The sequence below is a fragment of the Sesamum indicum genome, linkage group LG9 (genome assembly GCF_026168435.1).
Source record: "Sesamum indicum cultivar Baizhima isolate 11 linkage group LG9, ASM2616843v1, whole genome shotgun sequence".
NCBI lineage: Eukaryota > Viridiplantae > Streptophyta > Magnoliopsida > Lamiales > Pedaliaceae > Sesamum > Sesamum indicum.
Window position 1 is genome coordinate 17,814,569 of NC_142665.1, and position 113,219 is coordinate 17,927,787.

Here is a 113,219-nt window from a genome sequence, read left to right on the forward strand (position 1 = left end):
TTGCCAAAAGTCATGTACTAGTATAGTCAGAACATGCATAGGAGTTGGTGCATTCCAATAAGGGATCCATTACCCATCATGAAATAACGATAATCTCCTATGTTCTCCAATGTTGATCCCCAAAAGTCTGTATACATAGCCGTCGATCTAATAAGAGGATGTTTCCTATGTTAATTAATAAGAAACACAATCAAGAGTGGACATAGTTTTCAAAGTAAAGTATTGGAAGTGCCCTAAATTTTGATAAGGAGATAGTTTGGTAGAAAAATCGTATCTATATGGTATCCGCAGTTTAAGGTATACACCATTTTCACCTATTTTTTAGTGACATGAACTGTTGCTAGACAGCCTCCTATGGTAATGAATACTTTTAGATTGAAGGATCAATCAAAAAGTGATTAATTGAATTAAATTTAATTAAGTTAAAGCAAGTTAATTGTCGAATTAAGTAATACAAGTACAACACTAGCTGAAAGCAGACCTATAACACACAAAACACTAACTATATTAAGAATTAGTTGGGGAATTAATTTTGATTGAAAAATTAATTATTTAATTAATTCTGAAAGAGAGATGATTAATTTGAAGGAGTTTAAATTAATTACTTAGATAATTAGACTATTTATTGAGGTCCCATTTGATAGGAGATCCACCATGTCAATAATTAGAATAACTATATATTTATATTTGGTATTTTTTTATTGAATTAATTAATTTTGGATTTAAAAACTAAATAAGAATTTGAGTTGGACTTGAAATTAATTGATTGAATTAATTTATTATTAATTCAAAATCAAAGTGCATTTTTAATGTGGTCAAGCTTAAGGGATCTCCAAAGGGTTGTAAGGACCTACCATGCAATGAGCACATTTGACTAGGGTTAGCTAAGCCCTTTGACTTGGACCAAACCACTCCCTCTATTGGCCAAGCATGCAAAGCTTCTTGGCTCCTTGTATGTCTTTATTTTATGTGTAGGGGTGGTAAATAAGCGGGTTAGTTCAGAGTTGAGTCGGGTCCAAATAGTTTGGGTTCAATATGTGTTGGGTTCAAATTGAGTTTGAATAATAGGTTGAAAATACGTTGGATTACAAATGGGTTGGATTGGAAGATGATAATCATTTCTTTATATTAATGTTAACAAAATTCAAAACTTAGATAATAATAAAATGACAATAGTTTTAAGCAACTTGTAATGTAATACGACTAAATTTGTATCATTTGTTACTAATGAAAGGCAATCACATTACATTAAATATTCATTTGTTAAATATAAAATGATAAGCTCATTTGTTATAATATTTTTAATGCAACTTATAATGTGATACGCCTAAATTTGTATTATTCATTGGTTGTGGAAAGTAATCGTGTTACATTAAATATTCATTTGTTAAATATAAAATGAAAAGCTCATAAGTTGTAACGTATTATAGAAATTGTATTTTCCGAAACAAATCATAAGACTAATAGTTGTGCAATCAATTTCTCCATAATTATTTGTAAAATTGAATTGTGAATTTTCAATCACAATCATAATAGCACATGTTAGCTCATTATAAATTATTATTAGATATTGATATTTGATATGTTCATTGAAATTTATAATATAATTGCATAGTCTCAATTTTTCAAAAAAAAAAATATATATATTAAATAGTTACATATGAATTGCAAGTTTTGACTATTTTATAAAATCCTTCAATTTTCTTTAATTTGTTTCTCATTAATTTGAAAATGATAGTTTACTAAATATATTTTGAAAAATTTGTTTCTCATAAAAAATATGAAAAGTTAGAAATGTATAAGTAGTTAGTAATATATAGTATAACTAAATTTAAGCAAATAAATAATAGATTGGACACTATTAAGACCCAACCCATATAAGATATATGGTGCAATCTTATTTTATCAAGGCAGATTCGTGGCAAGATAATGATCAATGTTCAAAAGCGGTATTATACCTATGAATTCCTGGCAAAAATTCGACGCCATGAAATGGCTTCATAGAAGACGTCGTCTCATGCTACAGAAGTTGAACAAAATGCCCAAAAACATAAAGAAAACCTCAACTCCATATTTCATATTTTTTATGAGAGAATAAACAGGTCAATTATCAGTATAGTCAGCAACGAGGAGAGATATACCACTCTTCATGACATGGCAAAGGCACAAGCCAATTTGCTTCAAGACAGAAAACAGACATGAGCGCAGTCTATGCAGGACTATGATATCAAGGGGACTAAAGTATGCTTGTTTTCGTATATGATAACCAACAGAACAAATGAGGTGCATAAATTTTATGATCGACTGCAGCCATCAAATGAACATGGATCCAAGGGAAATGTATTGTATGATTATCCGTATACAATAAGAACACCCACAACTCGCTACCCATCATCAGCATACAATGTAACTCATCTGGGTTAGTCGCGCTCACTGATTGCAGTCAGATGCTCGTCAATTTCTTCAGTTGACAAAACCTTGAAAACTGGATCTTCTTTCCTCACAACACCAACCTAGCAAAGATCAAATGATTTAATGAAGAAGCAATTCATTGTTCACAGTCTCAAGATAAGAGAAGTTGATTTGCCCAATTTTCATTAATACAATCAGGTTTTTGAAGATTCGGAAAGTTCAGGACCGAGCTTAGAAAAATAGTAGAGAATCAACTTTAGATGCCAACTTTTTGGGTGCAAATAAGTTGCTAACTTCAGAGCACGTTGACGAAATGTGAAAACAAAGAGCGATCAGCAGTCTTTTTGCAAAATAGAGAATAAACAACTATTGTAAAGAGAGTGGATTCAGTTTAGAGACCAGAAGACAAAACAATTACCTCAATTTCACTGGCCTTGAAATCTTCCTGTAGAACAGATTGCAGAGCTGAAATTGCAGTCTACAAATAAAAAAAGTAGAAATGTCAAAACGCTCAACCTTGATGTTAATGAGAAGATATACACACAAACAAACTCTTTTGCACTACTATCAGGAGAATGTGAATCACACAACCAAAGGCGTAGATTATGTAAGTACCATCTGTTCAGCTAGATCACATGCAGTACTCTAACTTTCGAGCACACATCTTTTCTGATTTTCTACAAGAATACTTTCTTAATCAAGAGTCATCATGCCCTTTTTAATTTCCTCTTCATCCAGACCCTCATCAAAACACTTAACGCAAGAAGGCTGCATTTACAATTATGGAGGCTAAGTGAATCTTCTTCTGCCCTGCTTCATCAAATAAGCTTCTTCGATTAATCATTATTATTTTATTCAATTTTTCCACTTAAATGATGTTCAGCATGTACAAGTCCCCGTATTTTTTTTTGGTTCAGACAAACATTGTTTAAGAAATAATACTTGTCCTTTGAATATTCTATGACTCTTTCATTATTACACCACCAAATAATGGATGATTAGAAAGTACTGGAAATGGATCAAATCACACTTTCCAACAGAAATACTCTAAACAAAAATCTGAAGAGTATTTTCCGAAAGAGGAAATTTAAACAAAAGCAAATTTATCGAACAGCATGTCATTAAACTTAAGACTGTTTACAAACACTATGTATAAGAACTTTTAGCTAATAGCTACTCTTTTGAGTGTGCACAAACAGAACGGCTATTGACATACTTTCAAGTCAAGCCAAAAAATTGCTACCCCTGTCTGCAAGAAGTTCTGTTTAAGTAACGATATGTACATTTAGCATACTGATTCTCAAGATAATAAAATTTTAACAGCACATATTCTTTAAGCATCTGAAGGAAGCTGTCATGGAGGTTCAGCAAAAAAGCATGATATAGAATCGTGGAATCTCTTTCCATCCTAGTTTTGCCCCATCACCTTTTTGTATCCAAAAATTGTATTTAGAAACAGCAAAAACAAAATGCCCCATCACTCAAGAAGACCAACTTTTGGTAAATGCTAGTAAAAAAGAGGAAAAAATAATAAGAGCTTTTCCTAAAACAAATTATTAATTATATCCAACCTGGGAAAAACAATACTGATGACATGGTCAATTCTAATCATCTCATAAAGTAGAACTGTAGCATGTACTCGTCAATTTTCATTGTACATTACAATATGTAAAATATAAGTTCAGACATTTGTGACATGTCATAGAGTAATAAAATACATCACCAGCCAGCCACTGAGAACCCGCTACCTTGTGCTTTAAGACTATCTCTTTAAGGTCAGAGATCAAGACATTTTACTCTTGCGCACACATGCTCCATCTATACGGAGGCAAAAGTGGATGACTAATCTAATATTGGAAATTCACCCCACATATATATAATATTTTTCCATCTTCTGAATCATCATTTGTCAAGATGTAAGGTTCCAGCACGCAATTTGGGTGTTACTAATGCAGAGACTTTGAGAAAACCAGGATAACACATTCATAAGATCCATGATTAACACACTAAGTCTTTTGGAAACTCCAGTCCAATTACCATTTCCATCATCACTAGCTCCAGATAACTTTCCAAATCACACTTGAAGGAACAACAGCATGAAGTATAGGTAATTTGGTTGGCAGATATAATCTTATCTAAAACATCGAAGTAGACATAGACAAAGGAATGCACACACATATGTTAATATTGCTGTCTGGAAGCTCTACGGTACAAATGAACAAACTTGTAGTCCCTAAAATATATTTCAGATTGAATGTTTTTTAAATTCTTAAATGAGTATCTGCATTTCAGTATACCTTTGTAATAACTATGAACCTTAATACCCCAAATTAGCTTCTGGACAAGGTGATAATTATTCTAGAGTCAACAATATAATGCTTTAGATATACATTTGGCTGAAACTCATCACCAAGAAGCTTTCCTACTGCCCTGTTAGTTAAAATCATGCATAATGTAGACGCTACTTGTAACATACTGAAAAGAGTAAAGGAAAGCCCATGCAGACATGATTTAACTGTGAGGCATAAAACTGTGTAGAGTGTGTGTCTCTAACAATTCCCATCACAAATGCACGATCCGAACAACTATGAAAATCATGTTACCCAGAAGAAAATGAAAGAAATAATAGATATAAATACCAAATAGCTCTGGCCAATTAAGACTGTCCAACTACAATGGTGTACCTAACATAGTGCCAGAAGCTTCATGACAAAGGCAGACACAGGACTAACGTAAAGACATGATGAATTGGAATATCAGAGACACAGAAAATGAGAAAATAATGAGGATTGTTACTTAGGATGATTAAGTACAAAACTATATATAGGGGTTAAGCTCATTGGAATCAAATCAAAAAACAAGAGAAACTCGAGATTATGTTCTGTAAGTACAACACATTACGAATAAATATACAGAATAGATGCATCCACATATCTAAAGTTTGAGATTTCCACTGTCATATGTTAGTTGCGTTTTATATACTTCGAGAGCAACACAGAGCAACAATGGAAAGAGTAAACAAGTTATCGAATTGGCGCATAGATTACAAACTATACTAAAACAATCAGATCAGGATCCAAAAACCAACGTCAATAAATAGCTCATTATGCATTCACTTTTACCTGCACAGTTTCATCAAAGGAGAATGCAGGATCATTTTTCATCTTCTTTTCTAAAAAGTTAATCGCTTCTTGCTCTTTCCCACCAGCGCTTGTTGCCTATCAGAAAACAAAATGGAAAGAAATGTTGTTTTCAACCCAAAACAGTGCCAAACAAAAAACAATACTAATGTAATGCCGTCTTCGATCTGAAAAAGGAAAGAGCAAAAATGCTGTCAATTCTTTTAGCAATGCCCATGAAGATCCCTTTCATTAGATCTCATTAACTTCTCAAGGGAACCAATGCATGATATTTCATGTTAGTATGGAATATTTCAGGAAGTTTCTTAGTAAGAACTCAACAAGGCCGGTAAAAATCCAGTTCTTTTAAGTTGGCTTAATCCCTTTTTAGGTATGTGCCTCAGGAGCAAGGCTGGCCTATCTTGTTGTTTCAAAGTTACAAGTCAATGGGCATTCTGGCAAAGCTTTACGGTACTCTTTCTTTATATCATTCGAGACAATACTATGTACGACTGGGAAATTCTATTACATATCTGATGACTAGTTTAATCTTATTTCAGTGCTTTTTCTTGAGCTGTACTGCAAGATCAAAGTTTTGCTTGAGCTGTACAAGATAAAAGTCCCATATAAAGTTCTATTTCACCCATCGTAATATAATCTATGATTCATCTTAAGAACATCTCCACGTTCAGGGAATCGCAAGCCATTTCTCTGTAAAAGAAAAAATATGGATTGGCTGATACTTCTCTCAATTAATGGAAGATGCCAATGCACAAAATCCATGTTGGATCTTCGAACCAGTGTAGATCATGTTGATAATAAATGAATGCGTCTAAATTGTGAAAGAAGAAAATCAGCAAAGACAGAAAACACTTATTAGTGAGCTAATTTTGAATGAGGAAAAGTTTACTTTAGAAGCAATTATTTGAAAAAAATGAATTTTCTTCCATTTATCTTTCCAAGAGCAAAGAAGATAAAATTAATTAATAAATCCATCATATCAGTACGGCAGTACCTAATTACCTTATAATATTCAATATCATTATGGGAAAAGTATTATCTCAAACCATTATTCCCTTCATCCCATTTATATCAGCTCATTTGACTCGGTAGAAAGCTTAGATGAAAAAAGGTGAAAACTTTGTGTATGTTACATTACTACCTTAAAATAATGGTCGATATTTAGTGGAGTTGCATTATTACTTTATACGAGGGTATTGCTGAAGGAAATTTTCTTTCTCAGAAAATAGAGCCTTATTTTGCAACACCCTGAAGAAGAAAGAAGAGTTAAAAGTTTGAGCAGAGGCACAAGAGGAAAGATAGCTTAACCACTGAGCAAGAACAGAATTAGTACAGAGTGTCTGAATTACATGATTTATTTGAAAAATGCCAAGCTCATAAGCCAACCAAGTATTTCAAGAACATTCTGTCACAAATGATGAATGCTCAATTGAGAATGTCAATAATGAGGGTCTCAGCCCATTAGAATTGTTGTTTAAAAGATTATATAATTTATCACTGCCAAGTCTAAGCAAATGCCTTACATACAAATTCCTACCAGTACCAAGATTCTTCATTTAATAAAAATTGACTGACAAGTAAAGTAGTCCCCATACACAAATACAGCATCTACAGACTTAAAAGTCCATGGATAAAAAATTAGTGACAGTCACAGCAAGGCTTACGGGTCCTTCCTATTCTGCCACAACTGAACATAGGAACTCAAAAGGCCACCTTGCGAACATAATAAAGCATGTTCGAGGCCAGCTGCTTATAGGAAACTTGGCTTGAAGGAGGATTAAGAGCAAGTTTTGTGTTATATGATTCAGTCAACTCTTAACATTTTCAGATACTAAAGATTTCTCTAAACAAACATCAGAATAGATGTCCGCATGCAATTGAAAGTTCAGTTGTAACAATTGTATGCAAATGGAAGATGCGGTAAAGGTATATGCATCTGAGGCAACATATCAACAAATGACAAAAATGGAATTATGAAATTTTCAAAAGAACAAAAGGTTCTATCTCAAAGATGATGTTCCTAATTACCTTATGACCGAAAAAATGACCAGCAGGATCACACTTGAAGAGCTGAGGACCTTTCTCTTCATCAATGCCCAATATCATTGCAACTTTATACAGAAAACAAGGCAAACCAATGAACAAAATGTATAATATGCAAGACAGAACATTTAGTTAAGCGAAGTGAATAGCACAAACCTACGCCAAGTGGTCTCATATATGCATGTTGTGTGTAAACCTGAGACTTGTCTGCAATCCTGCAGTGTTTGGACGCATTTACAACTAAAGATACACAGAAATACCGAACACAACACCTTAGATCAAATATTCAATGGATCTATTCTTATATGACTAGAAGTACATTTTACATCTCGGACAGTGTTTAAAAAGGTGAAACACATTGTGCCCAACGTGTGCAATTATATCCCGAAAATATTTACTGCTAATATTTAACAAATATTAAATTATAATAATTATTTTAACAATAAGCTAAAAGAATTATAACAAAATTAGTAGGAAAAAAGATTGTGTGAAGAAACATTGAGAAATATATGGCATAGAAAAGCATCAATACGAAGGTTACACATTTCCCGCTCTTGAGATAGTAAAGTATATTACTAGAATAGTTTTATATACTATAACCATGAGATAAATGAAGATGATTTTTGAAAAAATATAGCTTTTTAACTTTAAGAAATGTTTATAAAATGTTTTATCTGGACATTTTAAAATCGAAAAAGTCTTGGTTATCGCGTCTCTAAAGCATACACCCTAAAATTGGGACATAAGAGGCATGTGCCCCAAGCGCTGGAGCTTAAACCCATGCACCCCGAAGGAGAAGCGCCCAGCATTATCTCAAGGCTAACAACAATCATGCCTTGGGGTGATCCCCAAGGGGTATATACACGCCTTATAAAACCTGCTATTGCAAATCAATTATCCATGAAATGCTAACTAGCTATACCCAATCACATGCTTTTAAAGAGTTAAAGCACTGGTTTTCTGGAAAAAGGATATTGAAAGTGAAGGATGAATGTTATAAAGTTAGCTTGATAGTATGGAGCATTTAGTTGGAAAGTAGGAACGTCATCCTAGGATTACATAAATTCTAGGTCCAGGCCATTGTTTTTGACAAATTGGGCATCATACATCTGGAGCACATCCTTGTTAGCAAAACTACTTGGCTTCAAATGAACACAAAGGAGAAAATCAGATTCTAAACTGTAAGGCATTCAGTGCACAGAGAGAAAGCATTAGTAAATTAGGATACCATCGTGCCAAAGCATCAACAGGCATTTCGTATCCATATCTAAAACGGAACTCAGCAGCCTCATTTCTTGCTTGTTGAACCAAAGTCCTTGCATCAGCTGAACAGAAAAGGAATAAAAATCAACTATCAATATAAAGAATGTGAAGGAATATTGCCACAAAGTTTTTCACACACTAAATATTACGCAAACATATGGATCAATACTCTAATTTAAACAGGCTTCACTTGAAATTTGCATCTTGAACATAAAAATAACAGAAATATTTGGACCAATTAAAAATTTATATATTGGTCGTAACCAATCAGCGAAAACCTATGACTTCATCAGCATCTCCCACTTCCTCCAAACTATCATTGTGTGCCAAATGAAAATTGCCATTACATGAAACAACATTTTTTAACCAAAAGATGACAAATGAATAAATATCAGATGTTTCATTCCATTTTCAAGTTATTCTTGTTTTCCGGTGGTTTTGTTCTTTCTCAAAAGCAAAACCAAACATATTCCCCTTTTTCCAAACCTCATCATCTAAAAGTATTATTGAAAAATTCCAAATCATTAAAATACTTGTATCTAGATATATAAAAATATATTTCAATTGTTTTAATTATATATATCTTTATAAACAAGTAAAAAATCATTACATCAATTAAAAGTATATGTTTACATTTCAATCATTAAAAGCTTGATGCGACATTACTATCCCTAACAAGTTATTTCCATGAAAAAAGCTATCTAGAAACAAGTGCAATGTACATCATATTCCCCATTTACATTTTCTCAAAAACTCCTATCTGCAAGCCCACTTCCTCCCCAGACCTTCCAAATTACTCCCAAACCAAAGTAGGCCAGAGGTCTGATCTTAATGCATTAGTATGACTAATTAATTCTCATCATCCCCATTTACAAAATTTACATACACGCGAAGAGAGAGCAAACCAAAAATTACCTGTCATGCCAGTGGCCAACAAACCGAGGTACTTAGTAATGGGAAACAAATGGGTGATGCTTGTCTGATCCAAAAGCTTGTCCTGCTCACAAATTACCAATTGATAATTTCAACCCACAGAATAGAAGTTAAAAGAGAAAACTAGAAATAATTAGTAAAAAAAAAACTCACGGGAACTTTCTTCTGAGTAACAACACAGACTGAATCCGCCCCTCGGACGCCAATCGAGGTGATTCCGGCAGCCTTAACAGCCTTGAACGCATATTCTGCATAGGTTATGCAGTTATAAATTCAGGAACACTAATATTACGGAAACCCACAAAACAAGCAAGTAATAACAATACCTTAAAACAAAATTGGCGCATTAAGCTCGGAAAAATACAAAAAGTCGGACTCTGGCAAAGTAGAAATGCTTACCAACTTGGTAGAGACGTCCTTCCGGAGAGAAGATCGTTATGTGTCGATCGTATCCGCCTCCACTTCCACGGCTCATCCTTCAATTTCCCTCTAAGATTTTGATATTTTTCTCTTTGTGTGCTTTTCCCTTTGGTTTTGATTCGTGATTTATGTTGGGGAGAGCCTATAGTGGGCTTTTAGAAGACGAAGAAGCTTTGCGCCCAAGACAGACAGAGCAGAAGAAAGAGCATCTCAAAGGCAATTACTGAAATACCCCCAACCTTCACAGACTCTGTCGTCGTTTTATTCAACATTTCTAATTTCAGTTCCGGCATTTTTAATAGGATAAAAATATTTTATTTTAATATTTATGAGAGAAATTATAAATATGTTTGATTGTGTGTTTTCAACCTAGATTTGAAGAAGTGAAAAATGAGAATTTATTTGAATTGGGATTTTGAAATAATAAATATATAGGTATTCTGTAAATATAATTTTTTAAAATTTATATTTGTTCCTCGTTACAACCACCCTCCTCCACTTACCCGTACAATCCTTCTTACTCCTTTCTTTGTCTCTCTTCCATCACCATCTGTCTTTGCTAACTTTTGTTTTCTTTTTCTCGTAATTGACTATTTGGGCTTCCTCAATTTCTATCGTAATTTCATAAAAAGATCCCCAACACGAAAGGAAATCCAACAGCCGTCAAGCAGAAATTTTCAGCAAAATACGTAAGAAACAAGATAGATTTTTTACAAGTTCAATGCTAGCAGCGGTGGAAAGATTTCCTTGGAGGAGTACAAGTAAGCCCTCAAAGTCCTTAGAGGAAGAGTGCCTACAAACATAGAGGTTGCAGTCATTGCGGGCAGCGGACGTGATCTGAGATAGATTCATGGACCTGGAAGAGTGTGAATTAGGGGTGAGGTAGGTATCAGAAATTGGAACAATTATGCTAGAGATGGTGTTTCCAGCACTATTTGGACATACATACCCAATGAGAATGGTCAAAACAAACGGGATCATTCAAAAAGTTGGAAATTAAAAATTGAGGTTTGAGATTAGAAACAAACGCCATACGCACTCACTAATGTTTGGTTTCATCCCCCCCCCCCCCCATCATGTTCGGCATCTTTGTTTTGAGTTATCTGAACCCCTTTTACACTAATTGTAATAGATTTGAGAACGGTTCACTAACCCCCACACATCATTTTTTGTCACCTTCTCTTGTCTCCACCTAACTGGGCTCATCACAATCATCACGCATCCTTCCCTTCCCTTCCCATCCCATCCTTTCGCCAGATTCTGATAAAAAATTTTCAGTATTGCCTCTAATTTCCAAAATCCCAAAACATCAGCCAAGAGAAGGAGGGAAAAAGGCAACAAATAGAAGAGGTTAAGACTTGACTCTTTGACCCCAAAAGTCACTTTTCAGAAGACTTCCACCTAAAATCCAAATTTATAAAGTCTTCTTTTAATATCAAGAATTGACTCGAACAAAGAGAGAACATAAAAAAATACACAAAAATACACCTTCTGTGCACATGTATAGCGAGAGAGATAGAGAAAAAATACTTTAATTGAAGTGAGTAAAAATTGTACGAGTGGACAATGATGGTGATGGCCAAGCATAGTGAGTGGTTTCATTTCAACCCAACAAAACATCAAATCATATGGAATATTTGATTGTCTCATTAAATTAAATAGTCCAACTACAAGAAGCTTGTTTCAGTCCATATCTGAATAGGGTGGGCTTGAAAACCTTTTGCTCGCTCCTATTAGATGTGACACCCTTCGATTACTTCAAATAGAGCTCTTCCTCAATGTAATCATTAGGAAAATCATTTTCACATCCATTTGTTATATCTCATAATCATAATATGCGAATACAACAAATAAAATCCTAAATCAGCAAAGCTACTCGAGAAAAAGGTTTCTTTCTTTGCTTTTGAGTATAACCTTTTGCTACCAAGATTGCCTTATAGGTCATGATCTCTCCATCTACCTAAATTTATGCTTATAGACCCATTTACATCAAATAGGTGTAACTCTTGAAGGAGAGTCTACCAAGGTCCATTTGTTGTTTGTGTACATAGAATCTGTTTCAAATGGCATTGCCTTTATCCATTTAGATAAGTCAATATCAAATATCGCCCCTTTGTAGCACAATCATTATCCGCAAGAGGTTCTCTTGCTATTCTATAATAGAAAGTCGTAGTGCCTCTCAAATTGTTTCCAAATTCTTTTGGATCTGAGGAAGATGTGTATCACTAGAAATGATAGGGTTTTGTGTCGCTACAAGTGGTGGAACAACTTGTGGTTTTTGAACCTCTTCACATTCTATGATTTCTCCTTTTTATATGATAAAAACCCTTTTCCAAGAAGGTGGTATTCCTAGAAATAATCACCCTTGTTCTTTAGATTCATAGAAATAATATCTCAGGTTTCCTTTGATATCCCACAAATTTACATAAAATAGATTTGGTATCCAATTTATCTCCCACTAACTACTTTGCATCCCATACTCTGAGCTAATGATATGAGGGAATTTCGGCACACCTCATCTCATATGGTGTCTTGGTCATTACTCTGCTAGGAGTATGATTTAGCATGTAATTTTTGTAGAACACAACCTTAGAAGGAAGACAGAACATCAGTGGAACTCACCATATATAACCATGTTTCGCAAAGTTTTATTCCTTCTCTCAGCTACACCATTTAATTGAGGTATGCCTGGAGGAGTCCATTATGAGAGAATCATATTCTCTTTTAGATAATCAAGAAATTCATAGCTTATGTATTCACCATATTGATCAGATTTGATTGTTTTTATATGTATGCCCATTTGATTCTCTACTTCATTTTTAAACTCTTTAAATTTCTCAAAGACTTCAAATTTGTATTCCATTAAATATATCCATACCTAGAGAAAATCATTAGTAAAAGTTATCAAATAGGAATACCCTCCTCGAGCTTGGATACTCAAAGGACCACACACATCTTAGTAGACTAGTTCCAATAGGTCTGTGGCACGAGGGACATTTTCATCAAACGTAACTTTGATCATTTTTCCTTTAAAATATGATTTACAACTAGTCAATTCCTCCAAAAAGACAATATCGAGTAACTTATTTGTGACTAACTTATGGATACTCTTAATGCAAATATGTTTAAATCGTGCATGCCATAGTTGTGTGTTTATTTGATTATAAATTTTTCTTTTGTTACTTTCTTGCATTTGGAGCATGGAGATGTTAGGAGTTATAGTAAATAAATTATTTGTCAATGTACCTTTGCAAAAGTAAGAACCTTTCTTATATATGGAACAATTTTCATCATTAATAGAAAAAGAAAATCCCTTTTGATCCAAAGTGAAAATTGAGATTATATTCTTAATTAAATTCGGTGCATAAAGACAGCTATTTAAAACTAAACCTCTATTTCTCCTACCACAAAGTTAATCGTTCCTATGGCTAGAGTAACAACAGTTGCACCATTTTCAAGCCTAAGGATCGTGCTCCCTTTACTTAGCTCATTGTTTCTTGCAATCCCCTACATGTCATTATATAAGTGAGCTCCACAATTGGTATTTAATACCTAAGAAGTATAGTTAACTGATAAGTGAACTCCAACAAAGAACATACCAGAACTATTCCGGCAATGTGCAAGATACTTCTTGCAATTCCTCTTTGAATGCCCAAGTTTGCCATATAGTAACACTTGTCTTGTGACTTTGATTTCTTACCCCCACCTTGGATGCCCTTCTTCTTGTTAATCTTATGTGAATGTTTCCCTTACTTCCTTTTCTCTTTTTCGGCTTTAAGACCTTAGGGGTTGAAGACCAACCACCCAAGCGAACAAGCTTCTCATTTTTAAAGGTGGACTCTATCATTTTCAACATGTTCACAAATGCTTAGAGACTAACTTCCATCCTTTGTATGTTGAAGTTAATGACAAAGTTGTCAAATGAACTTGGCAACAATTGCATGATCAAATCCAAGGCTAGATTGGTATCTAAAATGATGTCTAGGCTCTCAAGTTTTTCGATAAGGTCTATCATTTTCAATTTATGTTGTTAGATCGAAGAGCCTTCCGCCATACGGGTTTGTTTAATCTCTTTAGAGAGTTGATATCTTGTCACCCTTGAATGCTCCAGTAAATATCTCTTGTGAGTGGTGGTGGATATTAGTTGCATTGCACGTATGCGCATGTTGTTTTTTGAGCTCTTTAGACATAGATGCTAACATGTAGCATCCACATTAGAGATCATCATTAATTTGCTTGTGATATTCGCTAAGCTCTTCATCTGAACCATCCTCAGGGGGATTAGTCTCTAGCGTGAGATCTAGAAAAGAAGTCATTTTTTCACTTTTAAGGAGTTTTTCAAAATTTGAAGCCAATTGACATAGTTAGGGTCCGTGAGTTTATGTGTGTCAAAAACTGATGCAAATGAATTTTTCAGCATTTTTAAAAATTATCGACAAGAGACAAATAGCAAAGTATGAGCATTCATTTGTATTTTCACATTTCATTTATAAAACAAGTTTTTATTTAATAAATGTCTCCTGCTATTTTATCAAAGTTCTACCTCTTATAGAAGACCAAGAGATCAAATTTCTTAGTGGGCTTGAATTTGGATGAAACCCATCACATGCCCAGGTGGCTAAGTACACGTTTATAGATCTCAAAGGTAAGAAACTTTTGTCAATTCCATCAATATGAGCTCCTCAAGGTCTAATCTCCTGTTGGATTGTAAACAAATGAGTGGAAGTGCTTTTGGCTTTCTTTTTGTTGGCAAAATTTTTTTCTCAAAAGCTGGTTGTATGAGACAACCATTGCTGGGATCAGGGGACAACCTATTCCTGTGCTCGTCCATATAATGTAGTAATAAAGATCTGATAGTTAAGAGCATCTGACAATCTGTAGAGTTGCATGATATTCTCGAAGGCTTTCAAGTGCTCTTTCGGGTCTTTATCACTTTCATACCATGATAAATTCAAGATTTTGACTCCAGTAGCCAAAGTTTCTGTCAATATTTCTTGTATAAAAGGCGATCCTCTCCTCACAACAACATTTTCTGGAGCAACAAGCGAAAGCCTTAAAATTTCAATCCTACAGCTGATGCGGTCAACTTGCTCGTTCATCTTTCTGATTTCATTCACCCTTCTCTATTCTTTATCACCTTGGATGACCATTCAATTGTTTACATCCTAGGAAAGGGCTCGTTGAACCCTTTTGCTGACCATCTCATGAGGAACTGGTTGTGCTCATTCTTCATTCGATAGGAAAAGCTCTCTTCTCAAACAAGGACTCATAGGCGGAAGCTCAGGGACATATGACTCCTTCATGCTCCTCACTTCTACCGGCAGTGGCAACATGCCTTTATCCTCCATGCATTCTTCAAATGTCCTCTTCAGATTAGCCCTCGACACAATAATCTTCTCAAGCATCTCTGACAGGTTAGCTAGGTGAGCACCTGAGGGTCCAACAACAATTTGCTTCCCATACCCCATTTTGGGGTTATTGGGATTCTCATTCATATTCTTTATATTGAAAAGGAATTGAAGAATTTTCCCATAAAAGGGCGCTAATTTTGTTTCTATAGCAACGATAAGGTATCTAGACTATTATAGTGAGTGTTTAAGGTCTCGGCTACTCCTAATACTCCAAAATATCTCTCACAAGTGTTTCGAATCCTGCAAATTAAGACCGCATTAGGGCCAAGTTAGGGGAAATTTCAGTAATGGAATCTCTGATGCTCAAGTTAGTCTCAAGTTGTAGGTCTCTAAGAGAAAGAGTATAAAGAGTTGGGGTAGCGAAAGTTGTACTTAATAAGGAAAATGTAATATTTATACATATTGATTAGGTTGTATGATTTCAGATGTACCATTGATTTAAAATATGATCTACGATGTGCAATGGTTCGTACATACCATAAATAAATAGTGACAGACAATGATCCCAACAAATAAGGTGGTGTTTTTGTCAGTAAAAAACGTCTGTCATTTTCACTAAGTATGAAGTCTCATGGATACCTTGGATATTTAAAGGAATAAATATATCAAGAACCCAATTGTCTATTATATATTATTATATTTATATTTGTATTAAAAATTGATACATATGGCTTAGGCCCAGACCAAGAAGAACAAAAAGGCTCAAATGTTCTCTTACCCTCTAAATCATCTCTCACACTCCACAAGCACATTATAAAATGTTCTTACACTTTTCACTGATTTTATTAACCACATCTCGGTTTCAATTACATTTGTTTACGTTTTTGGCTTTATTGCATCTCAAATCCAATACTAACTTGCGCGTCAGAGTGCTAACGCCTTTTTTGCAGGTCCTCCTTCAGGATTTGCATTCGATTTGGCCCAAGCTTTGAGCATAGTCCATATCAATTGGGCACGTGCGTTTTTTGAACGCATCAATTCTAATAATAAATTAGTTGAATTAATTTAAATAATTTTATATCGTAAATTCTTTTTAAAAATTATAAACTGTTCCATAAAAATATTGGGCATTTACTGTAAAAAATTTTTTAATTATTATTCCATACAATCATCTTTCACAGAAATGAGAAAAACGTAGAAAAATGGTCGGTGGGGGCATTACATGCGGGGTGATTTAAGGGCATCGATAATTCAGCTTTGCTTGTGTTTAAGTGCATCGTTATGGTACAAATCAAAAAGAAAATGCATTTAGCTAATACACAAAGAAAATCACAGGCATATGAAACTTGATTTAGTACGAAAAACATGCCGATTCACAGGCGATTTAGTGGATGGTGGTCTGCTACATCAGCCGAAGCCAAGAAAAAGACATGACGGTTGTGGTCTCAGACGTCGTCCACGCAATTGAAGAAAGGTGTCAAAGACAGAAGGCTGGAGAAAAAAATCGTACGACGGAAGGCTAGCGAGCGGACCGGCATGGTGGAAGGCGTGTGGCTGAGAGGACAATGGGCTTGGATCATTTTTGTAGGGTTCCAACTTAATAAAAACACAAATAGAGTACAGACAGAACCTTGAAAATAGGTCAAAATGAGCCATAATACACCAAGTTAAATGGGCCAAAAATAAAAATAAATACAGTACTTATTTATAAATGTTGATCCAATAACTAAAACAATAAACACATTTAGACAAGTTTGACAATGCCGTTCATATAAAATATTAATTGTTAAATTGCATATAATATTATGTATTAATTTAATAATTCATAATATACATTAGTACAAATTCAAATAATCGTAACATATCGTAAAACCCAAGAATCCTTGACCGTTAAATTCATATGAGTGCGTGTAAACATGTACCATGATTATCCCATGTTGATTTCCGATTCCCCCAAGACGTTGCTTGATTCACACGTGTTTACCAAAGTAATTTTGAAAAAATGGAAGGAGCGCTCTTTAATCTATTGGTTTTAAAATTATACCAAAAGCGGATTTTCTTTTTTACTCAGATAAATTATCTTGAATTTTTTAGATTACATTTAAATATATAAATATCTTATATTCTTTATAAAATTATAAATACACATCTATTGAAAAAATGTTAAATTTTCGTCAATAAATAAAAGATGTATTTAAAATTACAATTATAAATGAACGCTGGTTTATTTAAACCTAATCTTGAGAAATGTCAATGTAGTTCGCTCAAAATTAAAAGAATAACATTGTGATGGAAATATAAAAAATATGAAAGGATAAAATAGATTTTTCGCTGTCGATAGCTATTAAGGAAGGACTTTACAGTTTTAATAGTTTTGTGGCTCATCAGATTATCCATATCCACAAAATGACAACCACATATAGACAATTAGTTAGAAGACAAGTTCGCTTTTTGTTCCAACGGTTGTAAATACATTGTAACAATGTGTTTAATACAATCTACTCTCTTTTGCTATTGTAAATGAGCAAATTATTCCCTATGAAAAAATAGTAATTCACCTCTCTAAGGAGATAAATTGCTTCATTTTAAAAAATATAGACTGGTAATTACTGCATTCTTAAAAACACAAATGGATGAATTGCTTTATTTTAAAAAAATACAGAGAGACAATTACTACAGTTTAAAAAACACATAAATTGCTCTACTCTTTGATAGAAAAATAATTTGCTAATTTATAATATCACAAGAAAATTACTTAAAAAACCATCGATGTTGAATACCTAAAAATAAATTCTTGAACTAACTTAAGTTTCTTAAAGGAACAATCCAACGATTTGGTTTAAAAGAATTTTATAACTAGCATAGAATTCATGCTATGCAGAGTATATTTATATTTATATAGTTTATCTATACTAATCTATACTAATATAAAAAGAAAAGTCCATCTACACTTACAAACGATGGTTAATGACAACGCTGCACCAATTTTTCGTAAAGTAAAAAATGCCCTTCATGATAAAATAATTAGCTTATTCAATTTTTTTAAAATTTATAATTAATTATTATTTTTTCTTTTCTTTCTTTTTATTAATATATTTATACATTTTAATCTTATTTATAAAATATTTTAAAATATAAAAAATTATTTATTATATGCACGTAGGAACGACGTGTCACAACGGCTAGTATAAGAAAAAGAAATGCCCTCCACACTCACAAATGAAAGTTAATGACACACCACCACACCAATTCTTTGTAAAGACAAAAGTATTTTTCAACTAATAAGATAACTAACTTAATCAATTTTTCAAATTTTATATTACATATTTTACTTTTATTTATAATATATTTAAAATTACAAAATATTATTTATTATATGCTCACGTCTTGCACTACTGAGTAATCATGTACGAAAACGGATTTGTACTTATTGGGTACATACCTACAATGATTAAATGAATGAATGAGTAGTAGAGCCCTAGTGAGGGTGAGAGTAGTCAAAAAGGCCCAAAGTGGGGAAGAGCGCCTCACCCTCACTCACTCACTCACACTTTCTTCTTCTTATTACATTATTATTATTATTACCACCACCTTAAAGTGCGAACAACTTAAAACAGTAATGAATAAACAAAAAACCAAGACAGGAGTAACAACGACAACCATGTTTTAAAAACGATTTGAAAGCAACGTCTCCTTGCCACGTGGCACGTGGCTACCAAGGTGACCGTTGTGCTCCTCTCCACGACCCTAAAGTCTTTCTCTCCCAAACGCTGTGATCCAACGGCCATCTTTCACTAGCCGTTAGATTTGAAAAAAGGAAAAACAAAAATAGAATAAGAACAGCTCACTTGCTGTTTGCTTCTTTGCACTGCACAAATACCCTTCTTCCTCTGCTCATTTTTCACCAGTGTTCTTCCCACTCTCGCTTCTTGTTTTCTTTCCTCTCTACATGTCCGGGCTGTTGTAGTAGTAGTGGGTTGTGGTGGAAGAAGAGAGGTCTGTCTTTGGAAATACCATTCCGGGCTGCTGATTTCTTTTCTTGAGAGAGAGGAGAGAGAAAATGGTTATGTCTGATGAGAACAATGCTGTTCGGATTAGACCTACAAATGGACAAGGTAACTGAATGTGGCTTATCTTAAGCTGCAAGTGGTCCTGAGATTAAAATCAGCTTAAAAGTTTTCCAGATATTCTGACATGTTCTCTTTCTCTTCTTTATTTTTGCCTTTTGAAAATAGAAGGTGGGGGAGAAATGGGTGGGAGGAAGTTTGGAGCTGAGATCAGATCCAACAGAAGAGCTCTCAGTGTGATTAATCAGAATCTGGGAGGAGCTAATCCATACCCTTGTGTTGTTAACAAGAGAGGCCATCCAGAGTACAAATCCTTAGTCTCCCAAGTTCAAATGTTCATCTTCTTTGTTTTATGATTTTCGTTTATGTTCTCGGAGATGTATTAATTGTTTGTAATAATTTGAATCTCAGGTCAAATGGGGTTTGTGATAAGAATGCTCTACTTCCAGCTCATAGGCCTATAACAAGGTCAGTTTATAGGGTCCTTCGTTTCAAAATGCCAAGATCTTTTATTCCCTTCACTTTGAATTTCTCCACGAGCTTCTAGTTTTACACTTTTCTGTGTGAATTTCTTGATTCGTGCAGGAAATATGCTGCGCAAATGGCAGGCTCGCAGCATTTCTGCCCGGAGGTAATTGTTTTCTTCTTATATATCAGTATTTGGTTAAAGAATGCAAGAATTCATTCAAATTTTGGATTGGAGTGTTAGACTTGGAAATTTCCAATGTCACCCGGGCAAGATTGTTGAATTAGTATGCTTTTTTACCCTGAAATTGGCCAGGAAGCAAAGAAACCAAAGACATCAACCAGTGAGTTCACTGTGTGGGAGGACATTCCTCTAACAGATGCAGAGGATCATGGAACAGCTAAAGACCAGCCTGTGCCCATGTCTTTGGAACAATCAGAGATTGAAATGACAGAGAAAAATCAAATGGTATACTGCTTTTCCTCTCTTTCTCTCTCTCTCTGAGTCTTTTGAAAGTATAGGCCAAATGTGTGATTTTATGAGTAATACCTTGTAGAAGGAGGTTGAGATGGAGGACATATTCGAAGAGACCGTTGTCGACATTGACGGTGGTGATGCCAAGGATCCACTTGCTGTAGTGGACTACGTCGAAGATCTATACGCCTACTACAAGAAAATGGAGGTGAGACATGGAACCTCCTATCAATTACAACTTCCAGCAGTCGCGATTACTATAGATTCTACTAGCTTATCCAAGATACGAGAATGAGATGGTTAGCAACGTTATAACTTCGTATGTAGCAAGTAATGTCAAGAACTTGTCAAATTTTACAGTAAAGTATGACTTTTGTAACTTAGCAAATGAGCATGTCACCGAAAATTAAGACAGCCAACTTGATATGTAATTTGAAATTTGAACTCATTTTGTAAAAGCTGCTAATCTAATTACATCTTAGGCACTTTGATAAATGAAGATAGGGTACAACTATAGACTATAGATATTCAGATTAAGTGGTAATGAAGGCGTTGACTAGTGAAATTTGACTTTGTATGTAGTTTGAATTGTTAAGTATCAGTTGCTTGATTTTAATTTGAATTTGAAAATCGTAACTATGAACAGTAGATGTTAATTTGAATGGTTAAAAGTGAAAAAGTGGCACTTCTCTTGAACAGACATTGAGCTCTAAATTCTTCACACCTAAATGATTCCGATCGTAATTGTCTGGTGCAGAGTTCGAGTTGTGTTTCACCGGGATATATGGTACAGCAATTTGACATCAATGAAAGAATGAGAGCTATTCTCATTGATTGGCTCATAGAGGTGAGCAATGAGTTCATATGGTCATAATAGGCCTTAAGAAGGTGTGATTATCAGATTTCAAACATCAACTTCTGAATTTAGTGAAAACTTAGCGTTTTTGTTCTTGATCGTGACCAATAACAGGTACACCACAAATTTGAACTCCGGGACGAGACGTTGTTTCTAACAGTAAATCTAATTGATCGATTCTTAGCAAAGCAATCCGTGGTGAGGAAAAAGCTGCAGCTCGTCGGTCTGGTTGCTATGTTATTGGCGTGCAAATACGAGGAAGTCTCGGTCCCTGTTGTGGATGATTTGGTTTTCATTTCAGATAAAGCTTATACAAGGAAAGAAGTGCTTGAAATGGTAGCCATTTATATATACATCAATCGACCCTGTAATTCATTCGGGTTTTTCTGTATCTCGAATGCCAACACTTGTGTCCCTCTTTCTCCCAGGAGCGGTTGATGCTAAACACTTTGCAGTTCAACATGTCGGTTCCGACTCCTTATGTTTTCATGAGAAGATTCCTCAAGGCTGCTCAGTCAGATAGAAAGGTTCGCCTAAGTTGATTCTTTCATCATCTTAACGCGTTCAACACCAATGAGAATTGCCTGAAACGAGATTTCATCATCTCTTCTTTGTTGTGACAGCTTGAACTACTTTCTTTCTTCTTGATTGAGCTTTGTCTAGTGGAATACGAAATGCTCAAGTATCCACCGTCCTTTCTCGCTGCTGCTGCAATATGTACTGCACAATCTACACTCTACGGCGCCGGGCAGTGGAGCAAGACGTGCGAGTGGCACACCGGCTACTCAGAAGATCAAATGCTGTGAGTGGCTTATTTCTCCAATAACTTGATTCAACACAAATCTGTTGCCTTACATAGTTTTAGTAGGCTAATTAATCACACGTCTTGTTTTTCTCTTGCTCTCTCAGAGAATGCTCGAGACTGATCGTCGGGTTCCACGACAAGGCCGCAACCGGAAAACTAACAGGGGTTCACAGAAAGTATAACTCATCCAAGTATGGATATGCTGCAAGATGTGAACCTGCACATTTTCTTGTACAAATACCACCACAATAGACAGAGCATGTACAGTTTTACTAACTTTATGTGATTTCTGTAATTGTGCTGATACTACTAAACTTGGGGGGGTGATGCAATAGTTGTTCAGTCATCGGAGCTGTGGGGATTACAAGAAAATAAGCTGTAGCAACTTTGGGTTGCCCCAGGGGGATTAGTTACTCTAATTTCAGGCCTGCCTGAATCCATGGCCGGTTTAAGTTTTAAACACTTCATTATTCACTCATATTTAATGAGTAATAAAAGATTCATTTTCTACTTTATTACTCCTTGTTTTTTCAATTCATTTTTTAAAAGCTTGGTATCCTTTTATTTTATTTTATTTTCCCGTCAAAAACTGATAAAGAATCCCTCTATTTTCGAGTTCAATTTCAATTTTAATCCTTTATGGTGGCAATTTTTTTTTTTAATTAAACCACCCAGGAGTGGGGTACTTTTCAGAGTCCCCGACCCTTCTTTATTAAGATCAGAAAGCGAGCAAATTTACAACAGGGAGTACTGACTCCCTATCATTTCTAAAAAGTTGTAAAACAAAGGAGTACTACTCCCTTATAGATATTCACCAAAAACATAAATGAGGAGTATTACTCCCTTACAATAAATCACAAAAGCATAAATACAGAGTACTACTCCCTTACAAAAGTGAAACGAGCTAAGATGGGAGTCAAATTTATAGACGATAATTCAGTTTTCAAAAAGTTTCTGCCACTACAAGCAGTATTACTCACTGGCAATTTAAAACTAGACAGATTGCATTATAAAAATTGTATAACAATGAAAATAAAGTTTACATGGATTATCTTTTGATTCAGAAATCTATATATCAATCAAAATTATAATACAGGAGTCGTATATTAAAAGATACTGCCCTCACAATAAATGAGACCATTAGTAAAAATTATGAAATGATTATTTTTTAAAATTATGTAAATAAAAAGAAATTAAAATCTATTCCAAAAAAATTGACGTCTTCTCATATAAAATTATATACATATATATGCATGAGAATTAATAAATAATTTGGATCAAATTTCCTAATTCACAAATTAAACTACAAACAACTAACAATAATTAGCTAGAATATATTGATTTAAGAATAATGGTGCTCCCACTCTATAGATAATTTATGGGTTAATACCAGTTTACTCCATGTGATATTGAAAATAAGCACATTATATATGAAAAAAAAAATATAGCAATTTATCGCCTTGTACTTTTTAAATGAAACAATTTACCTCCTTATATAGGGAGATAAATTGCATCATTTTAAAAATCATAGGAGGGTAAATTATTGTATTTTAAAAAATACAGAAAGGTAAATCGCTATTTATTTTTTCATAAGGGAATAATTTGCTCATTGCGATATCACAAGAGTGTTGTTTGTATTTTTGTCGATAATTTGATGTGGTAATGCATATTCATAGGGAAAAAGAGAAACAACCTTACTCCCCTAATCATTAACGCGTTTATGGTCTAATACATTGAACGTGGATTATGAAAGTATTTTCAAAATATAAAAATGTTATATATATATATATATCTATGTCATAGTTGAAGTGTAGGTTTAAATACACTTAATACATAGAAATACAGTGTAGAAAGATAAAATGATAATACATTTGTAGCTAGCAATAGTATCTAATTTAGTTGGTGAAGTTGAGGAGGTTATGGGTTAGAATATCACTAATTGCAGCTATCCGTGCTTGTCGCCTTAATTCATAAGAATAAATCATTTTCTTTTTGAAATAATAACGATGAACTATTGTTAATTGAAGTAAATTGATTACAATTATTCATGTCGGATATCAATATATAACAATGACCATTACTAAATCTATATCAACACCTACTAGAAACAACACACACCTACATTATTCATATCGGATATCAATATTTACTATTCAGTAGAAACAACACACCTACATCATTCCTCTTGAATTCAATATCCAAAAATGACTATTACAACAAGCATACTTTAATTAATATTAATATAAAATAAAATAAATCTAACCAATACCTACTGTTCAGTAGAAACAACATCCCATGCATAAGATGAGATTTGAACTCATGACCTTTAAAATCATGGGACTTACTTTCTCAATTGAACTAGGCATTATTGGCAAGAATAAATCATTTTCAATCATAAAATTGTGGGTTGATTGAATGTGAAGATTGCATTAATAAATAATACATAATTGTTTATATAAGCAATTTATGATTCTAAAAATTACAATTTTAATCCTATAATTAGAGACTGATATTTTTGGTCATGTAAAAATGAATTTTCATATTTAGTCATATAATTAAAATTCTAATAATTTATTTGTCGTAAAGTTGCATGTGACTTATACACAACTAAATTAAATTGCAATTTTAATCTTATAGTTTAGGATGTTGGCATTTGGGTCCTACACGAATTGATTTACACGACTAAAATTATAATATAATTGGATTATATACAAATCACATGTAATTTTTTATGATTAAAATTACAAAAAAATTTAAAATTATAAGACTAAACCAAAAATCAATTCGTACAGGATAAAAACTAATATGTTTCTAAATTAAAAGACTAAATTTACAATTTTTCCTCTCGGAGTCACAATTATTCTAATCTTTCGTAAGAAAGTAGAAAGTAATGAACTGTAACACGAGAAATAAGTAAGCAGTCAAGGAAGTATTTAGGTGGCAAATTGTGCGATTCTTTTATCATACTTTCGTAGCACACGTTGGTATCATATCAAATGATAACTGCTTAACACATTTTCTTTCACATTAAAGAAATACGTCACAAATGTGTGATAAACCGACTCGATTAAATTTGAATCAATTATATAATAAACACATTTGTCGTGTAATTGATGTACAATTTAAAAAAAATTAATAACATAATAAATACAATACACTTATTTTATTATTTGGTCCAATTCGATCAAATTTTGATTCGAACAACAATTTTCGAGAACTTAGCGAGACACATTTGCAAATTGCATCACCAACTCCTGACCCCATCTTTAAGTATTACCAAAATTTGAAAAATCTATCCCTTCCAACTCTCAAGCATAGATTTTTAATTGAGATTCAATGAACCACCAAACCCACCAACCTAATTCCCCTTCATAAATACTACGATTTATACACACACTAACACACACTCAGGTCTCCTTCGCCAGTCATCTCCCTCAGTATATTACCAAGAGAAAGAAGAAAGAAAAGGTGAAACAAAGCAAGAGACAAGATGACGATCTCTATGTCCGCCGCCGCCGCCACTACCCCTCTTCCAAAATTCAACCCCGCCATTACCAAAACCCAAATCGCGGCGTTTCCCGCCACCCTCTCACGTCCATCCACCTGCGTCCGCGGACCCATTTCTATTACCTGCTCATCCACCACTGTCCAAACACCACCACCCACCACCGCGTCCACCACGGATCGCGTCTTCAACTTTGCGGCTGGGCCAGCCATACTCCCAGAGAATGTCCTCCTCAAGGCCCAATCTGAGCTCTACAACTGGCGTGGTTCCGGCATGTCCGTCATGGAGATGAGCCACCGTGGGAAGGAATTCCTGTCCATCATCCAAAAGGCTGAGTCGGATCTCCGGACCCTTCTCAATATTCCGTCTGAATATTCCGTCCTCTTCCTTCAAGGTGGCGCCACCACCCAGTTCGCCGCCATCCCGCTCAATCTCTGCAAACCTGATGATGACGTTGATTACGTGATCACGGGATCTTGGGGGGACAAGGCTTTCAAAGAAGCTGCCAAATATTGCAAGCCCAGATCCATTTGGAGCGGAAAATCTGAAAAATACACCAAGATCCCGAGCTTTGACTCCCTTGAGCAGACGCCCGGTGCCAGGTATTTGCATATTTGTGCCAATGAAACCATTCACGGGGTTGAGTTCAAGGATTACCCTAAGCCCGCTAGTGAAAATGAGGTGCTTGTGGCTGATATGTCGTCAAACTTTTGCTCGAAGCCGGTAGATGTGAGTAAATTTGGGGTGATCTACGCCGGAGCGCAGAAAAATGTGGGTCCATCTGGGGTTACAATTGTGATCATAAGATCGGACTTGATTGGAAATGCTCAGCCAGTTACTCCCGTGATGCTGGATTACAAGATCCACGCGGATAACAATTCTTTGTACAACACACCACCATGCTACGGGATTTATATGTGCGGGCTCGTGTTTGAGGACCTCATTGCGCAGGGTGGATTAAGCGACGTGGAGAAAAAGAATGCGAGCAAGGCAGGTATTTTGTATGACGCCATTGATGGCAGCAAAGGGTTCTACAGGTGCCCTGTGGAGAAGAGTGTGAGGTCGCTGATGAACGTGCCGTTTACTTTGGCGAAGCCAGAGTTGGAGGCAGAGTTTGTGAAGGAAGCAGCCAAAGAAAAGATGGTGCAGCTCAAGGGCCATAGATCTGTTGGCGGCATGAGGGCTTCCATATACAATGCTATGCCTTTGGCTGGAGTTGAGAAGCTGGTAGCTTTCATGAAGGATTTCCAGGCCAGTCACGATGGTTAAAAAATGGGTACTTTTTTGTTTTCTTGCTTTTAAATTCAAGTTGTGGAATCGTGGCATTGTTTAGATTATGCAATCCCTTTGATAGTTCATCCTTATTGATTTTGCCAAACTTGTGAGATTCCGTCGCGACAATTAACTGTATTTGGTTGATTGAGGTCCAGCAACACGTAAGAGTCTTAGTTATTGTTGTTGATCTGTAAGAAAAATTAAATGATTGAATGGTGATAATTCACAGTCTTATAAGTATTACTCGAGTGTGTTCTTTGTCATGTCTTTTGATGTTGACACACTTCAACCAAACTGCTGGCTGCAATTAATTTTAGAGAATGATATTTTGAATCTGAGACTTACTGTAGATTTTCAAATGCAAGCATCTGGGAAAGTTACAGATGCTTTATCCTTTAGAAGGTGCTGCAGTTGCTAATATGTTTCATCGGTTTTGATTGCTCAAAGTCATAGGTTTACATCCTCAACTGTTTATCCACTAGAAGTACCACTCTACCCATCATAATTCTAAGTGGAAGGTTTTCTATGTCGCGAAACTGTCATGCTGAGCATTCATGAAGCTTCCTTGTGTGCGTAAGAGATGAATCAGATTATATGATGTAGAGAGGTAGAAGTTTTAAAGAAACATACTCGACGGAACATCCATTGAACATATCGAATTTTAAGCTGGTCTTAAGTTGAAAAATCTTAATAGAACAAGGTGTTTGGCATACTCGACTATCATATTGTAAGTTATGATGTGATTGCTTATTCTTCTTGAATTGAAGTGTACATGAATCATATCACAAGTGTAAAGCATTCTCTATACTAATTTAGATTTGACAATGAGTGCACAACACTCTCAATGTACTAGCTTAGATTTGATGGAATTCAGTTGAAGTGAAAATTTATGATCTTAGTACTTGATAAGCTATTCACAGGGACCTCCCATGTGTCCCCGTGATACAGCGTTGGAGATGTCAAGGGACGTCCACGGACCAACTGAGTGCAATCTGGAGAATAGGGTTGTTTGTGAGTGGTTCCGTGTCAAACGGGCACCAGTTTGTTTTTTAAGGGTAAATTACATTGCGCTTTTGAAGTTAGGTCAAAATATACAAACACTCAATATGTTTTATATAATTACCGCTACACTTTTGGAAGGCTATTAGTGTAAAAATATAGGAGTTGTTTGTATAAGCTTTGAATTTGAAGAGACGATATAGTTGCAATTACAATTATTGTTTGAATGTAATAGCAACGGAGTAGCTGTAGCCTGTAGAGAGATAAACATGTGAACATTGTGAATTAATTTTTCTGCTACATTTGCCATAAGCCGTCGGTTGTGCAGTCGCCGAGGAAAGAAAATTAAAGGCTTTTTTCAAAGCACCATCTCCAAAAGTGACCCATTACTGGCCACCTTCCCCCCTCAAATCACCAACCACCGAATTGTCAATTCTCCACAGGAGCCCACACCGGCTTAATTTCTGCCTGGGGCTCAACCGGATTATCTTAAAACTGGTTATGAACCGTATGGTGTTAGTCTTGGGCTGGACTTTTTTAGATTGGTTTGTGTTGGTTTTGGGTGGGTCTAATCCATCATGCACGTCCAGATGTGAATAACATAATAAGTTTGAACTTTTGTCAACATAATAATAAGTATTGCTTAACTTAAAGTAAACAAAATTTACAAAAAAGAAACATTTAAAACTCATAATTAAATTTTGTAAAACTTATCTAATCTAAAAATATAATTAAAAAATCAAAGTCAATAGTTTTAATTTTAGGAGTCAAAGATAAGTCTAAATCTTAACAATATTTACTAAATACTATCCGTTGTGTCACATCGTTCTTATGTGAATATAATAAATAATCTTTCACGATTTAAAATATATTATAAATTAGAGTAAAATATATAAGTTAGTATATTATATTAATAAAAAATAAAAAAAATAATATATCAATTAATATAAGTTTTGAAATATTGAATAAGTTAGTTATTTTATCATAAAGGGCATTTTGACTTCACAAATAATTGATGCGGCAGTGTCATTAATCATCGTTTGGGAGTGTGGAGGGGTTTTTTTTTTTATTTTATATATATATATATATATATATATATATATATAATAAAGAGGTTTTTATAGAATCTTTTATAAATTTTGTTCTAAATTACAAAAATATATCACACTTGGTAATAGATGTTACAACTTACGATAGAATATCCTAGCCATCAAATTTTAGATTTTTTTTAACAAAAAACTTTTTAAATGAATTATAAATATATATTAAATCCACAAAAGAATCTATTATAAAGTACATTCCACCAACTTTTTATTTGCAACCCCAACTGTTAATAATTAATAAATATTATTTTTTACTTTTTTAAATATATCTTCAACTTTTGAGATTAAAAATTACAAACTCGGATTCATCATATTTTTAAATCAGATAAGTTTTAAAAATTTAGTCAGAACGTTTGATTTTTTTTGTAACTTTAAAAAGTAAAAAAGATAAATTGCATAAAACTCCCAGTATTTTGGTGAAATAGCACAAAATCTCCTCGTGTTAATTGTACAGACAAAAAACCCTGATGTTTTATAAAATATAGCAAAAAACCTTCTCTATAAGAAACAAATGGAGAGTGGATGACATTCGCCTATTGTGCCAGTGGACTTTATTTTTGGTCTTGTTGGGAATTACTTTAAGTGTATAAATGTCTATTTTACCCCTTTTGTCACGTTTAAATACATTTTTAATTGATTGATTTATATTATTATTTTATTTAAATATATTTTATTATGTAGTTAATTAATTTAAATTTTTATTGAGTTTAAATATACTAAAATAAATTATATTCATTTATGAAATATATTAGTTTAAATATAAAAACACCTAAAGTATATAAACTTTTTACAAATTAAATTTTTAAATTTAAAAAATATAATACAAATTTAATATACTAAAATTAATTTTTGAATTAAAAATTCATATGAAATATAAAAGTACTTATAAGAATTATATTTTAATTAAATTAAATTATATTATTATTAATTTAAATATATTATAATGAAATATATTTATTTATAAAATATACTAATTAAATATCAAAAAATTGTATCAATTATTTTAAGTTATATTATTTAGTATAAATAATATTTAAAACTAAGTAATTAAATGATTTAATACTTAAGATTTGAAAAAATAAATTATGTTTACTTTATTTTTAAAAAATTGATTTTTTTTTTTGTGTGCCAGCCATTACAAAGTAGCAGGTAAGTAGAATCTCAAATTTTCGAGTTGATTGGGCAAGACTCATTTAAAAGGTCATATTTTCGTCCAAATAAGTTTAAATTTCAATTTAATCCATTTGTTAATTAGCTAAAGTGTGCAGTTCTCTAACACTATATGATTTGCCCTAACAACCTCCCAAATCTGGCTCTATGAGCGCTTATAAATAGAAGTTTTTGTGCAGTCATTTGAGTAACCAAATTTACTCACTCTTATTCTCATTCTCTGTCGATTCTTAGCAAGCTTTTTTTAGTATTTTGATATTCTGCATTATTCTCAATTATCCTTCCAGTAAACCTATTATTGTCTTAAGTATTAGAGTCTCAACTTATGTTTTGTAGATTAATTCTCCTTTGATATTAGAATTTTTGTGAAAATCCTTCAACCTTTATGGTGTGGTTGGACCCCAGTACACATCATTAATTATAAAATTATAATTAATTTGAGGAAAACTAAATAAAGTTTTATAATAAGTTGAGAATTCATTTTTTTCAAAACTGAATTTATAAACTCCTAACATTTTATTTTTGAATTTTATAAACTTATTTTTAAAAAAATTACTAAACATTCCAAGATTTTATGTATTAAAACATTTTATAAAATATTTTTAAAAACTTAGTAAGCTCACCCCAAACACCCACTTAGTCAAACATCCTGTTAATGAGAAAGCAAAGGTCATTTCAAAATATAAAACATTTATAGACACCATACAAGACAACAGAGCTGAAATCTCACACTTTTATCCAATTTCCACTTTATTTTTCATCTGCTAAAAACGAAATTGTCTTTTTAGATCCTATAATTCAACCCAACGGTTCCAGAGCCAGGGGTATTGCTTTGAATATGTATTTCATTTCTTGATCCATAACACTCCAGTCACATAAAATATCTTCCTGAATTAACTTCATTTTTTTCTTGGAAACAAAAATGCAAGGGGCTCTAGTTTTGAGTGATTCAGCTAAATCCTTAATCCAAACGTAGTAATATTTATGTTGGTTCTTGGACTTTAGAAGGAATAAAATAAGAAAATAATTTCTCATATCAAATGACAGTAATGTGAATGAGTAGACTACAACTTTCTTAAGTCCATATTGCTACAAGACTTGAGGGAACCTGAACTAGTAACATGGAGGTATATGTCTACTACAGATGATGAAAATTTTTCTGCAACTGTCTGAAACCTTACAACCTCAAAATGGACATTGAATATTGTCTCCAATACAGGTGAAGTACATGCTTTTGGATAAGCGATCTGACCATCATTCAGGAAATTGTTTGGATTAAAATTACAAACGCCCATACCATTAGCAGCAACGACATGATAGAACATCGCCGCATGTGTAAGGTTTGGACTTCTCCTCAAGTTCTTCTGCGGTAGGTAGTGGTTCCATCCTGTACATACCGCTTCTGGCAAAACAGAACAAGTACAAATTTCTGCAAACTCCCTGATTGAATGGGTATACTCTCTCAGGAATCCCCCTGAAATCATTCAATTTCTCAATGAAAAATGGGAAAGGCGACACCCCAAACAAAAGGTCTATGCAATACAACGTTTAGTGTTAGTCTGACAATATGTTTCAGAAAATAATGGTTCCCAAGAACCAATTCTTAAATATTGATTTGAGCAAAAATGGCGTTAAATTTGGTCAACTGTGTAAGAGAAAAATAATATGCTCTATTACGTTTCTTCCACAATTGGAAGTTCATTTAAGTAACTCATGTAGACAAAATGCAGGATTCGATGAAACTATAATCACTAATTTAACATTCACAGAAACTCATAAGGTGACATAATATGCAGCCTCAAAAACGTTCTAATTCCTCTTGTTAAGAGTCACAGGAATTATCCAGCAGAGTGAATTAGTTGGTTCTAAGTCAACACATTGAGGACATAGTCGAAAATCAAATTCTGTTCCATGTAGGAATTGACAATGAGCGAAGATCCACCTCAGGCACGTACTAGTTACCATGATATTTTGTGTTGTGTATGTCAAGCCAAAACAAAGACGCCTTGCCAAATGGCATTCAGGGTCCATACATGTGCTTCGTTTGGAAAATGCTCTTCCAAATTCACTTTATTAGTCTTGAGACATTATTCATAGGTCCATTCAGACAGTTCATATCACGAAAGACTTGTTTTGACTTAATTCAACCACATTCACTATCGTCTATTAACTTTCATTTATTTCTAGAATCTAACTGTGTTTCTTCAAACATCGTTTTGCCTTCTCATGTTACTAAGTTTCACTGTCTGCTTATCTTATTCACATAAAGATCATATCCCAAAGGCATGAACTTATAAGAAATATACAGATATACATACATGTATACATATAATGCACATACCAGATGACACGACTAGCATACAACATTGCATATTAACCACATCTGATGATAGAGCAATATACAATACAAGCTGAAGAAAGTAAATAACTTTTTACATTATTACCCCGGTAACTAAAATGTAAAAGCAATAAAACTCCTAGGAAAAAAGCAACACATGGCCAATGCAATAAAAGGAATCAGGAAGGACAAAATAAGCTACAAACCTCAAATACACAATTCGCCGCCGTCTTACAAGCTCATAAGTGGTTTGGTTAGTCATAACAAGGTAGCTGTTCCACAAAAAGTTCCAATTATAGAGGGAAAGAAGGCTGTTATAAAATCTACAGATGCACCATTGAACTTCTTAAATACTTGCATTAAGAAAGTAGAAAGATGGAAGCACATGCAGATATGAGGTTAATAAACATACCTATGAAAGAGGAGGAGGAGGAGCAAAAAGATCAGAGAAATTGACAAAGCAGCCAGAAGCAAGATCATTATTATATCTACCCACCTGAAAGAAACACAGTGCCTTTTTTTATTTTTGCATCAGTTCTAATCAAAAGTTGAAATCTGAACAATGACAGCTAAAATTGAAAACAGAAAGCTATGTGCAACAGTGATTGGATTTATTATATATTTACATTATGGGCATATGTCCAAGGTTAACATGTGTATACAAAGAGAAGGAGAAAAAGCTAGCATAGATACATACCACGCCTTTGATATATTTGACTTAAGGTAACTGATGTACAATATGCTCGTCCAAAGGCACAAGGCTGTTTCCTCACATATGTACCACCTGACACATAAAAAACATATACATTTCATGAAAGAGAAGGTTGCTATTCAAATAACAGCAAATTCACAAGTAAAAAAAAAAAAAAAAGAAACAAAAAAATAAAATAAAATGAAACATGTATTACAGTGTGGGAAAATAAGCATGCATATTAAAAAGAAAAACAATAAAGAGCGGCACATGTATTTTTATTATAGAGAGAGCTCATCAAGCATAATTGACAATCAGAACTAAATTCATCCAGATAGCACAAACTACAAAGAACACCAACGATGACAGGCAGGAAGAGCAGGGATGAATGAGCTTGGCTTCACCTCTTTCCTAAGAAGAATGTTTATGATAGGAAGTTCCGACCTTCCATCCTTTCCATCTACCATTACAGGTAGGAAGAGTAGGGTTTAATAAGTGCGGCTTCACCTCTTTCCTAAAAAGAATGGTTACAATTCTGACCTTCCATCCTTTTCATCTATCATTACAGATCAGAGAAAAGCTCAGCCTACTCAATCTCTTTACTTTTATATGGAGGGGTTCTTTCTTTCACTTGTATAAAATCTTTGAATCTCTGACCACTGTCAGGGTAATCTGCAGCCATTTGTAGCCAATATTGTTGAATAAGGAAGGTTAATATTGCTAATTGTGCTATATCTTTAGGATTTATGTGGCATGATCTCATGGAATTTTTGGAGGAGATTCGGGTAGATTAAAGAATATTTTCTAGGATAACTGGAACTCATTAAATTATGGGATTCGGCATAGAAATGTATCAGTTCGCGTTTCCTCTATCTCTGTAGTCTCCTTCTATAAGAAGTATGTGTATGGTGCTGTTGTAATACACAACTAGGGAACCAAAATAATAGGGTTTTCTTCCAACCCAACTCCATGTTTTCTGAAATCACAGCTAACTTGCTGTTGGTTCTCATCTAAAGCCCTACCAATTGAAAACTTTCACCATGTTGAGCATTTTGTATGATTCCTCTCAAATCCATCCTAATTTTTCATCCAGGACCTTCAACCCCAAGCATCTCATACACACTCGATTCAGATTACCACAGTCAAATGGATATAATTTCCAGCAATAGTCTCAGTCAGTATGAATGTACGTCCGCGGTAGAGGAAAGATTGGGTAGTTGATAAGGAACTGGAAAAGACACATGCATCATACGCCGCCTGAGAGGCAGAAAATTCCATGGCCATAACGTGCTTTGTGAATTCGACGGCGTAGGATATAAGTTCCAACTATATGTGCTATCCAACGGCTAAGGAACTCAGGATAATGTCAATGACATGTACTCTGATTTAATATTTGGTGCTTCACATTTTTATATAAGATTACACATTGTTGGGCAACACAAGGACTGACTTGGAGATGAAGGGAAAATTAAACAGTAAGATACATCACTTGCTCACAATTCATTAATTTGAGCAAATCAAGCTTTCAGAAGACGATCACGATAAAAGGAAAAAAAAACTTGAAGCAGTATTTTCACATTTTTTATCATATATTATTGGCTAACACAATCCTGTTTGCATCACTTGATGTACACTCCACTAAGTGGATCATTGATTTCCTATCCACCAATTATTCGTCATGCAAATCGACTTGTGACCTTGCAACTTGTAGGACCAAGCGCCTAATGATGCACTAAAAGCCACAGCTGTTGACCAAAGTGCAACTCAGGTTTACAACCCCAAGAGCCAAATTTTGACTATGACCTCACATCGGAGCAATTTTTGCCACACAGGACAGGGCAACAATCTCCTCCGAAACAATTACCATAAGCTCCATTGTTGCCACATTCTCAAACATGCTTATAGCTTTTGAAAAGGGAGGGGACAAGTTTTGGTTGCATAATCAAATAAGGATCATAGATATTAGATACTATTGGAACCTAAGAGATACCCATATTTCACCCATCTCAACAAGTAAGCTAGGACTTACATAGGGGTTAGGAAGGACTTGGTTGCATCACAGCAGATAATGAATTAATCAAAATCGATTTATAAGAAGGAGATGAAGATGAGGACCGATTTATATCATTGCTCTAAGAGTACTAGTTATAAGGAAAAATTAGGTACTTAAAAGAAACAATGGGACAATGCCTACTTTATTTCTATATAAGCATGAACAACGTTGGAAATGTTACTTATACCCAATAATCATTCTTTAGCATGACTTAGAGATGGTTTTTAATAAACTCATTCACCGAATTCAAGGTTATATTTAATAGTAACTGTGCAAGTATGGAAGTACCAGGAAAGCAAACCAATGATTGAGCAGATTCATGATACTTCTCGAAAAAGACATAAGGAGCATGGTCAAAAACAATTTACTGGAAATTGCTGATTACAAGATTATGCACACTCACCAAAAACGACAATGATTTCCTTGTCCTATGCATGTCCCAAGCCAAACACAATGATGATCAAACTGAAGGACACACTTGTCACAATCATGACAATGCTTAGCTCTTGGAGGCTACAAGAGAATCGCAAATGCACCAAGATCAGAAATTCATAATATTTAGACAAAAAATGAGAAGAACTAAAGATCATGTACGGATAGACAGAAGGTTTTTCCAGCTTAGCAAATAAGAAATGATAAATACTTAATTAACTCAAACAACAAACAAGGAAGTATCAAGATTTCTCACATACACCCAGCAATATCAGTGCTTTTTCCATGGAATCGTGGTAAAGAAGGGACACTTCCCAACAACTTAATACAGTTATAGTTAGCATGATATGTCTTAGCCACATTCCCTATTCCTAAACTTTACTGTTATGGAAGTAATGGCTGGGACAAAAAGCTTTCCATGGAAACAAATGATACATATTTCCCATATCCTATTTCGTGTCTCGTACATACGGTATGACACCTCCCAATTTGTTAAGAATAAAAATGCTACTTTAGATGATATCTCCAACTGCCAGACCACGCAGAAAGTTGAGTTTTATTCATTTAGCTTTGGGAGAATATGTTAAGATATTCATCCAGTCAGGAGGTGGTAAACTTTGTAGTGCAGAAACAATAAATATATCAGATAGACAAGATAACTCACCTACACGTAGACAAGGTTGTTAGTTGAAGCAAAGAAGCATATAAAGCTTATAACATAGATGAACGAAATGTTTTAAGGATCAGAAATTAATTAGAAATATCAAGAGTTAATATGAATTAAATGAAAGAGCCTAAGTCGGTGAAAGTAGCTTTACTGATATTACAGCATTTCAGTCATTTATCTAATTATTTGAGTTCTTTCTGCAATTTCAAGGCAAGCACCATCCATATTTTCTGAAATTTCTTAATTTTGATTTTAGAGGTAAGCCAAAGAAACCCTTTAAAGTACAACACTTCTCAGGGCTTCGTTCCGAAATTATATACCATTTGATGGATTATACTGGGAGTAGACATAATAGTTCAATTTGTACTTCTAAGGCCAGGGCAGTTTCTTACTTTTCCAGAAGTCTAACCTTTTCCAGATTCTCAGCGGAAAAGGCCTCCTTGGACTCAATTTAATTTGATTTGACTCAGTAATCCAATACCAGTTCTGCAGTAATATAATTTGTTTACTTGCTCTGGCAATCTGGCCAGAACTTTTGAGTTTTGGAGACTATAAGATTTTCAATGAAATGATCTATTCAAGACTCCCCTCTGTGTTTGGATTCATTTTTTGCCTAAATATTTCCATTTCCTCAAAACGTCGGCCACGCATATTTTCAAGAAAAAAGTTTCTAGAAACATTTACAGAAACAAACCCTATTTTCAAATCCTTACACTTCAGCTCTATTTACAAGCCTACACCTTATTTTTCAAAACCTACACCTCATATTCCGCAACTTCTATTTTACACTTTGAAAAGCAACAAAATATAATTTCTCAAAATGAAATATCAATAAACCTATCAACTTGCTCAACTGATCAAACCTTACACTTCAGTCATCCAAGTATGTCTCCAATTCCACACATCCCCATGGGAATTTTCTCAAAAAGTTTGAGAAATCCCCAAAATTAGAATGAATACAATGCTTCCAAAAAGTGCACACATTTTTCTTCCCAGTAGCTGCTATCTCAAACTCCATGCTAAATGCACTTGATCACTGTATCATATTCATAGAACCATGACATATCGACTGCCTTAGTGCTAGTGGGTCTTGCATAAGCATCAACTTTTTGCTTTTTCAGGATCTTGAGATTTTTTCTTCTTCAAAAAGTCTAAAGCTTGAATTCTTGGAAGAAAGTGATCAGGTTGAGCAGTAATAGGAGGATGATGAGAATCAGTAGAGTGACTTTTGTGTTCAGTTGTCGTTAATGGACAGCCTTGGGTAATTGACTTACTTTTTTAATTATCTGTACTCTGTATTTTGCCAGTTGTCTCCACTCACTACAACTAATAAAACCAAAATATCCACTTCCCTACCAAATATTCTATTTAGTTTAATTAAATATAGTTCCTAACAGAAATTTTTAGTTGACTGACTAACAGGTCATTTTCAACACATATGACCACATTCTCGCCCTTAGAAGCGAATATACTAAGGACCTAAGCTATTGGGCCTAACTCAAATTATTATAAACTCAAATTCAGTACGAAAGCATAATTTATATGATACCAACAGGAAAGGAGACAAGTATAAGGAAAGGGCTAGAATTTAATCATATTAAGCTACCAAAAGACCATGATACGATTAATCTTAACAGAAATGAAAGGATAATAAAAGGGAGAAAAAGCATTCTACCTGAATGACATTGCAGTAAGGGCAGGTCAAATTTCTGGACACAATGAATAGAGGAGAGATTAGTCAGCTAAAGATCTGTGGCCTTTTAATGCACAAGTAATTCCACTGCTCTCATAATTGAAAGTAAAGATAAGATGCTATCATGCAACAAAGAATAACAATGTGTCTACAGCAGTTTGAGATGCCTGTCTCCCTCTGCTTCAGTCAGTCAGTGTAAGACAAGATGGACATATTCTCCGTAGCTTTAGGGATGATCTTGGTGTTAAATCCAGTGCCCTCATATTAGTTGTTTCATGCATAATCAATACTAAATCTTGACCAAGCATCAGTTTATAGTTGACCAAGAAAGCAGATCCGTGGGCATAATTACAAGATATACATTAACAATATAAATACCACAAATAAGCAACTTTAATTACACTTGAACATTATTAACCAATATACACCATCTGTTCATCCATTATTACAATTGTGAGACAGTAACCACCATTTATTATCCAGGATTCTAATTTGAACAAGCAATTATAAACCAACCAAACTTAACTGACTCGTAGACATTAAGAATAATAACAAGACCAGGCATATTCATGAACACTCTAGAATGAACTAGCATCAAGAAATTTAAAAAGAAAGCAATGAATGACACAATTGCACAAAGTTTTATTACAATATAGTCAACACTAGTTTGACGTAAACCGGTACATCATTCTGAGCAAGAGCCATTTTTATGGATCACTTTGTGCACCAAGTTGGACATTTTATTTTATTTTATTTTTGTGATGTATCTTACATAAGATGTGATCAAATACTTGGGAACAATTTCCAAGCATGGGGAACCAAAGACATAAGAAACAAGAATGATGAAGAAATCTAATCTTTTACTGGCAAATATTTGCCCCAAACTTCATATATATTTTCAGAAATGATTCTAGTATGACTTGGACCACACAAAAGTATAATATCCCTAGAATTATCAAAATACCATAAAAAGAAGAGATAAAGAAAGAAATCAAATATAGTTCTCTGCCTGGTGCAGCTAAAAAATGAATATGCAAAAATCACATCGCAACTCCCAAAATTGTTGAGAGTTTCATCCAAAGATTCATTTTTCAAGATCATTGAGAAGACAATCTAGCTTCACTTTCTTGTGTTTAAACCTAAAATTTGGCAAGTCCTCAGTAAGCCTTTGCACATCCCAAATGTCAAGCCATTCAGGTGACAGTAGCAAAACCTAAGTTATTCATTGAACTTCAGAATGTTTTGAGTCATCAACAATAACGGACTTGAATCTCAGGAAAAAGGAACTTCCAATTTGCCTCATCCATTAACTCAAGACTTTCCTATAATTCTAAAGTATTAGTAATTAGTTACCTAATAGAAGCCCCTGGAGGGTACAAATCCATCACTAGTTTTGTCCAAGCAGTTGCGTTTCCTCTGTGATGGTTCCTTCCATCCACGGTGATCAAAACACTGCCATTTTGGCTTGAAGCTGGTTGTCTTTGCTTGAACATTATAACAGGACATACAGAAAGATACAGCAATTAGTCGATCACACGCATGTCCACATTTTTCTGACTAATTATAAGTTGGTTCCATGTGCATTAGTGGTTAATTTCACAAAAGAATCAGAAAAAAACCTGCTTACTTTGAGGCCAATAATAACCTTCTAGCTAAAGCGTCTCTTTCGTCAACAGCCTTCTGTGCGTCAAGTACATAACTACATTTTTAAAGAACAAACAAACATAAGCTTTATCCACACAAAAAAACAATAAGAAGATGTACTTCTCAGCACAAGTTCTGAATGGACTTATTTGGCAGCAAGAGTAGCATATGATATAATTACCCAGGAGATGTTCCGGAGGTAACAAAATATTGAACCAGTGTAGCAACAAACAGTGAAACATATATTGCGGTGTACCTGTATTGGGGAACAAAAGGAACGATGTTACAACAATCATGATGCTTACGTGAATGGAAATGAAAAGTGGGCCCAAAACAGCTGAAAACGATTATAGTTAAATAAGAATAAAGTCTGACAAGTTTAGTTCAATTCCCCAATTTGTCGCTCTTATTTCCATAGCTTGAGATTACTCTCTAGAATGCAAATGCAACACAGGTCCTAAATACTTTTAACTTCTTTAGCAGCAGTGATGAATCAAGTTCTATTTTATCATATTTCTTATAAAGATCATCAACAAAATTATTACAGATATTGTCCACAATGTCCCCGACATAAGAATTACAAGAATATGTCATTAGGTTCAAAATTCACCAAATAGCTACTTCCCATATATTCCACTTCCTTCTATGTTGGATGTCCTAGGCTTGGTCCTCTTTAACTAAATCAGGGAAGTCACAAAGACCACTATTTTTCCAAATTCATCACAGTGAGAGATGCTTAAGTGGCAAGAGCAACCTTGGAATGATTCCCTTAAAGGGCCAGCAACAATGAACAATGTTTAAAATATGTTGTTTGACTATCATGTAAGTTACCATAACAAAATTCTCACCCCAACTTTCAGCAAGATGGATAAGAAAGTTAGTCTTGTTATGACTTATTGGTTACATGATTGCATAAACCCTTTAAGACCAACAAAACTTTGTTCAGATATCCACGTTCTCCAGGTCTGATCCATAGCATCTGATGCAAGATAACTCGTGCAATTATTCAAACTAGTAATGCCAATTTTAACCTCAGTCCAATAAGAATTCAAGAACACCTATAATTGCTGATTTTTACCATGAATACCCTCTTCCTGATACACAAGAACACATCATTTCCATTTAATGTGACGTTTGCAGAGCTTATACCAGAGAATAATCACATTTACAACTATTGATTACACTCAATCAACCCAGAAACGGTACTTCCTCGACATTCACCAAAAAAGCTGGGTGCAATTAAAATAAATTAAAAAGATAAGCAAAATTAGAGTATATGTACATTACCATGGTTCCTTTTTGGTCTTCTCAATCAAATCATGGTCGAACAAAAATAAAACCCCCGCAAAAACTAGATGCAGCATGACCAACGCTACTTTCAAAGATAAAACAGATCTTCGAGCTGCAACATATTAAACCCGAAAAAACAAAAATCAAATTAAAACCTCCCAAACGCTCCGACGAATCAATTAAATAACAAAGAGACTAGGTAAGACCAACCTGGATCAGAAAGACAGGGAAAGAGGCGGGAGCAACGGTCGGAGGCGCGATGACATGTCTCCCGGAGGTGGCTGCCGCATGATACACCCATTGTTTCCTCACACGCTCATCACCTCAGCAAGATTGTACGCTGTGCTCCTCTAATTGTACGTTGCTGTAGGAGAGCAAGAGAAAGACAGAGAGAAACGGCGGCGTCCGGAATTCTTCTCCCAAGAGAAATCTATAGCTGACAGGACTCTCTCAATTATCAGTTGTTTTTCTTTGTCTCACTCACCTGCCCCCCCCCCCCCCCCCCCTTATTTGTTTAATTTAATTACACTTAATTGTTGCAAGTGTATATTAAAGCATAGTTCCCCTGTTATGACATGTTTGGTATTGAATTCAATTCTTTCTCAATTAACTTTGTTCACTAAAGATATGAATTGAAATCACAACAACATAATTTACAACATTCACTCGTTTGATTTAATTAAATACTTAAAATAAAAATTTAATCTTCACAATAGTTATACTGATATTCAAAATTATCAGTCGAAGCTCAAAGCCTTTTAAATACGTGGGCATTTCTTAGTTTGTGCAAGAAGGACTTATATAGTAGTGCCAGCTTTTTCAAATACCGAATCTTTAAATTTTATATTATGATGTTTTTGTTGCAACGGTCAGAAGTCAATGCCCATCGAATATGTATGTGTTTTTTAATTCGTGCAAAATTCACTTATATTGTAGTAGTAGGAGTTGTTATGCTATTGATGATTTTTCGTTTCTTCGGTTAGTGTGAATAGATAGAAAGTTATCTTAAGATACCCATTCTTTTAAAAAAGTGGTGCACAAAAAAATTGTGCCAATTGTCTAAAGTTGGTTATGGTCTTAGTAATTAATCTTTTCTTCTTCTTCCAACACATATGCACCCAGAAATTGAATCCAAAATCTTTAAAGAGAGATCTCGATATCCAAATTGTTGAGTTGTCACCTAGAGGACATTAGCTCACAATCAATTAGCGTATGGTGAAGCTTGATTTGAGATAGTGGCCCGCAAAATTTTACAGTATACAGTACTGTTAAAATCATATAGAACCACTTTTACGATAAATTTATTTGAATACATAGGAAAAACATTCAATTAGAATTGTAGTATAAAATGGGTTTTGTCAGTATTGGAGATAAATACTCATTTACGTATTGGTAGGTACTGTGGACTATGGCTTGAGTCAAAGCATCCTTGATCAAAACTGATATGGCCTCTTGATTAATTTGAAAATAAGAGTTGCACAAGGGCACACATTTATTTAGTTTTTTTCTTTAGAAAAATGCATATGTCTAAATAGGGGATTTAGCATGCTAGTTATTAATAATATAAAATCAAATGTATAAAAATATTGGTGGAAGCACTTGTTTGTGGGACGGGGCTACTGTTGTGTTTTCTTAAGTACACATTATCGAATCGAGAATGATTTTTGGTAAAAGTTATGAAATAATTGTAATCACTTCTGACATGAGTATTTAGTGATCCACAAACATTTGAGTGTATAAAGTCCGGCAAAACTACTTTGTCCTAAAAATGGCATCTTTGTCATTTTTCCTTTGGGACAAGATTCATAGATTGGGAGGTGTCTAATTTTTTTATTTTTAGATTTTTAGACTCTGTCGTCTTTTTAATCCTAGTTTGGGATATATAACCTAGCCTGTCATGCCAAATTTGTGTGTTTACTTGGTTATCCAATTTTTCTTTTTGTTAAACATTCATAACCAATTTGTGTTGAGGAATGGTTTATAAACCATTAATAAGTTTTCCAAACAAGAAAGAAGAACCATTCTTCATTAAATAATTTTTTTTTACTAATAGAAAACTCAAATCCTTCCTCATCTAACATGGAGATAGTAATAATGTTTCTAATCATGTTTGACATATAATCGAGTAAATTGTAAAAAAAAAAAAAAAGGCCTGTGTGTTTGCTCAATTAGCACAAAACATGTGTCAATTTTATAACCAAAATATCCTATGATTTTTAAAATAATGCACACATGCCACTCTTGTTAAGTGCTCAATGGTTATAATTCACTTTTGCATAGGTAGTCGTTAGATCTTCGTTGACCAAATTTAGAAGTATCGAATATACTATATATTTAATAAATATACACAATACATTGAAGATAAATAAATAATACTCATACTTGTATATTATATAAAAACTAATATGTATAAATAGATATGATGATATGTATATTGTATCTATATAATGTACATATTTATATAGATGATCGGTTGGATTGGGGGTGGGGTGGGAGAGGGGGCGACAAGATGATTTCTCTTGACTTAAGTCAACCACCTCTTTTGCATTGAATATCCTACTTTAGATGTTGGTTTTGAATTTAAATCTGGCTTTATTCACTTACTTTTTACTTTTCGTGCCCTTGCAAGTGAAGACCCACATAAACATCTCAAGGAATTTTATATGGTATGTTCCGACATGAGACCCCAAGGGGTTACTGAAGAGCAAGTCAAACTGCGAGTTGTTCCATTCTCTTTGGGTGATGGAGCAAAGGATTGACTCTATTCTCTACCTTTGGGATCCATCATTAGTTGGAACGAGCTCAAAAAATAATCCTTGAAAACTACTTCCCGCCTCATGAACTATAACATCCGGAAGGATTTCAGTGGAATACGTCAATTTTTTTGTGAAAATCTTCATGAGTATTGGGCAATCAATTAGTAGAGAGTTCCCCCAATCACCAAGTTCTCGATCACCTTTTGATTTAATGTTTTTATGAAGGATTGTTTAAAACGAATAGAAACTCGATGGATGCGGCTAGAGGAGGTGCTTTGATTGTCATCTTTGCATTTATGATCAATCGTGAAATTGAGCATCTATGATGTAGTGTCGAAGGAGGTGCTTCGCCTTGGAGGATCAGGTAATGACTCCGTTACTCAGGGAGACAGCATCGGAGTTGGGAAGGGTGGGGTGGACCCTCCTATTGGTGCTAGGGAGGCCCTGCAATAACCTGCAGAGGCTGATTGTTGTCGGGTACCTCAGCAGTTTTCTGCTTGTTCTTCGAAAACTATGTTCAAATTAATCCAAGGCATATTTTAATTTAAGAAATATTCAATTTAACTAAAATTAAATTTAATCAAAATTAATAATTTTAGAAAATTTACAAAAATCAGGAAAATTCAAATTTCTTTTTTTTTTTTGGTGAAAAATGATACAAAACGACCCTCCATGCAACGGGCCACACACAACTGGTTGCGCGCTTGTGCAAGTACCCCTGCCTACACCGCACACGCACACGAGTGCAGGCTGCCCACCTGCGTCCCTGCTAGCATAGTCGACAGTGTTGTAGGCTACACTGTGTTCAACCTATTTTTTTTTACAATTCTGCAGTAAAAATTAAAACTAAAGCTTGCATTTATATAAAATCAAATTCTACAAAATGTCCATAATTAAAAGAGATATTAACACATATATTTCTAAACACATAATCATGCTCAAAATGCTAAAATATACTTTCCAAAAGAAAATTAAATATGCTGACATGTTTATCACATAAAAATATATTATTCACAACACTGAATTGGGCTCTAATACCACTGAAAGACTCGGTACGGCTTAGAAACGCAGCAAAAACTTAAAATAAAAGAAATTAAATTCGATTCCAAAGGGGTGTTTTCTTTGAATTTCGGGCATCTAGTGTTATCAAATGCATCATAACATAAATAAAACATGCATGAATTTATAGCTAGAGGAAGAAACAAAAAAGTACACTAATATTAAATCAAAACATTATCTTTTCATTTCATATGTAAAATGACAACAAGTGTCGTTCCTTATTCATCACCACATAAATCTTTGATTACAGACCTTAATTCCACCAACTAAATTAGGCCTCGTCACAACATTAACGTTACCAATTCATTCACTCTAGTTATTTGATAACCATACATATCGACAACCTAGAACTTTTGGTATGGGCTACCTCCAACAATATTCAAAATACCATACTAGTCATTTTAGTGGAATACATTGGTGCATGCTAACTATAGTACTTGTAAACAAAATTGTGAGAGTATGAGGTATTGCTTGCTTAGCCTCACCCCATCCTTCATTTACATTTATCTCTAATCCACCAAAACACACTCATTCCAGAACTCAATAACCGCATATTTACGTACTTAAAAACACATAAATGCCCACAATACGCGCACGCACACATGCAAATACATATATATACATTCACGCAGTGCACAGATCCGTATCACACTCCGCCACATTTGAACAAATATACCTCAATTTTCTAAAGTAACCTGCACGGTGTTTGCTAATTTTATTTCAAGTTATATTCTCAATTTCTAGAGGTTTTCTTCTTTGACTCTCTTTTCTCTTTCTCGATGTTTGCTTAGATATACAGAGTTTCTATTCTCTCTCTCTCTCTCTCTCTCTCTCTCTCTCTACACACACACGCATGTATATATTACCAAAGTATAGAAGTTTTGTTGATTCTTTCTGGGTTGTGTGTTTTCTGTTCATATGTTTTTCTTACAGGGGATATTATATGAATGATTAGATATATATGAAAGCTGATTGTCAAGCAAAACTGTTTCAAGCATTTCAATTTCATTGAGAAAAGAGGGTCATGTTAGATCAAATCTGTAATTCGTGTATTTGTCCTCGTATACTACCCTAAATTCTTTAGTTTTATTCAATTCAGTTGTTCGTGGGCCAAAGAAAAAAAAAAAAAAAAGAAAGAAAAAAAATGCAAGCAAATGCCTGTCATATTGTAAATCAGCAACTTATCCTCCTACCAGAAAAATATAACAATTTACCTCCCTATATTTTTTAAAATGAACCAATTTTACCTCCTCAAACAAGGAGGTAAATTGCTTCAATTTAAAAAATACGTCACGATAAAAAGAACATTTCGTTTTTTGAATTATAATCAATTTTGCAATATGCCATCTATTTTTTGTTTTTTGTTAATATTTGGTTCCGGTTTGCCGTACGAACTACAAAATATTTGCATGTTAGCATTTCAAACCACTTTTTGGTAGAAAATTCTACGAAAAGTGATCACATGCAAATTTTTGAAGTATAAAATCGTCATTTTGTGACTAATGGCTTGAGGGAGGATTTATTTATCCAAATTAACAGCCTTGCCAGAAACTGACGATTTTTAATATTTTCACATGCATATGTAAAACTATTAAATCTCTTACCGTCGGTTACAGGAAATTCAGCTACCCACAAAAAGAGTGCCTTATATTTTGCAGCAGGTAAGTTAAATTCTTATTATTATGTTTGTACTAATTTTAAGGTTATTAGGATTCTTTTAATAAATTTTCTTATTGTTACAAATTGAACACTAAAATATGTTTTTCAAAGGCAGAAAATAGCAATTTTAGTTCGTAACTACAGGAGTGACAATTTTATTTCAGTTGAATTGAATTTGGCAATTATGCGCGGTGACATATTAAGGGCAAAACCTATCAGAAAATTTGAGGCTCACATACAGAAATCCAACTAGAGTTGCAAATTTCTACGGGTTTTATCTTTAATGTTTCATTTTTTTAAAAATTAATTATAAGATTTAATTATCAAATTAAATTTTTTTGGGACAAATATATATATATATATATAAATATATTGCCACCTCTGTAGTTATGTAATCAAAATTGAAAATTTCCCTTTCGTTTGGATATAATTTACATGTTCGGATTCCGGTGCTAGCTACACAGGGGGTAATTTTACATTCGATTGCGATTAGGCACAGTTAAATCAAATATATGCGAGTGAATTACGATTGCCACAACATTCCTGTAGTACAATAAAACTTTATATATGTTTTAGAATCTCTTAAATTACTCTTACGGACCAATATACCCGCTGGATTATTTACTCCACCTACACTCATTTATATTTTCTTTTAAAAATTTATCAAGGGTAAAACAGTAACTTCCACCATACAGTTTATCGGCAGCATAATTATTTTTCATTTGAGGAAAATATTTATATTATTTAAAAGGATATTCGTAATTATCCCATATCTCATGGAAGAAACTAAAAAATTATCTCGTCTTTGTTGCATGTCCCCTCAGAAACTTCTCAGCCAACAGTACAGGTAGAGATTGATGCGATTGAGGTGGTGGATGAGAGGAAAAAACAAACACAGGCTATTCATAATACTGCACATTTCATGTACTGCGATCGGCTTAGAGTAGAATAAGAGAAAATGGGGTTCTTGTCCCTGTTGAAGGTGGCGTCCATGCCTATACTGCAGATGCTCATAATAAGCATATTAGGGGCTTTCATGGCAACTGATTATATCAAGCTTCTCCCGTCCGATGCCAGGAGATCTTTGAACAAAGTAGGTTGCTCTTTCTTAACAATCTATGGTACGCAAGAAATAGAAATATAGTTGTAGTTTTAGTCTTGTAAGTATGAGAGTGACAATTTTGATTCCGTACGAAATCGATTTAAGATACTTTTTCATGATATTTCAGAAATTTCGCACATCGAGAACATAAATGTCTGAAAAAGTGCACCAAATTAACCTGTTTGTGTGGACTTTCTAGTAGTTTTGGCAAATTCCGACTATTTTTGTCCTCAATGTGCGAAATTTTTAAAAGATGTAATTATAATTACACCCCCGAACTTATGGCCTGTTTACATAAATCACCCTTACCTTTCGCATAATTACATTTCTAGTTGCTCTATTGACATATTAAATGATGCAAGTAATTAATGCAGATTGTGTTCGCGGTATTCACTCCAGCACTAGCGTTTACAAGCCTGGCAAAGACTGTCCGCCTCCAAGACATCATCTCCTGGTATGATAAAGGGTTATCTAGCCAGTGATCATAGATCTTGGATCAAAGATATGGATATAAGAAAGGATTTTAATTTCACAGTTATAAACATCACTAATCACTAAATATATTTATATATATGTATATTCCCTTCACAATAAATAATTATAACTTGAAAATCATTACATACAAATTAATATTAGCGTAAATTATATTTTGTCATCTGAATTATGCCGTTTTTATATTTTGCCATCTAATTTTTTCTTTTTTGCGTGAACTTACCGTCTCAGTGCAAAATTTCGTAAATTTGAGATGGTAAGTTGACACAAAAAAAAATTTAGATGCCAAAACGTAAAAACGATCATAGTTTGATGGCAAAATGTAATTTACCTTAATATTATTTACTATAGTAAAAAAAAAAAAAAATTGATGCGAAAACTTAAGTTTTGACAATAATTGATCAATATTTGTCATGATTTTAGTTATGGCCAAAACATCTGCCAAGTATTATTTTGTTGTAACTAATGTTTTGGGCCTCCTTTGTAAAAACAAGGGCAACGTGGCTAATTAGTATTAATTTGCCAGCAATGCTAATTGTCATAACTAAAACTAAATAGTAATAGTAATAGTAAATATCGTTGACCACGACTACGTAATGGTTATTAGACGTGATTATTGCTAATGTGACTAAAACATTTGTCATGACTAAAAATCATAGCAAAAATATTTGTTATGGCCCATTAACTTTACAATAGTAGTTTTCATGGTGGATGATCTAAAATTTTTACGTCGTTTTTTTTTTAACTATAATTGATAATAATTAATTACCACAATTTTAATACATAGTGAATAATAAATTATTTTTTTAGTAAACAGAGAATCATATTTGTTAAAGTGAATATGATATTGAAAATTCCATTATTTTTAATTTCTTTAAATAGGTCAAGTGTTTGTGTTTGCAATCTGACAACAATTCTGATTGACAATGATTTGATTAGGTGGTTCATGCCTATTAACATTGGGATAACTTTTTTGGTTGGAGGAATTCTTGGATGGATATCAGTTCAAATCATTAAACCAGAACCACATATACGAGCTCTTGTCATTGCCATGTGTTCATCAGGTTGTTGATCCATTTAGCTTATATTTGATTGATGGATTTAAAATTATAAATTATAAATTACTCCCCTATGAAAAAGAAAATAGCAATTTATCCCCTATATTTTTTAAAATAAAACAGTTTATCTTCTTGTCTAAGGAGGTCAATTGCTTCATTTTAAAAAACACAGGGAGGTAAATTGTTGTATTTTATACAACATAGAGAGGTAAATTGCTATTTATTCTTTCATAGAGGGTTAATTTGCTCATTTGTAATATTACAAGAAGATTGCTTGTATTTTTTCCTTTTAAACTATGTTTTGTTGAATATCGATGGATTCCAAGTTCTTTTCAAACGGGAGTCGTTTGAAACCATTTCTCAAAATCCTTTCATCAATCCAAATATAGCAATACGTTTAATTTCAATTGATAGTTTCGGATTTGAAAAAAATATTTCAAATAACTTGGCATAAAAAGCAATTTGAAATCCATCAATGTTCAACAAAATTAGTTTAGATATTTGAAAGTGCGGAATTTGAATTATTTTTTAAATTTAAGAGTATCCTAACAAATGAAAAAGATTATAACTAAAAATTTAAAATTCGTAATTCCAAATCCGTCGATCCAAATAAAATATATGTAATGGTTATGACTAATAGCGGAGTCACTATATTGGTTTTTTTAATAGGAAACTTGGGCAACATTCTATTGATTCTCATCCCTGCAATCTGCAAGGAGAATGGCAGTCCATTTGGAGATAAGTATGTTTGCGCCAGCGTTGGACTTTCATATGTTTCTTTCTCCATGGCGGTGAGCTATCTTTCTACCTTCCTACAGCTGATCACTTCATATCTCCTGTTCCAATTCAATATTTCATTTCATGGTTGCATGCCAAATAATATATACATTTGAGAAAACATATTTATACACTTGGCGCACATTTTCGACATGAAATATCATGTGAAACACAATATTGTAATTGACGCACGGTCAATGAGACCTAGTTTGGTTGGTGAAGTTTAAGTCTCCATGATTTTAGAAATATCATGTGAAATTTATTTTGACAATTTTACCCTATAATGTTAAAAATTTATTATATATATTGAGAGCAAAATGATGTAAATTTGCTAAAATGGCTGGAAAAGTACAGATAACTAGCTTAATCAGGTGCAGTTTTTCTTGGGTACATTTTTTCGATCATTTTTAAAATTATAGGACGAAATTGTCTAAATTAATTCATAGAGGGCTAAAATTGATATTCCCTGTACTTACAGGACTAAACATGGATATAGCCTTTGTCATTCTTTTCTTGTATTTGTATGTTTATTGTCTGCCGATGGCTAATATCACACACACACACACACACACACATATTTATATATGTACATATTATATGTTTCTTTTGGTGGTTGAATTAAACCTTTGGATGGAAAATTTTTACTCGGATTGGGTTTGATCGAACCAAACTAATGACACAGCAAGTGTATCACATTTACTATGTGATTGGTCACTTTCTCTGAAGTATACACCAATCACACGACAAGTGTATTGCACTTCTCATATGATTGGTTGAAGTTCGATCGACTCGGATTTGAGATAGAATTTCCGCTTCTGGACTTATAACCTGCACAAGGCTTTTACTTTTAGGTTCCCTTCAACTCGGATGCAGAAAGAACTTATGAATTGTTGGTATTGATTTAACAGCTTGGTGCGTTCTTCATCTGGACACATACGTTTCATTTAATACGAAGCGTTAGCGAAAAATATAGAGCATCGGTTGCAGCTCAGGAGTCCATAAAGCAGCCTAACAAAGACTTAGAGGCGAACGAGAAGTCTCTCCTTCTCAATGGAGCAGAACATGCCCATATACCCTCTACTCAAGATTGCACAAACCAACAAATAGTGAGTTGAGTTTTATATCTTTATATATGTTACGTTTTAAAAACCCTATGTAGGAAAATTTAGGGGAAGTTGCATTTTTCATCTCATAATTTAGGTTCAGTAATTTTTAGTCCCACTTAGGGAGTTCTTATTAATAGGCTAATAAATTACAAAGATTCTCATGTTTAGTCATTTCGTCAAATTTGTCGGTATTTTTTTTATTGAAAATGCCATGTGACCATGAACTCTTCAAGTCCTCGAGAGAACGGCACCGTGGTCTTTTCCGTTTAAAACACTAACATAATCTAACAAAAGAACTAAAAGTAAGATTCTTTTTAACTTACGTTTATTAATAAGAATGTTGCTGTGGGACGAGACGAAAAGTATGCTAAGCTTAATATGGGCATGAAAAACGTTATGCCCTCACAAAGTCACGTTCTAAAATATTATTTTTAGGAAAAATGCAAGCAATTCCATATGGTATTGTAAATGAGTAAATTATCCTATTTTGAACAATTTATCTCCTTATATTTTTTAAAATACTTCAATTTACTCCTCTATATTTTTTAAAATGAAACAATTTACCTCTGTATTTTCTAAAATGAAGCAGTTTACCTCTTGCAATATCATCTTAGGTAAATTGTATTATACCAATTCGGTCAAATTTGAACCAATTATATGGTAAGTACAATACACTTGTCGTGTGATTGATATACAGTTTAGAATTTGCATCGAGGATGCCAAATAGAATGAGCTCTGAAAATTTAAAATTCCCTTACATGATGTAGAAGATAGAGCAGAAGCACAATAGAACTTCATGGGATCAGATAATGGGAATTCTACATCAACTACGAGAGGAGCTATTGGCACCTCCAATCCTTGCTGCGGTGAGTTAGCTATTTAAACAATATCCAGAGATTCATTCTCTCCATTTGTGAAGTTGTTAGACACTCACACTGTTCACTGCATTGTATTACAGATTGTTGGGCTTATCTTTGGAGCAGTTACATGGCTTCGAAACCTTATTGTCGGTGAAAGCGCGCCACTTAGAGTGATTAACGACTCCATTAAATTACTTGGGTAGGTTAAACGACTTTTCTCATCTCATCTCATTGTGTTATTCTAATTAATTAGGTAACTCAGATCCGATTCTATTAAATTTGAATTAATTATATAGCAAGTGTAATATACTTATTGTTGATAAGTGTACAGTTCAGGAAAATATCATCAATCATACATCACACTTGTCTGTGATTGGTTTAGCTCGACAAACCTGATCTGTATAATAATTTTCCACTAATAAGCTAGCCAACTAATATAGGACATGGAAATTAATTATATCTCTATTATGCTATGATCAGAAAAAAAAAATACAGCATTTTCGTTCCATATTTTAGGATCAATATAGTTTTTATTAAGTCGATTACGTAATTTTCATTAATGATTTCATAAGTTACAAAAAATTCACACTTTTACCCTTTTCATCAAATTTCGTTAGTATTTTGAAAGAAATAACATGTATAAGCATGTGGCCGTTAACTCTTTAGCCACTTTTTCATCACGAGTATAGCACTTTTAGTCTCATAATTACGGTATAGTTCTTATTAATGGTCCTATAAGTTCTAAAAATCTCTCACTTTTAGTACTTTTATAAGATTTTGTTAGTATTCTAGATACCGGACATGTGCTTAGCACGTGTCTTTTTCGTCAAAATACTAATGGAATTTGAAGAAAGGACTAAAAGTCAAAATTTTTGTAATCAATGAAATAAAAGGTATATTAACCCTAAACTACGGACCGAAAAATGCAATTTCCCTATTATGGCCATATTCAACTATTAAATTGTTAGTAACCTAAAGGATGAAGTGAAACTAATCCCACGACAAATGTATATTGCCAGCCCTCACAGAACAACTCGGGCATACCAACACTTAGTGTAAAGTAGAAGGTTTTGTTATGTTACATTCTCTCGTTAGTATTGCTTGAATTGATGAGTTATTTAAATTTTGTAGTGACGGAACTATTCCTTGCATCACTCTCATACTAGGTGGCAACTTAACACAAGGTATGTTTTCTAACGTAGCTATAGAAAAGTTTAAAACAAACACAGGAATATTGCATTTTACTTCCTACAAGTTAGTTTTCTATGATTCTGATTTTATTATTTTTAAACTCACCACAAGAAATTTTTTGCTCGGATCGGATTTGAACGAACCAAATTAATCACAGAACAAGTGTATCACACTTACTATGCGGTTGGTCACTTTTCTGAATCGTACACCAATCACACGATAAATGTATTGCATTTATTATAAGATTGGTTCAAATTTGATCAAATCAGATTCGGACTAGAATTTCCATATCACCACACTGTATTCCTAACTCCAAAATATTTGCATCTTTACTCCAAAACTTTATTCCGCTAAATTTACGACGGAAACAACATGTTTCAGGGAAATTAAGGTTGTTTTTATCAGAAATTTAAAGGAATTAAAACTTGAAACTAAAAATGTAAATTATTTCAAAATTACGGAATATAACATCACAAATTAAAAGAGAAACTAATATTCTGAAACAAACACATACGTGTATATGTTCTTACTTAAACTTAAAAACAATATTGGAGTACATGATGAATGATGGAGATTGATGGATGTAGGGCTACGTAAGGCGAAATTGAAATCAGTAATTGTGATTGCGGTGATCTGTGTGAGATACATAATGCTTCCTGCTGTTGGGATTTTTGTTGTAAAAGCAGCTTCACACTTAGGATTTCTTCCTTCTGATCCCCTCTACCACTTTATGCTCATGATTCAGTTCACTGTTCCACCGGCTATGAATATCGGTATGAACATTTACATTCTTCTTATTTGCATTGTTTTTTAGTGGGGTAAAGTACAACGGCTATGTTTAGATTTGTCATAATTATAATGTTGTTATTTGAAAAATTATAAATACTCTAATAATACTTCCTTTAACAACTCATTATAGGAGGGTATTTATTAGAGTATTTGTAATTTTAGAGAGATATTTATAATTTTTCAAATAATATGGGTGTATTTGTAATTAAGACGAGTTTAAGAAAAATCCTTTTGTAATTTACCCATTTTAATATTTACATGCCAACAACACAACTATATTTACCTTGTTGGTCCTCATAGTTATTGGATCATGGGGTTGTGCCTGTACAAATGAGAGCATGGTAGGGTTTAGGGTTAATTGCAATTTTGGTTCTCTATGTATTTTGATTCTTCTAAAAGTGTTGACGGCAATTCAGTCCACTATTTTTTTAGTTTTTCGGGGTTGAGGATATTTGTGGTCTAAAAGTTCAAATTACTCAAAAAACCACGCCTACAAGTCACGTGATGTTCCAAATGCGATTTATCCCTCTATAATATGATAAATAAATAAAAAATTTAATTTAAAAAATTAACAAATTACTCCCTATATTTTAGAAAATAAAGCAGATCAACCCTCTATCTAAATCATTGATAGAGGTACTTGCTTTATTTTTCAAAATACGAAAAGATAATTTATTATTTTTTTTTCTATGTTTCATGTATCACGAGATTAAATTTCATTTAATCTTTTTCATCCTAAATGACGATACAGGTACCATGACACAACTCTTTGATGTGGCACAAGAAGAGGGTTCAGTCCTGTTCTTTTGGACTTACCTGGTTGCAACCATTGCTCTCACTACCTGGTCCACTGTCTTCATGTGGATCTTGTCCTAGACAAAGCTACAATGTATAGGATACCAGCTGTTTTAAATCTTGTTTTGTCATTAGCTCGAGTATATATACATAGTGTTCATCTTTTTGGTTCATGCGTAGATTGTCACACGTACACTCTATTTCCAGAGACAGTGCTATCTTTGGGACAGTGTAGCAGGATGTGTACTAGTGTAAATAAAGTGCGTGTATTTGTGTAAATATATATACTTATTAGTTTATATGGCATTGGCGATATTAGCTTGTCGTGATAAAAAAAAAGGGTGGTAAATTTTATTTTGGTTCTCGAATTTTATTGTTAATGTCATTTGGTATTTGAGTAATTATACACGATCTAATTGGTGCACCAATTTCATCATTAATATCATTTTAGTACCAAACTGATAATTTTTATTTTTTTTCTATTATTTTTTAAGTAATGACCAATTTATCCTTAGATTTTAAAATGAAACTTCATAAATATACTTAAGAAAAATTTGCCAAAGTATCAATTATTATATTTTATCTTTATTTTAGTCATTTTAGTTTTATTCCTCCTATTTAGTTATCAAGATTACCATTTTTTTTATTGTGTTTTATGTTTCTTACGACATTTATTTTTAATATTAGAAAAAAATTCATGATTGAATAACTTATAGAGAAAATATATCTAATATTAATTTTAGTAAGTTTCAAAATCTGATGAAATTTAGTCCTTTGGTGGTCGAATTTTTGATCTTTGATTAAGAAAAATGATTTGGCATGCCAATTGGATATTTTTTGTGGAGTTTTTAATCCTACGTGGCTTTAGTTGGAAGACAACTTGAGAATTTTCAAGCTTATGTGGCAATTGAAATGAGGTGGAAATTAACAATTTTTCTATTATTTGCAACCCTTGTTTTTGCCCCTGTTGCTTGGATATCGCTACCGAGCCCTCCGATTCGATCGGAGTATCCTGGCCATTGGTCATGGTCTGAGGCTGGTGATTCTTCAACAGCTTTTGGAATGTCTCCTACAAAATAAATAAAAATATTAGTGTTATTCTAAAAAATCATACAAAATATTTTAAATAATTATGACTTACCGCCATCTCCGCTACTCTCGGGAAGCTCCAACCGCCGTCGGCCTTCTTTTTGTAGCATCTGGTGAATAACTCATTTGCTTCACAGGTCGATCGAGCTCTGCCTCCTATAAAAGAAAAGAACAATTAACAATATATTTATAAATTATTAATAAAAAGTATAATAAAAAAATAAAAATTAGATACCATCTTCCTTTTGTACATGTCGATAGAGGAAAATCCCCAGTAGATGGTAGATGCCGCCGTGGGTTTGGCCTTATTCTTGGCAGACTCATTCTTGAAGTCCGCACTGGCCCAGTATAGCTGCAGCTGGCGCTGGACCTCCTTGGCCAACCACACCGGTTTGTTTAGCTGACTCATGATGGCGATGGTGAATCGCTTCCAGATGAACTTGCTCGTCCACATATGGAAGATTCGCAATATGGATTCATCATCACACTCCCACCAATACGTCATCTATAATATCACAAAATAAAAAAAATATTAAGATATTAAAAAAATTCAACTATACGATAATATAAAAAAATTTAAAATCTTCAAACTTTCAAACCAGAATTGTTGGTGCTCTAGCACCACCAGTCGCAAACATTCCTAGAGGTGGGGATAATGCCCTTGCACCACCACATTGATGCGCTCGTAAAATTTGTAATCAGACTTGAAATAACATGTTGATAAGTTACTTTGCAAATAAAATAATGCAAAAGAATAGAATAAAAACAAATACCTGTATTAGCGAGGCTGATATATTGCCGTGCTGGGGGGAGTGCTGGTGGTAGTATAGCCCACGGGGGGGGGGGGTAACGATTTGCTGCTTTGGCGGCAGTAGATTGTCCAGCCTCATCGGTGGCCGATGCAGTAGAGGACAGGCCAGCCTTATTTGGACCGAGTGCGACAACTGAGGGGCCAGTCGTGTCAAGTGGTGGGGGTGGTCGGAACACTGCTTCCACAACTTGGGAAGCATTACCCGTCGGTGGTGGAATCGGCGGGCCAAGGCCCTTGTCCACGTTCTAGAGGAGGTAGACCACCATTAGACATGATTTATAAAATTATAATAAATACTAGTTATTTAATTTTTATAATTAATGTAATTATTTAAAAAATTTTAATTTATCATAAAGTGTGTGTTCTGAATATATATATATCCTCGTTTACATGGTATTGGTGACATTAGCTTATTGTAAAAAAAAAAAAGGTGGTAAATTTTATTTTGGTACCTAACTTTTGTTATTAATATCATTTTGGTACCTTGAGTCATTACAAACAACTCAATTGGTATCTGAATTTCCCCATTAATATTACTTTGGTACCCAAATATTTTTTATTTAGTTTCTAATTTTTTAAGTAACAATTATTTATCCCTAGATTTTAAAATGAAAATTTATAAATATACTTAAGAAAAATTTGCAAAAAGAAATAAGTATTATATTTTATCTTTTTCTTAGTCATTCTACTTTTATTCTTCTTATTTGCACTACAAAGAAATTATTTTATTGGGGTGGGATTTTTGGGTAGATCATAATTGATCGAAAAATCCGACTTTGGGATGGATTTATAACATATTTTACTACTTTTCGATAGAAAAACTTATACAAATGAATTCTACACTAATTTCATCAACAATTAACCAATAATTAGACATACAATTAATGTGCCAGGTTAGATGCGTACTCATCAAAAAATTTAAAACCATGAATCCAATCACATATCCTTCTCTTCTGGTCCTTCGTCGAGATATATACGGCTTTGGGCATCACATTCGATCTCCATTCATCCATCTAAAGTTCCAACCAATTACATATGATCTTCAGGTCATTCAGTTCATTCAAGTCCTTCATTTTACCCTTTATGTCCATACACGTAGTGTAATAAAGTGTGTGTTCCGAATGTAAATATATATACTTCTTGGTTTACATGGCATTGGCAACATTAGCTTATCGTGAAAAAAAAAAGGATGGTAAATATTATTTTTGTACCTAAGTTTTGTTATTAATATCATTTTGGTACCTTGAGTACTCATTACAAACAACGCAATTGGTATATGAATTTCACCATTAATATCATTTTGATATCCAAATATTTTTTATATAGTTTCTAATTTTTTAAGTAACAATTATTTTACTAGATTTTGAGCTGAAAATTTATAAATATACTGAAGAGAAATTTGCAAAAATAAATAATCATTTTATTTTATCTTTATCTTAGTCATTCTTCTTTTATTCTTCCTATTTCACTACAAAAAAACTTATTTTATTGGGATGAATTTTTCGGACGATTGTAATTGATAAAAAAATCCATCGAAATTTGGGATGAATTTGTAACATATTTTACTACTTTCTGATGGAATTACTTTGACAAATGGAGACACCATCGGAAAAAGAAACCATTATCCCAAATTCCATCAGGAATGAGGACTGATATTTTTTAAGTAACTGCAGGAGGAAATTTTTTATGGGAGGAAGTCGAAAATTTCGAAGGAATTGGTGATGACTTGACAATTTTTTACGATCTTAAAGTTTTGAAGGGAGTGAATTGGCACGAGAATGCAACAAAAAACATGAAAAGTAAAACGAAAATTAGAGCATAAAAAATGGATCAAGGGAGTGTACCCTTGATGTTTCCGAGCATTCAGTGCAAATAATAAACATACAAACATATCATGCATCTTCAACTATGGAAGAAGAACGAACGGTGCGTTATAGAACTTTGATCTTTGTCGTTTTTCTTGGAATCGGAGACAAGCTTTGTTCCTCCTTCAAATCCATACTTCCTTTTAACAAGAGTTCAAGTATAGAACTTCTCGAATATCATCCATACCACACCGAAAGAAGTTTCAATCTTCTTGCTAGAAAAGACTAGACGTAGGAAGAAAGAATCAAGCAATAACGCTATCAATTGGTGTATCTTATTCACACTTGTTATTTACTTGATCCTTCTATTTTAGAAAAAATAAAAAAAAATAGACATATATGAACAACATTTAAAATTACCATTTTAAAGGGTCTACGAAGGAATAGATGTTGATATTAAGAGCACTTACATGTATGAAATTAAGAATGTTAAAATATTTTAGAATATTTTATATAAATATGGAAGTCTTTGGATGCAAGGTTTTAGATTAATATAAAAGTTAAAAGAGAAGTTTCTAAAAGTTTTATATACAAATCTAGCTAGGAGGTTTTTTAGTATTTCAAAATATTTTTGAAAGCTTCTGGTTACACTATTAAAATTAATCTTCACCGTCCATTTAAAGAGTCAAATGTATAAGTATTTAGAGTTCATTTTTAATAATTAATCAAGTTTGTATATCAAATATTTTCATCAAAATTTTCTTATTAAAATCTTTTACTTGTTTACACATCATGTAAGAAAGGAGAAAGAATAAATTAAAAACTATGCATCACGCACAACACTTGTTTATTTTACTAGTCTTTCTAAATTTTTCGATGGTCTTAATAAAATATATTGAATCAAATTACATTATTATTTTTTATTAACGTTGTATAATTTTGTAAACTAATAAACTCCAACCTAATATTTTTGCACAATCACGAGTAGTATATTAAATACAGATATATAGTTATAGATGTAAAACAATTTCAAGTGCAATTTCCTTCCCTAGAGCTAGTTTTCGCAACTCTTGTACCAAACATGGAAACCCTGTGACGACGTATACGTATAGAAAACTGACACTCCCTACAAAGGTGCCCACGAAAGCTGAAAGCCATTGATTCCCCTCTACGCCACCACACACACACGACCCTCCCTTTCCTACTACCATTCTTCGCCTCTTCTTTTTCCACCCGCTCTAACTGTCACATTTTCTTCTCATCAGCTTCTCTCCTAGTGCATGTCTTGCGAATGAGATTGTTCAAAGATTAAAATTCTTTGCATTTAGCGACTCTAATTGTTTCTTCACGAATGGAAAAAAATTGGGTCTTGAGCTCAAAACAAAAAGAATACTTGGGTTAGGAAAAAAACCAGTTTGGAATAGTCGATCAGGGGTAGAGAAGGATCAAATGGCCCCAGGCGCTGATGCGATGCCCTGTCAAGGTAAACTAGGTAATGGCTTGGGCAAAGAAAATGGAAAGAAAAGTGACGAGGAATGTAACGATTTCGGACAAGCAAAAGTAGCACGACCGCCGTTGATGCGGCATTGCATCAGTCATGCAACTTTGGCTGATCCCTTTGCTTTGGTAAGTAAATCAAGACTTCTCGGCAGAGGCAACTCTCTGTCGACCCAAACCAGCCATTAATGACGTTAACAGAGAGACGTGATTTGGGATGTCATTATGTTTGTGTTTCATATTAAGTATTCTTATTGATTGGATTTTGCGACCTGCATTCTTGGAAATGATGGGATTTTTAGTTGCATTTTACCCTCGCATGAAATTAAGCATTATTAGGCAAAAAACTGTCTCGAGTATGTTAAGAAAAAAACAACAATGCGACTCTTGAAATTTTTATTAGGACAAAAAACACACTTTTGGCCACATCAAGGAGTCAAGTTGTTTTTTGGTTTAACGTTCAAAGGATTGCATTACCTTTTATTTTTTTGAGAACGGAGTTTCTCGTTTATAACTGGTTTTTTCTAGGAAAAATGCAATTTTAGTCCTATAATTTGTAGGTGATATTTTTGGTCATATACGAATTGATTTTGTAATTTAATCTCGTGACTTTAAATATTTGCAATTTAAGTTCTTTCTCGGCCAGAATCCTCAATTTAATTGAACTAAGTTCAAGTCACATGCAATGTTTTCGGCCAAATTGGTATGAAAAGGATTAGAATTACAAAATTTTTAAAGTTAAGGACTAAATTATAAAAATCAATTCACGTAGGACTAAAAATGCTAATCAACTTAGTAATAGGACTAAAATTGCATTTTTTCCTTTTTTTGCAAGAGGCTTTGCATTTAATTAATTGTTAACTTCATAGTTTGATGATATTGCATGCATAATAGCATGATTAGAAATTGATTTAATTATTTTCAAGTCATTTTGATATTTTATCATAATGAGAGTTTGTTCAAGCCTTTTTTGACTTTATCAATTAAACTGGGAGTTCGTTTCGGCTCATTTTGTGCTATCTGAATGTCTAGGAATGTCCTGTTGTAAATGGTGTAAAGTCATTAGGCAAGGATTCTGGATTTATACCTATGTTTCGTTCCGGAAGCTGCTCTGAGATGGGTCCGAAGCCATACATGGAGGATGAGTACATTTGTGTGGATAATCTTTCTGACCACCTTGGTACACTTAATGCTTTCCCCTCTGCTGGAGCATTTTATGGGGTGTGTAATTTGTTCTCAACTCTGGAGAAATTACATTTTTCGTCTTATAATTTAGGTGTTTATGAGATCGTCTGAAATAATCTTATAATTTTAAAAAATTCTCACTTCGATTCTCCTATCAATTTTCATTAGAAAACTGACTTAAAGAACCACGTGCAAGTCGCATACTCTTTCTCCTTTATTCTGAAAAGATAAGAGCCGTGTGACTTGCACGTGTCTTTTCAGTCATTTTTCTAATAAAAGTTGGCAAAATGACTGAAATTGATACTTTTTGCAAGTTATGGGGACTACTTTTGAAAATTTCATAAGCAATTGGATTGGAAATGAAATAGGCCTAAATTAATAGACAAGAATTTGCAATTCCCCCTCTCAACTTGTACTTTTGATTCTTTTAATGGTTTAGCTAAAGGAAAATAACATTTTTCATAGCCTTTCCATACTTTTTATCCCATTGTTTACTGGATTTTCACTTTTGATCCCACAACTTAAAAAAAATAATAGTTTTTGATCCATGATACTTTTTCGTTAGATTTTTAACAGAAAAGGCTACGTGACCGTTAAATGCATGGAACAAAAGTACTACTTTCTAAAAGTTATGGGACAAAAAGTGAGAATCTCGTAATATATGGTACCAAAAATGTAAAGGCTCAAACAACCACATGCTATTTTTCATTAAGATATATAACGGAAACGTATCATGGGACCAAAAATACTACTTTTTAAAAGTTACGAAATTAAAAGTGAGAATCCCATAATAAATGAAATCAAAAGTGAAAAGACCCTATATTACAACATCAAAAGTGCTGTTTTCCAGTTTAGCTAATTATGAACTTACTCAAAAAAGCAAGAACATATTGCCCGAGTAAGCAATGTATCATTTACTTGGTAAATTACTTCATTCAGTGGTTTGACTTACTCTCAGGTATTTGATGGTCATGGGGGTAGAGACGCTGCCTCTTTCACGAGGAAGAACATTCTTAACTTTATTACTGAGGATTTCCATTTTCCAGGCGGGGTTAAAAGAGCACTAAAGAATGCTTTTGTGAAAGCCGATCATGCACTGGCAGATGCCAAAAATCTTGATCATTCATCTGGCACTACTGCCCTCACTGCTCTCATTTTGGGAAGGTAAGAAACTTTACTTGTAATCATTTTACCAAAAATTCTTCCTCCGATCAGATTTGGTCAAATCAAACTAATTACAAAAGAAATATATTACATTTGCTATATGATTGGTTATTTTTACTTAACTGTAAACCAATCATATTTAATTGTATTGCACTTGCCATATAATTAGTTCATTATGCGTTCTGTGATATAACTTATTTTATAAATTAGGTTTATTATACTTACAACTTCTCCTAAAGTTAGTATAATTAACTATGCTTTGCTTTTTCAACTCTTGGAAAATAATATTTTCGATTTGTCCGAAAAACTTCTCCTTCTATATGTATTATAGGTTAAAGGTGGTTTTACCGCTGATAATATTGATAGATGTGGTTTCGTATTGATGCAACGTACCAGGGACGTTGCTTATAATAAAAATTACTCGTAAAATGCTTATATTACTTTTAGAAAATTAGTAAAGCTATAGAAAATTATAACTAGTTCAATAAATATCGAGTTGAATATTAAAGATTTTTAGTACATAAAATATTAAAAAAGTAAAATAAAATATTTACGATCTCTTAAAGGATCTCTTCATATTTGGATAATTCTAAATTGAGAGGATTTCGAATCCTTGAACTCTAAATATGAACTATGCTTTATTAAATAATGATGAATTTTAAATTTTTATAGTATAAAGTTGTTTGAAATTTTTTTTTCAAGTTATTCTCTCAAATTCAAATCCATCAATCCAAATATAGCCCCAGGAAACAATTACGAGCAATCTTGTGTTTGTTGGAAAGTTCAACAGAATGGTGAACTGACTAAAATACCATTATGGACTAAAAATTAGAATTTTATTTTTATTTTTTTATTGACTAAGTGGATAATTTATTTATAATTTTTTAAATTTTTTCATCCATTCCGGCCGATTGTTTTACAAATTTTTATTTCTTTTAAAAAAAATACAACAAGGGCATAGTTGACAATTTCATATCTTCATCCGAGAATTACATAATTTTATCAAATATTATGGGAGTATTTATAATTTTTCGAACACGAGATAGTATTCGTAATTATACAAACTTTTAAGAGAGGTTGCTATAATTTACCCAAAAAAAAAAAAAACAAAACTAATTTATCACTTAATATAATTTACCCAAATGGTATAGAAAACATTACAGTAAGACCAAAAAAAAATGTGTATACAGTTTCAAATGTAACCGGATATTGGATAATATCCGATTTTGTTAATAATTTCACAATATCGATGATAATTAATTAATATTAGGGGTTATGAATGATTAATAACAACAAATATTATAGTTCGATTTTTTTTGATTGGTCATTCTTCCGAATGATATTATTAATTATCGATCAATACTTTGAACTACGGTCTGTAAATCCAAATGAAAGTGATGAATTCTCATTTCATGATTTAAATATAAAAACTATAAATCTAATCCACCAATAAATATATTAAACGACCATTTTGTCTCTGAATTTATTGGTAAGTTATATATATTGAGTGGGGATCCATTTGTTATATGTTGAAGGAGAGCATTTATCAAGTAACAAGTATATACACTGTGATATTGTAAATGAGTAAATTATTTTTTATAATTTTAAAAAAATAGCAATTTTATCTCCCTATCTTTTTTTAAAAATACAACAATTTACCCTCTTGTGTTTTTTAAGATGAAACAATTTTACCTCCTTAGACAGGAGGTACTTTGTTACTTTTATTTTTTTTCCATACGGGGTAATTTGTTCATTTGCAATTTCATGAGGAGTTGCTTGCATTTTTCCTGAATATATAATATCAACACCTCGTTTGAGTTTAGATATAATTATAGCGAAGGTTTTTATAGTTAAATCTAACCTCAAGTTAAGTATATTAGTGTCATTATTTACCCATATTATTTTGTTCCCTTACCTGTTTACAATACATTCAACTTCGACTTTAGTACACATCCATTCATCTTTTACAGGACTATGATAATCGCTAATGCTGGGGATTCTCGGGCTGTGCTTGGGAAGAGAGGAAGAGCAATAGAGTTGTCTAAAGATCACAAGCCCAATTGTACATCTGAAAGACTTAGAATAGAGAAGTTGGGGGGTGTGATCTATGACGGCTACCTCAATGGCCAACTCTCTGTGGCACGGGCTCTCGGGGACTGGCACATGAAGGGTCCTAAAGGTTCAACATGCCCCTTAAGCTCAGAACCTGAGCTAGAGGAGATGGTTCTAACAGAAGAAGACGAGTTCCTAATAATTGGATGTGATGGGCTGTGGGATGTGATGAGTAGCCAATACGCTGTAACAATTGTAAGGAAGGAGCTTATGATGCATAATGATCCTGACAAGTGTTCGAGAGTGCTTGTCAGGGAAGCTCTCAAGCGCAACACATGTGACAATCTAACGGTTCTGGTTGTCTGTTTCTCATCAGATCCTCCGCCACGTATTGAAATTCCAAAATCACATAAGCGGAGGAGCATATCAGCTGAAGGGTTAGACCTTTTAAAGGGTGTCTTGAGTAATGTTTGAAATAGGATAGAATTCTTACAAACTTGGCGAACTCGTTCTGTGGGTCCCATAAGTTAGGTATTAATGGGCCAGAAATGCAGTTTTTCCAACTTGGTAGGTAGTTTTGTAGAATTTTCTTGGCCCAACAACGACAAATAGTGAGAAGATTATGTGCACCTGAGCTGATATGGTCGATATTAGTTTAGCCCTTAAGTAGTTGGGATTAGAATTTTTTTAGTTGTTACCACTCTTAGAATGTGATTTTAATAAGAATTGCAATATTATGTATTCTTTCCTTTCCCTTTTCTTTGATTTTTAAAAATATTTTAAGTCCAAAACAAATAACTCCTCTTTTTGTTTTACATAATGTTGGGATGAGTGATTGTGTGATGTGGACAGAAGTCGATGTAAGATGTGTGACTGTCGGCTCCAACTCAGAAGAGGAGCTTGATCTATTTGGACTCGAACTGAGGCGAGAAAAAATTGTGAGGGGAGTATGGCTAAACCTCCTCTCAAATGGTCATCTCATGCCTTCATCTATATATATATATATATATATATTGTATGCAAACATAGATTCTGGAACTGTATTATAACTATTATGTGGTTGATTTAGTTTGAGTGAGTTCAACTTGAACTAGAATTTCTTTATTTATATTATGTATGTATTGAAGTTTGTTTACACTTTTCAACCACTTTTTGTTTCACTTAATGAGTGAGCATATATATATATATATATATGGGGATATATGGGGGCGGGGGAGGGGGGCATTAAGTGTAATGCTATAACTAGTCATTTCATACTTTATTTCTGTAATTTGTTAGAATTCTACAAGAAAAATTTGATTTTTGGTACCATAACTTAGCCCTCGTACGCTTTTGATCCGAAATGATTATGAAGTTTTTACTTTAAGGATAATATCTTTCAATTTTTGATAGATTTGTCATGTCATTAAATAATTGATAGAAACAACCACATAATGCTCCAATTTGTGCAGTTATTTGAGATCCGTTGATATTTGACGCCAACTTTGAAAGGTATCTGGTGTTCCCTATCTCCAATTGGCATTATCAAAATAATATGCTTGGCCAAATTAGAATTATAGCTTAGGATAACACAAACAGGCGCATAATCCAATCGCATACATTGCTTAGTTACTCTATACTGATAAGGTGGCTTTCTCACCCCACTTGCTACAGTACAAAGACCCTCATCCATCTAGAATTTAAAGTGGAAGATGCTTTAGCTTAACCCATATAGGCACTTGCCATAGAACTCACTACCATCAAGAACCACATTGAAGTCCACAATCAATGCTCATAATTCCTCAAGGGATACCTCAGCTAACCTCTCAATAACTATCCACAGTTCTTCCCTTGCACCTTGCTCATTTTCATCATAGACAACTGATACTAAACATGTGGAGTGCAATTTTGGCTTTGCACCCTACAACAAAAATTATGAGGATGGATCTCCAAAATCAACCACCACCTCTGTGTTGTCCTAATCAACCCAAATTCTCGTGCCCAAGCCATCACAAACCACTATTAGTTTTTCATCATACCTTGTTGAATTCGAGAGCGGAAAATGAAACCATATAAAGCATAGGAGAATTCTCTAAATCATCCCCTAATGCACATTTATTTATTTACTTGGAATCTTTTGCTTTTTGCAGGTAAATAAACAAAGGACAAAATAGATGGGCAAATTTGCTTTTTGACAGCCATTTGCCTTTTCATTTTCATCAAGCATGCATGGTGGACATCAACTTGGTTTCCTATCTTTTTTTGTCTGAAAAATTACATGGATTTCTGTCCCAAAAGGAAATTTATAGCAAGAAAAAGCAAGAAAGCTGTGTGGGTACGTAGGAGCATGAAGTTCCAAGAAAAAGTTAGCAGGGAGAAGGGAAATAGAGGCTATTAAGATTCCTAATGTGAAGAAATGGCTAACACTTTTCACAAAGGTGTACATGATCAGGAGTACCCTTTTCACATGCAATCCTCACTATAACTCTTTGAACATTTTCCACCAAGCTCTACATGTTCACTAGTATATTATTAAACCGCTTTAGTGGCTGTACCCTGATCCATGTGCAATTTCCTTTCCAGTAAAGATTTGCATGTCATGCCTTTATTTTAAAAACACAATTGCCTCCTTAAGTACTCGTCCTGAATGCAGCCCATTTCATACCCTTTGCCACTCACACTCACGTACAGATTACACTCTTCATTGCCAAATTCCACAGTCCCCCAAACATGGAAAACCCTGCATTTTGCCATCATCGTCTTCCAATCCTGACATTTTCCCTTCTACTCTTCTGCACTTGTTTCTTCAAACCTGCACAGTCCTCTCTTGATACTTTCCTCTATGGCGGCTGCTCACAGATAAAATATACTCCCGGCTCCCAGTATGAAACAAACCTTAATTCTCTCCTCAGCTCTCTAGTCAATTCAGCCACTTACTCCGCCTACAACAAGTTCACAATCATGGGGTCCAGCCGGCAAGACGTAGTGTACGGGCTTTACCAATGCCGGGCGGACTTAGCCATGCCGGATTGCGCCACCTGCGTGGCCCGAGCAGTGACCCATCTCGGCCCTTTGTGCTCCCAGACATGCGGCGGCGCCGTACAGCTCGAGGGGTGCTTCGTGAAGTACGACAATGCTTCGTTTATCGGGGTGGAGGACAAGACTGTTGTAATGAAGAAATGCGGGCCGTCGAATGGGTATAATGAGGATGAAATGAGCCGTCGTGATGCGGTGTTGTCCGGGTTAAATGGGGCGGGTGGTCCATATCGGGTTGGCGGCTCGGAGGATGTTCAGGGGGTGGCGCAGTGCATAGGGGATTTGAGTATGGGACAGTGTCAGGATTGCTTGACGGAGGCGATACGGCGGTTGAAGGCGGAGTGCGGCGGCGCTGCGTTTGGTGACATGTTTTTAGCTAAGTGTTACGCGAGGTACTCCACCAGTGGTGCCCAGTTTTATGCTGGGCCAAACCATGGTAAGGAAATCCTTCAATCACCCACAATTTCTCCATACCATAAACTGAAATTCTTGCTTATACTTTTTTGTTTTTTAATTTCAACAGATATTCTTATAAATAATTATAGCCTAAAATTATGACAAATCAATGTTATTTTTTAGAGTCAACATAAAATAATACGGAAAATCTAATTGATCACAGGCGATTACTTTTTGCTATTACATTTGCAATGGCCTCTAGAAACTCTTGATTAATTAATATTCTTTAATTTTTTATTACTTTAATCATGATAATTAACACTAGCAAATAATAATAATTAAAAAAATATAATAAAATTTAATTAATCACTACCCCGCAATTATTATTAGCCGTTACTTTTACAAGTGAGATCAATACATTAGTCACTACTAAAAATTATTATAGATATAACTATGATAAAAAAAAATTAAATTTTTGTATTAATCTGTCTGACTATTACATATCGTATTGATCTATCATATTTTTTTTTTTAAATTATGATGATTTATAATATAGAAACTAATTGGATGTTGTGGTACAGATTCTCCTCATCATGGGGAGTCCGAGAAGACATTTGCTATAATTATTGGATTATTAGCGGGTGTTGCATTGCTAATCATCTTCCTCACTTTTGTGAGGAGGATTTTCGGGGGAAACGGTGAGATATCATCTACCATACTTCACTTCTTTTATACCTTTCCATGTTTGTTCTCAATTAATACGCTTTTTTTTTTTAATATTTGAGATATATACACGTATATATATGTGTAATAAAAAAATAATTAATATTATCTGTAATTATATATTTAGTAACGAGAATTTTTTTTTATCACAATAATAAGATTCGTAATTTTAATAGTAACTATTATTTCTTAAAAATTGTTATTAGCGAAAATTAGTGATAAAAATATGTGTATGAAATTGTCACTCAACGATAATTACATATATATAGTGATGATAATTGTTATCATTGATATTGGAAGAAAATATAATTTGAGTCATGTAATTCAGGGGGAGTGTTACTTTTTGTCCTGCACGAATTGATTTTTATATTTAATCTTGTAATTTTGGAATTTTGAAATGTTAGTCATTTTTTAGCAATTGGTAAGGAAATTGCATGTGACTTATATATATGACTTAATTGAATTGTAATTATAGTCCTGTAACTTAAGGGTTGACATTTTTTTGGCCTGCACGAATTGATTTACAGGACATGTGCTAGTCACATGCAATTTTTCGATCAAATTGGCTGGAGAAAGAAATAAAATTGTCAAAATTTTAAAATTAATGGACTTAATTGTAAAACTTAATTCGTACAGGATCTAGAATTTTACTCGCTCTAAACTATAGGATTAAAAAATTGTAATTTTTTCCTAATATTTCGTTGCTAAGTTGTCAACAAAAATGTGTTAATAATTGACAAATTTAAAATTATGAAGTAATATTTTGTAATTAATATTATATTTTACTGAAGTGTGTATGTTAAGCACAAACAATTCCAATTTTTTATGAGAATTTACAGTCATAATGATGTCACCTATTCAATATTAGGACTACAGTATTTATACATGTTTGGTTTTTCCTTTTTCCATTTCAATTTTTGAAAAATTTTAGCGGAAAATGAAACCATATAAAGCATAGGAGAATTCTCTAAATCATCACCTAATGCACATTTATTTATTTACTTGGAATCTTTTGCTTTTTGCAGGTAAATAAACATAGGACAAAATAGATGGGCAAATTTGCTTTTTGACAGCCCATTTGCCTTTTCATTTTCATCAAGCATGCATGGTGGACATCAACTTGGTTTCCTATCTTTTTTTGTCTGAAAATTTACATGGATTTCTGTCCCAAAAGGAAATTTATAGCAAGAAAAAGCCAGAAAGCTGTGGGTAGGAGCATGAAGTTCCAAGAAAAAGTTAGCAGGGAGAAGGGAAATAGAGGTTACTAAGATTCCTAATGTGAAGAAATGGCTAACGGTGGGGTTTTGCACGTTTCCTTCATTTTCAGAAAGAAGAGGATAATAGTCATTTGGGTAAGCCATGATCCACATTTATCTCTTGTTGGGTACTTTTGAATGCTTATCTCTAAATTGAGGGACATCCTTCATTAGCATATACTCCTAGTCGCTAGGAAGTCTTAGCCTCCAAAGAGTCCAGGGCGAGGACCTCCCTCGAACCATGTTCTCCATATTGACGAAGAGGTACACTTGGCGAACCAAGTGTATGTTACGTGGGGGACATTTGAGCATGGGGCTTGGCAAATTATCTCCTTTTGGGCTAAATTTGTGGCTATTTTGAGCTCCTGCTCCCTTCGCAGGTCGTGTGGTTGAAGGGGGAGGCGCTAGGCTTTTTTATTTTTGATTAGGTTGAATTTCTTTGGACCATATGTATCAAATATAATATAACCAACAACTCATATATGTTTCTAAAAGAAATTGACAAATATATATGCTTAACCAAAAGAAAATATATTTAAAAAATAAAAAAATATATTTGATCATATTTAAAATATATATATATATATATATTCAAACAACCGATATGTAACTACTTATTTTTATGTAAAAGAATAAATAGTATTAATGACTTTCTTACCAAATTAATAGAAATTTTTCATGAAATCTTTTTTTTTTTTGTATTTATTGTACTCATTCATTACTTAAATTTTATTATGTAAAAATATAATAAAATTCAAACTATTTAACTCACTGATTATATTTTATTTTATTATAACTAAAAGATAAATTTTTTAATTAAACTTAAAATAAAAAATATTAAAAAAAATAAATTCTTTGAACTAAAATATTGTCCAAAAATTTAATTTTAGATGGTATATATGCGTTATATTTAATTAGTTTAAAGGGATAAATATTACATGAAAATAATACAGGGACAAAGTGTATTTTACCAAATTAAAAATTCACCCCCTTAATAATTTGAGGAAAGTGACAAATTGAGCCTTACACATAAGTTAAACATCCAAATATGACTTGATGCATGTAACTTGACATTTTTAGATCAGATACATATAAAGATCTTTTATTTTTTTTTTCAATTTTCATTGTAGGTATCCTTATTCTATATTATAAATGAGGCTAATCACGTTCAGGACCAAAGCAAAAAAGTTAAATTCCTCCTTATATATATGACTCTAAGATTTTAAATCATTACTCATCGATTAGAATTAATATTAACAATATTTTCGACATCGGATCGGATCACGTCCAATCAAACCTTAATCAATCACATGGAAAGTGCAATATACTTTCTGTATGATTGGTGTACCGTTCTGAAAAGTGACCAATTACATGACAAATATATTACACTTGCTTTATGATTGATTTGGTTCGATCAAATTTGATCAAAACGAGAATTTTCCTAAAACAATATTCTTTTTCCTAGCAGTCCCATCAATTCATTTAAAGAGATAATGTTCTTATTTTAAAAAATAGAGTTTTGATTTGTGATATTTAAAATTATGGGAGTTATAGATTAATACGAAAACAGTAGGGTTACAAAACAATAGAGATTTCATGACGGTGAGAGAATCCCTCCTGCATGGTTAGAAATGGAACAACATGAGTCAGAAAAGGTTTGCAATATTGAAAAGGGCCTAATTGCTACTTTTACTTTTTGACAGAGGCGTCGGAATCAGCGCAAGCTATAATGTAAGAGTAAGACACATCACGGGCTCTATAAATCGTTATAGTTTGATAGTCAAACCTTGAATGTTGTCATATTTATGATGTTTGTTTAATTCTTCTGAGGTATTTTGTAAGGTTAAATGTACGTTTTAATTTGTTATTAATTTTTATTTTATAGGATTTTAATTTTTAATAATAGTATATCGGTTATAGATATCGTAGTTGATGTACATGGCGAATGCGCATTAATTGGTATGTGATGGAAGTTTAGAAAGAAAGACATGTAAAAGACAAGAATACCCTATAGGGTTTCAAATGTCCAAATAAGACAAAAGTTATGCATTTCCAACTGCTATCCGAAATGATCTAATGACCCGAATTCACCATCGTTGATTATTCAACACTCGAACTGGGGAGATTTCAATATGTGGATCTTTACAAGCATGAACATTTGGTATTATAAATACTCTGGAGCTACTTGGGGACAAGGTAAGCCATTTTTGAGAACATATTTGTTGCTTTTCCCTCATTATTGCACCGAAACTTGAAAGAATTGGTATGACCCGAAAACACGACGGAAGCGTAAATAAAAGAAACTTAAAATCAATTTCGAAAGGGTGTTATCTTTGAATTTTGTGGTGCTTGGTGTTTTCAAATGCATCATAATAGCAAATAGAAGATGCTTAAATACTTAGTTCAAAATTGTATGAGAATTTTAGATTTCTCTAGTAAGAGGGGTGATTTTGTGTATTGTGTATTGTGTAGTTATAAGTAATTTCCAAAACTACCTACACACAAATGCACAAAATGTGCTCAATCCAACCATGTTAGTATAATATGTGCACCACTACCATCATGGTCAGCAACCTCATTGCTCACGCGAAGAGTTTCGACTCCTCCTCAACTTGCTTTAACCCTTTGGGCATAGACTTTAAGTGGTGGACCTATTTTGATTTATTTTTTATTTAATCAAATTAAATCAAGTCCAACTAATATCAAATGAATTTCAAACTAACTCAATTAATTTAAAACTTTATTGAAATCCACACATTTATTAATTGATCCAGTCAATCAATTAAATTAAATTAAATAAATTAATCTAAATAACTTAGAGGTGCTAATCCAAAATTATCCAATTAATTGATTTTTGGGTCATCGCTCCAGTGGACTCTCATAATAAATGACCCAATCATTTATATTCTCTTTAAATTATTTTAATTATTGTAATCCAAATAAATTAATTTATTTATTCTAGAATCAATTTTAAATTAATTCTATCGATCACATAGGGATTTGTGTGCGACTCTTTAGATTCATACTTATCTAAACTTGGGTTTGTGTCCAACACAATTAATAATTAAATTAATTTAAATCAATTATTTTCAAGTAACAATTAACCGAAAACACTCTTCACTGTCGGTGGTCGTTTAGCAATAGTCCATGACACTAGAGACTAGGTGAATGTTAGTATGAACATTTAGGTTAATTAGAGTATGGAATTGGGTGTCGGTTTTCATCTTATACTAGACAATTATGCTTAATACTTGAGATGCATTTACATTATTGGTCGATATAGAAAATCATTTTCTATTCAATCAATCGCTAAGGCCATAGACTTAAAGAGTCTAAATCATCTCAAAGTCTTTAGCTTCAGTGGTGGATCGATGAGGGATGGGTTTCCTAAATTGGATCGATAGAGTAAACACATCTTGAGTATGAAACATAGTTGCCTAGTCAAGAATAGGAATCAGTGCCTAATTGCATGACCTAGACTAAGGCTGGGAGACTGTCGACAAAAGGACCGTTCTGTATGAAATTCAACCTCGAAATGTTCACGTGAACATTCACCTAATTTCTAGTGCCGTGGACCATTGCTGGAAGGCCACATATGATAACGGGCATTTCTAGTTATGTGATAGTAAAAAACAATAAAGTAAATTAGATTAAGCTAATTTTATTAGTCACAAGTCCAAGTACTCTAGCCGAGAATAAACCTAAATCAATGTGGAAGTGATGTAATTAATTTTAGAAGAAATAAATTAATTTAATCCAATTCATGGAGAAAAATATAATTGGATCATTTCTTTGGGATAATTCATTTAATAAATGTCACACGAATTCAATTAATTGAATTAATTAAATTTGGATTAACCTTTTAAATTAATTGAATTTATTTAATAAAGAGGCTTGGGATAATTAATTTGTTAGACTAATTAATTAGTAGATGAACTTGTGTAATAATGAATTTGATCATTAATTAGTGGAGATGGACAATGGACCAATTACTTAATCATTTGGGTTTGATTAATAAATTAGATTTATTAATTGAGTATATTTGAGCTTGTATATATTTAATTAGATTAAATAATTATATGGATTTTTATTGGGTATTTATTTAATTGAATTAAATAATTTATCCAATAAGTTAATTATTAAGCTTGAATTAATTATATATGCTGCAAGGAAGGCGCTCTTCGGCACGAAGATGACATAAGGGTCATTTATACAAGAGCACGGGTTAAGATGCTATCAATTGTAGAGAAGCTCAAAGACCTCGAGGCTGATCTTGAAAATGAAACGTACATCGATGTGATGTACAACCTCTTCCACATTCTTTTGTCCCGTCCATTGTCAATAATAGCATGAATGGACTTGAAAAAGATTTTTATGAGTTGATAAATATATTGATTCAATATGAAGCAATGATTAAAAAATATGCATCATTGATACTAATGAGAGAGGCGTCAACCTCAAAAGTGAAAGGCTAGATAGTCGGACGCTAGAAAAGGAAGAAGGATAAGATATCAGAGCGGGCCGCGAGAGCGGTATCAAATCGAGGAAAACAGAATACTAGATATGACCTCAGATATAGAAGGGTCACCGTAGGCCAGTGAGACGATGGGGGATAAGCTTCATCGTCGAGAGGGAAATAACTTGGATCACTAGCTAATTAAGGCCCCTAAATGATCGCTCAGTGATAAAGGAGATAGGGGTGCAAAGACAGCTAGAAGGTTTGCCTAGAAGCAGCAACCATTGAAAGAGTGTATAATAGCTGAGAAAGATGGTAGTGTGTGTGAGAGAGATATGTGAGAATGTGTGTACATGTGTAGAAAGAGGAGTTGTGAGAGTGTTATCTTCAGAGAAATTATTTCAATAATGCAAAATAAAAAAATTATAAACTTAGTGTTGTTTAAAACAATTTATGAAATTAGGCAGAACAGTAATTTCAAATTACAATTCTGTCATTTTATTACTTTTTTTATAAATTTTCTAACAACCGCCTACAAGTGCAGGAGGTTGATTCAGAACTGCTATTGGTAATAGCAAGTCTGAATATTTATTATTATTTTTTTAAGTTTTTGAAGTAGAATATATATATATATATACTGTATAAAAAAGAAAATTTTATTTTTACTTACAAATAGCTATTATTTACATTGGGAAACCAATTGTTTAAATTTATACTATAAACATAGATTTAAGTAACCGCGGTGTAAGATTTAAAAAATTGGTATCGCGATGTAAGTAACCACTATTTGTAAGTAAAAATGCGATTTTTTTAATATAGTATATATATATATATATATATTACTTCAAAAACTTAAAAAGAATTAATAAATAAGTTCAGGCAGTTGTGAGAAACTTAAAAAAAAGGGTAGAACTGAATTACATAATTTTTTTTAAACAACCACCAATTTATAATATTTTTTATTTTGTATTATTTAAATAATTTGTCTATTATTTTTTATGTTTGTGGAGAAAGAGGACTGTGCGTGGAAGAGATGTGAGAGTGTGTATATGAAAAAAGAGAAAATGGTGGATTCCTTTAGTTTTTTTTGTTATTTTAATTTCAACCCATTATCAACCCATATAAAATATAATCTTATTTAACTCTAGCCCATATCAACCTATTTTAATATAATCAACCGAGCCCAACCCAAAACTAATTGGGTTTGGTTGAACCTATTCTTAACCCATTTTGCCACCCCTAATATTTACGGATAAAATTCTCATCTGTTACACGCTAAATCCTCTATAAACACCTCAACTTTTAAGTAATGAAAATAAAATAAAAGGTAAATTACAATGAGCTCTTTTTAACTTTGACATAATTACTAATATCCCGTATTGTATGAAAAACTATCAATATCCTCTTTTTCCTGATATTTGTTGAAATTATATAATCCTTTCAATGGAGGTAAAACGAGCTCTTCTGAAATTTGGCATAATTACAAATATGCCTTACTATTTGAAAAAAACCACCACCCTCTTGTTTGGATGGTCATCTAACAATTAGCCCAATCCATTAGTCTTTTGTTAAGTTTGTATTTATCTTTTATACTGAACTGACCAAAATGCCTATAGTAAACTATGATTACAATTTTATTATTTTTTCTGAACTTCTTTACAGACAAAGTCGATAATTCTTTTATAATTTCTAAAATTTTCTATCAATCTTGTTTGATTTTTTTATTATTTTTATAAGTAAAATATAATAAGAGTAAAGCTGACAATTCTATACTCCATTCTAGGATTACATTTTATTAAACATAAAGAAAGTATTTATAATTTCAAATAATGAGAAAATATTCGTAATTATTCAAAATTTCAAAGTACCTCGTTTTAATTTATCCTTAAAAAAATTAGAAATCACAAAAAACTATCCACTTATTTAATAAAAAAATTCAGAAACCTTTAAAAAGATAAGTAAAATTTACTAATCATAATCCACAATAGCACTTTGACCAATTCACTACAAAAAATGGATAGAAATCTAATATATTGGACTATTATTGGACGACAGTTAAAATCAAAAGGTGTTCATAATTTTCAAAACAATGAAAAAATATTTACAAGTACACTAAATCCCTGAAAAACTCGTACTAATTTACTATAAAATAAAAACAAGATATAGAGGTATAACATAGGGTAGTGTTGATGGAGTTGCACAGAAGAAAACCTAGTATTATATCCCCACAAGTTGGAGAATCTAATACCAGGGAGAGGCAGACCTAATCAAAGCATATGCCACTCTAAAGTAGGATCAACTCATCTGCGGATAAGCCCATGCATCATGATGCTCAAATTTCTTAATTATTACTAACTAAAAGTTAAAGGCAGTAAGCATGTGAACAAGTAAAGCCACAGCACTAAGATGGTGGAGAAGTTATACTAAAATAGTTTATTAGAGCCACTCATTTAACTAAATTATCTTCGTAACAGGAAGAAATTATACTAAAACATGTGATGATGGAGAGATGGGTGATTGAGTGGGGCTTTTGGTGCTTGATGATGGGGGACCGATGCATGCAGTGGTGCTGCTGCTGGTCAGGGCCTACTCCTCAACTCAAGAGTCATGGAAGGAGCGCAGGCGGCGTCTCGAGCACTGTTCTTGGCAGTTGTTCGTGAACTTTTGCAGTAATCGTGTGGGGCAATTTTTTTTATTCAAATCAAGTTTAATCTAATTCAAATGAAAGCTATCATAGTAATTATATAATTGATAGTGCTTTTAAAATTATATATCAATTATATAATACATATATATATATAATATTAAAACAATATAAATTCTAAGAAGTAGCCCAAATGCGCAAAGAACCTCAAGAAAGACCTAAGACAGCAAGAGACCCAGGGGGTTAAGACTTCGGGCCCCATCCCCTAGAAGGGGACCATTAGAAGAGAAGGTCCATGGGGGCCTAGGAAGATTGCATGTATGGAAGCCAAGTCAGACCCGAGAAGAACTCAATAGACACTCTTAGAATAGGTGATTAAAAAATCAATTAAATTGGCATTTCCGTAGTTTGCTTAAGCAATTTCTTTCTGAATGTAATATTGAATTGCAAATAAAAGTTATATTCTATGGTATTGTTTTGTTGTGTTAAATTCTTATTTAAATTGATTTGTTGCTTTACATCACAATAAAGCCCACAGACCGAATTAGCAATTAAAGCAGTTGGGTTGTGCATTGGATGACAGATACAAAACCAACTATTAGAGGTTGGGTCTGAAACGTTTCAAGTCGAGAATCTTGAAATTGGACATCGAGTGTTCTATTAGCACTTGCATTAAGTGTTGTATTCATTGGATGAGTGTCGTATTTCATCGGTGACACACAGAGGACATCTATGCAAGTTTAGTGGGTGGTTGATATGGGATGTCAAACTAACTGAACTCACTCACGATGAATTGTCATATGAAAGCCTTTGAGGCTTTGGTCGGCATGACCAACATTCCTACGCTCCAATAGTATGGGATTTAGTCATCAAACATTAGGAATTACGACAGTCACATATGTGTGACGGCTGTATCCCAAATCTAGCAAGAGATGACTATATCTATGTTGTGTTCATGGTAAGCACACAATTATCCGATGTATGTGATTCATATTTTGGAAATATGTTCGTAGATGGTAGCGCAGTAACCATCACTAGCATATGGCTGATACTACTTCCTAACCATATTAGGGCAATAAGACTTTTCGAATTAGGTCTTTCCGTAAGTCTTTTTCGTCCTATCTCTATATGTCACAAGAATATATGAAATCTTACCCAATCTACATTGAGAGTTTAGTCGCGAGTTATGCTTTAGTGTCCTTAACATTTTGCCATCATCAAATGATGTAAAACGTCATCCATTCAAAGCATCAAAATATTATTTATTGAGCTTCCATTGATCTTCATTAATATGAATCCTATTCATTAAGAAATCATTATATTTAAGATTTCAACACATTTATTTTGAATTTTTGGAATTTATAAACCTTTTGTTCTTCCTTTGAATAAAACGCCATGAGTTAGATCTTATAAGGAATGTGGTCTTTACATCCACTTGTCGTATCTCACTGTCATCACATATGACTATAGAAAGCATAATCCATATGGATTTAGCCATGGTCCATAAGCGATACAGTTTTCTCAAAATGTCACTCAGGACACATTCGAGTACAATCTTCTCACCATCAAGCTGGACCAGCGAGATCATAACTCTCCATCTCAGATCTCGTGGCTACCACTGCCGTAATTAATATCACATATCGTCTTTCCAAACATCCTTGGATCATTATTCAAGACTTATTAGAGTTTACAGCTAATGAGATCATAATTTTAAAATTATGAATATTATAACTACCATGAATGCAACTCTTGACACCTCAAGTTTTCAAAACATCCTTTTAAGTATCCAATGGAAAACACTTCTTCCTTAAGTGGCCTTCATCTCCAAGTTACATTTAATAGAATTAAATAAATCCTCACTCCTAACTAGACTTATTACAACTTAAATAGAAATTCTACTCAAAAGTTGAGGGGAGTACATTAGGAGGGAGATCAAACGTCTTATTATTTTCAAACTAAAAATGAGAGAGAAATTAAAAACAAAAAAGACAAGCAGCCCTCACCCGACAATAAATAATAAACTATGCACATAGGTCCATTGGGTTTTGTGGTTATCCCTTGTTTATCAAACAATGAACGTGAAAATATCAAATACAACATGCCCAAATAATACATAAATACATCCAATGTATTTAATAACCATGATATTCAACATCAATATAATTAACACAACTACGTGCAGAAAATACACATTTAATAATGCAATTGAAAAATTGATATTAAAAGTCGTACAACTAATGTACAATTACTATTTTTCCTTTCTTTAGAAACTATTTTCAAATTAATCTAAGGCAATTTAAATTTTACATGAATCTAACAAAATAAAAATTACACATAATCAGAAATTTCAAAAAATGCAGAAAAAATAAAAAATTCAAATTTTCAGGGGGAAAAAGAAAAGCACAGTGACAATAGCCGGCCGCGCGCAGGAGGCAGGGCCACTTGCGCAAGCACCATGCCTGAGCGCGTATCCATACCGACAGCGACTCTCTTTGCCCTGTTTGCTAAAAAGCCCTAATTTTTTTTCAAATTTTTATCCTTCTCTGCAAAAAACTGAAACTAAGAAATTACATAAAATTCAATTTTCCATAAAATAACAAATATCCAAAATATGCTTTTCGAAATCAATAAGTGCGTAATCATATGTCCAACACATATTTCAAGTAAAATCTAAAGCCAACACCAAATTGGGCTTTAATACCACTAAAAGAAAGTGGATCAACCCGAGAATGTGACGGACCACCAAAATAATTGTTTAATTAAAGTTAATTTAATTAATTATTTATGTCACCATGGTGGCCGTCTAGCAACTGTCATAGCACTAGAGACTAGGTGCAATATTGTATGAATATTTAAGCTTTTGAGTTTCATAAAGGTACGGTCCTTTCGTCGACCGCCTATCGCCCTTAGTTTAGAATATGAAATCAGGCGTTGGTTCCCATTCTAGACTAGACAACTTTGTTTAATACTTGGAATGAGTTTACTCTATTGATCAACATAGAAAATCATTCCTTATTTGACCAATCACTATGACCGCAGATTTAATCAGTCTAAACCATTTAAGAGCGCATAGGCGATGTATCCGTCGTATACTCACAGAGGATAGATTCTATCTTGGAATCCACCATTTTAACTACATATTCTACTGCACTGAACAAGGACTGTAATGACCACATCAAAGTAGTCAGATCCAAGGTACAACCATCATATGCATGCGACTGTCATGATTACTCAAATTCGATGACTAATACATACTATAGGAGCTAAAGAATAACAAGCATACCGACTAAACCTTTGGGAGGATTCAAAATGGCAATTCCCCGAGAGTCAATTCATTCGACTCAACAATCTTGTCAACCAACCCACTAAAATTACATAGATAACCTGCGTCTGTCGCCGATGAAACACAAAACTCATCTCATAAATGCAATACTTAGTACAAGTATTTATAGGACTCTCGATGCCCTGTCTTGAGATCCTCGAGACGGAACATTTCAGACCAACCTCTAGAAGTAGGTTTCACAACTGCGATCCAATACCCAGTCCAACTACACGCGATTATTCAATTAATCTGTAAACATTTATTGTGACGTTAACATAGTTCAACATGAATAGTAAGCACAACAAACACATATTGTCAAGGATGAACGCTTACTACATCCATCAAGTTAATTCAATCTAATTGACTTTCTTATCACATGTTATAACGCATCAATCTTCTCCACACTCATCTTTTTCGTGTTGTAGTAATCAGAGATAAGGGCTTGATCGCTAGGTAATAGGTCATCCCAAATCCAGAACCCGACGAATGCCACGGTGCATCTCTAACGGCCTAATGGATCAGGTCGAAATGCCACACAAACAATTATAGTCGTCCGAAAATTAATTTGAAATTTTCTACAACAATGGGCTATAGCAAAAATTGTCGGAAAACTTCAATGAAAAGAAAATATTCCTACATATTTGCCAATGGAATCATATTCCCATTAATTTTCCAACAGATTTCACCACAAATCATAAATTTCTAATGGATTACTCAAGATCCTCGATTTAGCATTTGATGTCCATTGGAAATTTATTTATATCTGTTGGAATAGCTGTCAGAAACGCCGACGCCTTTGTGCTGACGGAAAATTCTGTAGCTATACCGTTTTTCTTTTTTAGTTTTTTAACGTTGTAACCTAAAGAACAAACTGGATAAATTACGGGCAGAGTTTCTTGGGGAAGCGCCGTGGTTGCATGGGGTATATAAATGTAGCATTGCAGTGAAACAATCATAAATATAGCTAATACTGACAGACAGACCAATGCATGTCTGTATCTGAAGTAGCATTATTACTTTATTAAGGGAAAACAAGGCAAACAATAACAAACATGGGTGGGTGGGTGGCTGCTGACACTGAGATCACTTCATCTCATTTTTCAATATCTTAAAACTATATGCATATATATATATATATATACAAACAGAAAGCCAATACCACCACCTTTTCCTTTTCTTTTCCTGACTTGTCTGGCACCCCACCACTGCTCCCTCCACTCTCTCTTACTTACCTTTGCTTTGCCATTATTATTAATAACCATCAACCCCATCTTTCTCTCTCTCTCTCTTTACAATTTCTTCTCTGCCTTGAATTCTGAACTGGGTTGTTAACTATGTTTCACACACAAGAAGACCCAATTGTTGATCCTTTTTCATATAATGAAGCACCAAAGTAGTGGATTCTGCAAATTAGTGGTGGTGGGTGAGTTTGTTTCACATCTTGCATGATTCTCAGCGCCATACTTCATTAATATTCCACTTGAATTTTCAGCCTCCTCGTGATTGGATTCAGCACTCAGCAATTGAGCTTCTGGTTTTCCCTTTTGTTGGCTTGCAACTGATTTCCTTGAGATTCATTCTGTAGTGACCTGAATTACAATGATCATGTTCTCTGCTATTCTCTTGTTCTTGCAACCATTTTCCTTACATAAACTTCGAGTCTCTGCATTTAAACTTACGTTGTCCTCAGCTGCTGCTGCTTACTCCTGGTGTGAATGAGAATTCCATTTTTAAGGTGTTTTTTTTCTGTTTTTTGGGAGAACTTCTTTTTTCTTTTTCTTTTTTTTTTTTTGTGGAGGTAATTGAACAATTTCTTCGGATATAAGAAGAGAAAGATAGATACGTGAGCTTAGACATTAATGTGTTTGATTATCTGTTTTGTATTAGTACAGATTCAAAAGTTTCAATAAACAGAAACTCTTCAAGAAAATAAGGAATTTATTTCTTAAGGTTTTAGGGGAAAATATACAATTTTTAGCAAATTTAATTAATCATCTTCCCCGCAATTTGGAGAGAAAATTGCATGTGACTTGCACATAATCCAATTAAGTACTCTTAGTCTTGTAATTTAGGGGAATTGACATTTAGGTTATGCATAAATTGATTTACAGGATTAAAATAATAGTTCAATTAAATCATGTGCAAGTCACATATAATTTTTTGGTCAAAATAAATAATATCACTCCCTAAATTACATGACTAAAATTATAATTTTTCGGTGTTTTCAGCTATGTTTTACACTGAGTTTTTCCTAGAGGTATTTGTGTTATTATACACCTTATCTGGTGTGGGTGAAATTTACCCTACTTCTTTTTGGATGTACTTAAGTTATTTCTTCTTACTGGCCTCAACTGATTACTAATCTCAACCAGTTGGCTACAAATTGCTCTCCAACTATTACTTCTCTTTCTTTTGCTTCTGAGCGATTTTGAATATGAAGTTATAGCTGCAGGATAGACATCTCAGCTTCTGGCAGTAAGGTGGCAGCCGGGACGGTCTCTGCTATTTCCAGTATCGATCATAGAACCGATCACCAAGTTCATACAACAATGAAATCGTCGAAGCTTGATCTTGAAGTGGAGGCCATCTCTGAGAATGAATCTGACGATGTTAACAGCCAAGATGCTTCTAACATCTCAATCCGAGAAGCCATCGTCGATTCATCCAAGGGCAGCGTCGCTGATCCTAATCACAGCACAGATCCTGTGAGCTTTGATCAGTTGAGCTCAGAATCCGTCTCTCTTAACTTATCTCTAAGCTTCAAATTCGGCCATGATGAATTAACGGGCAGGGAATCTGGAGGATTTTCGTTATCCAGCACGAGTGAAAGCACCAACGAACCTGTAACCCAAAGCATGGCAACAGTTACGCCAAGATCGTTTTCTTGCAATTTCTGTCAACGAAAATTCTTCAGCTCACAGGCTCTTGGTGGCCACCAAAATGCACATAAACGTGAAAGAACGCTGGCAAAACGGGCAGTAAGAATGGGCGTAATTGCTGAGAGATATGCTAGTGTGGCTTCCCTCCCTTTGCACGGATCAGCGTTCAAGTGCCTAGGAATTAAAGCTCACTCTTCAGTGCACCATGGATTTGTGCCTCAGTTAAGGCCAACAGAAATAAAAGCCAGCACAAGATTTGAAAACGGCTACCTGTTTCAGCCCTTATATGTGGAGGATGAAGATACTGAGCTGCTATGGCCAGGTAGCTTTCATCAGGCCGCTACAGCTAACATTGTCAAGGAAACACCACCATTTAACAGAGATTCAACGCCTGATCTCACTCTCAGACTTTGAGAGCTTCGTATGATGCAGATGTGCTCGTTAGGGTAGTTGATTTCTATACTTGGGGGCCAGAAAAGAATATAGATGAAGCCCGAAAATGCATCTTTCAGTCCAGATATATATGCTTGGACGCATGCGTGTGACTTTACATACATGAACTTTGCACTATGAACGTCTCCGGATGAGCTATGAATGTCTGCAACTACTGATCTGTTTCCGACTGATCAGGTAGATGTAATTTGGCAAGATAGAATTGACTTTGTAATGTTGATTGCAGCTTATATATTTGTAACTTTGTTCTGCTAATCTCTGTTTATCACGTAGTAACAGCACATCTTTCCGAGTTTACAAGCAAATAATGTTTGCAGAACAATTTTCATTCGATATGCAGTATTTCTTGTTGGAAAATTGGTTAAGGAATTTGGGTGTGTATTGTTGATAGTTCAACTGTTCGACTACATTGTCCAGAGGTCGCTCCTCAGGAGGTTGCTGCCGGTCATAGAGAGATCCAAGTTCAGGTCGCTGGCCTTGTGGTCGCAGTACCTTCCACCTATCTCCAGGTCGCATCTCATGAGGTCACAGGAAATTCTGATACAGATTCGTTAGATACGGGATAGATTCGTTTATAACTGTTTTTGTCTTTTTTTGTAAGAATATTTGTTAGATTTGTCAGAAGAGATTATGCCCAATGTGTATATATACTCTTTGTATCACTTCACAAGTTTTTTGGAAGAATATATACAAATTTGGAGCGGATTTGCTCTACAATGGCTGCTTCTTTATTTCCTTCACATTTAGACCACACAAATCTCAACATGTATCAAATATTAACTAATAATTACGTGGGTTCTATATTAAATTGGAATGGGTTAAATGTAATCTATGTAAATATAGAATTTCAGTATGTTTTCTACACTAAGTTTTAGATGAAAGAGAGAATAATGTCCAAACTCACCACTTGAGTTTGACTTTATAGAGTTAAAGGGAATGTGTGAATGGTAAAGTTTCCCACGTTGTAAACAGAAGGAATGTACATGTTTACGAAAAGGTATAAAATATCATCCCACATTACATGTCCAGAAGAAAATATGTCACCATCTGTACAAAAGAAATAATTATTTGGAATGAATTTTAATAATTTGGAGTGAGTGGATGGATTTTGTGACGGGCAACTACACATCTTTGTTAATAGAGTCGGAAAAATTTTGTGACGGATGTGGAAGTAAAGATTATGCTTAATTGTATTATGACAAGTGGAAAATAATTTTTTAATTATTAATTATATTTTTGGAATTTATTAAATTAATTTTAAGTGAAAATAGTTAATTTAATTTATATGTTAATATATATTTGGTTATCAAATCAATGACTAACAAGTGTCAAAATTGAAATATTTATACTAATGAAATTGTGCCTTGCAGTCAAAGATTCAAGCCAATCAGACGGACTTTGTTGAGCAATTGTATGTACTCTCTGATCAAATTAAGGCAAATAATTTGATACTTTCTCTTTAAAAAAACGCAAATATTAAAGAGATAATGTTAAATTAACCAATCATGTCTTGCCAAATATTTGATTTACTTATCATTTTAAATTAAATTATGAAGAGATAATACAAAAAGTGTTCAAGTGCATCACAACTCTATCTCTTTGCCACATATATAAAGGGGTCTTTAGAGCTCATTCAAAAAACACAAACGCTACAAAAAATACGGGATTTGGGCGGTTTTTATAACGATTTTTTTTTGTTATTTGGAATGGTTAGAAATTGGAAAAGTTATTTTGGAACAATTTATGAACCATCACTGTAGACAGTGTTACTACTATTTAGAAACTGTTAGTGAGGAACTATCCGAATTTGGCACGGTTACTGTAGCACATTGATGATTATCATTCCTAATATTGTATTTAGTTATAAAAATTAATTTTTGGTAATTGGAACGCATTGTATAACATTTGGTATGGCTATATAATTTAATTTGGGATATTATTTAAACAAGTTTTGTAATACTGATGCCTGAATTTTGAAACTGTATTTATTTGTATTTTGGTGATATATTTACGAACAACCATTGGAATTGTTTGGTGGTCAATTTTTGAAATAATATTAGGAACAATAAATTTTTTGTTTGGAACAGTCTCTTATAACAATTTTAGAAATGGTCAATCTTATTTAGGAACACGTGTTTAGAATTATTTTAGCATTAGTATTAGGAACAATTTTTTGTTTAGATTTGTATTATTTTCTTTACAATTACTAAAATCGTTCCTAATTTTTTATTTTATAATATTTTTTTGTAAATTATTTAATTTATATATTTAATAAATTTTAAAAAAATAATTTAATTAATGTATTTGAATAAAGTATAATAAATTAATCAATAAAATTTTTAATTTATTATATTTATGAATTTAATTAATTTGATAAATATGAAATAATGGAATGTAATAAACATTATGAAGAAATATGAATAATTAGGACAAAAATATTATTTTAATGTAAAAATAAAACCTAATCTAAACCCTCCTCATCAGCATCGAGGGATCTGTTGAAGTTTGTGCTGGGACGGGCCATCATGTCGGCTATCATCGTCTCCAGCCAGCCGATGGGATCCTGCATGGTTGGGTTTGATTGTGGCAGTGACTGTGGTGATGTGTAGGTCCGACTAGATATATGGGTCTCAAAACTAAGGCTGAATACACGACTCTTGTTCTTACCCCCAACTGCAGCACAGTTATCGGACCGTGGTATCGTGGTCCTCGACCGTGGGCTGAGGCTAATGATCCTCCATCAACATTTGAAACGTCTCCTGCAAAACAAATAAAATTATTAGTATTTTACCCCAAAATTATTTTTAAAAAAATAAAATTTGCTGGTACTTACCGCCACCTCAGTCGCCCTCAGGCCGCTCCAGCCGCCGTCCGCCTTCTTCATGTAGCATCTGGCGAACAGTTCCATTTGCTTGGGTAGCCAACCAAGCTTTGCCTCTTGTAAAAGAATAAATATGTACAAAATAATAATAAACCTTTAAAAATACTGTAATATACTTACCATCTTCCTATTGTGCATGTCGATAGAGGAGAATCCCCGCAGTACACAGTAGAGGACGCTGCGGGGTTCACCGCCCGGTTGGCTTTATTCTTCTCGGACTCCTCCTTGAAGGCCCCACTGGCCAAATACGCCTGAAGCTGGAGCAATACCTCAATGTCTAGCCAAAGTGGCTTGACCAAGTTTCTTCTATAAGTAATTCTAAATTAATTATACCACTTTCATAGTAATTTGTATGTCTCTTTAGGTTCACCTTCAATTAGAGTTGGCTTGTGTCCAATACAGTTAATTAATTAAATTAAATATTTTTGGGTGGTCGTCTAGTAACAGTTCATGACATTAGAGACTAGGTTAATGTCATCGTGAATATTTACGCTCTGGAGTATCATACAGGTTGGGTCCTTCCATCAGCTGTCTCAGGGTCTAAGTCTAGGGCATTAGTTTCATCCTAGATTAGACAATTATGCCCAATACTCGAGAAGTATTTATTCTATTGGTCAACATAGGAAACCACTATCTATTTGACCAACAGTTGTGACCACATACTTAAAGAGCTTAAACACATCTAGAGCATATAGGAGATGTAACTGTCATTAACTGATAGAGGACGAGTTCATCTTGAAACCCACCATCCTCACTGCATATTATGACTGCACTGGACAAGGCTTGTAATTGCAACATCCAAGACAAGGTCATTTCTTTCCAAATCCAAGATACAACCATAACATGTATGTGACTACCATGGTTTTTAAAGTCCAATGACTAATCCCGTACTATCGGTGCAGAGGAGTACCCATCAATTCGACCAAACTTCAAAGGCTTCTATATGATGACTCCACGCAGGTCAGCTCAATAGGTTTGACAACCTTGTCAATTGCTCGCTAAAGTTGCATTGACGTCCAATGTCTATCGTCAATGAAATGCGACAATCATCAAATGAATGCAACTCTTAATGCAGGTCTTTATAAGACTCTCGATGCCCTGTGTCAAGATCTTTGACTTGGAATGTTTCAAGCCCAACCCTCAGAAGTTGGTTTTGCAACTGTCATCCAATACGTAACCCAACTACATAGGTTGCTTTTTTGGTTTGTGGGCTTTATTGTGATGTTAAAATAGTATAACGATAAACCGCAAGCACAACAAACACATAATGCCAAAGTGCATACTTAATTTATTCATATATTCAATATTATATTTACAACAAAATTACTAAATAGATTACAAAAATTTCAATCTAATTGGCTTTCTATCACATACTCTAACATTGTTAAATAAACCATAAATTGGGGGTATGAATGTAATTATCCGGAGTATGGATAGAAAGTGGTGATGGTCCGGACTTCATTGAATTTCAGAAAGTTAAGATTATATGAAAGCGATTATAGGGTGTATACAAAGATTGTGTAAAAATAAACTAATCACTTTATTATTAAACATCCAGTTTAGTCGTATACATCTGGATAGCTTTATAACCATTATCTATGGAGTTTTTCACGGCATCCAGCACCAGCTGCGTGACTCTGCTGGTTTCAGCCCACTTAGTATCTGGTTGAAGTCCGAGATCTTTAATGCCCTTTACAAGCCTGGAGAACTCTTGAATCATCATACCCTCCTGTGGTAACTGCGTAGCAACTTGAACTTCTTGAGGTTTTACATTCCAACCGATATGCATATCCACAAACTTAGCACCGGACGTGAAGCTGAATGTTGCGCAATTCTCTTCATAAGGGATTATGAAGTCTTCTACATGAAGCGAACCATTGGAACCACACACTGACAAGTCCATGGTTTCATGCGAGATGAAGGAGCAGTAAAATGTAGCGACAGTTTCCTCTTCATCCCAGTATAAAGAAGCATTGCATGATAAGATGACTCCAGCTGAGTTTCTTATTGTCGATGGTAGAGCAGCCACAGTTGTTGGTAGTTTTTGGTTCATAGTCCACAATATGGCACCAATGCAGTACCATCCTGCATCTCCTAGTGCACCTAGGGCATCCAGGTCTGGTTTTACTCTAATATCATTCTCAAGAAACTGTGTTGTTCCATGATATGATGAAGAACTGTGGATCTGAAAACCATAGAGAGCTAGCCAATTAGAAGAGAACTGGTACGACATTAAAATACATAAATGATCAGTAATTGTTGTGGAACAATATGTCACCTAGACTAACATATATATGACATTCTCATCTGTAACTTGATGCTAATCTTCTTCCCAATATGTATGAAAATATAATATGTAATATGGATATGCAGAATAGTGAATATTCCGGTGAACTTGATACAACTTTCGTGGTCCTAACATAAAAAGTTCATTGTTAAAGTGGGAGAACCCAATAACATAAACCCAACAGGAATAACCCATGACACCTGTATTGGGTTTGAATTCCATAAGTAGCAATTAGGATCAGAATAACCCACCACACCTCGTAACTTTGTGCTAGGCCCTAGCGTTAGACAAAAATAATTGTACTGTCACTATCCACTTGGACTAGCTTTGCTCTAACTTAACCTAGCTTTAGTGACATCGCAATGTAGAATGAAGCATACTGGGCGAAGTAGTGGTTGGCTCTGATATGAGTTGATATAACTTTAAAACAGCCTATCTCAACAGCTAGCTATTGAAATAGGAGACCCCAAGGCCATATAAATTCCACATCTGCACCTAAGTCCCGTACTTCGTCATTAGAATCATGATGAACCTCTCAAAGTCATACCATTACTATATAGTCGAAGATTGACCTTAAACGTAGGTTGATCAAATTCGCTCCAGAGGTTGACCTAAGAAAGGCCTAAACAGTATTGAAAAGCCACAAGCACAGTCGCTAATAGTTTCCCAGAGCTTATTAAAAGAGTGTCATGCCTAGAAAAGGAGATGATTCAGTTCAAACCCGTGATGCTTTTCCTCTCTTTTCTCAGGTCATGTGCCCATACCATATAATATTAGAGATGATATCGTGATGAATAGATTCAATTTTAGTTCATATTTTACCAAACAATTCAGAGATATGGCATTTAGCAGAGTCGGTGGACCCTGTCCTGACTTCTGAAAATAATGGTATAAACAAAATAGGATATCAGTTTTCTCAAAATTAATAAGAAATTTAGCAACTCATTCACTATGACCATCTTTATTTTGTATAAAACAATCAGACATAACATTATACTTAGTCTAGATAATATTGCATTGATGAAGGCCCATGATGATAAAGGGATAGATAATACTAAACTGTAAGAATAGCGAATAACGAATCAAACCTAAGAGTTGTGAAATAATACTCAAGACTGATAGACTTCTTATACATTTTGTTCAGAAGCTCATCTTGTCCATCAATCACTAAGTTGCTATGAAAGTATGATTAGAGAAACTTGTTATAGAATTCTGAGTAAGGTCATTACATAAAACACATACAATCATTTTAAATAGTTATGTACACTAACCATAACTTGAACATATCTTAATATTCATATATTTGAAACCATCGTACAACACATAATGACTAACTGATTGATCCAACTTTTCTGCTTTCCAATGATCATTTAAATCTCATACCATCAAACAAAATGCCTGTATGAATGTACTCTCCAGTAATCAACAACTGCTGAATTATAAAACCCCCAACATATCTGTTACGTCAGGATAAAACTAAGACAACAAACTACAATGAGAAGCTAGTTTAGATGATTCCCAGCCCTGTTCTCAATTCAACCTCTGCGGCTGCACCATCAGCATATGTCTAGGGAAAGAAATACTTCAGAAATTATACCACTCACTTAAATGACAGGAAAACATAATTACAAGTTACAACCAAAGAACATAATGCAGAAGTAAACTCACAACTTTAACATGTCCAAAAAGCTCCAAATTCAATATTAATTCCTTCATTTTCGCAGTCCTGGGGTGATGATACCACATGCTGGCGTCCATAAACTGCAACTGATTAGACTCACACGCCTTAAGCATTTCATCAAACATCTTAACGTCGAGAGCAGTCGGCTTCTCCAGCAGCAAATGCTTGCCCTTCCGAGCTGCAATTACTGCCCATTTCACATGAAGGCTGGTAGGCAGTGGCATATACACTGCATCCACCAAGGGGTCATCCAACATTTCATCATAACTTCCGTAAAGCTTCACATTATCTGATAATTTGTTTTTAATTGCGAATTGTTTCGCCTTGTGTATGGAACGGCTGGCGACAGCAACGAGGGTGGCGTTGGGGGCTAAGTGAATGGCCCGAGACACCTTTCGCGCGATCTCAGCGCAACCCATGATCCCGAAACCAATTGGGTTTTGGTTTTCGGTCATTTTCCGTCTGGTCTTTTCTTGTTTGTAGCAGTGGAGTGATGAAATTGAGATGGAGAGCTCCGACTATAGGGCATGTGTATGTAGCACTCGGCTGATAACTGCATAAATTACCATAAAATCAATTATATGTGAAGAATGATAAGTTTTACATGATTCTTACACAGTCCACGTCTTTCTTATCCGGAATTGAATAGGTATTAAGAGGGATAATTGCTATTTTAGTCCTCAAATAAAGTAATTTATGCAGTATTGGTCCTTAAATAATTAAAGTTATAATTTTTATCCTTAAACTGTTGCTTTTCATTTGTGTGTTTAGACTTCAGTTAATAAAATCGTTAAAGGTAATAGAAGTCTCATTTTAAGGGGAAAAAAATTACCCATTTTCATTCTATTTTGTGGTAATTAAGGTTTGGCCCATTTTAGCCATTATTTCGTTATTAACCTCTCTTATTTTTTCTGCGAAAGCCCATCACTTTGAAAGGGGTTTCAAAAAATTATTTTTTAGTGAACTTAGGATCCTCAAATATAATTTTCAATGCCCCATTTTTACAACTCACATGGAAAAAAGTACTTTGTGGGAGATAATTCATATAATTCTCATTCCATGAGATCCCAAAGTTCTTTTTGCCTCGCCTCTTCACATGATCGTGGGGACTTTAAATGAATCATGCTACTCGATGTTAGACCCGACTTATTAACCAAATCATCGCACAGTTGTCGCCCCCACGACTCGTGAGATAGAATAAAATAAGTGTATTCATTTTAATTATTCACAATAATATATAGGGTAGTTTTATTTCATTCCAAACTTGCCACAACTCGTGAGATCATGTTTGGGTGAAATTAGCTTCCTCACTATATTGTCGTGGATGGAAGGCTTGAAATAAACAATTCTTTGTTTAAATTTCATTTTAGGTAATATTAACTTGGTCTAACCAAGTGATAGTTAATTAAAGGTTTTAAGACCAAAACCCATTATGTATTCTGAATGTGATAATATCGAATGGAGGCATTCATAAACAAATACATGCATCACACACAAAAATAAAGTCTAGTACGCCCTTATTAGATGATCACAAACTCAATCTTATGCGACCCACTAAGCCTACACTATGTCTATAGTCAATTTAGGGTTAGGCCTGTACTCTTACAAGATTTTAACTCATTTACAAATAATAGGCCTTGTAACACCTCTTCATCTTCTCAGACTCTCCATTATGGGCTCCATCCTTCTGGCCTCTTCTTCATGGATCCTCCATGAACCAACCTATGTCCCTCTCCATGGGTCTCCATCACCTTGGGCTTGCTCTTAATAGTTTATATACAAAATAAAAAATAAACCTCTCCACATATCTACTTTCATTACAATTGAAAATAAGAACCACAAACAGATTTTGGGGGAGTACATAAATAGAGAGAAAAACAAGCCTTCAATAACAAAGCTAAAACTAAGAGGGTAAAGAAAACAAGAGGCACGCAAGCTCCAACTCGACAGAATATAAACCAAGCATAAGAGCAATGAGCTTTGTGATCATCCTATGTTAATTCATTAACAAATAATACACAATTATGCATCCCTCATAGTCATGCTCCAGTAGTGCAACCCCATATACTATAAAATAAATGACATCCAATATCATTACAGAAATACAGTTAAATGTAGAAGATCACAAGTCTAAAACATGCAATTACAAATGGATAAACCCATGTATCCAATGTACTTATTATTTTTTTTAATCGAAAATTATTTCCAAATTAATCTTAGTCAATTTAATTTTAGAAAAAATCCAATTTCAACTAAAATTAAATCAGCGAAAAATTAAATATATCAAAAGAATATGCAAAAAAACAGAAACATGTTGAACATGTTCAAAAACACGTAAAACACAAAGGTTTATAGCCTAATATACCGATATATGCTTTGATAGCACAGAAAGGGAGTGGATCGGTTTAGGAACACGGTAGAAATGCGATAAGCATAAAATAAAAGAAATTAAACGTGTTCAAGGGGTGGTACCTTGAACATTCATGGGCTATCAGTATATAAAATTGCAGAGATCAAATAAAAATGCTAGATCTATGATATAGACTATGGAGAAAAGAGAAAGAATCGTGAGCATTAAAATAAATGGGAATACCTTTTCATTTTTTGCCTCCGATCGACAACACACATTGATCTCCTCTTTAGATGTTCATCCACGCAAGTTTCAGTATAGAAACCCTCTAACATCGTCCACACCACACCAAAAATATGATATGTCAATCTATTAGATTCCTGGGCACCTATTTTTCATGACGTTCTTACATAAAACATAATTTTTTTATGTAAAAAAAAGATATATCTTTTTTATAATAGTTTTTCGTAGCAAAAGCTTAGTACATCAACCTTTAGATAAATCTTTTGCTATTGTTTCAATTTTGTAGTTAAAAACTACTTTTTGCTAAGCCATTTTTTTCATAGAAAATATTTTGGTGCGAAAGGTTATCCTATAGTGCCACGTTAAGATCACAATCACATATTGCCAAGATCACTTAGATACAATCGCCCCACATACCACGCTACTGTGGATCCTTAAGTCTAAGAACTAAATCCAATACTATCAGAGTCAAGGAGTTCAAGTCATACCGATCATACCTCATGAAAAATTCCTCGAGATTCATTTGAGTCAGCTTGACAACTCTTTGTCAACCACCAACTAATGAATAAATGTCACTCATATGTCGTCAATAAAATTCAACACTCGTCATACAAATACATTACTTAGTGTAGTCTCTATAGAATTCTCAATGCTTAGTGCCGAGGTTTCCGACTTAGAACGTTTCACAAATCCTTGAAAATCGGTTCACAGTTGCGATCATATGCGTGATCCAACTTCATTGATTATCAACAGTCTGTTGATTTTGTCCTTGCCATACCTGTAAAGCAATATAAGTAAATACGACAAAGAATACAAAATGAACTCTACTTTATTCATTATTTAATAAGATTGTCCTCTACCATAAATGACAGGGACCAACTCATTGGCTTGTTGATTACCTATTCCAACAGTTTCTGCAGGTGAGGCTAATATTTCAGTAATTGCTAAAATCATTTCAAACTAAGATCATAGCTAAAATTATATAGTAAATGTTGATCAATCATGATCAAAATTTACTGAGTCATTCATCCAATTGTCAAAAGAAAAAGAAAATCGTCTAAAATTAACTAGGAATGTAGATAAGTTATCGGTAGAATTACTTTGAACTACTTTCATCATATAGAAAAGTTCGCTAATAGTATATACATATATGCATGTGGGACGGTGACAATGAACAGCAATGGCATTAGTACAGTTAGCGATATCAATAGATAAGGTAGGATCCTACCTAGATCCATACACCATGAAAGATCCAATCTATCAAATAAAACCCAAATCCTACCCACCCCCTCAAGATCCTATGGGTCTCTAGACCCAGTCCCATTGTTTTGGACCCGATGCTTTGGGTTTGGGTAGGGTTTAGATCCAAAACTTATTTTTCTTCTTTTTTCCTTCATAATATTGTTGGATAATATTTGACATTTTTATTTAAGATAAAATAATTAGAAAAAACTAAATAATTTTAAATAAAAATAAAATTTCTTTCTTTTTATTTTCTATTTTTACCCATAATTTATCAATAAATTCATAATTATTGAGATCAATTAACAAATAACTCTTTTTCGGTACTTTTTTTTAAAAATAATTTATCATTAGTAATACCATTTACAAAATAATCTAATGAAATTATTAAATCTATATATTTAATGGCAATCAAATTTAATAGAAATTTTTTTTTTTGGTTCATTAACTTTGTCTGCGATTAATTTTAGTACACTAACTTTCATTGTTATCACATTTTGACCATTAATTTACAAAAATGGGTCAATTATGTATGAATTAGAGTTTTATTTGCCAATTTTTCGACTAATTTGGACATTTCCACCTGAAAATGTTGACTTTGATAAGGCCATGGTGCAAAAAACGGCCAGTAGAGCCATGTGTGTTTCCATGTGGATATTTTAATTGGTCAGCCAACTACATGGCAGTGACGTGGACTTGGTGGACGGAAATTAGAAGTTACGAGCTTTGCACGTGATTCTTCTCAGCCAAAAGAACAAGAACTAACATCTGAAATGAATTTTTCCCAAATTTTACAGCCCTAATTTCTCTCCCCTCTAAATAGATTTCACTCTATTCTTGTGAGAAGAAGATCAACCTTAAGTTTTTTGGTGTTAAAATGATGGTGATGAGAGACTCATCCCTCAATGGCGGATCTCCCCCCCAATTACGGTTAATTTTTCATCCATAAGTACTATTTTTGACCGACTATGAATCAGGTGCTTGTATTGTCTTTTTCACCCACTCCGACTATAAATTGTGTTGAATGATGTTTGTTTTTTAGCGTTAAAGTTGTGGATCCTTTTGTAGGAATCTTTTCATTTGTTGAAGACTATCTTTTTAATCTATTCTTTACTTTCTAATTTATTTTTTGTTCGAAAATATATAAACAAGTAGGCCCTTCATGTATTAAAAGTTGTGTTGGTATCCATATTACTAGAATATAGGTCCTTTGTTGAATTTTCTGTCTCCATGTTTGTTTTTTATTATAATATTTTTTGTATTATTTTTGTTGCTGTATTTGACAATGTTGGCTCCATGCCAGAATACTCATGCTTTTGTGTTTCTGTTGTTCATTTTTTTTTCTTTTGTTTTTCTTCCTCCAACCGAAAATAATGGACTCATTACAATGAGTATTCATTATTGGGGGACTGTGACAAAAATAGGATATGTGGGAAGGAAAACCTATAAATTTGACAATATTGAGTACAAATATATAGGGTTTGGTACTTTGAATGAGTTAAGCAATTATGTGGGGATTAGAAGGGAGAAGACTTATTTTATAAAAGAAAAAAACTTGTTCAAATAAATAACTTCAAATTCAGCCCTGAATGACATATTTGTTAAATTTCAGCCTTTGAGGGAGGTAGATATCTATATAAATGGGCAGATGGTTAATGAGGAGGGTGATGAGTCTGAGGGGGATGAAGTCGGTGGGTGGCTTCAATGACTATAAGTCTTCTTCAAGTGGTGAGAAGTTTGATAATAGAACAGTGAGTATGAATACAAAAGGAAAGAATATTAGGATGAAGAGGAAGATGTGGCAGCTGAAAATGATAATTGTCCAATTCAGGAGGAGGAATTAGTAGATAATGTGACCAAGAGGAAGATGACAGAAAAAAAGAGTGAGGCCAGGATGGAGGACATAGATGCAAAAGTGTTAAGGGTTGATTATTTTAGGAAACTGATTAGGTAAGGAGAATTTGGTATGGAGCAATAACGAATTAAACTCCAATAAAGGGTTTGATATAAAGGAAAAAGGAGAAACATTCCCTATATTCAACCCATCTTGCATATTTGACCCTGAGTTTGCTCTTCGAATGATTTTCAACACCAAAAAAGAATTCAGAACTGCAATCCAGTCACATGCAGTTAAAACAAAGAGAAACATAAAGTTTGCCAAAAATGACAGCAAATACGTGCATGCAAAGTGTTTTGATAAAAGTTGTAAATGGAGAATACATGCATGTCAAGTGAAAGGTGAATGCACATTTCAAAGAAATTATGTTCCTGAGCACACATGTAACATCTCATTTAATGTGAGGAACATGAAGTCAAGCTGGTTGTGCAAAATATACTTTCATAAGTTCAAAACCGATCCTAAAAAGAACAGTTAAGGGGTTCATAATTGATGCAATTGAAGATGTAAGGTGTAATATCTCAAAAAATCAAGCTGCAAGAGCAAAGAAACATGCAATACTAATGCTTCAAGGCAATCTAGTGCACAATATGCACTATTGTGGGATTGTGTCAATGAAGTCAAAAGAAGTAATCCTGGATCAACAGTTATATTGAGCACTGACCAAAATTTGTTTGACAGATTCTATATATGTCTTCATGCTTTGAGAATGAACTTTGTAGCTGGGTGTAGACCAGTAATATGTGTGGATGGGTGTCACCTTAAGGGGCCACATGGGGGCATGTTATTAGCTATTATTGGTATTGACCCAAACAACTTCTTTCCAATTTGTTATGTTGTGGTATTCAGAGAGAATAGGGAGATACGGGAATGGTTCTTAACTCTGCTGAAAAAGGATTTGAATATTCAAAAATGATTATGACTATTCCTTCATGTCAAATAAACAGAAAGGGCTTGTAGGTGCCCTACAGGAACTATTCCCTAATGCAGAATATAGGTTTTGTGTTAGGAATCTTCATTTCAATTTTAAGATTAATGGTTTTAGAGGGTTGGCTTTAAAAAATGGGTTATTTAAGGCTACAAGGGCAACAACAGTTAATCAATTTAATGAAAGGATGAAAGAACTAAAGGATTTGAATGAAGGGGTTGATGCAAGGTTTAATGACAAAACCCCAAAGAATGGAGCAGATCACATTTTCTCACTTATCTTAAGTGTGATATTTTGTTCAACAATGCTTGTGAATGCTTCAATAGCAACATTCTAGAAGCAAGAGAAAAGCACATATTGTCAATGCTCGAATGGCTTATGGAGTATTTGATGAAGAGACTTCAACAGAACAAAGATAGGGCTTTGAAAAGGTAAAAAAAGTGTTGTATCCTAAAATTCAAAAGATAATTGACAGAATTATTGAGAAGTTTAGTGATTGCATGCCAATTAAATCTGATGACAAGCATAACTAAATCTCTTGTTTTGATGGGACACAATATAGTGTTGACCTTGAAAACATGACATGTGGGTGTAGAAAGTGAGGTTTGAGTGGGATACCTTGTAAACATGTTGTGAGTGCAATATTCTGTCAAGAAGAGGACATAGAGAAATACACACATCAATGTTACAGGGTTGAAACTTATTTGAAGGCCTATCAACATCCAATATTTCCAATCAATGGAAATGATGAGTGGAAGATGAGTGACTTGAGTCCTCCAGTGCCACCAAAGGTTGTGAAGAGGGTGGCTGGCCCCCCAAATCAAGTGGAAAACTTGAAGTAGATGAGCCAGTGCAAAAGAACAAGAAAATAAGAGGTGTTCGAACCTGATCCGACTCGAAATCGCAGCTCCTTCTCCAGGCTAGTTAACTACCTTGTGTACGCAATCAGCACTATCCTGAAAATGAGAAACGAATATTACTTAGTCGGGAAGAGTCCCGGCGAAGATGCTCCGATGCTCAAGTCAGTTTTCATCTAAATTGATATGTTTTTTCCACAATAATACTCAACTTCTCTCAAGACCAAAAACTTACCTTTCTCCTTAGGATTTTTCCTTTTTATCCCCTTGCCATCCCGTCATATTGGCAGGTTCTTTCACGTCTCCATATCCACTCTCCACTTTCCGCCAATGGTGCTAAGTGTCCCCGTTTATAGGCATTAAGTATGCTCTAAATACGTAACCCACAAAGGATTGACTCTTGGTCAAATACCTTCAGGGTATGAAGACCCTTTTACCCACTTTAGGAGGATATATTGGTCTTTTCCAGAATTACCATCATCATTACTCCCCCACTTTTCGAGTGACATCACCCTAGAAGTCGAAAAGTCTCATCCGACTGTTGAGCTGATGATCTCGAAATGTCTTCGAGCTTACACGTGTCGCTCATCGCCCCATTCTGCAATTTATATCTTTTTTGCAATACAGACGTCGCTTGTTGATTGGACAACGGACAAATTTGAAACCGCCTTCCTCGCAATATATATACGAATTCATTTCAAATTGTTCTTTCCTTCTCCCATACTCCCAAACGTTGCTGCTTTGAAGAGTTTAATCTCCAGTTGCTCTCTCAAGTGCCTTCTTCGTCAACCTTCCTCGTCAGCTTTCGATCCTCATCTCCATTGACAGGTACCATGTCTTCTCCTAATACTTCTGACATAGGATCTAATTCTGCTGCTGTCTCTTCTTCCACTCCATCCAATATACTCCTGAGAGACTTAATGCCTTCTAGACATAGATCTCGCCCCCCTACTCCTTTGAATAGGTCTAATTCTAACGAAGTTCCTGCACCCGAGTATTCCCCCTCTACGTTGCAGCGAAACCCCTGGCTGGAGATATCTAGTACTGTGAGGTTACAAATCCAAAATATAAGGGAAAATTTTTTTATCCCTTCTAATTATGAAATAATTGTCCCTCGACCTACCGACCGTATGCACCAGCCTCCTCCTGGCTTTTGTTCTTTTTCCTTACAGCATTTTGAGGTTGGATTGCGTTTTCCCTTAGCTCCTTGTGTGGCCCATATTTTGCGTCGTCTGAATATATGCCCTATGCAATTGTCCCCCAATTCGATTCGGCATATTATCCTTTTCGTCATTGTCATGCGAGTACATAGGTTTGAACCAAGTTTTGAAAACTTTTGGTCCTTGTACAACTTTACGACTTCCGCACGATCTGGGGACGCCGGTTTTTTCTACCTAACCTCTCGCAAAGAGTGTAGATTCCTTTATCCCCTTGCTTCCAATGTTGGCCCTTGGAAGACCAAATTCATCTTTGTCAAAACTCCTCCTGGTTGCGAGTGGCCCTTTTCTCTTGATTGGAAGGTAGATAAACCGACCCCTGTGATAGAAGGTGAGGGCTTAGATGGGGATCAAATAAGCAGCATTACCACCTATCAGTATAATCCGAAGAAGCTTTTAGTAGAAGAAATCCTCTGGCTTGCTCACTTAACTCCTGCTCCCCTCCAGGTGGAGGGTTCCTTAGGTGATACATTTTCCCATATCTTATTCTGTCTGGTATATCAATCTTTTTTTAACCGAATCCTTTTCTATTTGCAGTAAGCATGGTGAGTCAAGCTCGCCTTAATCGTCGACTTCGAGCCCAACTTGAAGCTCGTGCTCGTGCTCGAGGTACTGCACCGGAGACCTCTTTTCAGCCTACACCTGTGGGCTCTTCAACACCTGACGCTGACGTTCCCCCAGCCCCGGAGCCCACTCCTATCGAAGTTGGTAGCGAAGAGACACAATCAAGGGGTTTTCACCAGCTACCATCCGTAATCCCTTCTATCAGTGCAAGGTCGCAAGATCACCCCCTGAATACAGAGGACCTTGCTGAAACTTCGAGAAAGCGGAAATCCCGTGGTAAGTCCCCCCTTCGTCCCAACTCGATTAGAACACGATCTCAGTCTGGCGAAGGGGGAGTACCCTCTGAAGAGACTAGGCTAGAGGAAGAAAGGGATATGATCATGCTGCGGAGTATCACGGAGTGTTGGAGGACCGCCCGGTTAGACCTACGTGGTCCAGACCATCCTACAGCTCAATTGGAAGGTGAAAAATAGGTTCCGGACTGGCAGATCTCTCCTCGGAGTTCTGTCTTTAGAACCCGGTCAGGTCAAGATTCTTGGGAATTGTACGACGCGAGCTGCCTCCCTAGCAACCAAGCTGCTCTTTTACACACCCCCTTCACCAGGATGGAAGAGCACTGTGCCCATTCCCTAATTCAGGTATCTCTCTTTTTCGCTTCCTTCTCTATACTCTACCGTTTTCTGACGCTTGTGTTTTATTGCTAGACGGCGAACTTCATTCGAGGCTTAACTCTAAAATGTGCTGGCTTTCGTCAAAACCACCTCCTAGCTGACCGCACAAATCGAGAATTGAGAGCTCAAATTGCAGCCTTCAATTCCAAAGAAGAAGAATGGTTACGATCGAGGTCGTTGATGGAAGCCCGCATTAAAGAGTTAGAGACTCAGATGAGTGACTTGAGTCCTCCAGTGCCACCAAAGGTTGTGAAGAGGGTGGCTGGCCCCCCAAATCAAGTGAAAAACTTGAAGTAGATGAGCCAGTGCAAAAGAACAAGAAAATAAGAGGTGTTCCAACCCTTGAGGAAGGTTCATCCAGGATCAAAAAGCAATAAACCACTGTCAAGAGTGGAAAATGTGGTAGCCAAGGACATAATGCTAGAGGTTGTGCTATCAAAATTGCATCAAATGAGTCTATCCCTGATACTTCTAGCCAAGTCCCTCCAATAAAACAACCAGAGAAAATGCAGGTGTACTTTTCCAAAACTGTTGCGTTTAATCTGTTGCTCATCCTTTAATGTTTAGATAACTACTAAAGGATGACCTTTAATCTGTTGCTCTTGTTTTGCTCTTAATAGGTTAGAAGAAAGGGTAAGTAACCTATATTGCATAGGAGAACAAGAAGTGTAAGATTCTATTGTTTCGTTATTGTTAAAATGTTTGCTCTTGTGTTGTTGTTTTGATGATTGTCTGTTGGTTGTATAGGGATACATCCCAGTTGTTGCTCATGTGGTTAGAAAGCTTCAGAACAGAAAAGCTCCAAAACCATTTGCAACTGCACCAAGTATGTTTGATCAATTTCAACAATACCAGAAAAGAGTAAAAACTAAGGAGCACACTTCTTTTGTTGATGCTGAAGTGGGTAGAAAGCCATTGGATGAGCAAAGGAGTTTAGGATCAACCCCATTGATTTTCAAAGGAGGAAGAAAATTTGTCGCTTTGTCAAATTTTAGCAATATTATAAGTGAATTGCACAAAGATAAGAAAAAGGCCTAGAACTTGTAATACATTGGCAAAAACCAGTAATACTTTGGTAGAGACTTGTATTCTTTGTTTGCAATAATGTTTTGGCAGAAAGTAATAATATTTTTTGTTTCTAACACTACAACCTTTTGGCACAAAATTTTACAGTTTCAGTTTGAGTTTCGAAATGCCATTACATGTATATTTTGAAAATGCAATTGTATGACGGTTTAGAAATGCTGCAAGTAGATGTACAGTTTGAAAGTGCTATTACAGGTTCCACAACAATGCATATTGTGCAGAAATTGAAAATGCAATTACAGGTTTCATTATGTATGTGTTATGCAGAAAACAGAAATATGCAATTGAAGGCATTGTGTATGTGTAATTGAAAATGCAATTACAAGTTTCGAGAAATACTGCAACTAATGAAGGGCTTGTCTTTAGTAGATACATTCACATTCACCAAAAGCATTACACCAGATCCTACTAAAATACACTTAAATGACACATACTGAAATACACTTACTTATACACACCCTACACAAAGTAGAAAATAAGAACGACAATTACTGAAATTAATTTCCATTTTCTACAATTTCTCTTCAATTTTGCAAACTCCTCCTCAATCTTCTTCATTTCTTCAATCTTAGCTTCGAATTCTGAACATTTTGCTAGCAATTCAGGAATTATAACTTTTATCCGAGCACACATTGGTGGATCTTCCTAATAAAAAAATCCACATTCTTCGGTCTACACGAGAAATGGGGAAAAAATTGCAGAAAAATGAGAAAATTTAACCGAGTAAAATGAGAAAAAAATACATAAATTACAATGAGAAAAAATAACGAATTAAAATGAGAAAAAAAATTACAGAAAACATAGAAAATTAACCGAGAAAAATAAGTAAAAAAATTACAGAAAAATCGACAAAAAAAATAGAAATTTCAATGAGAAAAATGAGATAATAACCTTGTAGTCTTCACAGGAATGAAACCTTCTACCTAGGTTCTCATTATTCCATGAAATTCTCACCATAACTCTCTTTCCACAGCAGCACAAAATCGGTCTTGAGATGGTAGATATGTTTTGGAGACCGGAAGGATGGGATGAGGATGGAAGCAAAATGGGGAAGAAATCTTATTTTTCCCTTTTTATTAGTTGGTAATTGGCTTTGCGATTGAAAAACTAACGGTTTTCCCTCCAAAAACGTCCACCTCAAGTGCCATGTAATACTATAGTGCCACATGGGACTAAAAATCCCCAAATTATGGCACATGTTATTTTCCGGCAAAAAATCCAAGTTTCATTCGCCGTAGTATCTAATTGACCCATTTCTGTAAATCAGTGGCCAAAATGTGATAACAATGAAAGTTAGTGTACTAAAATTAATTGCATACAATGTTAATGGACCAAATTTCTTTTTCCCAATTTAATATTATAAAATTTAATTTTATAACTTCAAGTCTTCAAGCAAGCATTATTGTCAATTAAGATATTGAAAATATGCCTAGCATGATAATATATTATATAACTTATTATTTATTGAATAAAAAATATACTTAGTGAAGAATTACACAATAAATAATTTAATTGAATCGGGTAAAAAAAATATTTTTTGGATTCGAATTAAGTATTTAAACCCATGGATATTAATGAGTAGAAACACGATCCAAACACAATTTATATATTTTTAATGGGTATAGATTGGAATTAGATCTAATAATATTTATTAAGTTGGAATCTGAATTTGGATATTAATCTATAAGTGAATAAGTAGAGTAAAACCCTACCCATTGACATTAGTGCTAAGTACAGCAGTACCCCATGGCGCGCTTTAAATGCGGGGTAGACAATACGGTCAGCGACTTTCGCGAAGGACAGTGTCAGTCTCTACTCAACAGGTGCCTTAACCAAGCAAAGATGTGAAATATATAAATGTAAATGGTGGTCTGTCGGTGTCCGCATCTTCACCTACGCCACTCCGACTTCCAATAAATACAACTGCCAAGAAACCACAATTCTATTCCCCCTCACAATCATACTCTCATCATGCCCTTTTGATGCCACACCCACCCCCACAACCCCCCTCTTAACTTTGTCTTATAAAAAGTAAAGCAAGAGTAGCTTTAGAAAAGCCCCCCCCCCCCCCCCCTCAAGGAGTAAGTAGTCTCCCCTTGCTTTGGAAAATGACATTCTCTCTCCATCTCTCTCCTAAAGGATATTAAAAAAAAATTGAATTTTCGTTACATAATAAATAAGCATGACTTAAAAATCATAATAGTTAATGCTGTTAATAATGGTTAAATAAAATTAAAATAATTATTTAATCACTATTAGTCATGAGTTTGTAACATAGCCAAAATATTAATTTGGCTATGGCGGATGTTTTGGAGCAACGTCTAATGGTTGTTGCGAAATCGTGGTTGATTTGTACTTGTCAAGGTTTTTTTTTTTTTTTGCTGTAGTAATTAATCGTAGCTAAAAAATTATTAATATAATTATTAATTAATAATTTTAAGTGACAAAAGTTATGCTTAAATTCATCAATATAAACAATTGATGGCACGTGTATAATGATAATATAGTAACAATAAATATAATTATCATTGTTGTATCATCGTCAATTAAGTTGGAACAATTATTTATATGATGGGTTTATTCACAGTTTTTCTAATTGATAATTATATTATGATACAATAAAACAAATATATAATTTGAGAATAATTTCAAAATTATTACCAATATTATGTTTAATAATTGTGAAAGAAACGACCAAGATATATATGCTTGATGTGGGTGTTTGAGGAGTTGGAGGACCAAAATCTATGAGATCAAGAAGCTCCAAGGAAGATGAATCATCTTTTAAAGTCGGAATGATTTTCTCTATAAAATGACTTCTCAGGCAATCCTTTTGCTTGACTACAAACAATTCCTATCACATCAGTGCTAACCATTAAATTACACTCGATATACGTGTATAATATTTTTTTATTATACTTATTTATGTGGATGAAAACACGTACAGATAAGACGTGTTAAAAAAAATGATAAGATGAATTGATTAAAAATGATAAAACAAATTAATTTTAAAAATATATATATAAGAAATTATTAGTAAATATTAGTTTTGTACAAGAAATAAATACAATTAGGAGCATTTTATATAAATTTATATTTTTTTCAATAGTTATTTTAAGAGTAAATTATATTAAGGTTCAAATACACAAATACATGCACTTCTTACCTTTTGCAAGATTACGGGTACATTTTCTTAAAAAGTGTTAGTATAATATACATTAGAGGATGTTTGTATAAATTTTTATCACAAAATAAGAATGTATTTATAATTATAATCATATCTCGAAGGATGTAATTATAATTTTTTTTTAAAAAAATATTTGTATATTTAGACCCAAGTTCGTAATTATCAATAATTGTCTTAAAATAATTTTCTTAATAAATATTATATATTTATATATAAGAACTGAAAATGTATTCAATCATAAGGCAATCGATTACAAATGATTTAACACTTCCCTCAAACACATCATCAGTCTATTCTGTTTACCAAAAAAGTAGTGCGCTTCTGCCCCATAGCATTTATAGTCACTTTTGGAGGAATGGGCCATCTAGGGTTAGACACCCCTTCACCCTACTTCTCCTTCTCCTTTTCTCATGTCAACTTCTATTGGGTAACGCTCTATTCCAATTGTTGACGTTTATTTCGCATCTGAAAAAAGAATTTGATCCAATTTCTTTAACCAGAAATCAAGGGAAATCTTTGTAATTGTTCTTGTATTGAATGGACTTGATTGGTTGAGTTTTCTATGATTACACGTGAAAATGGTAGCGAAATTTATACTTTGTCACATATGACCTTTGTAGATTATTTTTACTATCAGAAAAACATCGCATGCAGTTGATATGTGATATATAAGGGCAATTTTATGTGATATTTTCTTGGCCCAAAAAATCAACAAGGTTTCAATGGCAATATGTAATTTTCCTTGTACTTGGCAACCTTGCTAAGTACGTTTTCAGTTGGGTCAAGGTAGCTCAGTGAAAAATCAATTGAACCATGTTCCATAAGGTCCAACTCCTCCTTTATCAAAGACGATGTTCAATTGTGGCATTTTAGGAAGAATTTCATTGAGTGAGAATTTCAGTCTCATTAGATACTTCAAGAGCTCCCACTAAACATAAATAGTAAAAAAAAATCATTTTATTGAAACGATTTTTGTAACGACGTTTTTATTAATTTGTAATAATTTTTTTTAATTTGTAATGGCTTTTGTAACGAAAAGCCGTCCCGCGACTAAATGAGGCGTTACAAACTATTGAAACGACTTCCACGACCAGGCCGAGGCCTGTGAATTGCTGGCACCCGCAGCATTTGACCCCACTTTGTGGGAGTCTGCAAGAAGCGGCAAGGGCTAAGCCACAGCCTCCAATGATGGTAGCGCTGAAGATGCATCCCTGGCTCATTTTGGGGAGGACTGGAAGGGCCACGACCGCGGGTGTGGCCATGGCCTCGGCCACGACCTGGTCCCAGGTGAGACAGAGCACCAACAGTTATTATTTAAATTTAAAAAAAAAATTAACATTAAAAACACATAATGTTAATTATTTATAAAATGATATTTTTTTGTAAATTTCATAAAATTCCTATTTTTCTAAAATTACATTAAGATCCTCTAATTTACTAAAAATTTCATTTAAGTGCATAATTTCCCTAAACGTTGCATTGTAGTCCATAATTTTATTAAAATTTCTATTTTTCTAAATTACATTAAGGTCCTCTTATTTTCTAAAAATTTCATTTAGGTGCATAATTTTCCTAAAAATTGCATTTTAGTTCATAATTTTCTAATAATTTTATAAAAATTCCTATTCAGGAAATTACAAAAAAATTGCAGAAATTTACAGAAAATAAAAAAATTAAGAAATTGTGGAAAATTTCTGAATTTTTTTTTAAATTACAGAAAATACAGAAAATTTCTGAAATTTATTTTAAAATTACAGAAATTCACTAAAAATCAGAAATTTTCAAGTATCATCGTCATAATTTTCAAGCATTAATTTCAGTAATTTTAAAAATTCCCAAATAATAATTTTTTTAAAAAAATATAATTTTTTATTTACAACATTGCAAAGAAAATATTTCATTAAAAAAATATGCATTAGCCTCGTATTCATCCTCGTCAGTCTCGTAGTCCTTGAAACTGTCTTCATCATCCTCTTCATCTTTATTATCAGTTTGACTAGCTTGAGTCCGTAAAATATATGTACCCTGCTGGTGTGCAATCGAATAATCGACCACAATTTGTAAACAATTAAGATCACGTAGATGGTACGACTGATTGTCCATAGCAACTTCAAGAACTGGTACGATTTTCTCCGACTAATATACAATCTCAGCCCACTTGGACTCATCAACAACTCTCCAAGCTTACACGTCCCTCTTTGTCCAAGCAAACAACCATCCAATCCGCTTTGTCCCTCTTCAAACTTGGGTACTCAGTGTAGTACACTTATACTGCTTGTTGTGCAAGTATAAATGGCTCATTCTTTTGGTGCACCTTTTTGAAGTTTACATCAACGAGATGATAGTGTTGGTACACTTTTTTGAAGTTTACATCAATGAGATGATAGCGTGGGAGTTACCTTCATGCCTCTTACTGGATCAACCCAACGACACTTGAACAAAATAATGTACAAGTTTGGAATGAATGGTATGTCAATTAATGATCTCTTTGATGATTCCATAGAAGTCATTGTCCTCATCTGTATACGATGAACTTTTGACACACACCATACAATTCATGGTTGATTTGTCGGCGTTGTGACCATCCGTGTGGAAGTTGTACCCGTTCACAAAATAGCAAAGGACCGACGTCACTTCTACACTTGGATCTCAATAATGGCACTTCAGGAGCTCATTGTCCATGTAGTTCAACTCGGGATGTAGCTGCACGCTCATATATTAATTAAATATTTTAAATTTGGACACAACATACTTTTAAAAATTCAAAAAAATGTATTAACTTACACGTCGTTTGAACAAATCCTTGAGCTCAATTGATACACATCGATCAATAATTGGGTCGACCAAATGATTGGTCAAAATGTACATCTCGATGATGTGTTGTTCTGGTTTACTGTGACATCTCTTCTTCGAGACACCACTAACCCGACCAGGGTAGTTGAAAATAAACACCTGAATTCTATCGTTGCTACTCGTATGCTCATTATTTCTATGAGGCATGCTTCGTTTGGATAGCACATCTGGCTCAAAATATTGTGAAGGAAACAAATCAATTTTCTCTAATGTATGCCTCGACAATTGATACTTCGACATGTGTTTTATTTTTTACCTTTTTTTTCAACTCATGTAAGAACCTTTCAAATGTGTACATCTACCTATATTGCAGTGGCCCACATACACGAGCTTCATACGGCAGGTGAAAGTCAGGTGGTCTATTGAGTCAAAAAAAGCTGGAGAAAATATCTTTTCAAGGTTGCACAGTATGATGGCAACACTATTTTCTAACTCATGTAGCTCGGCGACATCAAGCGTGGTCGAGCGTATGCTTTGGAATAAAATGCTAACCTACATTAATGCACTCCATATATGCTCGGAAAGTATCTCACAAAAGGCAATCCGGTTCAAATTTTGCGTGAATACGTGAAAGTCATAGCTCCGATGTCGTATATCCGCAATTTCATCATATCAATGCAGCGAGCAGGGTTAGACGCATAGCCACTAGAAAACTTAAGGCCACGATCCATTCACCTATCCTACTCTTCTACTCCTTCGTCAATGTATAGACTGATTTAGGTATAATGTTCAATCTACGTTCATCCAACTCAAACTCCAGACGATTACAGATGATCTTCAAATCCCTGCTTGCATTCAAATTATCCTTCGTATTTTCTTTGATGCCCATGACCATGTTGAATATATTGTCAAACACATTTTTCACAATGTGCATAACATTAAGGTTGTGTCAAATCAGATGCGTTGCCCAGTATAGAAGATCCCAAAAGATATTTTTCTTCTTCCACTTGTGGTCGCTACCATAGACGGAAGGGAGTGTCAACGGCATTTCAACTGCAACACTAATGTCTGCAGCCCAATCCAGGATCTGGTCTCCTGTCAACCTCAGACATACAAAGCTTATATTCAACATGATTTTTCGTGAATGCTTTCTTGTTCCTTCAGTAGGGATGGTGCTTTGGGAGAAACTAGTTGTAGCAGTCAAAGTAGCACGACTTCCTGCTATATTGCAGATGGAATACCTGTGCCACATCCATATAAACGGACAACCCATAACACCGGCGGTACTCCATCCAAACGCCGTCCCATAGGCAGATAGGTCGTTCACAGTCCACATCAACGCCACCGGCATGATGAATGCGTTGTCCTTGGCATTGTCGTACGCTCGGACACCCACAAGCCACAACAACAGCAACTCCTCGATCAACGGTTCCAGTATAATCGATTAGACACTTCGAATTAGAAGGGTCAAAAATCACCATCAGAAACATGTACTCTGAACACATGGACATACAAGGGGAGAGATTGTACGGTGTAATGACAACGGGCCAACATGAATAAGTACAATGGTACTGACTGTATGGTGCAAAACCATCTGTGCGAAGGCCCAATAAAACAGTACACGACTTTTTTGCAAAATGGGGTTACGTCTGGTCAAAATGCTTCCAAACCTCGACATCGGATGGATGACACATTAACCCCTCCTCCGTCTGATGTATGGCATACCACGTCATGTGCTCAGCCATTGCCCTCAAAAAATACAACCTCTGCAGACGGGGAGTAAGCACAAGGTACCTAAAGACGGCATACGGAGACTTCTTGCAGCATGAGTCTCGCCCTTGGGTTGGCTTGTACCTAGTGTTTCCACAAAACTTGCAGTACTACAAATCGACATCGTCCTTCCAATGCAGCATGCAACCATTCTTACACGTATCGATCTTCTCAATGGGTAAATCCAAATTCTTTATCAACTTATTCGTGATGTAGTAATCTATCGGAAGGGAGTGACTCAGGGGCAATATTTTATGAGCCCACTACGATATTCGATCATATGATCGCTCATAAATATGGTCGTCCACCTTGATATCGACCAACTTAGGAACAGATGCCAATTGAGATTGGGTGCAACTGTTCCACAATGGCCGGTCGGAAGCATGCACTACATTGTAAAAACGGTCTGTCAATCCTGACTCATAATCATATGGGTCACAGCTATGATAATATGAACTAGGACGGCATCAACAGGGCAGGACCTCGTACCATAATCAGGCACACTATCGTGAGAAGAAAAATAGCTCAATCCGGCTAAATAAAAAAATCATCCTTTGCCCCAAATCCATATGTTTCTCGTCACCCAAATGTGAACAATTAGCCTCGACATAGGAAGTTGGGGTTTGCTCCTCCGGTACTGGAGGGATAGTTACAGCCTCAAAGTACTCCTGCATCCTCTCCTTGCTATGAGAAGTCCAATTATACTATTTTGGCATAAACCCTTGCATACATAAGTGACAACCGACATCGTCAGGTGTTCTGAACTTTGTATTTTTGCATTTTCGGCAAGTGCACCTAATTTTGTCTCCATCCATATGTTCATGCTGACCATCTGTCCATTCTATGAAAGTTTTAAGCACATTCTCAAACTCTGGTGTAAGACCTGCCCTCCTTGAGAGGTTCTTATTGTACATCCATCACCTCAATTCTCGTAATATGATGATATACATATATTGTATTCACACACATATATATATAATTAATTTTCTAATATGAGAACCTACAAATTTATAAATATTAGACTGCACTATTTATGAGAATACATATAATTAACATAATATAAGATTAATAAAAAATCACAGAACTAAAAAAAACTATAATTAATTTAATTAAACACAATAAAGTATCATGGTCAACCAACTTAAGTGATGATCAGTATTAGTTGACGGTCCAAAATTTGAGTAATAATCTACAAGCTATCAAATGAATATACATGAAAATTAGAATGTTGCAAGTGTGTGTGATTAGTATAAGAATTTCTACAATAAATGAAATAAAATGAATATATAAGTTTTTTTTTTTTTGTATCGGCCTTTGGAACTCCTAAGATAGCCATTATTTTGTAACGGCCATTACAAAAAAACGTCTCTAATATCATGATTTTTGTAACACCATTTTTTATATGTTTTCCAACAGTTTTTGCCACTTGCCTTTGTAATGGCTCCATATTTCACCAAAAAAGCCGTTAAAACTAGCTATTAATCATAGCAAATTAGTAATGGCCTACAAATTGTAATGATTTTAAGCACACATAAAAATTTGTAACGGTTATAGCCGTTACAAAATAATTGCATTTTTATTACTCCCTCAATGGCCTACAAATACGAAGGGTTTAAGTTACAATTTCACTTCAAGTTTAATTCCTAAACCCTTTCAAAAGTCCTCAGACTTCTGAACCTTCACCTTCATCCTGTGTGGTGATGCCCCCTAAAACTTTTGGATTTGGCTCATGAGCCAAGCAAGTCAGCCAGATAGATTCGAGCAGGCCAACTGACCTATCAATAGGGAAGGAAGGCGCGAAGAACTACCTCCTACTTGACTCGTAAGCCCAAGAGATAGGCCATTTCCAACCGAATACGTCATCATATAGCTGCCAACACATTACAAGACATCATCCTAAAAATCACCAGATTGTTCTGAATAAATCAATAACAAATGAGCTGGGAATCTACGAGTAACCAATTTTCGGAATTTTCAGGCAAATATGGTAAGACTCGGTCCACCTAACATATTGAGTCCAAACACAAACTATTTTTCCTGGATGATAGCAAAATCAAAGGGCTTTCATATGCCAAGGGGCTACAACAACCTTGTATACTCATTTGATAACATCATTCTTCATACTCAATCTCTCATTTATTCTAATGATTTTCTCTCAGTTTTTAAGCTATTCTAACCTTACATTTTGCATTCCATACAGAAAATATATTACTTTATCACCATATTTTACCATTATTCTCCCTTTGGTTCAATTTATTTTTATTTCTTCTATAAACCATTACTGACTTAAGCATCAAAGTGCAAACCTCAATTTTGCAGGGTAGTACCCGTTGATCTTAGATTTTTCTTGAGGAACTTTCAACTTTGTGGTACGTCCAAAAATCTGGTACACATCATTGGCGTCGCCTGTGAGAAACACTTGAGTTTCAACGTGAGAAATGGCTAATTCAATCAATTGAGGTGACAATGGATCCTATGAGGAAAGCTCTTCCCTCTTGCTGTAGTTGGTCCTACTATTCCTCTTGTAAATCCAGCTTCAGGAGTTGTCAATGCTCCCACTCCAGACCTGACCTTAGGAGCCGCCAATGCTCCAGCTCCAACTCTCAACCAAACAGCTAGACCTGTGGCTATAAGCCCGCTCTTCTGTGAATAGCTTTGTCAGTTCATCATGGATACCATTAACTCGATCCTCCACGGTTCTAAACAAATGGACTAAAGAAACTAAAAGCTTTGGGGTGTAATTGCATTTACTGCAGTGCAAATAAAGGAGGAATAATTAATTTTTGGCAATTTCAAGACTGACCACCAAAATTTGTTAAGGTGGACAAATTTAGGACTTTTTATTTGAAATTTTACAGACTTGATATTTTTTTTTTTTTATTTGCACATAAGCGCTTACATGAAAAAAAAATAAAATTGCATAAAATTAATTCTGAATTTATTTTATGCATATAATTCTAAATTATAAAAATAAAATCATTATTGATATAATATAAATTTAAAACTGAAACATCCCTCTCCGAACCAGTGCCCTCCCCCCAATCCATCCCTCTCACTGTCGGCCCTGTTCCCCAAAAGGGGGCGGCAATGAGAGGATTGCGATTAGGGGAAGTTCTAGTTGTATGGGGAAGGGAGGGGTCGTTAGGTAGTTAGTTTTTTTTTTTTTTTTTAACTAAAGTACTTTTATAATTTATAATCATCTATAAAAATAGTAATTTTATTTTTTATAATTTTTTTATTATGTCGATAATATATTTAATTTTTTTTGAATTGATGTATTGGGTTATATAAGTTTTTGTGCCACGACAGCTAAGATATAATATAAATTCAAAATTTATTTTTATATAATTTGATATTTTTTTTATGCAAGTGCCTATGTGGCAGAGGAGAGACAAAAAAAATGTCTAGTCAGTAAAATCTACCACAAATAAAAAAGTGTTTCATCCTTCTTCTTTATGTCATTGCTCATGTGGCAGTGGATCTTTTTTCACAAATAAAAGACAGCCATAATTTTGTCGGCCTCAGCAATTTTCGTCCAGCTTTAAAATTTCAGCAACTATCAAGAAAGATTAATTATAGGTAACTACAGTAAAACCTCTATAAATTAATACTTTATAAATTAATAAACTCTCTAAAATAATAAAATCTTTCGGTCCCGACTTGGGCCTTTGTAAAAAATCATCAAATTCGATAAGATAATAAAATAATAATTTTTCAAAAAATTCCTTTATAAATATTAGGTCCCATTAAAACTCTAAATTAATAATTCATAAATATTACAATTATAAATATTATGGTAATTTACTAAAATATGAAGTTTGTAATGCTTTACGCATTTGATCATTCATTGATGATTTTGTGATGCCTTTTAGAAGAAAAGACATGTTTAGGTGTCATGAATTATTTTATTTTCATATTGAGATTTATATAGTATACATTTCATCATCATGTATGAATATATTTAATTGGCTATAATAGTTATTTAAGTGCAACGAATTAATGTAAACATGTATATTTAAGTAATTCCAATGAATTAATACATGCGTCTATGAATATAATAGTTAATTGTATACAATATGAATAT

At 34.0% G+C, this 113,219-nt stretch overlaps 9 protein-coding genes across 21 annotated transcripts; 6 read left to right on the top strand and 3 right to left on the bottom strand.

Annotated features, from left to right (window-relative positions):
• Positions 1-2,150: 2,150 nt before the first annotated feature.
• Positions 2,151-10,397, bottom strand: LOC105178211 (proteasome subunit alpha type-6). Its single transcript, XM_011101631.3, has 9 exons — positions 10,191-10,397; positions 9,945-10,039; positions 9,774-9,855; positions 8,824-8,920; positions 7,752-7,810; positions 7,581-7,663; positions 5,535-5,630; positions 2,831-2,890; positions 2,151-2,513 (listed from the first exon to the last, which is right to left on the bottom strand). Exons 1-9 carry the CDS (start codon positions 10,264-10,266, stop codon positions 2,421-2,423), a joined length of 741 nt encoding a protein of 246 aa, XP_011099933.1. The 5' UTR covers positions 10,267-10,397; the 3' UTR covers positions 2,151-2,420.
• A 9,009-nt stretch (positions 10,398-19,406) lies between these two features.
• Positions 19,407-22,745, top strand: LOC105178210 (G2/mitotic-specific cyclin-2). 4 transcript variants are annotated; one of them, XM_088884974.1, is made up of 11 exons: positions 19,407-19,677; positions 19,798-19,933; positions 20,041-20,097; positions 20,215-20,260; positions 20,411-20,563; positions 20,655-20,777; positions 21,327-21,416; positions 21,540-21,761; positions 21,854-21,952; positions 22,049-22,227; positions 22,335-22,745. In XM_088884974.1, exons 1-11 carry the CDS (start codon positions 19,623-19,625, stop codon positions 22,480-22,482), a joined length of 1,308 nt encoding a protein of 435 aa, XP_088741100.1. In that variant the 5' UTR covers positions 19,407-19,622; the 3' UTR covers positions 22,483-22,745. The 4 variants fall into 4 exon arrangements, with proteins under 4 accessions (XP_088741100.1, XP_088741101.1, XP_011099930.1 ...); XM_088884975.1 differs by having other exon boundaries at positions 19,801-19,933; XM_011101628.3 differs by having other exon boundaries at positions 19,408-19,677; positions 20,652-20,777.
• Positions 22,746-25,582: 2,837 nt separating this feature from the next.
• On the top strand, positions 25,583-27,253 carry LOC105178401 (phosphoserine aminotransferase 2, chloroplastic-like). The gene has a single exon (XM_011101866.3). It carries the CDS (start codon positions 25,721-25,723, stop codon positions 27,002-27,004), a length of 1,284 nt encoding a protein of 427 aa, XP_011100168.3. The 5' UTR covers positions 25,583-25,720; the 3' UTR covers positions 27,005-27,253.
• Positions 27,254-31,290: 4,037 nt separating this feature from the next.
• Positions 31,291-41,580, bottom strand: LOC105178209 (DHHC-type zinc finger family protein). The gene is made up of 11 exons (XM_011101627.3): positions 41,301-41,580; positions 41,088-41,202; positions 39,982-40,056; positions 39,784-39,855; positions 39,510-39,635; positions 38,139-38,172; positions 35,768-35,877; positions 33,318-33,404; positions 33,033-33,116; positions 32,827-32,892; positions 31,291-31,756 (listed from the first exon to the last, which is right to left on the bottom strand). Exons 1-11 carry the CDS (start codon positions 41,389-41,391, stop codon positions 31,582-31,584), a joined length of 1,035 nt encoding a protein of 344 aa, XP_011099929.1. The 5' UTR covers positions 41,392-41,580; the 3' UTR covers positions 31,291-31,581.
• Positions 41,581-45,511: 3,931 nt separating this feature from the next.
• Positions 45,512-54,993, top strand: LOC105178208 (protein PIN-LIKES 7). The gene is made up of 12 exons (XM_011101626.3): positions 45,512-45,651; positions 46,522-46,566; positions 47,389-47,657; positions 48,041-48,120; positions 49,098-49,222; positions 49,886-50,007; positions 50,902-51,099; positions 51,867-51,965; positions 52,058-52,158; positions 53,091-53,143; positions 53,738-53,923; positions 54,691-54,993. The coding sequence occupies exons 3-12, from the start codon at positions 47,523-47,525 to the stop codon at positions 54,813-54,815; spliced, it is 1,224 nt and encodes a 407-aa protein (XP_011099928.1). The 5' UTR covers positions 45,512-45,651; positions 46,522-46,566; positions 47,389-47,522; the 3' UTR covers positions 54,816-54,993.
• Positions 54,994-59,784: 4,791 nt separating this feature from the next.
• On the top strand, positions 59,785-65,002 carry LOC105178400 (Protein phosphatase 2C family protein). Its single transcript, XM_011101865.3, has 4 exons — positions 59,785-60,065; positions 60,969-61,157; positions 62,080-62,285; positions 64,256-65,002. The coding sequence occupies exons 1-4, from the start codon at positions 59,889-59,891 to the stop codon at positions 64,809-64,811; spliced, it is 1,128 nt and encodes a 375-aa protein (XP_011100167.2). The 5' UTR covers positions 59,785-59,888; the 3' UTR covers positions 64,812-65,002.
• Positions 65,003-66,695: 1,693 nt separating this feature from the next.
• LOC105178207 (plasmodesmata-located protein 7) lies at positions 66,696-71,630 on the top strand. Of its 3 annotated transcripts, XR_016067218.1 has the most exons (4): positions 66,696-67,788; positions 68,330-68,446; positions 69,646-69,823; positions 71,431-71,630. XR_016067218.1 is itself a non-coding variant. In XM_088884461.1 (3 exons), the coding sequence occupies exons 1-3, from the start codon at positions 67,047-67,049 to the stop codon at positions 69,654-69,656; spliced, it is 870 nt and encodes a 289-aa protein (XP_088740587.1). In that variant the 5' UTR covers positions 66,696-67,046; the 3' UTR covers positions 69,657-70,235. The 3 variants fall into 3 exon arrangements, 2 of the variants coding, with proteins under 2 accessions (XP_088740587.1, XP_020554837.1); XM_088884461.1 differs by lacking the exon at positions 71,431-71,630 and having other exon boundaries at positions 69,646-70,235; XM_020699178.2 differs by lacking the exon at positions 71,431-71,630 and having other exon boundaries at positions 66,700-67,788; positions 69,497-70,235.
• Positions 71,631-81,345: 9,715 nt separating this feature from the next.
• On the top strand, positions 81,346-84,198 carry LOC105178206 (zinc finger protein 4). 8 transcript variants are annotated; one of them, XR_016067209.1, is made up of 3 exons: positions 81,346-81,572; positions 82,607-83,658; positions 83,873-84,198. XR_016067209.1 is itself a non-coding variant. In XM_088884454.1 (2 exons), exons 1-2 carry the CDS (start codon positions 81,865-81,867, stop codon positions 83,440-83,442), a joined length of 861 nt encoding a protein of 286 aa, XP_088740580.1. In that variant the 5' UTR covers positions 81,346-81,864; the 3' UTR covers positions 83,443-84,198. The 8 variants fall into 8 exon arrangements, 6 of the variants coding, with proteins under 6 accessions (XP_088740580.1, XP_020554560.1, XP_020554559.1 ...); XR_016067210.1 differs by having other exon boundaries at positions 83,899-84,198; XM_088884454.1 differs by having other exon boundaries at positions 81,346-81,884; positions 82,602-84,198.
• A 3,594-nt stretch (positions 84,199-87,792) lies between these two features.
• On the bottom strand, positions 87,793-90,934 carry LOC105178205 (putative oxidoreductase At4g09670). The gene is made up of 2 exons (XM_011101622.3): positions 90,318-90,934; positions 87,793-88,547 (listed from the first exon to the last, which is right to left on the bottom strand). Exons 1-2 carry the CDS (start codon positions 90,783-90,785, stop codon positions 87,909-87,911), a joined length of 1,107 nt encoding a protein of 368 aa, XP_011099924.1. The 5' UTR covers positions 90,786-90,934; the 3' UTR covers positions 87,793-87,908.
• Positions 90,935-113,219: the final 22,285 nt, after the last annotated feature.

Coding starts and splice junctions, on each gene's coding strand:
- LOC105178211 (XM_011101631.3), bottom strand. CDS start 10,266: ATGAGCCGTGGAAGTGGAGGCGGATACGATCGACACATAACGATCTTC. Junction 7,664..7,751: donor TATGAGACCACTTGGCGTAG/GTTTGTGCTATT, acceptor TTCTGTATAAAG/TTGCAATGATATTGGGCATT. Junction 2,514..2,830: donor TCAAGGCCAGTGAAATTGAG/GTAATTGTTTTG, acceptor GATCTTTGCTAG/GTTGGTGTTGTGAGGAAAGA.
- LOC105178210 (XM_011101628.3), top strand. CDS start 19,623: ATGGTTATGTCTGATGAGAACAATGCTGTTCGGATTAGACCTACAAAT. Junction 20,778..21,326: donor CCTACTACAAGAAAATGGAG/GTGAGACATGGA, acceptor TGTCTGGTGCAG/AGTTCGAGTTGTGTTTCACC. Junction 22,228..22,334: donor TACTCAGAAGATCAAATGCT/GTGAGTGGCTTA, acceptor TTGCTCTCTCAG/AGAATGCTCGAGACTGATCG.
- LOC105178401 (XM_011101866.3), top strand. CDS start 25,721: ATGACGATCTCTATGTCCGCCGCCGCCGCCACTACCCCTCTTCCAAAA.
- LOC105178209 (XM_011101627.3), bottom strand. CDS start 41,391: ATGGGTGTATCATGCGGCAGCCACCTCCGGGAGACATGTCATCGCGCC. Junction 39,636..39,783: donor AGGTTATTATTGGCCTCAAA/GTAAGCAGGTTT, acceptor GTTCAAGCAAAG/ACAACCAGCTTCAAGCCAAA. Junction 32,893..33,032: donor CTCCTCCTCCTCTTTCATAG/GTATGTTTATTA, acceptor TTTGTGGAACAG/CTACCTTGTTATGACTAACC.
- LOC105178208 (XM_011101626.3), top strand. CDS start 47,523: ATGGGGTTCTTGTCCCTGTTGAAGGTGGCGTCCATGCCTATACTGCAG. Junction 51,100..51,866: donor ATTGCACAAACCAACAAATA/GTGAGTTGAGTT, acceptor TACATGATGTAG/AAGATAGAGCAGAAGCACAA. Junction 52,159..53,090: donor GACTCCATTAAATTACTTGG/GTAGGTTAAACG, acceptor TAAATTTTGTAG/TGACGGAACTATTCCTTGCA.
- LOC105178400 (XM_011101865.3), top strand. CDS start 59,889: ATGGCCCCAGGCGCTGATGCGATGCCCTGTCAAGGTAAACTAGGTAAT. Junction 60,066..60,968: donor TGGCTGATCCCTTTGCTTTG/GTAAGTAAATCA, acceptor CTGAATGTCTAG/GAATGTCCTGTTGTAAATGG. Junction 61,158..62,079: donor CTGCTGGAGCATTTTATGGG/GTGTGTAATTTG, acceptor ACTTACTCTCAG/GTATTTGATGGTCATGGGGG.
- LOC105178207 (XM_088884461.1), top strand. CDS start 67,047: ATGGAAAACCCTGCATTTTGCCATCATCGTCTTCCAATCCTGACATTT. Junction 67,789..68,329: donor TTATGCTGGGCCAAACCATG/GTAAGGAAATCC, acceptor GTTGTGGTACAG/ATTCTCCTCATCATGGGGAG.
- LOC105178206 (XM_088884454.1), top strand. CDS start 81,865: ATGAGAATTCCATTTTTAAG. Junction 81,885..82,601: donor ATGAGAATTCCATTTTTAAG/GTGTTTTTTTTC, acceptor TTATAGCTGCAG/GATAGACATCTCAGCTTCTG.
- LOC105178205 (XM_011101622.3), bottom strand. CDS start 90,785: ATGACCGAAAACCAAAACCCAATTGGTTTCGGGATCATGGGTTGCGCT. Junction 88,548..90,317: donor TTTTTGGACATGTTAAAGTT/GTGAGTTTACTT, acceptor TATGGTTTTCAG/ATCCACAGTTCTTCATCATA.